The sequence below is a fragment of the Homalodisca vitripennis genome, chromosome 3, assembly GCF_021130785.1.
Source record: "Homalodisca vitripennis isolate AUS2020 chromosome 3, UT_GWSS_2.1, whole genome shotgun sequence".
In the NCBI taxonomy this organism is placed as follows: Eukaryota; Metazoa; Arthropoda; class Insecta; order Hemiptera; family Cicadellidae; genus Homalodisca; species Homalodisca vitripennis.
Window position 1 is genome coordinate 13,313,137 of NC_060209.1, and position 144,179 is coordinate 13,457,315.

General features: G+C 33.5%; 3 protein-coding genes across 4 annotated transcripts; 1 reads left to right on the forward strand and 2 right to left on the reverse strand.

The window, feature by feature from the left end:
- Window positions 1–1,555: 1,555 nt before the first annotated feature.
- On the reverse strand, window positions 1,556–29,039 carry LOC124356592 (coiled-coil domain-containing protein 191). 2 transcript variants are annotated; one of them, XM_046807683.1, is made up of 5 exons: window positions 28,665–29,039; window positions 16,482–16,540; window positions 12,081–13,953; window positions 3,928–4,082; window positions 1,556–1,768 (listed from the first exon to the last, which is right to left on the reverse strand). In XM_046807683.1, the coding sequence occupies exons 1-5, from the start codon at window positions 28,821–28,823 to the stop codon at window positions 1,612–1,614; spliced, it is 2,403 nt and encodes an 800-aa protein (XP_046663639.1). In that variant the 5' UTR covers window positions 28,824–29,039; the 3' UTR covers window positions 1,556–1,611. The 2 variants fall into 2 exon arrangements, with proteins under 2 accessions (XP_046663639.1, XP_046663640.1); XM_046807684.1 differs by lacking the exon at window positions 12,081–13,953 and having other exon boundaries at window positions 28,665–28,746.
- Window positions 29,040–35,986: 6,947 nt separating this feature from the next.
- Window positions 35,987–77,777, forward strand: LOC124356593 (serine/threonine-protein kinase grp). Its single transcript, XM_046807686.1, has 10 exons — window positions 35,987–36,185; window positions 52,058–52,186; window positions 53,004–53,227; window positions 53,549–53,613; window positions 55,887–56,012; window positions 56,133–56,262; window positions 63,961–64,170; window positions 72,946–73,190; window positions 74,418–74,549; window positions 75,346–77,777. Exons 2-10 carry the CDS (start codon window positions 52,128–52,130, stop codon window positions 75,562–75,564), a joined length of 1,410 nt encoding a protein of 469 aa, XP_046663642.1. The 5' UTR covers window positions 35,987–36,185; window positions 52,058–52,127; the 3' UTR covers window positions 75,565–77,777.
- A 3,006-nt stretch (window positions 77,778–80,783) lies between these two features.
- LOC124356594 (conserved oligomeric Golgi complex subunit 8-like) lies at window positions 80,784–102,385 on the reverse strand. The gene is given in 11 exon segments (XM_046807687.1): window positions 80,784–81,005; window positions 82,609–82,773; window positions 85,655–85,834; window positions 89,197–89,352; window positions 89,355–89,489; window positions 91,263–91,423; window positions 93,002–93,215; window positions 95,136–95,411; window positions 97,113–97,237; window positions 99,959–100,030; window positions 102,157–102,385. Coding segments are annotated over 11 exon segments (1,707 nt in total). The 5' UTR covers window positions 102,212–102,385; the 3' UTR covers window positions 80,784–80,837.
- Window positions 102,386–144,179: the final 41,794 nt, after the last annotated feature.

Here is a 144,179-nt window from a genome sequence, read left to right on the forward strand (position 1 = left end):
TCGGACATGTTAATAAATGCTAAATCAGCATTAGCTCTATATAGACCAACTATTTAGCTGAAAGTGGCTGTTTATCTGTTAGAATTTAACATAACTGTTATTTATGTTTGATGGTTGTGTTTTAAGTTAAACAAATCAGATATGAGAAAAATTGTTTTTTTATATTTTTAACCCTTTAATACCCATCCATTTGGATCTCTAAAAAACCAGCCTAGCTGATGATCAGCCTCTTTCTAAGGAAAAATTCCACTGTTGAGTCAAAGAAAAATCTGATTGTGTTCTTAAATAATGCAAATGTTTTCGGCTCCTAGACGATGTTAATTAATTATAACATCTAAGAATCAGCTGAATTTATATAGTAACAAAACAGAAGGGTACTTTTACTCATTGTACAAATTATTTATCCATTAAAGAACTTTTGGATATTCCATTTCAATAAAATTTATAACTGCTTCTAGCATAAAAAATAAACATAACGTCAAAAAAATGTTTAGTAAAGCAGTATAAATTACTCGTTTTCTACACAAGATGAACAGACTGCTGGTGACTGCTATTAATTATTGTCTACATATTTCTGGCATATTGCTACAAAAGAATTTTGGTGAACAATCCAGTAATTCAAAACATCTTAACATCCCTCCGTGCCATTTTCCTCAAAGGAAATTGCTAATTTTACATTTTCGCTGTTACTGTAGCACTCAAAGGGTTAGTAATAATATTCATAAGAAATAAGTATAATTTATAATGTGTTGTTTGTAATAGTTTAAATTTTAACTTCTTTCGTAATTTGTTACCAAACTAGTGTTAGAATTCTATTAAAATCATTACAAATAGGATTACACAATGTAACATATCTTGTACAAATTAGTTTCGAGTAATTGAAAACTGTCATGACATTCCTTAGATGTGGTCATATTACAAAATTGTAAATGTTGAATAAATTGTTGTTACAAACTACAGTGTGTTAGTTTCCTCATTATGTTAAAAATATTATACATCTTATTAAGCAATATTAGTAAAAATTACATTTATAACTTACATTTGGTAAATGCTACCGAAAGGATAAGTATGTACCTGAATTGATGGTCACTCCGCAAGAAGATGACAACACCACATATTTTAGAACTCTACATGTAATAAGTCCAGCTTAGCCATTAATTACTCTTTTAGTATTAGTGATGATTTCTCTACGGACTTACTTTTTTTCTGAACTAAAAACACTTAATAAACATGTTTGAACCTTTAATGCAAATCTAAAAGTGGATAATTTATGTACTGAGTAATTTATGTGATTTGTGTGAACAATTACTCCCAAAAACTTTTGTGTATCGACTATACAACAATTGGTTTCGGTCAGTTCATAATAAGCACGTTTTCCTGCCTTGAAATGTACAAGGGTAAGATAAACCTTGCCCAGATAATAAAGAATTAAGTCATCTTAACTTGTTGAGGCACTAATTAATGTGATAATTAAGTTTTATTACGCAACTGATGGGATAGGTGAAACCTAATCACAAATTAACATGTGATTAGGTGAAATAAAATGGCGCACTCATGAGATGTGTAAAAATATAATTGTACTAATAAAAAAGTGAACTAAAATAAAGTAGCTTAAACTTCGAGTTGTTCAGCGAACACTGGGCTGAAGTCAGGGATGAGCTCCTGCACCGCTTGTCTCCAAGCTCGGCGTCGTTGCTCCTTCTCTCTCTCCACAAACATGACTCTCGGCAAGTCTCTCCAGCAGGCAAAACTGCGCCGCAGCAATTGTCTGCAAATTCAACAAGCCGAAGATGATGCAGTGGTATCTAAACATATATTGTACATTCTTATTGTACTGAACGACGGTATGTAAGAAATCTAAAATTTTTATCATTTTGAAATGGAGGATTTAAAAAACTCTGCTGAAAATCATTTACTTTTAGGATAGGTTAGGTTAGGAGAATCATCAAATAGGATCATTTACTAAAAAATGTATAGTCTCACAAAAAGCCAGATTAGGTTATTTACAACACCTTTTCAGATCATGCTCCAAAAGCTGATACCACTCCTCCTAAGTCCTATCAGTAAATTACTAATCAAGAGATGAATGACACAGAAAAAACCGATTTCTGAGATGGAAAGAGTCTAAGATTTTGAATCTTAATTAATGGAAACAATTGTAAGAGTTATTCTTGCCAGAACTAAACTATATAGAAAACATTCATTAGAGTAAAAGGTTGTCTTAAATTGAAACATCACATAATTATACCTACCGGGATTCTCCAAAATAAACTGACCTTTTCTTAGACTACCTTTGCTAGGAACAAGCAATATAATTGTTTTTATTTCATTCTTACTACAAACATGCCATGCTCTTTGGTATTCATAATCACAAGTGAGAGGTTATAGCTCATTGGTGTGTTTAAGTGTTAGGCGTTGAACCTTGTTATCAAGTTACATGTTCCTCACTCATCAGATAGGTAATTTTCTGAACGTCATAGTCAAAGCATATTTAGGTAACCCTCCAATGCCAATTTAGAGATATGCTTAAGCACCGGCTGTAGTAAAATGACATTGAGTTTTCCCTTGTAAGAACAATGTTAAACCTCATGCAGTTTTACACCCTTTTTTTATCATAGCGTTGTAGATGTCTATTTTAAAGATATACTCATTCGCATCCAAACGCCTTTTAGTTCTTTCTATAATATAGTACGAGTAGTATATACTTTTTTTAAATATTTAAATCATGAAATATAACAAAATTTGACTTTTATCTGAATAACTTATAAAAATACTGAAAAAAACCGCTTGGATGCATATTAATTATATCTTTAAAACGAGACATCTCCCTAGAATTTCTAGAATTAAAAATAAGGATGTAAAAATACATGAGGTGTCTTAATCTTGATTAGATTGTAGATGCATTTATGTTTTTATTAATGTCCAAGTAGTCCTCTTAGGCATCTAATAACCCTAGAAAAATAAACCTTAGACCAGATATGGATTTTATGAAATTTTCACTTAATTCCTGTTTTGTTATAACTCATTCAAAGCACTACTAACAATAAATTGTTACAGAATTCAAAATTCATTTATTTTCAGAAAAGCATTGATTACATAGCAGTATATGTATATCTAACTCTCTAGCATTGCTAATCAAGGGAGAAAATTTGATTAAAAGAAACGTTTTTTATTATATTAAACATATCTTCCATGCATATTGTTTTACATAAATACATCTACATTAATGTTAATTACATTAATTCAGCAATAAATAATTCTTATGGTAGTAAAGAAGTTAAAATGATTTATAGATATTAAACATATTTCTTCTTATAATAGGAAAATACAAAAATTCTTTTTGTTTGAAAATGAAGAAGAAATTGGAGTCGTAGATTGAATATTAAAAAGAACTATAAAATTATTAGAAATATAATTTGAACATTTTATATTTAATAGAGTGGAAATTCGTTTTCAGGACCATTGTGAGTGACCTTTGCCTGCCTGAACTTTGAAAGAGAAAGTTGCCTATGGGGTTATCAGTGCTGGGTTATTTAAATGTAATGATATGCCCTAAAGACTGGGAAGCTAATGTGATGGGTTATAAACCTGAATCGGAAGATATTATTATGTCTTGTATATTGTTTCTTCTTGAATATTTTAATTGTGAAATGAACGGGAAAAGAGAAGTGGCTCAGTTCCTCAGAGCGGGTGGTGGAGTGAGGTACTATTTTGTGTGAGCGCTGACTCGTTACTTTGTGAGTGCGTTACTCTGAATGGTATGACTCTTTCTTTTTACTATTTTTTTTTATTGCGTTATTAAACTGAAAAACTCGTACTTTATCTATAGAGAATAATCGTAATAACTAACAACCACAATCCCTTTTTCATTTGGATTATCCAAATCCAAATTATAGTTCGTTGCAAGAAAATGCAACGCTTACTTACCTTCTGTGCAATCGCTCTGCAAGCTCTGTTTTGCAGCAATTCTCCAGGTAACGCTCTGCAGCAAAGTCTGCCCACCTGCGGAACATCCTCTCTTGCAGTTTCAGGCAGTACATGTCTTCACTAACCTGCACCTTCATCTTATACTCCCGGTGCAGCTGCAAAGTAAAATGCTCTCAAACTCTATCATCACTGTGTGGAGTTTTTACTTATTTCTGTCGTATATATCTTGCGCTCATACCTAAATTAAGAACACTATTCATGTAAATTTGTGTGTATACTGAAGAAATAAAGTTGTTTTGAATTTGAGTCATCTACTTTTGAGATGCAACAATTTCACTATAGACAAGACTGGTTTTTTTTTTCTTCTCTTAGGACAAGAAGCTTATAAATTGCACTTAGTCCTGTAAGAACCTTTGCGCTGCTTCCGGAGTGGATATTCAGGATGGGTAAGGTTAGGGGGTAGGGGCCACCTCCTATCGAGATCCATGAGGAAGAATTAGGACACTACATCTCAAAGTCATCCCGGAAGAAGGAAGGCCAGCTCTGAACCAGCCTCTCCAGTCAAAGTAGGCAGGGGGTGGCACACCCTTGTTGAGGTTAACAAGAACCTCTGAGGTAAGGGAACAAAGCCCACCAACTCCAACAGTCATCTTCCACAGTAGACTAGACCTATCGAATTGCCCATGAACCCCAAAATCTCAACATTTGCGGTTAGTGATGTGCCACTACTGGACATCCACAAGGTTGCCCAGATTGAAGTGGCACATCGATTTTTGCTGTGCCCAGTGGTGGGTTCAACTGGTAGGTATAAACCAGCCAGAAGTGATCCCTGCTGGGTACTGGTTTTTTCTTACTATTGCATTAATAACATTATCTATTTAAGCTTTGAAAAAAATAACGATTGCCACAGTCAGATTTTTTTATTTTTTTAGCCATTAAATTGATGTTGCAGTACAGAACTGTTTACTAAATTACACAGTGCAAACAGAAGTAGATTTTAATACCATAAATTCTTAATATAGGATTGCAGAAATTCACTTCAGATGTATTTGAAACAAAAAGTGAATAAGTGTTCTTTGAAAGGGTCGTTTTCCTTCTAACATAAGTTGTGTTGATCAGTGAGTGAAAATTGTAAAATATGTGATATTGTAGGGTTTCGTAAAAAAAAAAAAAATATTTTTTATGCACCAATGTGGAAATGTTTTGTGAAATTGGTAGATGGTGCAGAATTAAAATCTATCATCTTATATTTTAGTTTACTCAGTACACCTGTGTGCAAGTCAGCACAAGTTGTGGTCGTCTTACTGATTGGAGCCAATCATAATATTTACAAAGAAGCCCTCTTTCCTGCTACATTATTTGCTACATTCATTGGATTTTTGCCATTGTTAAATTTAGTCTTATGAGCAATCTGAATGTATATCTTGCTTTATCATTTATTTATAGTCATAGACATAATATCCTATATAGTTGTACAGTACAATGAAATCATTTCTATTTTCTCAGTTGTAAAAATATAAACATTTTGATAAAATATCTTTTTTGGTAGATGAAGTTCTATTACTTCTCTTTGCATTTATAAAAAAATTAATTTAAAATATAAATGGATCAAGAAATAATTGACCATCCAACAACAACCAAATAGTTGGTTGTTGTTAACTATTTAACTGTTCTAACAAAGGAGAAAAAATCTGCTGTAGATAAAAGATGTTTAGTTTAGAATAATTGCAGTTTAATATTGAATGTGAATAGCCCAAACCAAATAAATTTTATTATTAACACATTTGATTAAACTGCTTAGAAAGTTTCAATATGGACACAGGAATCAAACACATTTATTTTGTCAAAGAATTCATGTTAAAGAAGGAAAAGTGTAGATTGTTTTATGATGATCTAGAAAATTTTTGATATATCATTTAAAGAATATACCGCTTTTGTTAGTGTATATAAACATATTTATTTTCAAAGATATTACCTGTGATTGCTCCAACACTGGATATAGTTCCACCATAACAAAGGCAACTTTATTGTTGGAGATCTTTATATTGAAAAGGCCTTAGGAATCTAAATAATCTACATCAATTAAACGACCTTTTTGCTTCATTTGATATACAAATACTTCGTATTCCATCAACAAGGATCACAAACACCTCCGTTTCATCAATTGGCGTAGTATGTACTAACGTGGAAGAGTCTTTGATCAAAGGAAGTTATCAATACTGGATTATCTGATTATAGTGGGTAAATATTAACTCTTGGGATCTCCCCCTCTATTAAGGTACTTACGGTACATCAAGCCGAAGGAAATAGCAATGCATGCAGTCTTGCAATGTTCAACACCTTGTTGGTACTCAAGACTGGAAGAAAGTATTTCAAGCAGCAAGTGCTATAGTGTGTATGATTATTAACACATTTGGTTAAACTGCTTAGAAAGTTTCAATATGGACACAAGAATCTAACATATTTATTTTGTCAAAGAATTCATGTTAAAGAACATGACTTCATTAACACTTTTTAACATATGTTGGATATATCGTGTTCATGCAGAAGAATTCAAAAAACTTACTGAATTAGAGTCTTACTGGACTCACTTCGAACCCACAGCCTGATCAGTTGATTAAACTTTACATCAAAGCAAAAGACAAATTTATACTTACTGTTCAAGAGGCTTGCAAAATTTAAGCTGCAGAAATGAGAAAAGAGTGTGATCTTAAATTAAAGTCTATCAGGGGTAAAGACAGTGAAAATTTCATTGCAGCTTCTTCTCTGTAACATATTTAAAGCGATATGGAGTTTGGTCAGTCATATGAGAGCTGCAAGAAAGAGCAGTGAAAAAATCATATCGGAACAAAATACTTCAGGAGAAGCAGTTATAGATACCACCCTAGTATCTTTAACCTACTTTTCGTCTTTAGGTGAAAAGAACTTGAAAGCCAACTATCTCTCAATGATTAACAATCAGGTGATCCATTGTAACCCAAGAAGTTTACTTATTACCTTCTTACCTACTTTTTAAACAGCAATCAAAGATGACTTGAAAGCCAACTATCTCTCAATGATTGACAATCAGGTGATCCATTGTAACTCAAGAAGTTTACTTATTACCTTCTCACCTACTTCTCAAAAAGCAATCAAAGATGTCATTAAAAAAGTGAAATCATCTTCTTCAGCTTGGGTAGATGACATCTCTTCTACAGACTTCTAAAGCTCTGTAAAGGTGAAAAGTGCAATCCTCTAGTAGACATTATAAACAAATCTTAATCACAAGGTGTTTTTTCTTACAAGTTAAAAATGTCCTAAGCCTGTCCATTAAATAAACAGGGGAGAAAAGATAATATAACAAACTTCAAACCAATTTCTCTAATTCCATCAGTATCAAAGATAATAGAGAAAATTGTACTAACCCTAATTCTACAAAATTTAAAAGTTAGCCAGTTACTACCTGAAGGACAGCATGGTTTTTTTTTTAGTGGAGAATCTAGCATAACTGCTCTGGTTATGGTTACCACCTAAAGTTTAAAAAACTCATCCAATTTATATAGACATATGTTGAATACGCTTTTAAAGAGAATATTCTTAAAAGATTAATATTAGTTTCTTTCTTCAGACTGTCATTTAAGGTAATACAATTAAATTCCTTGGCAAAATGGATCATTGTGATATAGCGATAACCAGTAACTGGCAGTTTGTAAAATGCATTTATATCTTGCATTAGTTATGTATACACATTGATGAAAATAATTTAAATTAAGTTTATAAAAATTGCTAAATCGTAGAAATAAAGAGCAGGAGCTCTAATTGGTACTGCTCAAAAATAATACAACAAGATTGTCTTGGATTTACCTTGATACCTATCCAACTTGCTTTCTTTTTAAGTTTAAAAATTATTTCACTTCTACCAGTATTTTCCCAAAAATTAGGTTTTTATTGTAAAATATACAAAAAAATATCCATGATAGACTAAGAGAAAAATTTGAACGTTGCCTATTTAGATTTATGTTAATTAGTGTCACACTGGTTTGATAAGCTAACTCTAAATCAAATTAAAATATTTTAAATAAAATAAAACAATTGAGTGACAGCCATGCTTTAACCAATATAAAGGGGTTTACAAATGAGAAAAATAAACACAACAAAACATGAACTTAATTTTAATGCAAATCAACACAACAACAATACAAATCTAAAGTGCACAATACAATAAAATACAAAATACAAATGGAAGTATGACAATAAAGTGCAGAATTACATTTATATTTGACTTGGTCAATAATTAAAAGCTATTTAATATACATGTGAGTTTAGTTGACAACAATCTAAAATAATAAAGACTTGGTCAATATAAATTGTCCATTACTATGACAGTGAAATACTTAATTTCCAACAAGCAACAAATCTTAAAATCACTTTCTCCAACAAAAGTTCTCCATAAAAACAAACATGGTCAAACAAGCTACGTTGAGGCATCAGAGTATAGTGAATGGGACTTCTGTTACGTGTTATAATTCCCTTCTTTATAAATAAAATAATTATAATTGCATTTAAAAACACCAATGAATTGACAAGTCACGTTTGCCTATCAAATCAAATAAAAGTCTTTATTTAGTATGTATAAATATACAGGGTGAGTCTAAAAGGACTTTACAACTTTGAAATTATATACATATTTATTGACTTTACTTACAGACTTGATATATGTGTCATTTTGTAGCAATTTACTTCAAGTTTATTTTCATATTCTTATTTCGGTTTAATATGACTTCCATTAGTGATACGGCAAACATCCCACCGATAATCAATTTCTCGCTACACCTGTTCTAGCAAATCTGGCGTAACTTCAGCAACCGCAGCTGTAATTCTTCTTCTTAGATCTGCAAGACTGGCTGGTAGAGGTGGAACATACACTTTATCTTTAATGAAACCCCATAGAAAAAAATCCATAGGAGTCAAATCGGGGGAACGAGGTGGCCATGCAATTTGTCCTGAACGCCCAATCCAGCGACCTGGAAAACGACCGTTTAGGAAATCCCTAACATCTGTTAGGTAGTGAGGTGGTGCTCCGTTTTACTGGTAGTAGAAAGGAGCATCCTGTTGTTCATCTTCATCAATTTGAGGAATCAAAAAGTTCTGCAACATATCAAGGTAAATGATACCAGTTACAGTTCTCTCCATGAAGAAATATGGCCCGTACACTTTAAATTTACTCATCGCACAAAACACATTCACTTTTGGATTGTCCCGAACTTGTTCCAGGGATTCTCTTGGATTTTCGTTCCCCCAGATTCTGCAGTTATGGGTGTTCATTTTACCACTGATATGAAAGGAACTCTCATCACTGAATATTATTGAGTTCAGGAATGTCTCATCTTCCCCCATTCGATCCAACATTACAGCACAGAATTCTCCATGAGCAGCTTTATCTAAATCAGTGATAGTTGTACCATCGTAAGTCTTTATGGTTTTAAGTGCAAACGTCTCTGTAGAACTCGCCAAACTGTCTTTTGTGGAATTCCAGTCTCCACAGCTGCACGCCGCGTTGATTTTTTAGAACTACGGGCAAAGGTTTCCCTGACCTGTTCGACAGTAACATCACTAACCTGTGGGCGACCTGGCGATTTCTCATGACGAACACAACAACCTGTCTCGACAAAATTCTTGTGCCAACTGTAAATAGAAGGCCTGCTTGGAGGGTCTCTTCCGTATTCTGTGCGAAATCTACGCTGAACACTTGTAGCAGAGTTTGTTTCATGAAACAATAACACAAAGCGAGCACGCTCCGCACCAGTGAAAGTAGCCATTTTAGTACAGACGAAGGTGGTGCTCGCAGTGGCGGAACTTGGTACTACAGCACTACGAGAGTCAAACTTGAAGTAATTTGCTACAAAATGACACATATATCAAGTCTGTAAGTAAAGTCAATAAATATCTATATAATTTCAAAGTTGTAAAGTCCTTTTAGACTCACCCTGTACAATAGTGTCAAGTACATTAAAACTACTATTTAACAATATTACTTCATACTGTAAAACCTCATATGATGTATGATAAAATAATTGTAAAAAAACCTTAAAAACACTATGTATGTTTATGAGTTATACTGACTGTATATTATAATTCATCTAGTGAATAAAAAGCATGCTGCAAAAGAAAATCTTTTAATAATAGTTTTAATTTTTTTTAATTAATTAATTTCCTTTATTGCTTTGGAAATATAGTTTAAAAAATTTTATTCCAGCATAGGTGGTGCCTTTCTTAAATTTTTCTAGGTTATGATGAGGTAATAATATAATGGTGTTTTTGTTTCTGGTATTATAAAAGTGTACCTCTTTAAAAGTTTTAAAATTGAGTTTTGTGATTTTTTACATAAATGATTGTATTAAAAATATACTGGCTATACACTGTCAATATTCTTAAGTTGGTCAAATGTTCCTTTACTGAATCATCACTTCTTAATCGCATGATGGTTCTCAGACCTTTTGTTGAAGGCCTCAGAACCAACAACAGTCAGTTAATGCTAATTGCATTTAGATTTTGATTTGAGGTTCTGCCGTAGATACTTATTCCATAGGATACTTGTGACAGAATATGAACATGAAATTTCAGTTTGAAGCACTGATAAATTACAGAGAAATGATAATCGTTTAAGAGCAGGAATGTGGTAGTTGTGGTCAGCAGCTTTTCCGTCTGTTTATCAACTTTCACCAAAGACACCCGAGTTTCATCTGTTTCATAATACAATAAATTCTATTAGTTGGTAATAAAAAAAATTGGCGGAAGCTACAACAATAGCGGATGATTTGTTGACTGCTGTCATCAGTTATCATCAGCCATTGGCTGTTTTCAGTTGTTTTGAAAAAAAAAGGTTTTGGCAATTAAATACTTAAAGAATTAGCCTATGAACTGGCAGATAACGTTGCTTACTTATAAAAATATATTGTTTAACTTTAAATACTTTTTACATAACTTTTTTATACAGGCTAAATATAAGCTTAATTGAAGGAACCGAGTTTGTAAAAATGTGTTTTATGTTAGCATATTGTGAATAAAGATTACGTTTACAGTACGCTTATTTTGAAACTTGCAAATATACTTTGACAAAGTGTATAGTGATTTTACTCATAAGTTGTAGTAAGCCTAAACTATTGTCTTACACAGATATTTATTTTTCATTTCAGGCTACTGTAACATGAAAACTAAACAGTATTGTAAATTTGTGAAAATGTTCTGACAATGAAATACTATTATAAAAGTATAAAAATACCAATAATTTTTCTGGTTATAAAATTAGTTTCATAAGCATAAGACAGCAAATCTAAAAATGTTGGGAAATGATTTTTCCTTTATAATGACAAGTTTTGAAAGGTTACTCATTAACACTTTAATATTCTTTGAATTTTAAGGAATGAAGTATTATTTATAATTCTAATGAGAAAGAGATTTTAGTTAAAAGTAGTAATTAAAATTATCTTAGCAAAGGAATTAGAAAATCTATAAAACAGTCTAGACCTTGATTTCATAATTAACAGATCATATACGAATCGTGTTTAAAATATTTTCTCTTTCATTCATAACCTTTATTTTCAATTACGATGTTATTACTCTGTTATTCATAATTATAACTTAATGCTTCAACTTAGCTTGTTGACTTATATAGGTATAATATAGTGTTTACATCCAACAGATCTGAATTTATACATATATATAAATTTAGTGTCCAAGTTAATATATATTTTAAAATATATAAATACAAAACAGCAAGTAATCATCACAAGCTGTAGTTTTTAATACCGTTTTATTGCTTAAGAGGAACATTAATACGGTTTTATTACCTAAGAGGAACATCAACATGGTTTTATTACTTAAGAGGAACATCTGTTTCTGCGATTTATCACCACATCAGAAATAAACTACAACAGTGCAGATGAATGGCAAATACAGCAGTCTACGGTGACAGGAACTACAACTAATAATTACGGATGAAAATAAAAACTATACGTGCAAATTACTGACAATAAAAAAAAAAATGAGCGTGTTCAACTTTGCTCCTGTTTTAAGAAAAGGAAATAGTGAAAAAATGAGAACTGTCAAAATCCAAACAAGTGAAATTATTCAAAAAGCTATAATTTACTTATAATATGAATTTTAGATCTTACCCCAAGCCAAATGTTCCAACATTTTTTTATCAATTTTGTATAATAGTAATTATCAGCTAGCTGGTATTTTTTTAGAGCAGATGTTTTTGTTTCAAATACCCAAGCAGCTAATGCTTTACCCATAAGCTTTCTTTCATACATTTGAGTACAAGAGTTAGCCATTGAATGTACATCAGAGGAGAATTTCTTGAATGCTTTGAATACTTTTTTAATTAGAACATTGTTATAATGCTGTTTAGCCATTTCATTTAACTCAGCTGTGAGCAATTTTGAATTACGATCAATCCTTTCTTTTTCTTTGGCTAATTGCTTTTCCCTTTTCTTCATTAAAATATTCAGTCTTTTTTGTTCTTCCTTTTCTTTCTTTTCTTTTTCTTGTTGTTCTATTTTCTCTTTTTCTTTTTCTTCTTCTATCCGTTTCTTCCTCATTTTTGTAGATTCAGAAAGTTGTTTACAGTATGCCTGTCTCTCCATCCATCTTTCCATTAATAAATCTGTTTTGTTTTTAATCTTTTCTCCCGGTATAATCGCTTCCTTTAGAGGTGCATTACGTTCTATTGTGTTTATTGATGGAGCGTGTTTCTTTCCAAAAGCTGCATGTGCTTTTGCCATTTCATTTTCTGCTAACTTCAGATTTAGTTTTGATTTTGTTTCCCAATGTTCAGCTTTCAATTCAAGTATTGTTTTTCTCTGTTTCTCTATCACAGCCATTTGGTTCTCTATTATTTTTTGCTGGGCAAGAAATCTGTTTTCAAATGGCTCTTTGCATATTTTGGATATAGTTTCGGTAGTTAATGCTTTTTCTTTAGTTACATTCCCATTATGAAGACGTGTTTTTTCTTTCATTTTCTCAACCAATCCAACATCTTCTGGTTTAACCATTCTGACATTTACTTTAGATTTGACTGGATTATTCCTTATAGGTTTCAAGTTATTCTCTTGTGATGGGTGATTTTGCGTTATTATAAAAAGAGGGTTTTCAGATAAAACACTATCTTTCTTTTTGTTCTCGTCACATTGATTTTTCAAAGTTTTAACATGATTTTGTATCCCATTACTGATGGTCTGTGCCTTATTTATCTCAATAGTTCTATTTTGTTTAGAACATTTTTCTGTCTCTGTATTGACTTGCTTTAATTTGCTTGCTTTGCCTTGCTTAACATTAAGTCTCCACAAAGCAAAATAGTATTTTAATAACTTCAACTTCATACGCTTTCTTTCTTCAAGCTCGAAAGTTCTTTTATTTTTTACGAACAGTCTCCACTTTTCCACAACTTTCCGTGCAATTTCTTCTCTATTACTAAGATTTGGGTCTTCATTAAATTTAGTCGGAGAATCTCTAACAAGAAGTGCTGGTGAATTGTTGGGTACAATACTAATAATTTCTTGTTTTGGCCTTGGCGAATCTGATGCTGGGACTTCCAAGCTTTTCCCTTTAACCTGAATTGGTTTGAGATCACACATCTCCAATAGTCTAAGTTTTTCTTCATTATGTTTCATAGATGTTGCTCTTGAGTCAATTTCTTTCAATATTGTAATCACATTTATGACTGGAGGAGGTTTAACCTCAAATGGTTTCCACGTTTTTTGTCTTCCTCTTTGCAGACCACTGTTATCCTCAAGATGGTCCACATGCAAGTTAAAATAATGCATTGTTTGATCTTCATCCAAATTGATGACAACTGGGCAATTCGTAATCTGCTCTTTTTCTTTCTCAAGAGTTAGAATGTTATTAGCCAAAGATGCATTTCTTTTTGCCCGCTGATTTTGGAAATCCATCAATTTTCTTCGTGTCTTAGCAATTTCTTTGTCAATTATTTTCAAGTCTTTAATTTTTGGCAAAACTTTTGAGGAGCAATCTTTCAATTTAATTCTGAAATGAAAATATTCTTATTACAGTAAGGATTGAATTGTATCATACACACAAAAAAAAAACAAGATGGTAAACAGATTCATATCTTAACTCTTACCATCAGATGAAACAAACAATGGATAAGATTGAAACACAACAACCATCACATAAGTGTAAACAATCAACACATGGAAGCAAGCAAGAGGAGTTGACTTAGCTCACTATAGAACTGCACATTTCTTTTATTGACCTAGAACCTTGTATTTTAGTTATTTAATGAGGAAAAATAAGACCGATTATGAGTAAATCTAGTAAAAATAATTAAAATTACAATAAAAATATCTTAAAATATTTCAATTTTGCATTATATTAGTTAAGAGTGAAAGCAGTACTGAAATGATACCATAAGCCACTTTAGTACAGATAATAAGGTAGATTTAAAGGTAACAAATGGCTTCAAGAATAATTACAAGCCTTTGTAAAAAAGGCAGACAAGAAGTCAAAGATTTATTACGTGGTCTATCCTGTAAAGCAAGATTATACAACAGTAGCGATTTCATTTTGACTTGTAGATGTTTTCACTTGTCCATTCGAAACTACTGCTAGGAAAAAGGTTGATGATCTTTACTTCAAAATCTGAGAAAACAGTCTACTTCAGATTTTATTAACAACACAAACGACATACAAAGGTCTGGTGTAGTTCGGTGGTTATTAACAAGGAAAGATAAAAAAATAGTACAAAGGATGAACTACTTTACTTAAACTTAGAGTCAACGAAAAACAAATTCAACACCCTTCTAAAATTGCTGAACACTTCAACCATCATTTTTCAAAAACACCTGATATTGCTCTCTGTAATGTTGGGCAAGCCATAAATGCCACATATGTGCAAAGGCTACTTGACTTAATCTCTCATCCAACCATACCAGAAGATGCCCTCCATGCACTCACATCCCTAAAAGTAAAACCATCAGCAAGTGTCGATGAACTCACCTCCACACTACTGAAACACTGCAAGGATGAAATAGCGAGTCCCTTATGTCACATAATCAACCTGTCATTTTCACAAGGTATCTTCACAATGAAACTAAAACTTGCAAAAGTATTCCCAAATGACAAGAAAGGCAGCATAACATCAATGGAAAACTATAGACCAATATCGATTTTCCCAACAATATCTAAAGTAGTCAAAAAATCCTGCTGAAACAACTGATAACAGATCTGACGACTCAAAACGTCTTGACAACTCAGTAGTATGGCGTCCTTCGAAAAAAACTCCACCACTACGGCTATAGTTCAACTGACAGAATTCGCTATTAACCAACTTGAAGGAGGTTTGTTTTGTGTATTTGATAAATTGTGTATTTTATTTTCATTACTTTTTAATTTTTTACACTAGAATAGTACTTATCTTCAGAGCAGCATGAAGCATTTAAAGGAAAATAATTGTATTGTAATATAGTTTTTATTTATAGTACGTCTTTACTATATTCATGGCAATGTCTATTGTGCACTTGTTGTATCTAATGACAAAAAAAGTTTCTTGATTCTTGACAAATTTCAAAACATCACTTAAGACCAGGCTGCTACAGAAGTCTTTTTACACTTTAGAAGAATTTTGAAATGCCTGACTTTTTCTTGATGAAATTACTGTACTCAAGAATTTGATCAATTGGTTATTTATTGTGCTGTATCCTGAAATGTAGCGTTTCAGTTTGAGAATCAGTGAGTCAACATTTTTGTTCTAACTGACAATAACTTCTGCTTGCTGACTTAAAGTGGGTCTTCAAATAATTCTGGATTAAATGGAACTGAGGGTCTGAGTGCAGCAACAATATCATCAATCCAACCACGTGCAATATTTTGCTTATTGTTCTCGTTAGTAAAGTTCAGAAGACCAAAGTCTTTTTCTATTCTCTCTGAGTACGATGCTAGTTCACTATCAGCATTCACTGTAGAGCACTGGTGAGTGTGATTGTCACTCACTGCATGGATCTTCACAGACCTTTAAGATACCTTTGCTGAAGACACGAAAAATAGTTTTGATTATTTCACAATGAATTATTGTTATTTTCTTAAATTGCATAATTAAAACTGTATTATTATCATTATGGAATAATAAAACATAACTTCCTGAAGCTACAACTCATGAACATACTGTTTTAAGAATTTCACACTTTAATTCTCAGCAGTTTTTATTTTTTGGGACCGATCATAAAATTGCCCACATTTCCAACTATAACTGTAATTCCTTCGTGAAGTGATCTAAGAAAATATACTTTTTTGTCTTTGGGGAAGTTATCTATCTTAAAGAGCTACGAATTTAAAATAAAAGAATGTTCTCCCAACAAAACAACTGTAGCACCTTAAAAAGAAGTAAGGGGATGCTAAAATCTATCCTGAACCTAGGTGATAAAAGGCTTAGGTAGACCCTGGACGTAGATGTACAAATCATTACAAACTTCTTGAAATCTCTAGATATCTTTCATGTTCCACATAATTTACAATCTAAAGTAACATTTTAATATACTTTATTACATAGTACTCACTTTTTTAGATGAGATTGTTTCATATTCATGTTTGTCTCAACTAAAGACTCTTTCTTGACCTGGAACAAAAGTTTATTGAATTAGTAAAGTGTATATGGAAATATATCTCACTATTTACTAGGTCCTTCATTGTTTTGACTTATTAAGCCTATCAGTTTTTCAGTGTTATTGGGTCCCTTTCAAGGACAGCCGTGCTAGGAGCTTAGAGGAAGAGATGTGGAATGAAAAACGTTTTTGGGGTCAATGGATACAACACTGGGTTGGAGGAATATGTCTAATGTGTAAAGATAAAAATGACAAGAAGGGTGTTGTATTATTCTCTTATCACCATAGCCTCAGAATTTACAGGGTGTAAAAAAGTTCTGCATGAGCTTGATAATTCCCGAACGATTACAGGTAAAGCAATAAAACTTGGTACATCATTACTGCACCTATAAATGTACTTTTTGAAGTAACTACCATATTCTTGTCATGTCAGAGGGATGGTCCGCAAGGAGTCAGAAGTAAATCTTAAATGAGAGTATAGGTAGAGTAGTACATCAAATTAAAGGTCTTTGTTAGTTGAGTACAATTCTGCACGATAGACTGAAGTATATCCAAAGGGAAGAAACTAAATTGCGTGCAGAAACATACATAGGCTTAACAGATGCTTTACGTGTGAGGATTGAGCATGAAAAGGTGAGAGTAAATCGGATTGTAGTTCTGCCTTCATCTTTTATTGGGAGTCCAATAAATATGATGCAGATTACCAAAATGCTATGGCATTAGTGAGAAAGTTTGGCAAACCACACATCTTCATAACACATTTACTTGCAATCCTACATGGTCTGAAATAACTGATAGTATTCATTCTTGGGAGACTCCAAATAATAGGCCAGACACTGTGGTACGAGTTTTTCGTGCTGAAGTGGAAGAATTGCTATGACTAATTTGTAAAGTGGAGATCTTTGGAAAATTAAAAGCATTTTTCTACACTGTGAAATTCCAAAAACTTGGACTGCCCCACATTCACCTGCTTTAAGTGGGCATGATAATTTTAAGTTTAGGAACCCAGAAACCCAGAGGACATTAACAAAGTTGTATCTGCTGAAATTTCCAACCCTTCAGATAAAAAACTATGAATTAGTAAAAAATCATATGGTGCATGAACCGTGTGGTCATCTCAATCCTCCTTGTGTTTGCATGCCAGAAGGAAAATGTAAGAAAGATTTTACAAAATGCTTCTATGAGGAAACAAAAGAAAATGTAAATGGCTATCCACTTTATAGGCGAAGATAATGGCAAGACCATAACTAAGTGCATCAATGGAGAGTTTGTTGATGTTACTAATCAGTTCATTGTTACCGTATAATCCATTCAGTTCATTGTTACCGTATAATCCATTCCTCTTGTTATATTTCCACGCTCATATCAATGTGAAGTTCTGTTTGAGTGTTTGCTCTATCAAGTATATCCATAAGATGACTATAAAGGTAATAATTGCTGTAATATAGAAGTAGCTGCTGAAAGTGATATACTCAATAATGATGAAATTAATGATCCTTAAACGCTCATTAAATTGGACCAGGTGAGGCTGCTAGGAGAATGTTTGCATATCGCATTCTGTAGTTAGGTAACCAGTTCATTTGCCTAATTCTCAAAATGTTTATTTAAAAAATGATGCTCTTGAGGAAGCATTAATCCAAGCAGAGTTACGTAATACACAGTTAATGGCATGGTTCAAGCTAAACAGCAATCCTACTACATTACATTTATCCTGAAATGCCTCCATTTCTTTTGGAGTAAAACATAAGGGCATAAACGTAAACTTTATACGAAAACAATAGTCCGAATGTACATTGTCTCACCTTCTGATTCAGAGCGGTACCATCTACATATATTATTGCTTCACGTAGCAGGGGCTACAAGCTTTGAAGTTATGACGACCTTTAAAAATGTGACTTACCCTACTTTTAAAGCAGCTGCCACTGCCCGAGGATTGATATTGGATGATGTAGAATGGCAGCATGTTTTAGAAGAGGCTTCTTCCTTTCAAATGCCATATCAGTTTGGACAGTTATTTTCCTACATATTTATATTTCAGAGTCCATCAAATGTTTACGGAAATCAATTCAGAAAAACAATGTCTCAAGATTTCCTTATCTTTTACGTGGCCAAGGTAGCCTATCAGTAGGCTTTGCAAAAACATTTCAGAAACGCTAAAATTACATGGTTGCTCTCTGTCATCCTTTGATTTACCTACTTTTGACAATTTACCTCAAACTATGGAGGAAACTAAAGAGGAGATTCAAGTTGATTAAATAATGCAAATGATGGCTTCAGCAAATGAAGAAGGAGATTTGTTATAGATGAAGTTCTCAACTTAATTCACAACACAGACAATTCTACAAGTGTTTGTAGAACATATTTTATAGATAAAACAGGAACATGTGGTACTGGAAAACCATTTCTGTATAGATGTTTAATCCAGAATTGTGTTAATTTAGGCATGCAAGTTATATCTGTAGCATGGACTGGAATTGCTGCTATGTTACTTCCACATAGTCGAACAGTTCAGAGCCGATTCAAATTACCACTAAATTTACGTGAGCATATTGTGTCCAATTTAAAAGTTAATAGTAAAGAAAAGCCGCCATAAATCGTTCTGCAAATTTAATCATCTGGAATGAGGCACCTATGGCCAACAAACATTCCTTGATGTATATTAATTGACTACTGAAAGATATAATGAAAACGATGTACCATTTGGTGGGAAAATCATCATCTTAGGAGGAGATTTCCGGCAAGTATTGCCAGTTATACCTCACGCATCTTGAGCTACTACAGTACATAACTCAATTAAATTTTCAACTCTATGGTCCCTTATCAAAGATTTCAGACTCAAGATATTGACAGTGAAATATAGGTCAAAATTCTTCCTTTTTTTTGGTTCCTACCTTTCAAGCCATGCATTCTGGCACCTAAGTATGAGCACTGTGATGAGATAATAAAATGGTTTTAGATCTCCTTCCAGGTTCATCCATAACTTACATAAGTGTAAATACTTTAATAACTGAAGATGAAAGTGAACTGCTACAATTTCCTACTGAATTCTTAAACAACATTGATATGACTGGCTTACCACCCCATGAGTTGACTTTGATCGAAAGTGCAGTTGTAATGCTGTTGAGAAACCTTAATTCAATGAAAGGATTACTAAATGGCACAAGACCAATTGACAAAAAAAATGTTTGTATTTGGAAATTATTACTGGTAGAGAGGTTGGACAACGGGTATTATTACCTCGCATTAACTAATCACGATCTGACACTACAGTTCCAGTTTCATTAAAGCGAGAACAATTCCCAATCAAAGTGGCATTCTGCGTGACAATTAACAAGGCGCAGTGACCAACAATCGACCGAGTCAGAATATACTTATCTCAACCAGTGTTCAGTCATGGTCAGTTATATGTGGCATTCTGCGTGACAATTAACAAGGCGCAGCGACCAACAATCAACTGAGTCGGAGTATACTTATCTCAACCAGTGTTCAGTCATGGTCAGTTATATGTGGCATTCTGCGTGACAATTAACAAGGCGCAGCGACCAACAATCAACTGAGTCAGAGTATACTTACCTCAACCAGTGTTGTCATGGTCAGTTATATGTGGCATTCTGCGTGACAATTAACAAGGCGCAGCGACCAACAATCAACTGAGTCAGAGTATACTTACCTCAACCAGTGTTGTCATGGTCAGTTATATGTGGCATTCTGCGTGACAATTAACAAGGCGCAGCGACCAACAATCGACCGAGTCAGAGTAAACTTATCTCAACCAGTGTTCAGTCATGGTCAGTTATATGTGGCATTCTGCGTGACAATTAACAAGGCTCAGTGACCACCAATCGACCGAGTCGGAGTATACTTATCTCAACCAGTGTTCAGTCATGGTCAGTTATATGTGGCATTCTGCGTGACAATTAACAAGGCGCAGCGACCAACAATCAACCGAGTCGGAGTATACTTATCTCAACCAGTGTTCAGTCATGGTCAGTTATATGTGGCATTCTGCGTGACAATTAACAAGACGCAGCGACCAACAATCGACCGAGTCAGAGTAAACTTACCTCAACCAGTGTTCAGTCATGGTCAGTTATATGTGGCATTCTGCATGACAATTAACAAGGCGCAGCGACCAACAATCGACCGAGTCGGAGTATACTTATCTCAACCAGTGTTCAGTCATGGTCAGTTATATGTGACATTCTGCGTGACAATTAACAAGGCGCGGCGACTAACAATCGACCGAGTCAGAGTATACTTACCTCAACCAGTGTTCAGTCATGGTCAGTTATATGTGGCATTCTGCGTGACAATTAACAAGGCCCAGCGACCAACAATCGACCGAGTCAGAGTATACTTACCTCAACCAGTGTTGTCATGGTCAGTTATATGTTGGCCTATCTCGTGAGAAATTGTTAAAACATGTTAAGGTAGAAATTAAACCTCAAGGTCGGCTCACATCCAATGTGGTTTGGATGAATGTATTGTGAAATTATGTGGTCTTTTTTGTGAACAAAGTTAGACCAACATGTGAACTAATTAGTGGAAGTTAGTGGAATTTTCTTAGATATAAAAAAGGCATTTGACACAGTAGATCACAAAATTCTTTTGGAAAAGTTATATATGAGCGGGGTTAGAGGAAATGCGTATTCCTGGTTTGGAAGTTATTTATCAAAAAGGAGTCAATGTGTGAAAATTAACAACGTTTTTAGTGAAATTGGTTACATCAGTAGTGGAGTACCCCAAGGGTCAGTTTTGGGAGCAATTCTTTTTTTAATTTACATTAATGATCTTTGTAATGCAAAATTAAATGGAAAATTAACATCTTTTGCGGACGACACAGCTTTGTGTTACGTAAAAAATAGTTGGACTGAAATAGAGCAAGCCATGAATTCTGACTTGAACGCTATTCAATAGTGGTTTACAAGCAATTGTATGCTTTTAAGTCCGGAAAAAACAAAATACATAAATTTCAATTTAAGAAGTGAGCAAGAATTTGATAATGAAATTATATATAAATGTATGGACTGTTTGCTTAAAAATACCCATTGCAATGGTAGATGTGCAATTTTGTCACAGACTTATAGTTTGAAATATTTGGGAGTAATTTTAGACAGGGAGGTAAACTGGAAGAAACACATTGAAAGTTTAAAGAAAAAGTTATACAATACACTAAGATGTTTCTATTTTTTGAAAAACATGTGCACGGAAGATGTCTTAAGAATGTTGTATTTTTCATTAGTAAACAGTAGACTGGACCTATGGTATTTTCTGTTGGGGTGGGACTTTTGACAACAGTTTGAAACCAGTTTTTACACAGCAAAAGAAAATTATTAAATTAATTAAACGAAAAAGTAAATTTGAACCATCTTGGCCTTTATTTGTAGATTTAAGAATTCTCCCTTTAAAATATGTTTGTATATAAAGTATTAAAAATTTTTTTCGTGAAAAGTGGGAATTTGAATGAATTAAATAATTGTTACAAAGATAAATTGAGGTATAAAGAACGTTTGGAAGTACCCAAGCCAAATTTGACATTTTTTACGAAAAGTTATTGTTTTATGGGTCCTAGAATTTTTAATATTATTCCGAAAAGCATTGCAAATTGTACAAATGCTAAGTTGTTTGCAAAAAAATTGAAGTTTTGGCTTTTAAAAAAAGATAATATTGATCACCTTATTAATATACAAGTTTAATTTGTTTGAATCTATATCGTAAAGAAACAAACATTATTCTAAGCTGCTAGGTTTGTTGAAGTTATATTGCCACAATTGCATTTATATAGTGGGACTTTATGTAGTTAAATAAAATATAAAAATCTTTGTAGCGCAAATTGTTTAATCTTGGAGAAGGAACCTCTACACAGGCTTTGCCTTAGAGGCCCTATGTTTTTTGAAAGTAAATATATATTGGATATATACTAGAATATGTGTGTTGCATTTAAACTTATATATAGTATTTTTATTCTTTTAATTATGATAATTTGTGATATTGTATAGTTTAATTGCAGTCATTAATTTAAGACTATATGTGAATTAATATTATTACCATCTTTTTTGATAATTTTGCACCAGATTATTTTAGTTGTGATGGATTGTAATTACTTTCGAAAAATAAATATATTCTATTCTATTCTATTCTATTCTAATTAATATTTTTACGATATGTGATGTTTCTATGCAACATTAAAATATGAGAACTGATTTTTTTATGTAAGTATATTACTCCTCATATACTATTTTCTCCTTTGATGGGGAAACAATCACTAACGCCAATTACATTGTGTAACGCTGCGGAGTAGCATGGATCCACTAGTTGTTTATTATTTTCAATTTGTTTACATTTATAGTGACTATATTAAAAGAGTAAAGTAAAGTAAAGATGTCTTATTTTGCTCTATATTCTCTACAGAAAAAAAAATATTTTTAACACATTTTTAGATTTCAGTGATTAGGTAAGTACTCATCTACCTTAGAAAATGCCCTAAAACATTTAATAGAGAGCAAAATAAGACATCCCTTTGAAGCAACTATGCGAGATGGAAAATTCACTGGACTGTGATTTTGAACTAATGTACCGATTCCATCTAGAATATAAACAATATTTTTCAGTTTATAAAGAAACAAACGCGTAGCGTCATTGTTAATGTACCTTTAATTGTACATTTTTATCAAATATTTAATATTAGATTTAAAAGACAATAATATTATTTAACTTTTACTATAAATTTAAAGACTGATATAAAACCCATCTTAGTTTACTTTTGACAGAAGTAGGCTTCTCTAATCTGTGATATATGTGCTTTCTTGATTGCGAAACAGAGGAACAAAACATACTAAGAACTAAGTAAATTACAATAGCCATAAATATAAATTTCTTGAAGTATTTTCTTGAACTAGACAAACTAAGCACTGCCGTCGGAAATATAATTCACTCGAACCAGCAGTGTTCATACACATGCAACACAACACCTACTAAATTTGCATGCAAAGGAGCAGGTAATTGCTAGCAGCACAGATATGAGACACAATGTAGTCTAATTTTTACTTTTCTTTTAAAGACTGTAATGAAACCGAAATTAGTTGTCTTTTGACAAAAGTAGGCTTCTTAGAGCTGTGTATGTTGTACATATATTTTCTGATCAGAAAAGAGGTAAAATTAGCTATGGTAAAATAAATACTATCATTGAAGTAAATTACAGTGACCATAAATATACATTTTTTAACATATTTTCTTGATCGTGAGAAGAAGGTAAACTCTACATTGGCATCTGAAATATAATTCACTCACACCAGAAGTGCTCATACAGGTGCAAAACCTACGAAGTTGTGTGCGAAGCCGCGGGTAAAAAGTAAGTTTAATAAATAAGCAATAATACCGCAACCATGACTTCGCATGAACGTACTATGTACTTACATATCACGTGGTAACTTCCAATAACATAAAAATAGCTTTTCTTGATTTAAAAAATACAAACGAACTTATACTCTCACTCTGAAAAAACACGATGACCAATTAAAAAGGAATAAATTAATTTCCTAAAATTTTAACAGCTCACATAATCCGCAATCAAACACGTAAAAATCTTTCAAAACTAATTTGAAATTACATTACGTATTACAGTTGACACACCACAACTGTGTAATACACGCCATTGAGGAGACAGTGAAGAGTATTGGATGAGATGATTGATGTTACTTAACTGAGCTGTTTTGATCACAGAACATCAGAAGCAGATAACGCTGAAAATGATAAATATTTATATTTGTTTAGGAGGATGAGCAGAATACGTTAGTAACATTGAAATTTTGATTGGCTATTTCGGCCGTTAACTGACACCGTAAGAAGTTATGGTTAATTTACAATATTTCTTTATTTTGTTAAGTTGCGTTTCCTACCTATCAGTAATGGGCGGAGGCATTCCTGATCAGACTTCTAGAATTTGATATCCTGATAGATACTAGCCTATATCTAGGGACGTTTTTCGTTTATCGTCGATCCTGCTTAACGCTGATGGTCAGAGGCACTTGTAATTTAAATTAACACAAATATCCTCTGGATCAAATTCCCCTGATTTCAGTATTATTGTCATTTTACGTATTAAAAGATGGCGCGATGGCTGATGTCAGCAGCAACACGAGTTTGGTCACAACTAGATCAGTGATGCCTAGCACAGAGATGTAGAACAAGGAAATATTACTCTGTGCAAAAGGTAGTTCCACTTTAATGTCCTAGAACTTTGTTATTTGTCATAACTATAATTAAAACATTTTTATTTCATAGTTTATGTATTTATAACCAATAATTTGGTTCCCTGATTTGATTGTGGTGATAGCCGCTTACTATACTCCAGCCAGTCAAATTTCTTATCACTCTGCAAGATTAACGATGGCTTTCAAATACCACCTAATTTTCATTGTTCTTATTTTCTAAGGACTCTCTGATCATTATATGGAAGAAACTGAGGATACAGTATAATAAGCGGCCACCAACACAATTGGATTATGATTATCGATACTATTGAATACGACATTTGACCCATAGATATTCATAATGGATCATTGCCAGCTTTCTTTATTAAGAGTAGAGACGTCATTACCAGCTGTTGTTACTTCGTTTATGTAGGAGAAGGATAATGAAAATGACAAAAACAATAGAGTTTAATATGCAGATATATTGGCTCAAAATGTTTAAATAAAAACTGAGCAATGTTTTAAATGGTTACAAGATAAATGACCTTGTTCCTTTAAATCCGAATTGTCCAGTATGTATTGACGAGATGAAAACTTGAATTAAAGGTGGAAATCAAATAGTGTTTTGCTGCAAGAAAAGTAAGAACAAACACGACGTATCTAAAAACAATCTTGAGAAGACTTTTTTGGAACATTCTAAATTTGGTATTATGAATATAATAAAAGATTGTGTACTATATCAGTTGAAATCAAATAAACTATGACATTTTAATTAATGAATGTACTTTTGACGACATAAGTACCTGCATAAATAACATTTCATAGTAGCTAAAGTAATCGTAAGTACTACAATGCTTAAACGTTGTATAAATAAAGTTTGGTTATTTTATGTACAGTAATCTGAAACAAATATTTATTTTGCATATAAAAGTATAGCTTCACTATAATACGATTTTAAAGCATAAAACATAATTCAGTTCAACATTATTTTTAAAAATTAATTTAAAGTATAAACGTGTTTAGAAATAAATTCAAAATTAAAATAATGTATTTCGTTATTGACTAATAGCGACAAGAACAGTGACGCACGTGTCTTCGTTGTTTCACTAGCAGTCATGATTATCCTTGAAAATACATAAGATAAGTAAATGTAATTGTTTTGTTGTTATATTAATCATAATTATATTTTTATGTGTAAATTATATTAATATTTATTCATTAATTTCTAGGATTGAAAACTAGCAAAACCGTATTGTTCTTTGAAATATCCATTATGTTACTCGGGTAGAGTACAATAAGCAGACCCGAATTTTTATATCGATATTGACAAACGATATTACCTAATTATAACTATCGATATGACCAAGCTATACTGAATTTGAAAATATTTAATGATAACTAACTTTTATAAATACTTTTTTTTTATTAAAAGAATTATTTTTTATAGACAATAACAGACGGTTGAAAGTTCGTGGTGGAACGTGATTGATAAGACTCCTGTTCGATATATGAATATTAAGTATCGATGATTATACTAATCGATATAAAAACCGCGTCCGTTTATTGTACTTGGGTTGGGTACGATAAGCGGACCCGGTTTTTAATATCGATATTCGATATTACTTAATTATAACTTTCAATATAACCAATCAATACTGATTTTTGAACAATAACTAACTTGTATAAACTATAAACACTTGATACTTTGGGATTATACCGACCACACCCAGACATGAATTGTTATTTGACATTTTGCTTCTACTGATTACTAGATTAGCGTAGGAACAATATTTTGTCAATATAAAACAGGAATTGTCTTATCGCAAACCCCTCCCCATCCTCAGACAGAGGTCAAAGTGGAGCGGTCTAGTAGATAACGTGACTGCAGTCGTTAACCATCGATACAATTTTGTCGACCCGGAAACCGGTGCTAATACTCAACAGGTTGAGCGAATGTGGGGTTCAGCTAAATGGCGTAATAAAAAACATCAAGGAACAGCACGACACCATCTTGACTCATACCTAGCCGAATACATGTGGCGGTCGGCAGTTGCGGCTGAAGGCGGAAATCCACTACACTCACTCATCCTTAATATTGCTGCATTCTGGGCGTCACAGGAAACCCATTAAAAATTGATAATCGTTGTAATTAAAGAGTAGTTTTTTCGTTCTACAATGTTTGAGGTTCTTTTCCGTTAATTCACTACCATTAGTTTTATGGTCTGGAATTCCATTAATTCACTACCAATGATGTTTGTACTTAAATTAGATTAAATTTTGGTTTTCTTTGGCCAATTGTGTTAGTTAATAATAGTAAATACCTGGAATGAAGTGATAATTAGTGAAGTTATGGACATGGCGTGCGATGGTTCTTGTCACATGCTAAAAAGACCCTAGCTTGCCTATTCAAAACTCAGATCACGCGATGCTTGCCCGATGCGCAGCGCTTTGCGCTGCTTGCTCTTTTAGGTAAAAAAATTAACTCGAGCTTGCAAAGTCCAAGCCCAGATCAAGCCATGACTGCTTACACACACAAAACTCAGACAGAACTAACGCAGGTTTCATTACAGGCAAAAGATAAGCGGCGCACGTTTATCACTGATAAGATAGTGATAAACTATCTAACACACTTCTACTAACACAATTGGCTAAAGAAAACCAAAATTTAATCTAATTTAAGTACAAACATCATTGGTAGGGAATTAACAGAATTCCTGACCATAAAACTAATGGTAGTGAATTAACGGAAAAGAACCTTTGTTTCTATAAATTTATATTTTTGTGTCAAAGCCCGCGCTGATGGCCGGAGGCACTCGCATTTTGGGTGGCGGAGTGTGATCAAGAATAAAAACAAGTTTTGAGTGTTTTTTTCAATAGAGTTTAGTTTTTGTTTGGTAATGTTTGTTTCTGTTGAATTTTTGTGTTTCGAGAAATGTAAAACACGGAAGTACAACAAAGTGACGCACCAGCTGAACGGGCGGCGAGATTCTGCAATCACGTTATCAACTAGACCGCTCGACTTTGACCTCTGTCTGAGGATGGGGAGGGGTTTGCGATAAGACAATTCCTGTTTTATATTGACGAAATATTGTTCTACGCTAATCTAGTAATCAGTAGAAGCAAAATGTCAAATGACGATTTATATCTGGGTGTGGTCGGCATATTCCCAAAGTACCTATATTTTCTTTTATAGGTAATAACAGACAGTCGAAAGGTCGTGGAGGGCCGTGAAACAAAATTTTAAAAGTGACATATCAGGCGACCTGCTTGCAGATCATCTGTTTGAGCATTTGTACGTAACAGAAGTACGGTTTCCTAGAAAAGATGCTTCAATAACTTTTTGAAAGCCGTTAATCATTGCTACATAAATAATTATGTATTTTTTGTATTTCCTATTATAAATGTTTGCTATGTTATAATTTCATTATTATTTATGAGTTTTCCTATTTCCAGTTCTAATCGTTTCTTTTGATTGTTAGAGCTCATTTATTATCTATAAGATTATCACTATGAGCACTATATTAATTATTTTAATTTAAAATATGATTGTTATTATGACTATAGATATGTTGATGAGTTATAAATACGTATTCGATGAATGAATATTAAGTATCGATGATTGTACTAATCGATATAAAAACCGGGTCCACTTATCGGACTCTACACTTGTGCTCTACCCCGTTATTTCGTCCGACATTTTGATTTCAGTCCTTTAGTTGGTCATGAATATCGATGATTCGAATAATTCGATAATCATAATCCGATTGTCTTGGTAGCCGCTTATTATACTGCAGCCGAAATTGAAGTAGACTCAGTTAATTGCTCTGATTTTCCAATGAATTATGTGATGTGAAGTATACCTCCAAAGTCTGGGATTACAGTGTTAATCAGTTTGTTACAGCTAAGGTAGAGTGAATTAGAAAATGTAACTTATAGCACATGTTACCTCCTTATGTCTAACATCCATCAACATATTAAGATCAATATTGTTACGGGCGTCATCTTTCAACTTTGCTAATCCTTTTTTACTTATAATATCACTATTAAGAAGCTCCTCCACCACTTCTTCTACACAGTCTGGGTGTAAACACAAGTCACTTGCCATAATTAATTATCAATGTTCTTTAACAAATTTGATTTAAAGTTAAAAATTGTTTTCACATAATTATTTACTTTCTGTTTTTAAACCATTCACTTCATTCAGGTCCCGGGGTAATAGACTTGTTTACAAAACGCAGAGGTTGCTTGCCTGGTAACTCTTACGTCATAACACAATATACGTCTGTCTAATACAACGAGCTTCTCGTGGGCCACTAACATGGGCTGATCAGAAACCTCGGTGAGAAAGAGTGGGGATGGAGGGACCCCCTCTTGACAACTAGAGATAGCAGATAGCCAGTGTATCGGATGTTGAGAGAGGTGTCCCACGCGTTCTCGCTCCATGAATCTGTATATTCATAGCATTAGAGATCAGTAAGACTAAGTTATTTTCACCATATGTATTATATAGACATTTCTACGCAACCACAATAGTGGCGTTTTACAATTATAAACCAAACATACACTCGTATATGATCTTAAACAGAATTTTTTAGTTACGGTACATTACTATAATCTCCCTTGAAAAATGTTTTATTTATTCATGATGTCACGTGCTACGTTTTATATTGTATTTGTTAAAGTATTTAAGTTATGTAGTTGTGATTGATTTTGTCTTAGTTCTATATTTATGTTTTTGTTAAACATTTGCTCACAATTTTATGGCGTAATCCCCTTAGTGTCTAGTTCTTAACATATATACTGTGATATTCTCTATTACAGCTTTTGTAGCTTAATTCATTATTTCTGTACTACTGATTAAAATATGTTGCAGTTATACATGTGAATGTTGAAGATGGAGCTTGTATTGGCTACTTGTTATCTTATTTACATTCAAACACATAAACCAATATTTAAAACTTTTATTTTTGTGAGGCCTTTTGATAGCAGGGCTATCTTCGTCAGACACATCACAATCTGAGTTAAAACCTTTTCAAACAATACGTGAGTACAGAAGTATTATAACTACTTTATGTTAAGGAACCCACGGTCGCTAGTAAACGCGAAGTAACTGTCGGATATCTAAAGCAATAATATGAAATATTTCCTTGTCGTTTCGTTTATTCTTATTTTGAATGGGTAATGCAAGAAGGAGAAAAAAAGTTTTCTTTCAGTGAGATTGCATTAACAAGAAGGACAGTACAGAATTCATACAATAGATTATGGACTTCAAATTAATGAACACTTGAAGATGCTAGAGTGCAAAGAATGTGAGCCCAATGAAAAAGTCCTTGAAGTACTATGAGATTGATTTAAAATGCATATTATTGGATTCATAGTAAACGGATAATAGGGAGTGCATTACTGTAGTACGTCCATATCCAGTGGCGTAGCGAAGGGGAGGGTCCAGGAGGGTCCGGACCCCCCCCCGAAATTTTAAGACATATTAAAAAATAAAGCATGGAGCAGGAGGAAAAAAGGACAGTTATCATTACTCTTGTCTACAAACATTAAATTGATTGATTTCACTGATTGAAGTGACCGTTGTTAAAAATATAATTGTCCTTTCGTTTAAATCATAAAGTATCAAACGATACTTTTTGGCTCGGTCTTTCGGATAGTGTAGTGTAATCACGGTATTTCTATAGGGGCGCGGTCACGTGACGTCGCAAAGTACCTGAACCGTAACACGGCGACCAGTTTAAATTAGCGACCACTTCGTTCAAATTCGTCGTGGGGGACGTAAAGTGGACTACATAGAATTAAGTTAAGACGTTGATTTTAGGTGTCAATTAAACTGTAAACGTGTATATAATTATCGAAAAAATCACTTTCGGTCGGAAAATACACTTGAAAAACTCTACTGATTAGAACTTCAACTAATTTGGACTTCAATGATTGATGTAAACGTGGGGTTTTCGATTGAGTTAGGCGACGATTTTTGTTATCATTAAACTGTACACCATACCTATATAATTATCGAGAAAAAAATCACTTCCGGTCGGTAAAATACCGAAGAAAAGAAAAGCTCTCTACAGATTCAAGTTTTGCCGATTTTGGATTTAATTGGTTGAGTGGTTGAGGTAAAAGTGGTACTTAGGATTATGTTAGGACGGTGATTTTAGGTATGAATTAAACGCCGACTAATACATATATAATTATCGAGAAAAAAAACAATTAAATCACTTTAAATTAGCGACTTTCTTCCTATGGAGTCCCACAGGGATCTATACTTGGACCAGTCTTGTTCCTTGTGTACATCTGCAGGAGGAACTCATCGCTCCTGAGAGGGAAAATGGTCCAGTATGTTGACGATACAACGCTCTGCATTAAAGCTCCAACAAAACATGAAGTAGAAATCATTTCCTTTTTAGAACTGAAATCATGTATTCAGTTTTTTTCTAAATTAAATCTGAGGACCAACAACTCCAAATCAAATGCACTAAATTTCTGTTTGCGGCAAAGAGAGATTGAGGATCGCGCTGCTGTGATGGCGGAACGATGTCCTCATAGAGGAAACTGATTCCACCAAGTTCCTCGGAATGTACCTTAATCGAAGTCTGACTTGAGACAATCACATTGAAAGTACCTGCTCAACGGTTTTCTTCAGGCATTTATGCTCTACGGAACCTTTCAAAATTTTGCTGCCGGGATGTACTAAAAATGGCCTACTTCGGGCCCTGTACACCCCCATCTAATGTACGAGTTGAGGCTATGGGGCAGGCTGTTCTAAATACAAATTTGAGCGAGTATTTAGAAGTCAAAAGAAAGCTGTCCGCATCATTTCAAAATTTAAATCCCGAAATTCATGCAGAGATGCCTTTAGGGAGCTTGGATTGCTAACTTTGCCCTGTCTCTACATCCTCGATGTCGCCCTGTTCTGCCGATTTAAGTGCGAGTTCGTCCGGGGCAGGGACGTATATCAATACGGGACAAGAGGCAGGGACAACCTTCGGTTACATCCGCACAGAACAGCCGCATTTAAACGTTTGCCATCCGAGGTTGGTGTTAAGCTGATCAACAAGCTCCCTGATGAAATCAAAAATTTGAATGAAACCAACAAAATTTTAAAGCTCGATTGAGACACTTTTTGGTGTCGAGGGTGTGTTTATTCAGTGGAAGAGTTTAAGATGAGCCGCTGGGATGAAATTTAAAAGTAATTCGATCATCCTCTATTTCTGGTGGTAAAATTTAGAAGATTTTAAAAACGTATGGCTGTGAGTATGTATCAGTCTTAGGAAATGAGTGTGGACTGTGTATGAACGGGTATGAATGGGGGCAATTTAAAATAGATATACATATTTCTAAATAATTTAATTTGACGATTGTATGCAATTTTTTATTATTGTTTACACAATAAAAAGTATTATTATTACCTCCGGTCGGAATATACCGAGGAAATGCTCTACTGATTCAGATTTTGACGATTTTGGGTTTCACTGGTTGAGTCGTTGAGATAAAAGTGGTACTTAGAATTATGTTAGAACATTGATTTTAGGTATCAATTGAACGCCGGACTAATATCTATATAATTATCAAAATAAAAATTGAAAAAATCGCTTCCGGTCAGATAATACACCGGAAAAAAACTCTACTGATAAGAAGTTCCGACTATTTTGGATTTCACTCACTGAGGTATTATTTTCATTTTCCTTAGTATATTCCGATCGGAAGTGATTATTTTTGTTTTTTTTCTCGATAATTATATATTTATCAGTCGGCGTTGAATTAATCTCTAAATTCAATGTCCTAACATAATTAGAAGTACTACTTTTACCTCAACCACTCAACCAGTGAAATCCAAAATTGTCAAAACGAATCAGTAAAGAGCTTTTCTTTGGTATTTACCGACCGGAAGTGATTTTTTTTCTCGATAATTTATATAGGTAGTCGAGTACAGTTTAATGATAACAAAAAATCGTCGTTCCTAACTCAATAAAAAAAATACCACGTTTACCTCATTAACGAAGTCCGAAGTAGTTGAAGTTCTTCAGGTGTATTTTATTTCCGACCGAAAGTGATTTTTCAGATAATTATATACTCGTCTACAGTGTAATGATACAAAAAAAATCGTCATTATAACTCATTCATAAATACCCCAATCAGTGAAATCCAAAGTGGCCGAACTTCTAATCAGTAGAGTTTTTTCCGGTGCATTTTCCGACCGTTAGTTTGATCTGTACCCGAGCAACGCTCGAAAATCGCCCTTCTTTTCTAAAGGGTTTTTCGGCCGTCATCAGTGGCCCAATGTCCCAAAGGAGTATTTCATTTTCTATTCAGAATATAGTTGAGTCAATTATACGCTTTGAGTGAAGCTCTGTTTTGATCTTTTTATTTCTTATCCAGTGAATCCAACATCACTTTGGTGCCTTATACTCGGCCAGAATCGAACTTCGTAAAGTTTCTGTAGCTATACAAGAAAATTTGTGGTACTAAAGTTTGCTGTGAGAGTTTAATTTGCCTATTACTTCTTTCCACTTTCTATAAGGCGTAGTTACTAAAGCTCCATATTTATGGTATTTACCTTTTACCAGTGAATTCATTGGCAAATAACCACACAAAACGTCCCCCGGATCCCCGGTTTCGGACCCCCCCCCGAACGAAATTTCTGGCTACGCTACTGTCCATATCACAACTAGTATGTATTTAGATCTACAAGTGTTATTTTTATAATCTGTATCAAATAGCACAATAAATGTATAGGCCTATAATGCATAACCTCTACTTAATGCTAGCCCTATTTAGTGGATTTTAAATTGTGTTTTTCTAATATTTGGAGGCCGCTTTGGGTAAATAGGGATGAATTACGTTAAGAATGGGCCCTGTTTACACTCTTTAGCGTTATAATATATGTTAGCGGCATATAAGCTGTATACTCATAGCGGCAGTTTATCAATTTAATTCGAATTCATTAAATGCAATGTAGATTTATTAATGTTTATAATTTATTGTCACGGTCCAAAATATTAGACCACACTATGCATGCAATTTCATATAGGCTGTTGCGCCTTCACAAAGCCATTAATATTGAAAGTAGTATGAACAAAAATTTCCCCAATATGGAGCCCTGCTGAGATGTCAAAATTTACTACCCAGATGAAGAATAAGAATCATTTACAACACGAGAGCCAGGCTCGTATTTAAGCACATGCTATTCTGTGCTCACGCACAGGGCGACAAGATTTTAATATTTTTTCATATTCATAATCAAATATGTACAAAGTATTAAAATAGTTATATTATCTTAAGTTATATTGGTCATGGGTAATGTCATTATAATATTGTATAAACGAGGCCAGCGTACCCTAATGTACTTAAGTTTGTGTATTTCAACAAATATTGTTCTAAAAGGAATACACTACGTCGTACAGTGATGCAAAATGTCCTCAAAGTCAGCATAACTATTTAATTTTCCATAACTGTTTAATTTTCATATATTTTCTATTATGAAAAATACATAAACACTTTTAAATTAATAAATAATCACATTGGTCACAATTAATGGTACTTAAAATGGTCTCTTGTAACTTACTTTTCGCTTTTTGTGTCAGTAATAGGTATTTTAGTAGGAATAATCATTTCAAACACTTTTGGTATCGTCAATGTTTTCTTCTTGGAAGTTGCATAATTGCCTATTGAAAGAGTGGTGTGTTAAGTATCACATTAAAAATACCCTGGTTGCATTTCCCTCTAGAAGTCTTCCTGGAATAACCTTCTCCTATAAAAACACTATTCCTAGCTTCTTTAACTTCTGAAAGTTGCCCTTTGGAAGCAACGCACCAGAAATCACCTGATATGAATCGACTGTTTATGAAGAACTGGTGATATGTAGAGCCATGGACACAAACTTACGAATAGCTGTCCCACACTGTAGTATTCGAATGAACTACTATTCGGCCATGAAAAAAATAACAAAGTTAAAGGAAACCCACTCACACTGACTAACTGAAGCAGAGAACACCCCAATGAACAACAGGCCGCCGCTCCCACCCTTCTGCCATTACGCGTTTATATTTATATAACACAACAGTAATGTTGAGTGCTTATTCCATGCGTATTAAATCTAAGACCCGTACTTAATAAAAAGTAAGCACTAATTATTAAAACTGAACCATAGAATATCGGTCAAAATACTTGTGCACTCACCGGCCAATCAAATAGAACTGACCAATCGTAAATATGTCTAATATTATTAAATCGTCATAAACAAGATTGCGGCATACAAAGAGGGACGGGAGAGAACCTTTTTTTACAAATCGTTCATTCTAGATGAACTACCTAAAGCCGTATTGAGCCTCCACAATGGTTACAAATCTGTTATCTGTTTGACACCTTAGGGTTGATTGTTAGTTAATTTTTCAGAATTGCATCTAAAGCGGCCTAATTTCAACTGATGGTTAACTAATCCGTTGATTTATCAATTTAACGTTAAAGCCTCAATTCCCCTTTTTATAAAATGAGCTTCCCAATGTAATATTTTAGCTTCATTCCGATTCATACGATGGTTTTTGGAAAAAAAATCATGAGCAGTTAACAAAACTTTTATGTTAGCTCTTTTTTCGTGTTTCTTAGAGTTCTTTTATCTTTACGTGGTCTTTTTGTCTCACCTCTGTATTCCATATTTCAACTACATTTTATATTCTAGATGCGATTCAGTGATTTCGAGAGTTTCTGAAACTGATACATTTGTCAATTGACTTTTAACGTCGAAACTTATTATTTAGTCAGATTCAGTCAACTTAACTAAGGATGCCATGATCTCATATTAACGTTGTCAAAATTGAAATTAAAGATCCAGAATTACTGAGTGCATACTTTTCTACTACTTGTAATTTGGTAGTAACCATCGGAATAATCTAATGTACTTTCTATTTTTTTTAAACTTACTTTACATAAATAATAAATTATAAAAAAAACTAGACTACATGGTAATCTCAGATTTTACATAGTATGTGCTTTATGTTCCTACAACTTTACGTTACATTATTCACTTTACTCCCCCGCTGGACCAGTCTATTTAGTTCGGATTCTACCACTAAATCCAAAGTAGCATTTAATGATAAGTTATCGTCATATATTAACTGTCATAAACAATTAAACAAAAAAATATTGATGCTGATGTAAACTGAAGATTTATCTAATCAATTATATTATATTTTGGAATGGTTTTGTTTCATTTGGTTTTAAAATCGATTTCTTGAACATTATAGCTGCTGATTTGAAGAGGTCTTCCCTAAAGAAGTCGCCATTCTTTGAGCTCGGCGCGAAAACGGTGATGTACTCGCTAGATCCTGTCTATGTTGAGAATTTCTGCCATGAGTGTAAGGGAAGCGTTCAGGTTTTATTTCGATGTGCAGTACTTATATTTATGAACATTCCTATATATTTCCTGACGATTTTGGCGGAAAATTTAACGCATTACATCTTGGTAAGTAATACAATTTTACTTAGTATCGCTTACAACGTAGACGTATATGGAACGGCAATGCGCTTTTCCACCATTCCACCCCTGACTGCTGATTCTGCATTTCTTGGAGAAGTGAAATAATTTAAGTTTACTTTAAAAAGAATTAATGATTTTCCTATCCAAAATGTATTTTGTTTTAAGAGGCACTGACTTTCATTTACAATTATTTCATTATCATCCCTGCTGATGGAGGGTAGTATTATAATGGCTGCTAGCTGGTGGGTAACGTGAATGTCTTTTGTCCCTTAATAAAATATGATTATTTAAACTTGCAAATCAAATTGACCATGCCGTGACTTATGTGTTTTATATATATTAGGACATAGTTTAATTATGACAAGCATTTTGGTAATTTTATGTAGATATATCATATCTTTGAACTTAATCAGTCCAAAGTAGCCTAGGATAGGCCTTTAGATTTTACTATCAATAAGGAGAAATATAATTTTATATGGAGTATTTAGGTAGGCTATTCTCAATTTCACCTGCATAAAATAGTCTGAGCAGACTAATGATGTAGAATTTATGAACAATATAATATATTAGTTCAAACATGAATGCGTTGTATGTAGACTCAATCTTTGTATAGAAAGTGTAAATAATGCTGGGAAAATTTAATTTAATACTAGATGTGAACAAAATTCCTACACTTGTTGGAATATACTATATTTTACGAATGTCCTGGAAATTGTGGTTTGTATTTTGTGCTAGATTTTTCCTCCAAAGTTTAGGCTATCAAATTTATCTATGAGTAAAATTAAAGGAGTTTTCCTCAAAGCGAAGACATATTTGCCCATGTTGGTATTGTTTTTGCAGTTATAGAAGTTGATTGACTCTAGGTGTGTTAGATTTGGGAGGATGGTTGGATACAATAGGCTAACAAAATTAAAAAAAAAAAAAAAAAAAAATGCCTACAGTATAATATGCGGCCACCAACACAATTAGATGATGGTTATCAATTTTAAATATCGAATACGACATTCTACTTATAGATATTCATAACTAATCATTGCAGCTTTCTTTATTTAGACTAGTGATATCATTACCAGCTGTTATTTTGTTTATGTAGGAGAAGGCTAGTGATGACAAGAACAGTGGTGATGAATATGCAAGTAATGGCTTAAAATGTTTTAATAAACAAAAGCAATGTTTTAAATGGCTGCAATAAAAGGAGCTAGCTCCTTAAATCTGAAGTATCCTGTTGTAGTAAGGAGATGAAAACTAGGAATTAGCCTACAGGTGGAAATCGAATAGTGTTTCACTACAAGAAAAGTCATTAATACACACTTAAGAAGACTTTTTGTGAACATTTGGATTTTGGTATTATGAATATACTGAAAATCATGCATTATTTTAGCTGAAACCAAACAAACTATGACACTTTAATTAATGAATGTCGTTTTGACTTCTTCAGTACCTGCAGAAAACCATTTCAGATTGATTAAATAAAGTTTAACTATTTTATTTAATCTGTAACAAATACATCTATTTTACATATAAAAGTATAGATATTAACATTTTTAAAGCCTAAGGCTTAATTCAGTCTAAACGGTTTGGAAATAAATTCAAAATTAAAATCGTGTGATTCGTTATTAAATAATGGCGGCAAGAACAGTGACGTAAGTGCCTTTATTTATTTATTTATTTCCAACGGACATACTCCATTTTTACATTCAAGATCCATAATTCAAGATCAATAATTACAACTTAACCTAAACCAAAAAATTACCTCAACAAAAACATGTGAATGACTGAAAGGAAATATTACATAATACTCTAATGCAAGGCATGATATATGCTAGAATAAAAACGTATTTAAATGTTTTAAAAACTATAACAATACCATAATGAAAGAACGCAACAATAAATAAACTATAACAATAAAAATAACATAATAACAGAAATAACTTAATAACAGTAACAACAGAAAAAAACATAATAAACTTTAAAATAATATAACAGGGATATTCGTAACAGTGTTTCAAAACAGCAGACAGTAAAAATAACAATGGTAAATAGACAAACTATGACATACAATAAACCGAGAAAATGAACAAACATAGACATTAAGTGGAGGCATTTACGTTGGCAGCACTGCACCTTTCACTTTCCACTTCAATGATCTCACGCCATCATGGAACAGGTCGACAGTTATTACAGATTTTACCTTCTATATTTCTATATTGCAGCCTTCTATATTTCACAGTCACGTTTATCCTTGAAAATACGTAAGGTAAGTAAATGTTATTTTATTGCAATTATATTAATTATATATTGTATTTTAATTCGTAAATAACTTTTATACATTACTTCTTAGATTGAAAACTAGCTAAATCATATTGTTCTTTGAAATATCTATTTTTATCTAGATCATGAGTATCGATTATTCCTTATCATGCGATAATCATCATCCGATTGTGTTGGTGGCCGATTAACTTATTATAGTGCAGCCAAAGAATCTAGATAGTAGACTAATAAGCTTGTTTCATGGTTTCTTCTGGTGTAGCCTAGTCTACCTTTCCAGGAACTGGAACCTTTCCGACTGCAGCGTTCCAGGCTCGGGAATAGTTCCAAGACGTTCCAGTTCCACGGGTTCCGTTCCGACATTGCTTGTCTACTTATTTCACTTTCTGCCCAATTTCGTTCTGGTACAATATAATACGTTCCAATATTTGAATTTTAAACACAATGTCTATCTGCTCAAGTTGTTTTTGTGCATCTTAGATACACAGTTCCATATAAATTAGTCTTTGTAAATGCTTATATTCGCAAGTATCAATTTTAATTCTAAATCCACTTATCCACCTATACTGTCATTATAGGTAATCAAAGTAAACTAACAATTTTATTAAGACAATTTTATTCAAACAACAATTACAATAAGAAATATTTGTGAAATGAATTGAAATTCACATATTTTAAAATAACGATATAAAATACAATTTATGAAATTGAAACATAATTTATTATATATAGAAGGTTATATTGAAACAGTAAAATAATTGTATATGTTCAAAGAAGTAATATTATTTACGAGGGTCGTCCACAAAGTAACCTCCGTTTTGAAATAAAAAATAAACCAGTTGAGATATAAAAAGTTTATTATATAAATGTTAAAACTACAGCTTTTCTCTACTTTTTTTACATATTCACCATACAAATTCAAGCACTTATCATGTCTTTTAACAGTTTTTTAAATTCAGTCTTTAAAAAAATCTGCCACCTGAGAACGTAGACAACCTGACACAGCATTTTGAAGTTCTTCATCACTTGCAAACCTCTGAGATGCAAGCCACCGCTTCATGTACGGGAAAAGATGGAATTCACTGGGAGCCAAGTCCGGGCTGTAGGGGGGAGTGGTCAAAAACGTCAAATTTGAACTTTTCCAAAAGTTTTGTTGTTCTTTGAGCAGTATGAGGGCGGGCGTTGTCATGGGCTAAACACAACACCAGATGTCAGAAGGCTACGACACTTGTTTTGAATCGCTCGTCGTAGCCGTTTTAAGGTTTCACAGTAAGCTGCATCTGTAATGGTCGTACCACGCTCCATAAATTCAACGAGCAAGATGCCCTTAGCATCCCACTTTGTCATCACTGACGAGAGATGGCCTACCACTCCGGTCTTCATCGTGAACGTTCGTTCTTCCATTTAAAAAAAAACGAACCCATTGACGGACTACACCTTAGCTCGTAATGTTTGGGCCATAAATCGCACTCAATTCACAATGAATTTCAGCTGCTGTGTAACTTTTCGACCACAGAAATCTTATTACACCACGCACTTCACATGTGGCGGGATTTTCTATCACGGCGCTCATGTTTTTACGTTGTAACAAAAGAACGTGCGATTGCACGATGCTCTCCCTTGCACAGCTAGAAGCGTACTGAACGGCTGCTCACACTGATGTGAGAATGTCGGCGCTATCCCCACTACTTATCGGCCACACCCAAACGGCGGTTACTTTATGGATGACTCTCGTAAATACTAAAACTTTGCTATTCAATTCCTACTGTTGATTCCAAATTAAAACATTTTAAAATTAAAGAAATATTTTTATTGCTAGTGAATGAACTATGTGCAAAAATGTTATTTGGTAAAGTTCATTCATTAACCTTTCGAGTGCTGCAGCGTCGTTAATTTTGACGTTTCGTATTTCAATAATATTTTATATATATATATATATTACAAAGTTATTTCTGTAAAATTGATAGCTGTTTTCAATAGGTTCAAAACTATCCATAAATTCAAGTTTTGGTACTTTTGGATTATACTGACCACACCCAGACATGAATCGTTATTTGACATTTTGCTTCTACTGATTACTAGATTAGCGTAGAACAATATTTCGTCAATATAAAACAGGAATTGTCTTATCGCAAACCCCTCCCCATCCTCAGACAGAGGTCAAAGTCGAGCGGTCTAGTAGATAACGTGATTGCAGAGTCTCTTTGCCCGTTCAGCTGTGGTCGCTTTGTTGTACTTCTGTGTTTTACCCCTACATTTCTCCAAACACAAAAATTCAACAAAAACAAAAACTAAACTCTTTATTGAAAAAAACACTCAAAACTTGTTTTCATCTTGATCACATTCCGCCACCCAAAATGCGAGTGCCTCCGGCCATCAGCGTGGGCTTCGGCAGCACGTTTGGTGCTGCCCTGCGCTGATGTCGACGAAAGAAAAACATTCCTCGAGATAGTACCTATCAGTAAAATATAAAATTCTAGAGGGGCTGATCAGAAATATAAATTGAATTGTAATGGAAAGGCAATAAATTATGTACCCTGCAAAAAACTTCCTGTTGTAATCGGGATTCTCTATAAAGATAAGATAACAGCGACAAAAATACTGGTCACAATACCTGGAAATGCTTGTTGATTGATGGAATGTTAGTTCTGTTACTCAACTCCATCGTTTTATAACGTTCTAAGTTCATTGAAAAAAGTTTTAAAAGCGTTGGGGGCATATAACGGAATCTGACCCTATTAACAATTGATAATAGTTGTAAGTTCGTAATTTTGTAATTAAAGAGTTGTTTTTTCGTTCTATCATGTTTGTTTCTATAAATTTATATTTTTGTGTTCTTCATACTGGTGTGGTCGGTATAATCCCAAAGTACCCAAGTTTTATGTATTTCCCTATTCTTTGATTTGTGAAACATATGTTGTTTGGGTACTTATCAATAAGCCACTATTTTTGGACGAGTTTTCCTTATCGGGGACAAAATAAATTACAGTATTAAAAAAAGACTTTCTTTAACCTATTTTGAAATTTACAAGTTACTACGATAATCAATGAAAAGAAAAGCTAAAAGAACGACGTTTTATTATTTGAAAGTGACAGATGACTCGTATGTCTAGGCCTACGTGAAGGGTCGCTCGCACATGCCTATTTGCAGGCAATTTGGCGATAGGGAGTATTACTCATAGAGTATTTTTCGATTTATTATGGAAGAAGGAAAGTATTAGGAACATATAATGAAGTTTATTTTGGTTCCTGTTAAGGAAAACTTGTCCAAAAATAGTGAGATGTGATAATACCAAAGTAGCCTATCTATGCGATGATTTTGTGTTGTAGTCACGACGTAGCTGACGAGTACTGTGTTGCGTTAAGGTCATTCTTGTTTATTTGCTGATAATCAAGCATTGGAATAAATCTAAACTAAAATAGTAACTTGTACAGTGTTTTACTGTATTTCTTTATAAAAGTAAGGTATTGATTTGAGTTGTGTCCAAGCCTAAAACGTGAGTTTTTAGTGTAATTATAATAAGGTTATTTTGGTTTTATAAAGTTACTGACACCCATTAAAAAGAAATGTAAGGAAGTATTTGTCTCTACATTTACTAATCAAACTTTTTTTGTGTTTTGTCTTGACGTTTATTTGATGTATTGTGAAAACTACACTATTACTATATGTAATTTCTAAATTGTGACAGAGAACAATTTATAAAATGTCAGTACCGGTCAGCATTTTGTTTATTCATATTATTCCATGTATGTTTTTATTGTAGAATCATATGTTATACATGGGTTTTATTTAGAATTTTATGGCCTTTATCATGGTATAAAAAAAAAAATCTTTAAAATACTGTTTATACTCTAATTATGTTCAAACTTAACTTTTTACTAAAAAGTAAAAAGTTTTTTTGTTAAAACTTGAACTTTTATAGAAGCAAATTTTGTTTTTAACAATATGTCTCATATTCTTCATTTAATTAGTAAAGAAACAACAAAATTATAACATCTGCTGCATAGTAGTTTTACAACAGTTTTTTCCCTAAAGCCTATAGGCTAAAACGGCCCTGCACTTTATGCATATGACTTGGGAAAATGCCAGCAGCACTCAAAGGGTTAAGTATAATAAGAACACTATAAGTTATATGAATTATTACTTGTTATCTTATAAACTAATAATGATTTGAATATATCAATAGAAAATAATTAAGTACAGGTTGCCACATGAAAATATTGTGGTTGCCTGGAATCCAGAGTGGAACTGGAACATTTACCAGCCTAGTTGTTCCGCTTTAAAGAGCCGGAACGCCCGGAACCATTTTGGCCTGTGTAGTAAACCGTTCCAACGGAACATGGAGTTCCGAGCTTAACAGAGCCGGTACCATTTTGGCACGTCTAGTAAACCGTTCCGGCGGAACATGGAATGCCGAGCTTAACAAAGCCGGAACCATTTTGGCACGTCTAGTAAACCGTTCCGACGGAACATAGAGTTCCAAGCTTAACAGACGGAACTTCTTGGCAAGTAACCTGTTCCGACAGAACATGGAGTCCCGAAGAAGTGAACCCTTATAAAAAACAAAAAACGTTTGCCACATCTCTACTAATTATTGAAAAATTTAAATGATTTATCTATTTTCAAATAGTTTCACTTTGGGTCAATCCAAATATAGTGATCCAATAAAAATTAAATTTGTTTCCTGATCATTTTCAAATATTTTAATTTTTTATGCTTTTACTATACTCATAAGTGTTTTTAAAAGAATTTTATCTTTCACCTATTAATTTGTTTTTATTTGCGAGAATCCAGCAATGTTTGGCTCTGCAGACATTAGTGTTTTGGATTGGATGCTAGTGCTTTCAAACCCAACATCATTATTCTCAGTAAGATCTCTTCTACAACATTTGTTACCTTATTTATAGCTCTAAATGCATTCCTATTTTATTCCCAGAATAGCCTCCAAAGTTTGGTGTTAAAATTGTGAAATATAATTTTTGTATGTTTAAAAAAACAAAAAGGAGGCGATTCATCGTAGTTCAAACTTTGTTCAGTTAGATGGCTTAGCTTACTATTTTTCAAATTGTTTTATAAGTTTGAAGCCTTATATTTCTCTGGTGGGACATGGTATAAAATTATTATCAATATCAAGAAAATAAGAATAAGTATAACAAAAATAAAACAGATGTAGCAATAATGATAACTATAAATAAGAATTAACCGTGAAAACAGTAAATAATAAATACAAAGGTCACAAATGCATTGTAACAAGTGACAATAGTGTGTTTGTGTGCTCTGTATGTGTGAGTGCGAACCTAATTTGGTTTTAGTAGTTGTATTGAGGATTTATTACTCATAAATATCAATAATTCATATTGACTGCTTATTATACTGCATCCAAATATTCTGAAATATTTTAGTTTCTTGTTTTATATATTATTACTTCAAATAGGCTGTTCATATTTTTATAATTTATTTTAAACGTTTGCTGGTTTGTCTCAAATTCGGTAACTTATAAATTGCTAGTTGAGTCATCAGTAGCCTAATTCATGAAGATATGGTGGACTCTTGTTGTCTGATAGTTTAGTGTAGGTCATCACTAGTTGTGTTCTATGTGAAATTAGGGGTACTACCAGATTGTGTTTTATTAGGGAGTGCCAATGTGTGTTTACTTTTTAATGATCATGAGTTACCCGTATTGATGTGTGGGACAAGTAAATTAAACAGTGGGAAGGTAAATATAAACTGGGTATTTACCCCTGGTATTTGATATTTAAATTAAAATAGCAATGATATTTTCCTTCTGAAATGAAACAATAAAAAGTATGTCCAGGTATATTTTGTTATGTACAACTTTTAACAATGCTATTGGTTTTATTAGTTTTTTAAATGTTTCATACTGGTTTTTTCCTAAATTAAACATGTTGGAAAAAACCTTTTTATTGTTTGATATGCATACATATGTAAGGCTTGGTAACATTTTATTACAGTGTATTTGACTTGAATGTAGCAATATAATAGAAATACTAAACTATAATCTAATTTTTACTAACGTGCCTTGTATTTATTATAAGAACTTTCAAGGTACTATTAGTTAAACAGGCTATCAGTAATGACTACGGCCATCAGCACAAGGAAAAACATCCCTCGAGGTAGTACCGATCAGGAAAATAAAATTCCAAAAGGGTGATCACTAATGTTCACTAAATATTACAAACTCACATAACCATGTTACACCTGTATAAAATTTAAATAACAATGTATCTAAAAAACTTGATAGAGCACCCACTGCCTGTATTGTCCATAGATCAATAATGTTCTTCACTTTTAGAAGGTTGTTCTAATAGCTTACTATCACACGAATACAAAATGGTGATTGCAAGACAAAGAAGAACATCTTTATTTTAAAATGTACAATACAGCAAAATCTGAACAATCGTGATACTGGAAAAATAATTTAATAATGAGAAATGCAATTAAGATGAATATTGGCAAACAAGAACACAGAGGAAATAAAGACAGTTAAACTTCATCATAGGGGTAAGCTGTTGCATAATTGATAAAGAGGAAAACTTACTGAAAAACTGAATTATTCTCATATGCAGTTGGTACTCTGACCTCTAAAATTCCTCAGTCTTTTTACATGTGAATATTGGTATTCTGATTACCCTCTCCTCCAATGTTCTACTCTTCCTTAATTCGTTATCTTCCCCACCCAGAAACTCTGATTCCTCTCTAGATTAATGCAATATTGAGGGTATACCTTAAATTTAAACTTATTGTCTGTTACTATGTAGGTTGAGGTTATACCTACTTCACTATATATCCTTATCTTTTAACCTTAGTGGTAGGTGACAATTCTGTAAATTCGAATAACTGTGAAACATGAATTTTGCGTAAATGAAAAAATTAACTCATAAGATATGATTTTTAATTAAAATTTCTAGATTTTTAATTAAAATTTCTATAAAACCGTAGTGTTTATGAATGGGGTATTTACCCTTATTCTTAAAACCTAGGTATTTTATATCCCTGGTTACTTATGTGCATGTCGTTTAACCCCTGTAAGTGCCACATTTTCAATGGTATCATCAAGCACTGCCGGGTTTATTTGGCACACATGGAGTACTCCACATGCAGCATACATGTTATGTTTCTCATCCACCATGATAACTTCAGTAACACCTTCATTTACCAAACTGCGGTCAGATCTCTAGATTCGTCACAGATCGTGGTTAATAAATCGAGTCTACATCGTGATCGCAATCATTCGAAAAGTTGCACACTGGTGAATGTCAAAATTACAACGCTCGTGTACAAATCTAATCCTTATCAATATTGCAGTTAATTCCTGTTCTACCAACTGAACCACAGTTTATTTCAGTGTAGTTATTTCACAAATTCAATTTAAAAATTACAAAAATATGTTCTTTTTCTAAAGTATAAATAAAATTTCACCTTTGTGATAATTTCTCAGTTTTCTGTTGTAATATAGTAGCAATTAAACATTCCTACTTTGGATTTTTAATAGTTTAAATAAACACTACTAGAGGCCAATGTGGATCATCTTACAGCTGCCAGATGTTGTGTAGCAGCTGTTTAGAATGTGATAACACGGGCGTAACAGTTGAACGCAAAGTGGAATTGCTAGTTAAGGGGATAAATATCCAATCAGACCAATATTAAATTAAGCTTCAAAATGTGTAAAACCTTAAAGATCTATCCTGTACTTTCGAGCCTTATGCAATAAAAGTAGCTTATGTCGGCGTGAAATACGGAAAGAGATACGCATTTCTGCGTCATGCTGCAGACAAGAAATATGGTAGTTGCCTTAGAACTCCCTGGAATAATTACCTTTAGGGCTCTGATGTCTTGTCTAGGGGGTGTTTATTCAGTACATAGAATTGGCACACCCCCTCCTTCTAAATACTGTATTATATCTCAGTTATCTCATGCTTTAAAAATAATGCTTTACTGTTCTAATAGGTAACCAAAGTGTTTTAACACCAATGTTACAAAGGATAAAAGGGTTTTGGATATTATTTATATTACAAAAATACAATACCACATTTCGAGAATCAGAACCTTCGTAAATAATACATTTTCATTAATTATTTCATTTTGCTGCGTCTGATTGGAACATCCTTTTTGTTTTATAGTACATTGTTCATTGACTACTTAATAATCGTATTGAGTATAACCCTACTAGAATAAATTTTCGGTCTTAATAGCTATGACTACGGAAAATATATTTTTGGTGAAGAGAAGTTTTTATTATGTTGCTTGCTACTAAATTTTAAACAAATAGGCTTATTATTGAAAACATGAATACATATAGTATTATTGGGTGGTGTAAAGAAATTATTTTACTGTTTCAAAATAGTTGACCAAAACATAACAGAATCGTTAAAAAATATATATTTGTTTTCTTTAAAAAAGATTGTTTCTCATAATATCATAATTTCCCATTAGGCCAACAACAGTTAAAGGCCCATTCTCACGTCTTAGAGTAGATAAATTAGAGATATATATATCAGGCAAATTCGTTTTGTACAATTTAATATTTTCTAAAGACCAGTATTCTATTTTTTTAACTCAGCAGGGTGCTATTTGAATTCTCTACTAAACTCTTGATGTTGTAGTGATTGTTTTCAACTCTCAGTGCCATTACATCATTATATACTTAAAATTTTACAGATAACTTTTTGTTTTTCCTTCCTTAATTATTTTTCTATCTTAAAACCAGGGTGGCCACCCGACCGGGAATAAGCCGGGAATTTTTCTGAGAAGCGGGAAATTTTCAAAAATAATTTTTTCCGTCTCCAAGAACTTATAAAATCAAGATATAATTTGACAGCTTCCTGAATCAAGAACTGGTTAATCACAAACATCATATTTTACCCGATGTGGCTTGTTAAATTGTGAATGAAGATCGACATATGTTCATGACCTACATCTGACGCCAGTTGATCTAAGGTTACCTCCACTAGTGTAGTGAGTTTATCTTGGTTAGTTCTACTCCTGTGCCGTGGCAAGCCTCCTCGCCACTCCCCCCCCCCAACCCCAACAAAAATATGTAACAATGCATTGGACAATTAAAATTGGCCGACCGATTGTTTCGGACTTCAGCACTAAACGAGTGGTACGCTTTAAGCGGTAACGCAACAGAGCGATAGTAATCACGATACAAACGGGTTTTTGTACTAAAGTATTATTCAGTCGCCAAAGTGGGGTCTTCGGACAAAGTTGTCCAACTCTTATTCTTTAGGGAAAATAGTGTAGTGGTTTGGGAACATCACGAAAAGGAAAGTTATTCGATATACACAATGTTATGTCGACACATCGAAAGACACAGAGATAAAAACTAATAGGTGATAGCGATAAATTGTCACCAAATTTCTCGCATATCGCTAGTGACAGAATACTAGAACACCGCAGCTTAGTGGCATTTCTTGCAAATACTGTTAGTGACGATAAAATGTCATTATTGCACTTGGAGTAAGGGTTAAATACAGTACTACTGTTGTATATTTGGTTTGAAAATAGACTAGATAATCCAAGATTTTCGACCTGGAAAAAATCAGTTTTTCTTCTTCCCTTTGTCACTAGGCCTAAATCGTTAAATATAATTTGACATAAATAATAAGAATACACATATTATTATTATGTAATGTAATGTATTTTATTTTATTTTATAGACCAATATCATTTTAACATGTTTACTGCAATATGAATGAGTTACCAGTGACTTATAGTTCATTTTTTAGTTTAGAACACAATTGTAATGTAAATTTTAAACACATAACTACACGTTGTGCGTAACTCAAGGTATTTAGACAGAAACTACAGCGTTCAGATAGTTTGTGAGGTTATGCTCATATCCCGCTGAGGCCGCTTGAGCTTGAAGATATAAACACAGGTCGGATAATTTTCAAACAGACCTCGTATAATTGTACATTTTTTATTTTCCTCACTTAAAATAACCTATTTTTTGGGAACTTAAAAAATATGCGTTCTTTGTTTATAAAAACATAACACACATTTATTTTTTTTATTAACTTGTCCAGTTACCAAATTCACTACTTATAAGTAAGAACAAATTATAAAGTATATTCAGAATTAACAGGGGAAATTAATAAATTACTTAAGCAGAAAATGTATCCCTATTCTGATTTAGTCTCGGATTTCAAGCATTCCAAAAACAATTTTTGTGTGCTTTATCCACATACTGGTTTAATACATTTTGCGCAGGAAACCCTTGCTTGTTTTATGCCTCTTTAGCTCCTCCTTGGGCACACTTTGTATTCCTTCATTGTATCTTTCCTTCTTTTCACATTTAATCTGTTGATGTTTCCTTCCTCCAATGGAACTTGTGCTATCTGCTTTGCAAACTGCCGGATATATTCTGATGTGTCCAATTTCCTTCCTCATTGTCATCTGTATAATTAGTGTTGTGGTCAAAAGCACTGATATAGCTCGATAAGAAAATTTTCAACCTCATTCCATATCTTTAGAGATTTTGAGTAATTCTGGCTTAATTTCTTCTCTAAAATAATGAAAGAACTAGGCTATGAGTCTGCTCTATGAAACATTTTTATTTAATAGGTTAAACTTTCTAATTATAATTATATTGTTTAACACTTTGAGTGCTGGCCCTAACTAACGTGTAACTTTATAGAATGCTGGGCGTTTTTGGTGGTTTTCAAAAATGTATTTAAAAAAAAGTATTTAATGTATAAGAAAAATACTTACATGCCTTAATTCAACTTACTTTCTTCTTTCTTGTAACGTGAGATTGTTAGTGTTTTTTTTTTCTTCAAAAACTACACATAAAAAATGTTTTTGAAAAACATGTTAAAAAAAAAAATATATATTTTTTGAGATAGATTTTTTATCTAACAAACTAAACTAAGCATATATACAATTATTTACAATGACCCATTTACAAATATAAACTGTCCTCTGAATAATAAAAATCATGTTTTTATGTTTTGTAGTATTTTTTGTGTGGTACACCTGAAAACATATACAAACGTCACATCAGCGGCGGCATGTAAACAAAGCGACCGAAGTTGATTTGTCATCAAGCTCATTCAATACATCTAACGCTTTCTAGCGGTGAATTGTGTTACTAAAAACCCAAATAACATTGTAGAGTACAGATGAAATAATTAGTCTGGGTGTGCGGCTCTGGCACTACTAGCCGTTCAACTAAGGTTCGGCTCGCTCGAGGTTCTATTTCGCTGTCACGTGCAACGTTTCACAAAACTCATTCCATTCAACACATGAAATGAGTATTTTGCCATTACTTTATCGTAATAAAAGTTATATCAAATTAAAGAACACATTCTTGTCTTTCCAACCAATACGTATAAAAAATGTCAATTCTAAAATAATAATGTCTAAATTAGTAAAAACCAAGTACAGTTTTAGTTTGGTTAATTTTATGACATGAAATTTTCGCTCTGCGAGGAAGTTTTTTATTATCCGGTCAGTATCAAACTTCCCGTGGAAAAGTTTTAGAAAATCGATTAAACTGCATTTTTTGTCTAAAAACCTTTTTTCTACGACTCCTCATTCCGGGGGAAATTAAGCGTTATCTTAATATTTATAAACACGGCGCGCGAGCTTCTCCCAGTGTCAGTACGGTCTTCAGTTCTTTTAGCGTGAAAGCAATGACTTTTTGGCTTACCTATAAACCTCACCTAATATATTTTCTAGGATAAAATACGGATAAAAGTTCAGTTTTAACATTGTAAATCTTAAACTGTCTTTAAATGGCTTAAATATAAAGCTAGATCCTTACATAATAGAATAGAATAGAACAGAACAGTGTTGTATTCAACATTCTCCACAGTTTTTTAATGACAAGTAATTTAACGATTTTGACTGTGCAAAACTCTACCCTTCAGTTTTGATTTCACGTGGTCATACATATTGCTTATGAAATAAGCTTCTTACTAAAACAAAATAACACAATACAAAAACACTGAACGTAATAATTATTTACAGTTAACTGCACACAGTAAATACACACAGCTTAGAACAACTCACTGTTAATACTGAAGTTTAACGATGCTCACTCTATGACAACAGATGTCACACTGGTATTATATTGTTTGGAGGGAAGGTTTGCTAGAGGGAAAGACGAGTCACAAGTCAGCCAAGCCCTTCCGGCTGGCCCGACCTTAAAGTCCGCCACCGTGGCGCGGGCGTGATGTTTTCAGGAATGAGCGATTCACACACCCCTCTTCCCCCTCGCCATAGCCTACCAACGACCGGCCGCGCGCCCAGACATATTATTCTATCTGTAGGCAAAACCTGAATGACTATCACGTAAAACTACGGGATTAGCATTCTTCGAAAGTTTCGCTGTTCCGTAAAATTACGGGATTAGCACTCTAAGTGTTAATATTAACCTTGCCACTGGTATGGTCAACCCAGAAAAATTCTCCACATTTTTTAGGGTGCCATATTTTTATAGGATTATTTGATGAAAATGGCAACCACACCACTGGATTTGTCTTTCAAAGACCTTTAAAGTGAGGGTTTGTAAGATAGATGCAGCGATTTAAAGTTTTACTTCCTGCAACTCTACATTGCGGTGGGAGCTGAAAATCCTATAGCTTATGCTGGAAGGATGTGCTGAAGCGTTATTTGATTATTTTTTAAAAAGGAGGTGTGGAACTTTGGACACACATGGTATAATTATATTAACCCTCCAGCATCCATTGTAACAAACTAAACAATGGTAATGACAAATTTGTCGTCTTGAGTATTTTGCAAATCTGAAATGATAGGAAAACAATTAAAATATGTTTTAAGATGACTGTTTGTTATTTACTTAGTGCACTTGACATAAACTGTGACGATTGTTAGCATATTGATGTATGTTGATTGTTAACACCACTTCTTATAACACTTACAAAAATTGTTCAATGTTTTTTATTTAGCTTAATTTTTAATTTGTTCTAGTTATATATTATTTAACTTTTTGTAACACTCAAATTGAATGAAATTTTGCCATTTTTTTGAAGAAAGCCTGCAAAACCTATTTTATAGGTGTTTTATAGTGAAGAAGAATTATTTGTGGAAAAGATGTTTTATACTTATGTGACACTGAAGTGATAGCTCTTTCATTGCTAAAAATCCAATTTTATGTTCTTAATGGATAGGAAATGTCAATTACAAAGAAAAACTTATATGAAAGGAGAAAGATAGTAAAGTTTTATTGCTGTTGCATTCATTATAACAAAGACTACACCAAGTATAATTGTATTGCTATTGCATTGAATATAACAAAGACTTCACCAAATTGTTGATGATTCTAATCAATATTTTTTCTGGGACAGGGAGCAAGCAAACTAAACAATGGTAATGACAAAATTGTCACCTTGAGTATTTTGCAAATCGGAGATGTTCGGAAAATAATCCCTTCTGGGTTTCTTTTACATTATTTTAGAAACATTATAAAAATCATCATTCGACCTTTAAAAGATTTCACTTATTTAAACTTCAGCAATGTTTCCAAGGTTTTTAATTGGTTAATTATCAGAGGATTAATATATTACTTGTAACATTATTTCTTATTTAATTTTTGTTTCAGGATATCAGGTGATACACGTGTACAATTCCTAAGAATTAATTCACAAGGATTTCCATATTAAGAAGTGACCATGGACTTTACAGCTGATTGGTCAATAATGCAAACGTTAGGTGAAGGAGCATATGGAGAGTAAGTCAAATCAACTAAAAACCCTACATTTATTTTAGGGGCTATTCATTTTACATAGTTAATATATTAGGGTATAATATACGTATATTGATAAAGAGATTAACAATAAGTTTATCAAATGTATCCACCCATTTATCAAATTAATCGTAGTAATAAATTACACAAAACATAATTACTTTGTAGAAATTAATAGAATGAAGCTGCAACATTTTTATTTTTGGGATTTTTATGGATGGAAGTACTGTTTTATTTCATCTGTCTTAGTTACTACTAATGAACTTATTATAATCAACAGCTGTAATTTTCTTATTTTTCTCCCAGAAAATGCCATTTTATTTTTTTGTTTACTTATTTTTGTTTGCTTGCTTGTGGTTAAATCTAGTCAGATGTTTATCTTTGTGTTAGCCATGGATATATTACACTCAAGAAATGACTGACTGTTGTAACAATTATTGAAAACACTTCTCCAATTCGAACTCATGTTGCTAGTAGGTGTTTTGTGAGCCAAAGTGTAGTGAATAGGATTGTCAGTTAGTTCGATACAATTTTCTTGACAAATATTTTGAACATTTGGAAAATACTGAAAGACTATACTACTACTGAAAGAAAATAGGATGACTACTTCCAGGGACGATGATTTACTGATAGTTATTAATAAACTAATCAAAAATTGAGAACAAATAAAACCAGTGGTTTTTAAAAATGTTTATTGGCTAATAATATAATGGTGATTATAGTTTGTCACAATACACCTGCTTAGGTCTCCTGTATGTCGATGGTTGAAAAAATGTGTGACCAATTGTGATTTGGTGTGCAGAGTGAAACTTTTGATCAACAAGAATGATGGGATGGCTGTGGCCATGAAGGTGATCAATCTGGAAGAACACCCAGAGGCCAGTGTAAACGTCCAGAAGGAGATAGCCATACACAGAATGCTCAATGATCCCCACATAATCAAGTACTTCGGCCAAAGAACTGAGGGCTCAGTTGGCTATATCTTCCTGGAATACGCTCCTGGAGGAGAACTCTTTGATAAGATCGGTACGTTTTATGAAGAAGGAAGATTATGGATCTTTTGATTTTTGTCGTTGTACTAAAGTAATTTCAATTTCTACATTAAGATTTTTGTTAATAGTATGAGCATGGTGATTTTTTGAGTTTTTCACAAGACTGATTTGTTTAAATTACTTACAATTATTTTTAATTATTACTTAAATTATATTAATTTGTTTTAATTTAAGTAAAGAGATTTTATGTACAACATAACAATTTTTGTTTTGTTGTATATTATGTTATTTTGTCAATTATTTTTATTGATTTATTTTTGGTTAATTAGGTTTTATTTGGTCTCTTTACTTGTAGAACCAGATGTTGGTATGGAGTCTTGGCAAGCTCAGAGGTACTTGAAACAGTTATTATCAGGGGTGGTAAGTTTTTTTTATTAAATGTTTCTTTATTTCTTGGAAGTCTTAAGGTTAATTTTAAAGCTCTGGCACTTTTTGTAGTATTGTGTAGCATATTTCAAACAAGTGTAGAATTATTTTATTCTCTTTCTTTCTCTGTGGCACATCTGATTTCCAACTAATGAACATAATGTGAATTTTGTATGAACGACACTAAAAATTAAACAAATATATGTCAGTAATGTTGAAGATGGAGCTTGTATTGGCTACTATTAACTTAATTACAATAACAAAGTACTTTTTTCTGATGAAGATAGCCTTGCTATTGAAAGGCTTCACAAAAATAAAAGTTTTTAAGTATTGGTTTTGTGTGTTTTAAATGTAATTAAGTTAAATATTAGTTAGAATAACAACCTTTATGTCTTATTTGGTACACTCTAAATCAATTTAGTACAACAGGAATTGTCATTAAGTAAATTAAAGTCAGTATATACATTTATTTACATGCGCATAGTACAAAGAGCAGCCAGCACGAACATAGTCTGATGGTGGCTGATATATCTGATTCCCTCCCTCCACACCCCGTGTGTGCTCAACACAGTTGCCAGTTGGTGTGTGTATGGAAAAGTTTCTGATTCGTATTGAACATATGTTACAATTAACAAATATGATCAACTAATACTGTAAAGAAATAATACAAATATGTGATAACATTTATCTATTTGCAGATAACATATAGTAAAATAAGTCATATAGTAGCAAGAAAAGCTTGTGGTCAGAAGCAATATGACAATTTCTCAAATGTCATCAGACTATGTTCGTACGGGTTACAATAATATATAAGCTAATAATTATATAGAATCCAAACTTGCTTACCATAGTCATAACCATACCCTAGGTGACATAGATAATTAATTTAAAAGCATTACAATTCTCAAAATTGTCTAGTAGCCTAAGCATTATATGTTGATAATCCTTTCATTTTGTTGATGAATTATTTTTCAGATTCAAACTATTTTTGATTTAAAATTGTAATTATAGTTTTGCAAGCCATGCCATATTACAGAATAGTGTGTTCAAAATTTGAAGTGTTGTGGTTTGGAAAGGCTATTTGTGAATTAATATGTTTTGATTGATTTAAATTCAAATCATTTTGTTGTGGTTTCATTATTACAAAGTCACAATGTAGCTACAATAGGTATACAGCAGTCAGTATCAAAAGTAACAATAATAAACAACAAATAATAACAATAATAACTGTCAATAAAATTACTCAAACAACAGATGAATTGTCAGTTAATAAAATAACAAATAGGTGGTATAAAGTGATATAATTATTACTGAATGATATTAACAATGTAATAAATGAAATATTAACATTAATACTTAAAATTTAACAGAGCAGCAGGGGGCAGATGCACATTGGTGAGGGTTACCAAACTTGTTCATTACAATTCAATATTGTTTAATTTAAAAAAATATTCCATGGAATAAAAGCCAGTACGCAAAAATAGTATTTAGAAAGATAAAGTTCATTTAAGTGCATCAAAATGATTGTAGACTTTTGGCTACAGCACGGTGTGATAGTTGTTATGTTCCATAAAATTCTACTGTAGTATTTTGTGTTTTTTTTTTGTTTTTTTTTTTTTTTTTTTTTTAGTATTGTATTGAGCTATACTGAGGAATAAAAATAATGTGGGTGAGTGAAGAATATTATTAATTAAACCCTAGATGAAAAGATTGAGGATTGAAAGGGAATTGTGATTGCACTGATTTTTCTCTTCTGGTGAATCGTCATTTTTATCCCATATGTATTTGTAAATAATAATAATAGCTGTTATTTAACAATTTTAAATATAACCAATCTTTAACTAACTAAGACTTAATGTTCTTACAATACATATTATTGAAAACAATACTATAAAGTAACATTTTTTCATGTTTCTATTATACCAACAACAATTTAATTTCTTACTAACCTCTTGGGTTTTTAATTTTTATCTACGTTGTTACATTTCTGTTTATGACACGTCTGTGCATTTTAAACTATGTAAAACTTGGCAGCTAATACTATCTCATTTTTAAAATTTTCCTTGAAAGTAAAACATTATTAAAGCAATACCCCTCAAATAACAAAAGCTTATTTAGCAATGTATTTTGATGTGCGTTTATATAATACTATTGCAGAAAACTTGGAAATGGCCGGCCAGCTAAATGCAAAATGATCGCCGCTAGGGACAGTAAATATAAATTTTATTTACTATTGTAGGTGTCTTATATTTCCTGGCGTTTTTCAGGAGTATTTGCACAGCAAAGGCATCGCACACAGAGACCTGAAGCCAGAAAATCTCCTGTTAGATGAACATGATAAGCTGAAAATCACAGACTTTGGAATGGCGACAGTGTTCAGAAGTCGGGGCAAGGTATGTACACTTCTTTGTAATAGAATAATTTAATTGACATAAAGTCAGGATCATAGTATGAAAATATTGCTGGTAAATGAACATCATGATATGAGAGTTGATAGGCGTCATATGTTACAGGAGCGACTGCTGGACAAGAAGTGTGGCACCACACCATACATGGCTCCGGAGATTTTCCTGCGGCCCTACAGAGCCGAACCAGTAGACATCTGGTCTCTGGGTATCGTGTTGGTCGCCATGTTAGCAGGGGGTGAGTTTTCAGAAGACAGTATACTTGTATTGATAGTCTTTCATTTTTCCTAGTAAAATGAGATAATTTTAGAATAGTACTTTGTACTAACATATTTCTTTTTAGAAAATTAATTACACTTGGTGTCTAAAAAGTCCCACTCCCCACCTTTGTTAACTTTCTAATGAATAGAGATGGGGTGATTTACTTTGGGGGTTTTATATGACCAAATGAGGAGTTTTTTAATGTATTTATGAGAAACATTTTTGAATACCCCTCTCCCAGAAATGGGGTATTTTATAGGTCTTATAAAAAGAAGAATGGTTTAAACTAGAGGTCTCTTAGTGTTACTCTAACAAATTTGGTGGCCAATTAAAGTTTGAGTTTTTTTTATAAAACCTCCACAGTTTGTTAATGTTATTGTAAGGCCAGTTATTGTGTCTCACATGGTAACTGGTAAACAATAAGAGATGACATGGCAAAACCAGCTATCGGTATTCCCAGGACTTCCTAATGAGTTTAAGTCAAACAAAACAAACTGTAATAAATGCTGTGTTAATCATGGTTGTTGATTCTTGTAATAACTTGTTTTATGATTTTGTGTTGTAGTTCTTAAAATAACAAGAAAGCGAATGTTTTATTTACCTTACAGTAACTTTAAATGAAACTTGAACTGTGGGGGTTTTATAAAAAAAAACTAAAACGTTAATTCGCCACCAAATTTGATAGAGTAACATTAGGAACCTCTAGTTTGTGCCATTCTTCTTCTTTTATAATACGTTTAAAATGAGGTGTCACTTCCTATTTAAAGATTTAGACTTACCCCAAAATACCCTATTTTGTGGGGGAGGAGTCAAAAATTTTCATAAATAAAAAACTCATCAGTTGGTTACATAAACATCCCCCAAAATAAATCACTCCATCTCTATTCATAAAATAGTTAATAGGGTAATAGGGGAGGGGTGGACTTTTAAGACACCTGGTTTATGTTTTATATAGAATTCATAAAAATTATTATTGTTTTGAATGTATGCATCAGTTGTAATGTTTAAGTATACAGTATTATCCTTAAAGGACTTGATTTGGTAATTGTTCTCTAATCATGTGAATAATCAACAGTATAGTGGATAATTTACTTCTAAATTTTTGTTTGTTAGTAACTTTTTCTAAGTTGTGTGGATCTAGTAAAATAACTAAACAACCTCTGCTTTAGAATTAGTCTTAGCTATTATAAATTCAATTATGTTTGCTTTTACAACTGAATTATAGTTGTGGCTTATTGGTAGTCCAATGTAATGATGCTATTATTTTGTACTCATATTATTGTAACTTTTTTTATTTTTTAAAATTTGTACGTTGATTGTATTTATATTAGTTTTAATTATTTAGTTAGTGTTCTAACAGAGCCTGTATATCTGATTTATGATATCTAATAATCAATAATTATTTCCGTTAACATATATTTACATGTATGTTATATAAAGATGTTACAACAGTTTTTTCTCAAGATATTAATGTCTTGAGTAAAGAAGAAGGTTGGTGCATTGTGTAAGTGAGATTATTCACAGGTACAGCATTCATCGGGCGTTTTTATTGTAAATTGAAGTCCACCAACTCACCTGTAATTATTGTAAATCCATTAATAGAGCAATCACTTTGTTTTTAACTCCTAAGAAAAGTGAGAAATTTAGTTGTAACACAACCTTGCACTTTCACTACTGTACATTATACAAGGTGCCGTTATGGTAAACAACATTATGAAGTTGTTATTGATAACGGTGCCAGGCGTGCGTGAATAGTCTTTGTCAGTTACTGAACAATCAAGGTCGGGTCTGTGTGGAGTGGATCTCTTTACTAATTGCCTACCATTGTCTCGTATGCATTGGGATGGTAATCTATATTTTAACTTCAAATATATTATTTTGTAATGTTAGTAGTAACTTTACAAATTGTATTATTGTAAATCAGATACAAATTATATGTGGGTGTGGGCTACAAAGTAAAGTATTTTATCATTTGATGGCATGTAGAGAGAGGTGTTATAAAATGCATATAAATGAACAAACATTAACCATATTAAAATTATTTCAGAAATAAATAAACATATAAAGCCATACAAAATATAAAATGTTAAACTTTGAAAACATGTTATAGTTAGTATTAAAATATTTGTGAAATGAAAAACCTTAGTTTAGAAAGCTGTGTGATCTCATGGGGATTAGTTTTATTTTATTTTAATTCTGTCGTATTGAAATATAGTTAGTTTTCTCTGAATTGTGCAACAAATTGATATTTTTCAAATAAGCATTTATAATGTAAGGTTACTGTCAGAATGATTTTCTATTTCTATAGTTTTCTATTCATTAGATTTGAGTCATTGGTGTACAAACAAAGATTGGTAAGGAACTATATTTAATTATTCTAAAGTAAATACATAGCATTTTCTAAGTACCGGTATTTATTTGAACATTGTGGACTGTTTCAACAAACCTGGCCTATGTTTTCAAAATATGATTGAAACCATAGTGGAAGTTCTTTTATCGCAATTTTATTAATAGTTATTATGAGGGACTATAAAATATCTTGGTAGGGTTCTCAAAGATTCTATTTACAAAACCTCCTTTGTAAATAAAATCAACAATTAATTGTTTCAGTTAAATTTACTCCAGTTATGACAATTTATTTTCCCACCCTAAAAGCATTTTATTTGCGATCGAACATGTCAGTCTGGCATCTGCCTGGAATAGTAAGTGTAGACTTTATCATGGATTTAATCTTAAGAATTGCCTGATCATTCAAAGGAGTATATGAATGTATTTAAGTTCATTAATGATTATTGTTTATATGTATTTTACTTCAAACTAAATTAATTCTGTATCTTAGTTATTTATGTTGTTGGTTTCATGATCATTTCAGTTTTAGAGATACAAACTAAATAAAAAAATAAACAAAAAAAATAGTCAACTATAGGATGAAATTAAATGAAAAATGTATTTATTAGAGACTATAACGTCCTCTCTACCATTTAACCAGAATGGTGATTCTGTCTCAACTAAATTGAAATATACTCTTTTAACAGAATTGAATAGTTAATACTACTCCAAAAGATCTTTCTTTCTTCGAAAGAAGAGATGGAGACCACGAGAACGTCGAGAAATGGTGGTTGAACGTTGTCTTTGGTATCCTAGCTGTAGGATCCTTAACCAGCCTAAAGCTAGCATACCAAAGTCAGGGTCACCCACATTGGTCTACAGCACAACTTGTGTTATAAATGTTAATGTATAAGGTGGGCCTAGTTATATAATTGTTTAAGTGGACATGCTAGGTTGCCTGAGTCTCCGCTCAACTTGGGACTAAATCTATAAATGTTTCTCTTTAGAAGAATAGTTTGTCTTAATGCTAATGAATTTAAAAAATACAGTTATCTTTTAATCCTAGTATGTCTGCTTTCTGGTTTGTGTGACAAAAAGTATTTTGTGCGTGTATATATTTTTAAAGGTAGTGAACCTTAAATATCAGGAGTAGACAACATAATGTCAATAATAATATATCCTAGCACTAAGTTATATACATAATACCGAATATAGCCTTATTTGCCTAATTAAGTCATGCAGGAGTGATAAAAGTGAGGTAAAATAAGTTACCCTTTAAGGGTTAATACTAATTTTGCATAATTTCTAATCAGTATAGATTTTTCCATAAGAAACTCAGGCTTGAATATAAATTAGAGTATGTGTTCTCAAATATATAAAATACAGAAATTAACAACATTTTAAAGTTAGTTATACTTAGTTATAGTTACACTTTATTTTATATTCCACGCGAAATTTTGTTTTTAAGAAATAACAATCACTGAGTTCATAAAACATGCCTAACTTTAGCAGCTGCCTCTGGAAAAGTAAACCTTGAGTTCAGCTGGAAATTGTATTATATTTCAGGAACATGAGTACCAATTTAATAAAAAAATCTTGACAATTGGACTCTCCATACCCATGAAGCTTGAAAGAACACACCTTGTGTATAAATACATAGGTTTGTAGGAATATAAGAAAGGATACTGAAGGTATGAATGGAGGTTTGTTTATCCAAATTATACAAAGTGTTCTATTCAAGGCCTGGGACGGATTCTTGATTTTTCAGCTGCATATTTAAAAGTTTGGAAATGTCGTTACTTAAAATTTTAAAAAAGCCCGATGATGAACAAAGTAATGCTAGGGGGACTGCCTTACTGAGCTGGTCTGTGATTGTCTCCATTCTCCAACATACCTCTTCCACTGTACAACCCACATCTCCATTTCTCATTTTCCGACAAGTACGGACCAGTGAAGGGGCAGGGTGGCCCTGTGTGCACAGATTATGAGAGCTGAGGGCTTGGTAGGCTGAAGGAAGGCTAATATGTTAAGGTTTCATTTTATTGTTGGTAAATCACAAAACTTCTAGATTACTGAATTGGTACGTAAAATATCTCTTGGACACAGCAGTTAATTAAATGAAGACTATTCTAAGTACACATTTTACAGTATGTAAATTGTGTCTGTAACAATGAATTAAAACATTGCATTAGATGATGTAATACACAATTTGTGTATATCCAAGCATACTACAAGATTATTTCAAGAATATTATTCTCTTTTATTTTGTATGACATTTTAAATTATACTTTTATTTTATATAATCTTAGTTGGTTATTTTAAATTACTGTTATAAAGAATTATTTCAATAAATAACATGAATGATAGAAACAAAATAGTTTAATTATCCAGTTGTAGTAAAATGAACCTTGGGTTTAACCCATAAGAACAATGTTAGTAACCTATAGCCAAAAAGGTGTTTTTAGAATCTTTAAATAACAAAATGGTGTTGTATTTTTGTAATTAAAATTTAACAATAAATTGAAATACATAATAAAGCACTTTTGTCATTTTTAATAAGCTGTTATGGAGTTGATGACAATGAATGCAAATCAAAACATTTTTCTTGAAAAATATATACCATACCTTTTTAATATTTAATTTACAAAGTGCAAATAAATTTGAGATTTTTATGAATAACCAATAAGAATACTGAAAAATATATAAAGCATTTGGATACACATTAGTTATATCTTTAAAATTAGACCGCTCCTATAATTGTATGGCTTAAAATATGGTCTAATAGCGGTTGAAGTTTAACATTGTTCTTAAGAGGCTAATACAGCCAGCTCTTAACCCATTGAGGAAGTATTTATTGAGGCCTCTGCAGGACTGGTAGCAGCAATAAAATTGGGCAAACGTGTAAGTCTGGTTAAAGCTTTTTAAAACAAAATCCATAAAAGATAAGTTTTTGTAATACTTCACCTAAATTATAACAATGATTTTCACATAAGTAATTTTCATCGATATATCTAAAGTAATAAGCTCAAAATAAAATATTTATTATGAATAATGTTTTTTATGATTTTACTGGAAATTTACTTAAACTTCTTGTTTACTAAGAAATTAAAATTTTTTTATTCACTGTACACAAATCTACTTTACAAATAATAAAACGTTTGTACAGTTGTAAAATAATCCAAATAACCATCATCTTGACGTTCTTAAAGTTCCTCATCCTTGCACATACCGTGAATTGCAAACAGTTTTTGTACACATGAAATATTTAAGTCTTTCATGCTTCTATTACCATCACTGATATCAGAATTGCACACCTAATCACTGTCTGATAACAAATCAAAACAGAGTCCTGTGGTTGTTTTTACAACAATTGCGATTAATCTCTTATCTAATCAAAAACAAACAACATTGCATGTAGTAGCAGGCAATCGAAAACAATGACAAAGTATTCAAACAAATAGGTGATCAGTTCAGTGCTGCCAATAACAAAACAAAATTAAATGCATTTTCCACTTAGTGAAGACCACAGCAACGATACCTAGTGGATATTTCCAGAACTAGCGAACGCCCATAAACAAGGCTAAATGTAGACTATGTAACCAGCTCAAAGCTCACATTCAACCCAGCCCGCTTGGTACATAACCAGCTGTTATCTCTTCCCCAACGTGACATAACCTCTGAACCCCAGGTGACATTTGACAGGTTGTCATCTGAGGAACAAAGGGTAGGATTTTCAATTCGTATTGGTAACGCAGTAAATTTGTAGTATTGATAATCTGTTTTACTTTACAAGTCATAGAGAGCCAAGTCTGATCGCTCATATTATAGGAGCTGTCATTGTTACTGCTTTGTTTTATTATAATTGTGTTAATGAAGCTGTCATTTAATTCTACCTTACAATTTAATTTTTATTTAATAAGCTAAGATTTTAATTAACGTATCATACACTGCCTATTGCATTGTATGCTTACTAACAATAAAGGAATTTAAATGTTTCATAACTAATTTATTTACTGTTCAATATATTTTAAGCATTAATTGAACTATTATATTGTAAAATTTACTGGAAACCTCTGATGTACTGGAATGTTTTGTATATACATGTTAAACTCCGACGTCCATATATGATGTGCTTAATGAGTCAACTGATGTCCGTATTATGTGGACGTGCACTCTTTTTGTTATTTTACTGGCCACCTATTTTACCAAATGCTTTAAAATTCCACAGTCTTGTGTAAAAAGATGTGTTGCAACGAAATATTTAGATATGTTTGTAAACCTTTTATTTTATATTTAATATATTTAGTCTGTGATTGAGAAATTGTAATAAATCTCAGCTGACAGCTGACATTTCTGAAAACATATTCTCCATATGTAAATTTTGTATTAAGAGGGATTTTTAAAATAGAGGCTCTAACCAGTTTTAATTATTTTATCAGAAGAACTGTGGTTTTATGTTAAGTGCTATGAATTTCAAAGCTCATATTACATTTACTTGCACAAAATGGCAAAAAGGAAAAATGACATGTCCGTACAAAAAGTTGTAACTCAACTTGCGAATAAACTAGGCCTGTCATTTTTATTTCCTTAGAATAAGAATTGAATTTAGCACAACATAAATAAGATATTTGTGTGTCAAATATTTCTTTAGCTCTATAAGGTTTTCAAGAGACTGGAAATTTTAAAATTATTTGTAACTTATTTTTTATATTAGTTAACATAAAAAATAAAACATTTTCAAGATAATATTTTTTCCATACGTTAAGTAATAATAATCGTTTGGCTGTAAACTGGCATGTAACTATCGGTTTAGATAATTTGTTATTATTGGTAATAGAATAAGTTTTGGTTAATCACACCGTGTATTGCAGTAGCCGTCAAATGTTCCAACAAATTGATAATGTGACGCACGTTAGTCAGATTTCTTAGTTTGTTCATTTCTGGAATGGGTTTATTCATAAATGACTTTCAATAATTAAGTTTTAATCTGTATTATTTTAGTAATAAATATTATAAAACCTGTAGTTTTTTTTAAATGTAATGGTCATACGTTTTGTGAATGTTGTGTGTACTACTGAAGCCCAATGATGATAAAAACAATGCTAGGGGGACTGCCTTACTGAGCTGGTCTGTGATTGTCTCCATTCTCCAACATACTTATACCTTCCACTGTACAACCTACATCTCCATTTCCCACTCTCTGACAAGTACGGACCAGTCAGGAGGCAGGGTGGCCCTGTGTGCACAGATTATGAGAGCTGAGGGCTAGGCAGTGTAACCTGGTGGTATCTACTATAATATTGTGCAATGTTGGTGGCAAGTAAAGAGATATTTTATTGTTTTATAGAACTGCCATGGGAGAAGCCAATGGCCTTGTGCGTGGAGTACACCAAGTGGAAGAGCAACGACTACATGAGTGAGTCGCCCTGGAAGAAGATGGACAACCTGGCAATCTCCTTGCTGCGACGGATACTGAATCCCATACCCTCAGCACGACTGTCCATAGCTAAAATCAAACAGCACCGCTGGTACACAAAACATCACACACAGATTAGAGGTCAGTTTTCCACATTTACTCAGTTTATAATATATAGAAATTTCAATAATGAATCAGTTATGAAAAGTAAGGGACTCAAACCGGGATCATTAACTTGCCAGGAAGCATACTACCACTAAACCGCAGATCAGTTGTAATTATTGAGAAAATTATTATCTGTGCAGCTCAAAATGTTGAGTATTGCTCTAGGTAACCATATTGCCTAGTACAACAAACGTATTTTCATGTTCAGAAATTATAGATAAAATTGTTCCTACTTCTCTAAAATAATAGGAAAGTTTAACCCTTTACCCGAGGAAGTCATTTGAAATATACTATTTTTAAAATACTAAAATATGCATTAGTTACAAACTGTTCTTTAAAAATAAACTGAAAATGTGATATTTAAAAATACAAAATGTGATTAAATATCACAAATGTGGTGTAAATAAATCAGTTGGTGATAAACTACAGCAGATGCCTTTTGCTACAGTGTTGCCAGAGTGGAAATAAAATGTTATCATGTCTTCCTGGAAAGTTTCAGTTGATCTGATAGGCAATTGATCCAAGGTTGGCCAAGAGAGGCGCCTTGGAAATCAAGTCTTATCATGTCTTCCTGAAAAGTTTAGGTTAATCTGATATTTAATTGATCCAAGGTTGGCTAAGAGTGGTGCCTTGGAAATCAAGTCTTATCATGTCTTCCTGAAAAGTTTAGGTTAATCTGATATTTAATTGATCCAAGGTTGGCTAAGAGTGGTGCCTTGGAAATCAAGTCTTATCATGTCTTCCTTCAAGTCTTATCATGTCTTCCTGAAAAGTTTAGGTTAATCTGATATTTAATTGATCCAAGGTTGGCCAAGAGAGGCGCCTTGGAAATCAAGTCTTATCATGTCTTCCTGGAAAGTTTCAGTTGATCTGATAGGCAATTGAACCAAGGTTAATTAAGAGAGGCCCCTTGGAAATCAAGTCTTATCCTGTCTTCGTGGAAAGATTCAGTTAATCTGATAGGCAATTGATCCAAGGTTAATTAAGAGGGGCGCCTTGGAAATCCACGCCAAAAAATCGCGCTTTTTTATCATGTCTTCCTGGAAAGTTTAGGTTAATCTGATATTTAATTGAGCCAAGGTTGGTTAAGATAGTCTCCTACTGGTCTTAAAACTCAACACATCAATTTTTACCAAAAAGAACCTACCAATATTGTAGGTTGTTGTAGGTTGAACCTACCAATAACGATGTTGAAAACGTTAATTGTGCCCAATCAATCAAATGGAGATTTTAGAATGAGTAAAGATAAGACCCATGTATCTTGGTATATTAATAGTTGTGTTAAGCTTGCAGAGTGACAGGACAACAGAAGTGGAGCTGCCTGTGTCAGGTACTGAGTGACTCTGAGCGTGGAGACTCCGAGGACATTCAGTACCTACCACAGTCTGTATCCTGACATCACCGCCATCACCATCCACATCCATCTACGTGCTGATTGCACCTGACTTGTTATTTATATTTATGTCTAGTTATACTATTGTATGTTTGCTATGTTTGTAGTTATGTAAATGATGACAACTGTTTTGGTCATATTTTATTTCTCATTTATTATGACATGTATACACAAAGGTTTTTAATTGATAGAAATTAATATAATATATTTTAGCAGGTTTGTTAAATATACAAGAACTGTGTGAAATAACTGTTATGTATGAAAAGATATTTTTTATAACAAATACATAAAAAATAAAATTATTGGATAATTGTGACTTTTCTTTCATCAATTATTAGAACATAATGAAAGGTTGATTTTAACATTTAAAATGTGGTGTACGGTTGTATGAATTTTGTTAATTGTAGTATACGATAATATTCATGTTGTCTTGTTTTAGTTTATTGAGTACAGATAGATTATTTAGACGTGAATTGGTTCGCACACGGAGGAGTGGGGGGTTTGAGGGAAAGTGTGGGCTGGGTGCGTAAGAGGAGCAGGTGCAGCCTGTAGACTATTGGCACTATTGTAGATATTGGTCTGATAAAAGCATCTAGGCTTTAATTCTTCTTCGTTAACACTTTGATTTACTTTCGTCTACACTCAGGGGCACTATTTCTCCATATATTTATAAATTTATACTTTTTCAGCAGATTTTGTAGAGTTTTTGAAACTGAAGCACTTACTGTGTCCATTTCAAGCACTGATATTTATGTTTGTAGCCACGCTAGTATGCATGTACAGAGTCAGTTCTGTCTGCGGTGATCAGATGCATGTGCCCAGCAATATTTGTCCACTGCACAACCAAGGTCCGTTTCACGTCTAGGTAATCTATCAGTACATTGTACAAGTCACTAAAGTGCCACGAATATGTAGTGATGCATAAGTGTATTTGACCGTCTAGAAGCAAACTGAATGTGTAACCTGCCAAAAATAAATCAATAAAGTAATAAATTGCATTCTTTTATTGACATTTCATGTTGTGGCATGCGGTTAAATGTACATGGCGCTTATCTGTAGAACATTACCGCTAGAAAAGGTAGAGCATTTTACAGACAAATATATTTTTGTTATTATTTTTTATTCTAAGAAAAAAATTTAACTGGCAATAAGAAGATGTTTTAAATCTAAATGCACCTAAATTGTATTGTTACAAACTACACCTACAAGTAGATGAAATTAAAAAAAATCGCAAGCATGCAACTTTGTGTGCCGTGTTTGTTGTTTCTATTGCAGCTACAATTTCTCCCAAAGTTGCATAAGATCATATCTTTTTCACACACCAAGTTTCTAACACAATGTTCCAAAAAGTTTATTATTTATTAGGCCATGTCAAGTGCGTTGGGTACATAACTTATTCAACTGTTCATGACACCATATGCTCTTACATGTACATGAAGGCCTAAATAAAAAATTAATTATATATGGGAATAGCTTTATTGTCACACAATCTGATGTATTTCAAGACATAGACAATCTTACTCCCAAATGTCAAAACAACTTGTCAAAATGTTATTGAAACTGATTTTAAATAAGTTGAGTTGTTCATTATTTATGTGGAGTATTGTCACGGTTTAATTGAAGAAAATTTCATTGATTAATGTGTCATATCTTGTAATAAATATAACATTTTGACTGAAATGTTAGATTGTCATTAATAAAAAGAGAGAAAACTTCCTTGATATACAATTTTTCTACTAAAGAATATTCAATTGTAATCATTATTCAGGAAATATATTGAATAACAATGAATTATATGTGCATGTATTAGGTTTATTTATGTGTGTAATGTTGATTCTCCTTTGTTTAAAGCTATTGTGTAACTTAACCATAAATATTTAGTTGTTTCGTCATTATAATGTATATTTTCGTTTTTAGTATGCCTGTTACAATAGTTGTTAAAATACATTAACCCTTTGAACCCTAGAACCAACTTTTTGTATACCACGAGTTATTTGGGTATGCAAAAAAAACTTGGATCTTTGATTAACTTCGATGTTTCAATCAAGATTTGGTGCAGAGAGGGAATGTATGTTAGAGATTGTTCCTAATATCCCGTAAATGATAACAGTGACTACCTTATAGATTCTGGGCTTTACGCAACAGGATTGGGTGGGATGTGGAGGAAAATATCCATCCATCATCCACCTGAAGGTTGGAAGGTGGATTGACGTAGTCCCCCCCCCTCTCAAACACAAACCAACTGACTGCAGGAGTGCTAAAAGATGTTATTTGTGTGCCATGTATGTGAGTAACTGTTAACTCTTCGTGACAATCTTTAGGAAGTTGTGAAATTTTTAGCATGGTTCACCTGTGAGAGGTGATATTTGGAGATGGATGATCGCACAACTATCCGAGGGGTGTGAACTCTTGAAATCCAAATAACAGAGCCTCTTGCGCCCTTTTTTAAAGTGTAATACTTTACCAGGGTCCCCACCCGACCGTGAATTTCATTCACCGTTCAAAAAAAAACCTTAAATAAGCCGTGAATGTACAAACCATAAAAATTTCTACAACTTGCGATTAACTGATTCAACATGAGTCATCGCCTTGACTCAGTCGTGTAAGGCCTGATTCACATGTGAACTAGAATCATACAAGTCCAATCGTGACGATTCGTGGCAATCGGTCTTGGTGTGATTTACTATATTTAATGGAGTGGTTTACTCGCGCGAGCTGGCCAACAGCGGCGTGTCGCAGTAATCACGGTCAATTATTGCACCACGTGGGAAAGCCAATCTTTCTCAAAATATTGACCTTGGTGGATTCGGTGGGAGAGGAGTCCATAGATGCTCAATTAATTATAAACATTAGCCTACTTATTGTACACTTACATGTAAATATTTTATCATTTTTTATTTGTAATATTTCATACGATATCTGTGGACTAACTACTTAATCAAAACTTTTATTTATTTTTATTTGTTTGGTTTTGTCGCTTATAATCAGATGGATCACCTTAGAAAAACATACCTAAATTTATGAATAATTGTTTACCTGGCAATTTATTATCGTTATTTATACTACAATCGTAATACTATATAAGTACATTTTCCCACCAGTGGTAATAGTTTTGCATGGCAAGAAAAGTGCTTTAAATAATGGTTTGGTAATTATACTAAGGGGAACATTTCAAAATTTCACTGAAATATAAACTTCTTGCTTTATTCTAGCCTTATAAATAAGTAAATTGTATCCTTTTTATGGTGAACAAACCATACTGTTGGAAGCATACTTGCAGATGTGTCGGTAGCCAAGACCTGTTCATTTCTGCACAAATCGTTCACGTCGTTAGTGTGATTAGGAAAAATTTTAAATAGACCATTTCGCTGCGTCAGAAATGGAACACACCTGTATTCAAGCTGAGTTGAGAAGCGAAAATCGGCAACAGACGCAAAAGTGCAGAGGCCTAGAACACTGAAAACGCTCGTGGCGTGTTTTAGTGCTAGATACTACAATTGGCCACTTTGTGTGGAAAACCCATATTTTTCTAATTTTGTTTGTAATGTCGTTAACAACTATCGATCGTGAAATTTCTAGTTTTATACTGTAAAAAACCGTGAAAGACCTTTGAATTTGATGATAAAGATTGAGTGGGAATCCCGTTTTCACTATCCATAAAGGACGTTTCCTTCTATGTTCAACAACAAAATAATACAAATTACTTTTTTTGATAGGTTTTTTACTAAGAAATATTAGTGCATACATTATCATTATTTAAACAAATACATTGAGCATGACATAAATTTGCTCAAATAAACAATGTCAAGGTTATCTACTGGCAACAGACGGCATAGAGAACATCATCGTTACTAAATAGAGATCAAATTAAAACTCTAAACTCAAATTTATTCTCATTAATAGAAACATTTATAAAAACCGTGGTGGTGGCAGATTCGTCGCTTGGGTTACTTGTAAGTATATAGGGAGGATATTTTGCCTGTGGAAAGTGTTTCTCATATACTCTCTAGACAAGAATGGTCTCATTATCTAGGGTTCAAAGGATTAACATGTAGTTTTTTTCCCAGAGATGGCAGAGGTTTATTTTGTACAATAATAGTAAAATGTAAACATGTAATTATCACACTTGCGTGTTATATGGGTAGAAAAGTGTGTAGAGTAGAAGTTTTATGGAGATCATACAATGAAAGTTATTAACCCTTTGAATGCCATTGTACGATTTTACCGGACGTCAAAAGTTGTCTGAAAAGTGCCAACGTCCGATTTTACCGGACGTTCAGGGAAAAAATCACTAAAAATCGAAAACTTAATATTTTTAAACTAATATTATATTAAATTGTTTGTGAAGAACTGTTTTTTTTCCTAAATAAATTGCTATAGTACACTTCCAATCAATTGACTTTAACGAAAATCAATCTAGAACTCGCATATAAACATTTTTGGTTGAAATGGCTACATGTTCCAATTTTTTGTAACAATGTGACATTAGTTACTTAAATTAAAGTTGTATAACTCGCTCATGATTGAAGATAATGATATACATTTTTCAAGATATATAGGCAATTGAATACCCTTTCCAGTGATATGGACAAACTAAAAGATATGATTTTTCTGGTAATGATAATTAGGTTGAAAAAGTTAAATTAAATTAAATAAATTTTTTTATATTCCTAAATTTAATTTTTATGGTAACTTTTTTATTTTATGTTAATTAGGTAGAGTTTTCAAAGAAAAATTAAAAAAAGTATGTTGATAGCTTATTAAATAATCAAACTGAATTTTTTACTGAAACCTTGCAAAATGCCTTCAAAAGGGCTGGCACTTTTCAGTACACCCGCTCAATAAATACTTGGCACTCAAAGGGTTAAAAACTGTATTTTACTGTTTAAATAGATGTTTACACATAGGAAGTTTTCCCTATAAGATTAAAAAATAGTTTTTTTACCATGGAAATTTTGGATAGTTGAGCATAATTTAATTGACAATATCCATGCATAGTTTGCAAAAAATTTTTCAAGAATATTTTGTATTGTGTTTTGATGTTGCCAAGTTAATTTTAATTGGTGTAAAAAACAAATTAGTAACAATGTAACAAGTCTTAAGAGAATATTGACATTTTGACCTTTTTAATCAATAGTAACCAATAATGTCCATTAATAGCACAGAAACTGGTAAAATTAGTTTTCATATTGTGACAAAAAATTATAAATGAACTTGATTACATGATGAAAAATGGTCATTTCAGTTTCTTTGACGAGGAGTTTAATTTTCAAGTAATTTAACTTAAGTTCTGCAGTCTTGAGTTACCATTGATTTCCACTACTAAAATTAATAACTGTGTGAGTTATTGAAGGTCAGAACATTTGAAGTACTGAATGAATTTTTAACTTTTGCTGCAAGATACAAGGCATGTAATCACAGAATCAATTCCCAAATGCTGAACTTGTATTCTATACAGTTGTACGAGGTAAGAGTGGTAAGTTGGCTATGAAGTGGGAATGACGCTCTGCTGGAGTCTACCTCCGGTGTCACTTTGGTAATATAGCTGTATGAGCTCTTCTCATGTCATAAAGCTAGATTACCAAAGCACTGCCTGAGGTGCTGCCTCACCATCGACCGCTGCCACCACCATCCGAGATCTCTGCTCACAGTTTCGGTTATTATTAAATGCATTTAAACTATAATAGTATGAAATCCTAAAATGAAGTGAGAATTGTGATACATTTATGATCTTTCTTGGTGTATTATAAAATGTGCGAGTTGCTTTGATTTTTTTCTATTGTGATAATTCTTTGTTGGAAGTTTGTTTTTGACGATGGAAGAATTGTGAAGGAAACAGGACTTTCCAAACATTTGCCATCGTTCAGTGATAAAAGAAATCAGTAACACTAAGTTTCGAGTTCTTATCATGTATGTTCTATTTATCTTTTTAGCCTCTATATGGGTTAAGACCACTCTACAGTCTTTCCTTTATTCCATTTATTGTTATTTAGTTTTAAGTAGTAGGCGAGTAAATTATTTACTCACCTCCTAGTTGTGATTACTATCTCTTTTTGTTATATAAAATGTAATCTTTATTTATTTAATTGACACCACCAAATACGAGTTGGTGCCAATTCTTTCTTGAGGGCGATGATAACCGCAGCGTTTTTTTGCTCCTTAAAAAAAAAAATCTTCTCAAAGAAAAATGTTATTGTGATAAGTTAAAACAATATTAGTTACAAATCATTCTCTGGAAGAAGAGATCAGATTGAAGATCTCGAAACTTAGTGTTACTGATTTTTTGTATCACTGAACGATGGCAAATGTCTGGAAAAATCCTGTTTGTGATAAGTTAAAACAAATAATTTTTCTGCCAAAAATTTAACGTTTGCTTTAATTATTGGTTCAAGATATATAAAAGTAGTGTTATCTTTGTAAAGCATTTTGTTTAAATGGTATATAGGGTTGTAAAGCCTGAGGACAATATCCTTTATTTATAATGAAATAAATAGCTAAAAGTTCTTTACTTACTTATTACCAAAGTATGTTTTGAATATCACAACAGTAACAAATAGCCAATTTTAAAAGTGTGTTATCTTTGTCTTTGATCTTTCTTTGTCTGAAGTGTTTTCTTTGTTGTCACAGTTAATACAGCTGAAGGAGCCTGTGATGTATATTCTGGTTGTATATTATTAATTGAGTTTTCTAAATATCCCTTTTAGCCTAAATTTTTTCACGTAATACGTAACCATCAACGTAATTTATGCCTTAAATGCAAGAAAGAAAATTTAGTAATGTTACAGATCAAGTATTAACATTTTATCGTTGGTTAGTAAATATGTTTTGAAAATATATTTTAAGTCTCCTTTTTGTGTTTACCATTTGAGAACTAAATATTTTGAATTGTAAATATGGTGTAGTGGTGATACTTGGTTATTTTATGCGGTTTTATGATTTGAGTTGAATTGGTGATTTCATGGTACTTGTTTATTTAAACAAATCATTAGTTATATTGTTTTAGTTGTGAGCTAAATCATTTTATACCTTGAATTTTTTAATGACAACTAAAAATGTTTTCTGATTTATTCTTATAAATACCTAATAGAAAAAAATCCACACAATTAAAAAAATGTGTTATCTCTTAGTCAACTCATTAAAAAATAAAAGAAACTCAATGAAAAAAAATTGTTTATACATTTATATTTTAAAATATTTCATTTATATAGAACAAGAACAAAAATTATTTATGCCCTAAGTAAAGATATTTGATATTATTTTTTCATGTTTGCACACATATACGTAATATTAACATTTTATTCGCACACAAAATTGTTGAAATGTACAACTTAAACTGAAGAAGGTAAATGAATGTACAGGGCCTGAGTTGGACCGATCAGTGTCGCCAGCATACAAGCGACTGAGGTCGAACGACCTCTCTCCACCGTCACGAGACGACCCTCGCCAGTGTCAGTCACAGCCAGAGTTGCTGCTGTCGGGACCACACATCATCAGCCCCACCGGCACCAAGGAGCCGGCACACGTCAGCTTCTCTCAGCCTGCGCAGATAGACGACTTGTTGGTGTCCACGCAGTATCTGGCGACGCAGAGTAATGCCAGCCAGGTACTGACACTCTACATGATTTACAGGGTGTATTACGTAAAAAAGGTTGGGCTGGCTATACGTTTTCAGATTTTATGTGTGATTCTAAGCTAAAAATGAAGAATAACTTTTTTCCAATTTCCACTTTGTTTAGCCGCTAGCCGCCATTTTTTATTTTTATTAACAAATTATTATTTTAAAAACTAGTAAAGCTAAAGAAACAAAATTTGGCACATAAATTTGAACATGTAAGTGGAAAAATAAAAAAAAATAGTTTTATTTTCTTTAATATTAACGAAATGGCGTCTGTTGAAAATTTTTGAAATCAAATAACAAAAATATCAATATAGTTATAAAAAGTTTTTTTGACACAAACTATTTGGATAATTTTATTGCAATTCCAACAGCACTTGTTTCAACGAAATCTGTCAAGGGCTAAGCGAGCACAACCACTTTAAAGGTACGCTTGTTCAAGCCAGAAGCAGCAATAATTTTGTCTTCTGATAGGCATAACAGCCAACCTTTTTGTTACACTCTGTATATGAATTGAGGCAAATTATTTATTGCAGTAACTTTTCAGAGTGGTGGGCACCCAACCAAGAAGAGGAAAATTAACACTCAGAAATAAGAAATCTTGTAGAAGCAGAAAATCTCTTAAAATAAATTTGTTCTCAGGAATTAATAATATTAAAAAATCATTTTAATTGGGAGCTGATTGATCTGTTTAACTGTTCATGTTTTCAGTGGTATGTAATTCATATGTTGTTCCCCTGCGAACACTGCAAATCAATGGATGATCCTTTTGTTGTCAGTTAGCCGATGCAGTAAAGAAAGAAATATCTGATGATTGGTGGTTTATGATTTAAAGACTGCAAATTGGTACAATTATGTACAAATGACCAAATTAAATAATTTTATTCTCAAATAAAAGTAATTAAAATTGAGACGTTGGAGAAGGAAAGTAGATCTCTTTTCTTGAAATTCCTTTAACAAACCATTTGCTTTTTATTTATATTACATTGATGTAATCCAGAAATGGATTTTAATAAAATATGTAGTAATTGCAGATATTTAAATTTTTTTCACTTTTTCAACTAAGAGTATTCCTAAAATTTTGGTAAGGGAAAAATAATTTGGTCTTGCTTTGCCTAAAAAAAATCCCCATTTTCATCAGACAATTTCGACTTAAAAATAATTTCATTAACTGTGTGTGTAATTTGTGTATAACTGTTGGATTGCCTGTTGCAGGACACTGTGCAGAAGCTTGTACGTCGTATGACGAGGTTTTTCGTGAGCCTGGACCCTGACAAGGCTCTGGACCGGCTTGTGCAGGCTCTGGACAACATGGCTCTCAGCTGGCGTTCCTACACTCCGGGCATTGTAAGTGGACAAGTCAGTCTGATTTATCTATGAAATTACATTAAAGTTTCATTGCAATGTTATGTTTGTGATGCTACTGTAAACCTTTAACGTTCATTTTGTATATATACTGAAAGGACACCTGGTCACTTAATAAAAAAAATAAAGAAAGTTAATGAAAAACAAGTGTTTATACAATTATATTTTAAGAAATCATGTGGAAAATTTAGAAAAAGAATTTTTGTTGCTAAATTGTTACTCTAAATAAAGATTTGGCTCAGTTAAAATACTTAAAACAACAAATATACATACAAAATCTACTAGAAACGAAGACAAGTTAGAGTCAAACTAAGTAAATTACCTGCAAACAGTTTATCATTTGATAATAAAATTATTCCACAACACTCCGGTTTCTGCCAATACTAGGGTTGATAAATAATACATTTATTTATCAAGAATAATTTTGTGATCTATTCCATGAAAAAGTTATGTTCTTAAAGAAATTCTGCCAATAATAGATTTCTTTTTCGGGGATTTTGTGATCTGTTCCATGAAAAAGTTATGTTCTTAAAGAAATTCAATACAGGATTCGCCTTTCAGACTAGATTTCGATTCACAAAATGGAAGTCTTACATATTCTTGTAACATACAATGATGACAAACGTCAATAATTCTTCCAATTCATCTCATCCATCATCTATAACAAACTCTAAACACAAAAAAATCGTAGTTTTATAGTTTTCAAAAATGATTTCCTGTCGTTTGTATCAAGCAAGTAAAATCTGTAAATAATTAAAAGTGAAATGATTTTCTACAGGTCACCATAACCACGATCGACAAACACAAGAACCAGCTGACGTTCAAGGCCAGTGTGTTGGACATGGACAAGCAGACTCTGCTGGACTTCAGGCTCAGCAAGGGCTGCGGGCTGGAGTTCAAGCGGCAGTTCATGATGCTGCGGAAGTACCTCAGTGACATTGTCGTGAAAGGGCCAGTGTCTTGGTCCATCGCCATCGCTACAAACAACGTTCCTTGAACCATTGTGACGTGAGACACACGGATCTACTAGATTTAATGCCAAAGAGCTCCTGATTATGGGTTTCACCATCAGTGGCTTTTGCTGACTGCTTTATTTGTCTGCAAAGTGAGTAAACACTCATGGATACCCCAGAGTTTTTTTTATAATTCAGCCATTCCATTGTTACAGATGGGACATCCTGATGGATAAATTTAATTAAATATTAAGAAATCCTATACATAGTTATAAATAGAACTGTGCTGTAAGCGTCAGTTAGGTCTGCCAAATTCTGATTGCAATCTGTGTGCCTCGTAAAATTATTAAAACCAGCTGTGAATAATTAAAGGTCTGTTATGGACGGGAGGGAAAAAGAATCTCAACTTCATGTAAAATTTTTTTGTGAAATTATTGATGCTCGATTTCAAAGAATATGTGTTTGATAACTTTTGCTTAATTGATAACGTAATAGTGTCAATTTGAACTGTAACATCTTTATAATAAGGGGAATAATTTTGTAAAATACAGTACGGGGTACAGAGGATAATATAAATAAAACAAAAATTCTATGAGAAAAAAACTGTCCTACCTTAATTTCAATTTTGAACACAGGACGAGCGTTTATTAGAGTTTTAATTGGTTGTCTCTGTCTTCTGTTTCTGCCTATTGTTTTCTTTTTCTTTCGGTTTCCTTTAAGCACTTAAGTTGTATCTCAATCTGACCTGATTTTGTTCATCTACCTGCCATTAATTCTTCTTTCTTGTCAGCCCTTTGTTGTTACTTTCTTTTGCATCTGAATTCAAGTGATTATTCCAAGTTTCCTGATCAAGTTTCAATCTATCCGTTGCATTTCTGAACATGGAAACTGACTTTCTTTTTCAAATTTAATATAAATACAAAGAAAAGGTGAGAAAGATTTAACATTTTGAGGTTAAATTAAGAGTACATTATTAACACAAAATTCATTGTTTAATTAAATGTTTCATTTAACATTACTGAAATAAACAAACTTTCTTACTTTTCCTGTTTCTGGGGAGCTTTTACAACAACGTTAACTTCCAAGTTTCTGATCATCAACTTGATCAAAACTAGTGTCACTGTAAAGTACAGTTAACAAGGGTTTCCCTGCAAATGTTAGCAAACAGCTGATCAAGGTGTTCTTATATTTTTTTCAAAATCACCAACTTCAAATCTGAAAGGACTAACAGGAACATGTTAATTTTATTAACAGTGCAAAAATATGTAAAAACAACAACAATTATTAAAATTTCTTACTAATAACGCTAATAAAACTGAAAGTATAAAAAATTATTTAAATTTTACATCTAAGATGGAAATGGCTGAATTATATTACCAGCATGTTGCAGTACTTGATATGGCTGAAATTCGAACATTTGACAAAACCTTGAATAAAATAAATCTCAGAATCTCTCAGATAAAAAAAGTAAATAGTAAATTTAGTATATAAATTGGAATGATGTAATTAAATTCTGTTTATTAATAACCAATTTCCTTGTCACATTCCCTTGCCCCGCAATAGATGTTAACTGAACCAAATTAATTTGCCCATAAAGTAAAAAAAATCTATGGTTTTTTACGTTCTTACTAGATTTGTAAAATTTGATATTCTAAAGCCTGTTTAGTTGTTCTGTTGTCCAGATGAGGTTGAAAAGTGCTGTAAACTCTCTGCCAAATAAGGAACTAAATTAATATTTCACTATTAATGAGAGAGCCACTGTAACTGCTACAATGTTTGCTATCAATGAATTTTGGTGAAGCCAAACATCGAAGTACGAAAATATCTGTCAATTTTGTAGACATATTTGAAACTATTGTATTTTCATATGCAAATAAAAATACATTTAATTGAGTATAACTGTAGTGTAAACTACCTACTACTTGGTACATTTACACGAAAAGAATAAATACTCAATCAACAAAAAAATTAAAATTAAAGCTAATAAACATTAAAATTGCTTTTAAATAAGGCAGTCATTTATTTTTAATATGCTTCTTTTTTTATAGTCAACAGTTTTAATACTGTAGTTAGACAAAATATTTGCCAGTATTGTTGTGGGTGTAAATAAGGTATATTTCTTAGAACTTGCTTGTATTGTTGTTTTTTATATTTTAGATATAAGTATATAAATACATATTTCTTTGTTGTACTTTTTTATCAAGATTGTACATATTGTATCTATTTTGCATTAAATGTAACTTTTTTACAAGTTGAATGGATTTTATTACTTGCCAATTATCACAAATATTTCTATTTTTTTCAATATGAAACGTTAGTGATGTTCAAAGCGGTGACACTCCTACTCTACTGCAATGGACAAAAACCGCTTCACACAAAAGCATATTTAATGTATGAAGCCTCAATTAATTTCTTTTTGAAAAAATGAGGTCATCATTGTTAGTCCGAAGACCATCGTATGAATTAGGATGAAGCTAACATTTTACATCGGCAAACCAACCGATTAATCAACCGTCAGTTGAAATTAGGCCTCTTTGGTTGCCAATTCTGAAAAATGAATTAACAATAAAATGTGAAGTATCAAACATATTAGAGATTTGTAATAAACCAATGCGAAGTTGTGACTTCACATACCATAAACAAAACTGTGGTATTGGTTTTAAGAAGTCCATCTAGCATTAACCGATAATAAAAAAAAAGGTCCGCTCATGTCTCTCACTTTGCCACCATCTTGTTTCTGCCGAGACGATCCCAATTTACTATTGGCCTCGAGTCAGTTCTATTTGGTAGGCCGGTGAGTGCAGACCTATTGTGACCTGTTGTCTGTAAGTTTTAGTGTTTAGTTTTTATTAAGTGCATGTCACAATGCTCTGGTATGTTTTGTTTACTTTAACCTAGATTTTGGCCCAGCATTAGTTTGGGCATTTACCTGAAGAAGAGATCAGATTGCAGATCTCAAAACGTTGTGTTATTGATTGTATTGTATCACTGAACTATGGAAAAAACTTTCCGGGAAATGTCCGGAAAAATCCTGTTTCCTTCACAATCCTTCCATCGTCAAAAACAAACATTGCAGATAATATTTTACTAAACTGAGTGTGTTCAAAAAGTAATGGGAATTTTGAAGTTTTACGTTAGCGTTTCAATTGGCTCATGCCATGATGAAATTTTTGAATGTTTGAGCTATGAATGTGTGACAGCAAAATTTTTTCCGACATTATTGAATTCTGCAAAAAAACAGTGGTAAATGAAAGTTACTCAGGAGTCACTAAATGAGACAATGAAAATCCAGAATTACTGAAATGTGTTACAACAGGTGATGAAACATGGGTTTACGGATATGATGTCAAAACTGGCTCAAATATCCCAGTGGAGGCATTCTAGAATGCCTAGACCAAAGAATGCTCGACAAGGTCATGCTCACTGTACTCTTCGATTTTAATGGCATAGTGCATCATGAATTCTTGCCACAAGGTCAATAAGGAATACTACTGCAAGTTCAACACTGTTTGCATGAAGTAATCCAAAAAATGCCTGGATTTGTAGGAAATCGATTCATGGTTTTTTCCCCACATTAAAAATGCACCTGTTTACTCTTCCTTGCTTGTTCGTGAATTTTTGAAGTAAAACAATATGGTAACTATGCTTTAGCAAACATTCTCCAGACATGGGCTGCATGTGATTTTTTAATTTTCAAAAATAAAAAGCACCTTAGACATTTTACAAGCACAGGTGATATTGAAAGAGCTAAAGGCTATCCCAAAGATCGAGTTTCAAAAGTGTTGAGAAGAATGGGAGAAATGCTTGCAGAAGTGCATAATATAATGGGGACTACTCGTATATTGAAGGCGACAACATTAAGGTAGACAAATAAATAAATGTTTTTTCAAAAAGTGAAAATTACTGTTACTTTTTGAATGTACCATGTAATTTGCTTTTCACATTGTAAATGGAAGAAAATGTGAAATGCTGCAATAGTGTAGAAGGAATGTCGGCAGATTGTGCTCAGAGAATCTAGGTTGTTAGTTATTTGTTTATGTATTGTAAAGCGCAGCAAACTAAGTCCAAAACCAGATTGCCAAACACAAATAATCCCTGTAGCTGTTCCAGCTCTAGATCTTACTTACAAATTTGGTGAAAATCTAACTTATTAAAAATGAGGGGTCATTGTACCTCTGAAGTATATTGGGGCACTAAACAATTGTTGAAATTCAAACTGAATATTAATAATAAAACATTTTCAAAGTTTTAACCCACGAGAATTCTCGCTACAAGAATTTATGCAAGAACTGTTTTATTTTGAAGCTGGTTGACTCTCTTAAAATCTGTTTACCGTAACATCTGTTGATTGTTTTCCATCTGAAATGACGTCGTGGTAAATGCCGTTCTCTTCTGAGAGTATCTTTATAAACAACATACCCAATAAAAGTGAAAATTAAGTAAGTGATGGTAACTTTGATAGAGAAATTTTAAAAAATGTGACAAGGGCTAACTTTCAAACTTGGGAGTGGCCAAGGCAAACTATTGATCCACATAATTTTATTTTTAGTGGTTGATCTGGTATAAGTCCAATTGTTGCTAGGTAACTAAATACTTAAAATATAAGACAATAAAATACAATATTAACATGTTATATGGTCTTTTAATTAACCCTGAACACCCACACAATGAATTCCATTGCAAAATGAAAAATTAATTCGGTACTGATGGTAAAAATATTTGAATTTGGATTAATATTCAATGGGTTAAAAGACTAACTCTGAAATATGTGTCATAGAAAGCTACAACACTCACTATAAAATGACTTATGTAACTTTGATGTTCCTAAAATAACTTTCAATACTTTGTATCTTCTTTAGTTTCAAATTAAGTTTATTTGAACACAGAAATTTTATTTCTTTATTATATTACAACTTAATATAACCAAGTAAAGGGTATATTTCTTTATGTGGTTAATCATGAAAAATTGCTATTTAAATTAAGAGAAAAGAGAATTCGTAAGGTAGCCCAAAAATGATGTAAATCATATTTACAAGACTGAGAACAATTATTAGTTTCAATTTAAAATATTTTTAAAAAAGTCCAATTGAAATGAAAAATTACTATAGCCATAGGAAAAAGTCACTAAAATGTTAAATAATAGTTCTAAAACATTGTATATTTAAAATGACCTTTATAAAGATATTACATTAAAATTATTATGTAACCTAATAAATTATAAGGTAAGAAGAAGGCAAGACTGAAAAGATTAAAGCATTATTTGTGAAAGTTTGTATTTTTACTTCAGTAACAATTCAATATTTAACATAATTTCTTCTCATGTTTCTGAGATGCTTACTTCTTCGGTTGGTTCCTGCGGCTGAGCCTCGTCAGCAGCTGGGGAAGCAGGAGTGGAAGGGGGGATAATTAACTGTGGTTGTAATCTGTCTGGTAACAAATGTCCAATTGCGTCCACAATCACACTCTGGTCTAAATAGGTCAGTCCCTGAACAGACGAACATCTTTGAAGTTACAACGTTAGGTTTAGATTAATATTTACAACTCATAAATTTTATATAAAACTTAACACGAAGCATCTTTTAAATTAAAGTCCACCCTAGACGTGGAAAAAGAGTTGTTTTAAAAATGTTCGCCCAGTGGCAAAAGACTTTTTTCGAGTCTTTTGAACAAAGGTTTTGTTTTTGTATAATAGATATTTTTTGTGATTTATCGTTCCGTAATACATGTTATTATATATCAATAAAGGCGGAAATATATGCTGAAAAATTTTAATATATAATACTTAAAGTTTATATAAATTATAACATTCAAAACAATTATAAACTTTTGACAAAAATGAATGATCACTCGCCGCCGCCAAATTTCATATATATAGTACGCTATTTATTGGCTTCATTGGTCAACTAAAACTTTCTGTCAAAATATGTACATGTATATATTTTCTTTTTTATTATAACATTGTCTATCTTTTCAGTTTGAAATAAATGTTGCATTGTTTTTACAATTTTGTGTTCGTGTCTTTATTCACCATTTCCTGGCAACAAATTTCATTTTAAAGTTTGATCACAAAAAAAATAAAAAATAAAAATAATAAATTGCTGTAAAAAATTGATGGTAGATCTGTAGAAAAACTTTCTCTTCAAAGTAGCATATACTATGCACAGATTCTACAGCATTTAGCTTGGTTTTTACTAGTTTCAACAAAATAACTTTTTTGCTATTTAGCAAATTTTTATTTATATAATGTTACTTCTTTTTTTATAATTTTCAAAATGTTTTCCTTTGGTAAGTGTAGGTAACAATTTTTTATAAATTTTATATAAAATGAATTTTTTGTAATTATGTGTTTATTATTTTTTACAAAGTGTCAAAGTTACAATTTTAGTTCAGTAAATCTAAATAGTTTTGGTTTCCCACACAAGTCCAATTCAGGTTTTAAGAAATCATATTATTTTGGCATAATATAAAAGTTCAACTCTTTCTGAAGAAATCAGTATGGAACATGACTAGGTTAGAGTAAAAAAAAATATTTTTTTTGTGAATTAAAAAAAAAGTGTCTGCAAAGTGACCAACAAGCTTGCTACAGTGGAAGTTTAGCATTGCCACTTCTAGGGTTAATTAGCTTGCTGGAGGAAAAGGAACAAAATGACAAATAGTGAACAAGATTTAAATTTAATAATTAATTTATGATTACAAAAAAAATATAGACAAAAAGAGTAATGAAACAATATAAACATATTTTGAACACAAATGTGGAGCAGGGTGTTTCACTACGTAAATTCATTTTGAATGCACATTTGTTTTTGCATTTAAATGTTGCAATAGTATTGTGAAAATGTTAATTTTTATGTGAATTCCATTGATGAGGCCAGGAGATCTGGAGGTCTCAACATTTAACATTAAAAATTAACTTTTGTGGATGATAACTAAACTTTCCTGTCTACAATACAGTACTTGTATTCATATTGTATCCTTCTGAACATCTGGACAGTGCTATAATATTTATGAAACATCCCATTACGAATTTCAACCTCTTAACCAATTTGCTCTCTTAATGGCATTGCCATGATGAACTCTGCAGTATTTACCTGCTGCTGTAACTGGAAGGTGGAGAGCCCGAGATGAGCTGCTATTTCCGAAGGTTTGTACACGGCGTGGAGGCACCGCTGCATGTACGGCACCAGCTGCTCCCCAAAACACAGGCAGAACCGTGAGAAGCCTTCCTTCTCTGGCTTGGACAATGCCTGTTGCTCCTGCACATCACGCTTTGATCAAAATCAAGATAGATAAAATTGAAATTAATAAAAATTTCTAAACTGTATACAATGGCAATCTTACTGAAAATATCTAATCAAAGAGGGCTGAGACTGTCCTAAACTGTTCAATTACTTATTTATTAATTAATTGATTGATTGAAATTGAATACAAATACAAATACAAATATTCTTTATTTTCAAATACATTAAGTATTGAAATGGCGTCAAATAAAATCATCACAAACAGTTGTTACAATTTCAAAAATAAGCTTTTCAAATGGCAATGTTCATTGTCTTCTTTCAATAAATTCGTTAAGTGAGTAAAAAGGATTGTTAATTAGCCAGTCAGTAAGAGTAGTCTTCAGTCTTCTCCCGGTGAGGCATCTCAATTCTTCAGGTAGAAGGTTGTGCAGCTTCATGCCCATGTAGGAGGGTTTCTTTTCATATAGGGAGAGATGGTGAACTGGTAGTTGGTAACGAGTACCGTGTCTAGTATTGTAGTCATGTAGGTGTCTATTCTGCGTCAGGGGTTGTCCAACAGCATACAAGATGACTTCTTTTATGTAGAGGTTTACTATTGGCATAATCTTCAGGGTTTTGAAGGCTTCTCTACAACTTTCTCTGTAGCCTAGCTCAGCTAAGGTTCTTACGGCCCTCTTTTGTAGAATCAAAACTTTCTGAAGATTACTTGCAGAAGTTCCTCCCCATATCATTAGGCCATACCTGATGTGAGTTTCAAACAAGGAATGGTAGGCAATTTTCGCAGTAGATATGTCGCTTATACATTTTGTACGTTTGATCATATAAAGGGAGGAATTTAATTTGGAGAGAAGATTGTCTACATGCTGTGACCAGGTAAATCCCTCATCAACAATGACTCCTAAATATTTAGCTTGGGTGTTTCTATCCACGTCGGGTATTGTTGGTACTTCATCACATCTTCTCCCAAATGCGACTTGACTAGTTTTGTCTGGATTTACCACCAAGTCATTTGAGTGGCAGTACTGATAAGCCATGTTCAAGGCTGTGAATGATCTGATATCTAGATTGTCTTTTTGTCCACTCAAGAGCAAGGTGGTATCATCAGCGTACATTGAAACTGTACAAAATTTGTCCAGGTGTTCGGGTATGTCATTTGTAAACAGTATAAATAATACTGGTCCCAAAACAGACCCCTGGGGCACTCCTCGATTTATAGGTAAAGGTCTTGATCTAGTTATTGCTGTGATTCCACTTGTTGCTTGTTTTATTTCTACTATTTGTTTTCGGTCTTTAAGATAGCTTTTAAACCACATCTTGGCTGTGCTCTTAATTCCTAATTTGTCTAATTTGTGTAATATGAGATCATGGCTCAAGCAGTCAAATGCTTTACTCAGGTCTAGGAAGAAACTAGTAACATGTTTTTCCTTCCTCAAGGTTGTCAATTATGTAGTCAGCAAAATCGGTCAGGGCGGTCATGGTTGATTTTCCCTTGATGAAACCATGTTGTCTCTCAGTTAATAAATTAAACTTCTCACAGTGGTCCAAAAGCCTTCTCAGGACAACTTTTTCTAAGATTTTAGAGAAAGTTGGCAATATTGATATTGGCCTGTAATTGCCAACTTCGGTTTTACTCCCCTTTTTATGTTTTGGGTAAACTTTTGCAAGTTTTAGGGCTGATGGAAATTGACCTTGACTCAATGATTTGTTAATAATACTTGTGAGGGGGATTGTTAGTGATTCCTTACAATGTTTAAGTATTTTTGTGGAGATATTGTCGGTGGCTGCAGAAGTTTTTTGTTTGAGATTTTTTATAATATTTTTTTTAATATTTTTTTTTATAATATTTTTTTGAATTGATTGTTCAGCCATAAAAACACATTAAATACGCAATTTGTAATTTTTTAAACTTTTTAAACAAAAAAATACTGCAAGTGATTGTGAGACATCTCCCACCTTCTATTTTATATAACAGATATAAAGAAACTGGATTTTTTCTGGTCATTTTCCATCATTCAATGATACAAAAAGTCACTGATGTTTTGAATCACAGAACGATGACAGAAGTCCAGAAAAACTTTCCATAATCAAAATCAAACTTCAAACAAAGAAATAACAGGATATATCTGTAAAACAATCTTTAAATTTAACTTTTTGTTGTATGGATACGCCAATTTAGGACTGTGTTACACGGTTTGATGTCAATATAATGCAACGGTGCCAGTCCACATATCGTTCTATCAAATGGCCACCTCGTGAATTATTTTGACTAAGTAATCTTAAGAATGATTTTTGTTCTAGTTCTAGTCTAGAATATTTATAGTGACTAATTGCAGTGGTGACAATATGAATAAACAAAGTAGCTGGACTTATTAATTATGAATAATTCATTAACATGACAAACAATGTAGATTAACCAATCAACAACACCGATAGGGGATTTAAAAGTGAGAGTAGTGGCTGACCTAGATTAGGTGTTACCCAACACACGCCTGAATATTGTGTAATTAATTATTATGAAACCCACGTTTATTTACGGAAAGAAATAATGATAAAACCTTTATTATAACTTCGGGCTTTGACATTCTTAACATATAAAGCAAATATTTCTGTTAAGGAGTTTACTGTATTTGGCAATAAAAGCAGTCAAAATTTAACATTTCTAGACCAGCATATTTGTTTAAATGTAGAAAAGGGCCTTCTTCCTGATAAGACACTGATGACACAATGATTTTCGTATTACATTAATTTCTAATAAAAAAATCTCCCTTTTGATAAGAATACTTTTATAGAGATCAGTCTCATAGGATTAATCAGAGGAATGTGAAAATGTTCTTATATGAAGTTGTTTACATCTGAGATTAATATATTAAACTTTCTCAACAGTAGTTAAACTGACCTGGCGGTAGAATGCAAGGATGACACGGGCGGCTGTGGTAAGTGAGTCCTGTAGCAGGGTGGCTGCGTGCGCTGCGCAGGCGAGGGGTGCACATAAACGCAGCTCGTTGAGACCCACCAGCAGATTGTTACAATACTCCGCTAGTGGGTAGAACTCCAGGAGACTCTCCGGAGGCTGTTCCTGATCGGACAACACCGGTTACAGAAGGTTTATACAGCACTCACTCCTGGAGGCAAGGTGTCGGGGAGATCGGAGTATGATGGTTGAACCACATGAGGGAGAGGTCTTTGTTGAGAATTGCCATTGCCAGAATTAGTAAAAACAATCTGACTAAGGAAACGGTTGTAATCTGGTGTGCCCATGATAAGTTCAAATTTCTTTGTTTTTAGAAGGTATTTAACCCATTGGCTTATACATATTTTTACTGTCAGCACAACTGGAGTTATCCTATTAAAAATGCTAAAAACGTAAGAGTTTTGTTATATGTTTATAAAAAAATTATTTTTCAAGTTATTTGGTTATATTTTATATCTTTTTGGATTAACATGAAATGGGCTTTAATAATAAATAGATAGTGATATATTTGGTCATAACTTAAAAATAATAATGCTGTACAAACTAAAAAAGTTTTGGAATTTTTTAAATTTTTGTACTCAAATAATATAAAATAAAATACCGGCATTGTTGCTTTTATTTTATTTGAAATGTATTTCTCTACCTAGCAATACTAGAATATGTGTATATATATATGCATAGTTTGTCAGAATAAATGTTTTTTCTAAATACTGAAAATTCCAAGAATATTGATTTTTTTCTCTTGTAGTACACTAATATTCTTATAGTAACTTATTATTCATTTAAATTTCAATTAATTATCGTATTGCAGTTTTTCTTATGTGTTACAACAATATTAGTCTAATTTAAACTAACATTTGGTTGAAAAAGGAGTTAAAAAAAATTATTTAGATGGCGCTGTACTTGTCACAGAACCGTTCCGTGATACAAGGCCAATGGGTTAATAATACTTTTGGTCCAGCATTTCACTAAGTATTTTTTAATCGAAGATCTCAGGAAAAGTTGGCTACTAGGGCTTAGTATTACTTTTGCAATCTCAAGCCAAATACAGCTATTTATATTAACAAGTTGAGAAAATAGTTGTAAAACTCATACACATTTTAACCACACAATTTTGTTTTATAGCATAGTTATTGTTAGTTGAGAAAATAGTTGTAAAACTCATACACATTTTAACCACACAATTTTGTTTTATAGCATAGTTATTGTTAGTTGAGAAAATAGTTGTAAAACTCATACACATTTTAACCACACAATTTTGTTTTATAGCATAGTTATTGTTAGTTGAGAAAATAGTTGTAAAACTCATACACATTTTAACCACACAATTTTGTTTTATAGCATAGTTATTGTTAGTTGAGAAAATAGTTGTAAAACTCATACACATTTTAACCACACAATTTTGTTTTATAGCATAGTTATTGTTAGTTGAGAAAATAGTTGTAAAACTCACACACATTTTAACCACACAATTTTGTTTTATAGCATAGTTATTGTTAGTTGAGAAAATAGTTGTAAAACTCATACACATTTTAACCACACAATTTTGTTTTATAGCATAGTTATTGTTAGTTGAGAAAATAGTTGTAAAACTCATACACATTTTAACCACACAATTTTGTTTTATAGCATAGTTATTGTTAGTTGAGAAAATAGTTGTAAAACTCACACACATTTTAACCACACAATTTTGTTTTATAGCATAGTTATTGTTAGTTGAGAAAATAGTTGTAAAACTCACACACATTTTAACCACACAATTTTGTTTTATAGCATAGTTATTGTTAGTTGAGAAAATAGTTGTAAAACTCATACACATTTTAACCACACAATTTTGTTTTATAGCATAGTTATTGTTAGTTGAGAAAATAGTTTGTAAAACTCATACACATTTTAACCACACAATTTTGTTTTATAGCATAGTTATTGTTAGTTGAGAAAATAGTTGTAAAACTCATACACATTTTAACCACACAATTTTGTTTTATAGCATAGTTATTGTTAGTTGAGAAAATAGTTGTAAAACTCACACACATTTTAACCACACAATTTTGTTTTATAGCATAGTTATTGTTAGTTGAGAAAATAGTTGTAAAACTCATACACATTTTAACCACACAATTTTGTTTTATAGCATAGTTATTGTTAGTTGAGAAAATAGTTGTAAAACTCACACACATTTTAACCACACAATTTTGTTTTATAGCATAGTTATTGTTAGTTGAGAAAATAGTTGTAAAACTCATACACATTTTAACCACACAATTTTGTTTTATAGCATAGTTATTGTTAGTTGAGAAAATAGTTGTAAAACTCATACACATTTTAACCACACAATTTTGTTTTATAGCATAGTTATTGTTAGTTGAGAAAATAGTTGTAAAACTCACACACATTTTAACCACACAATTTTGTTTTATAGCATAGTTATTGTTAGTTGAGAAAATAGTTGTAAAACTCACACACATTTTAACCACACAATTTTGTTTTATAGCATAGTTATTGTTAGTTGAGAAAATAGTTGTAAAACTCATACACATTTTAACCACACAATTTTGTTTTATAGCATAGTTATTGTTAGTTGAGAAAATAGTTGTAAAACTCACACACATTTTAACCACACAATTTTGTTTTATAGCATAGTTATTGTTAGTTGAGAAAATAGTTGTAAAACTCATACACATTTTAACCACACAATTTTGTTTTATAGCATAGTTATTGTTAGTTGAGAAAATAGTTGTAAAACTCACACACATTTTAACCACACAATTTTGTTTTATAGCATAGTTATTGTTAGTTGAGAAAATAGTTGTAAAACTCATACACATTTTAACCACACAATTTTGTTTTATAGCATAGTTATTGTTATTATGTTTTCTATATTATAGTTAATACATTTTGAAACAATAATCAAAATGAATAAAAACTTTTAAAAAAACACATGTGCAACATACATTTTTCAACACTTCTTATCCTATTATACAAAATTAGGTCGTGTCTGGATTGTATTAAGAAAATATCAGTAAAATAAAAGCATACATTAAGTTTCTATAAATTGCTGACTCATCAGTGAATGTAATAACAAGGAACTATGGTGTATGTTAAACAAAACAAAAAACTCATAAATGGCCAGCACTGTTTCAATGTCCATCGTTCACTCATTTTTATCTTTCAAATGGAAACTGAATAAAATAGGTACAATAATAAAGGACTGGAGTTTTTTACAATTGGGCATGATTAATTCTATATTCTCGAAATCAAAAACATCACCACTATCTGGTCTGTATATTTACTAACATTTATTACTATGCACAATAAAGAGGTCAAATGAATACACTATTTTTATAAATGATTAAAAAAATGATTTTATAAGTACAACTGTGTTATTTTCTTCTTAGAAAATACACATAACTTAATTGGATTTCTTCAACTGATAAAAATTAAAGTTTTGATAAATCATCATTTACCTGTTTCATCCCACTTTTCTGAGTCGGTGTCCCAGTCTTCACCTGGGGTTGGCTTTTGGGCAAAGTAAACTTGTCCATGTCTGCCTCAAACTTCTTGGAAGCCTTGCGCACAGAGGTTTCCAGGTTGCGTTTGACTGCACGCACAAATACAGGGGCCACAATGGTGCGCGAAAGTCCGCTCCTACGCGACTTAACGACAGGCCAAAGTACATACACTGGCCCAGAAGAGACGCTAGAGACGATCCTACGCCACGCAACAAATCTTGCTCCAACGTGGTCAGGAACTGTGAGATCTGTACATTTTCACTACAGTTAGTGTAATTAACGTATTTTATACATACGTATTCTACAGTACGGAAATATGTTAGGACCTGAGAGATTTACAATGACAAGATCCAAAAATGACATTATACAATTCATTGTAGCGTTAGAAAAACTTTTAATGTATGAAAATCGATACTTCTATTATTGTTAAAAAACAAACAGATATTAGTATTGATTATGCACACTTTACTTTGTAACACAATTTAGCCTGTATCAATATGTGTTACATCAACAATTCAATAACAATGACTTAATAATAATAAAAATGTGTAAAAAAATACAGAAAATTACAATTAATTGATGAACTGAAGCACAATAGGAGGCAGCTGATCAATAGGTCTACTATCATTAAAATAAAGATGTTTTAACAAAAACAAAATAAATACTGTGGTTAAACATAAACTTTAATCTAAAACACCAGGCCAAGAACATAGGCTATAAGTAATAATGTTCAAATTATACTGTTATAACAAGACACACCGTCAGTATTGAGTGACTATGCTGATACTGTTTACTATTTACTCTGTTATAACAAGACACACCTTCTGGTTGAGCCAGGACTGGAAGATGGAAGACTCTGCGAGAGCCAGCTGTCGGGAGGTGATGATGTGCTCCTCATCAGTGAACACAGCTCTGTACTGAGTGACTATGCTGATACTGTCTACTATTTATTCTGTTATAACAAGACACACCTTCTGGTTGAGCCAGGACTGGAAGATGGAGGACTCTGCGAGAGCCAGCTGTCGGGAGGTGATGATGTGCTCCTCATCAGTGAACACGGCTCTGTATTGAGTGACTATGCTGATACTGTCTACTATCTATTCTGTTATAACAAGACACACCTTCTGGTTGAGCCAGGACTGGAAGATGGAGGACTCTGCGAGAGCCAGCTGTCGGGAGGTGATGATGTGCTCCTCATCAGTGAACACAGCTCTGTACTGAGTGACTATGCTGATACTGTCTACTATCTATTCTGTTATAACAAGACACACCTTCTGGTTGAGCCAGGACTGGAAGATGGAGGACTCTGCGAGAGCCAGCTGTCGGGAGGTGATGATGTGCTCCTCATCAGTGAACACGGCTCTGTATTGAGTGACTATGCTGATACTGTCTACTATCTATTCTGTTATAACAAGACACACCTTCTGGTTGAGCCAGGACTGGAAGATGGAGGACTCTGCGAGAGCCAGCTGTCGGGAGGTGATGATGTGCTCCTCATCAGTGAACACAGCTCTGTATTGAGTGACTATGCTGATACTGTCTACTATCTATTCTGTTATAACAAGACACACCTTCTGGTTGAGCCAGGACTGGAAGATGGAGGACTCTGCGAGAGCCAGCTGTCGGGAGGTGATGATGTGCTCCTCATCAGTGAACACAGCTCTGTACTGAGTGACTATGCTGATACTGTCTACTATTTACTCTGTTATAACAAGACACACCTTCTGGTTGAGCCAGGACTGGAAGATGGAGGACTCTGCGAGAGCCAGCTGTCGGGAGGTGATGATGTGCTCCTCATCAGTGAACACGGCTCTGTATTGAGTGACTATGCTGATACTGTCTACTATTTACTCTGTTATAACAAGACACACCTTCTGGTTGAGCCAGGACTGGAAGATGGAGGACTCTGCGAGAGCCAGCTGTCGGGAGGTGATGATGTGCTCCTCATCAGTGAACACGGCTCTGTACTGAGTGACTATGCTGATACTGTCTACTATTTACTCTGTTATAACAAGACACACCTTCTGGTTGAGCCAGGACTGGAAGATGGAGGACTCTGCGAGAGCCAGCTGTCGGGAGGTGATGATGTGCTCCTCATCAGTGAATACGGCTCTGTATTGAGTGACTATGTTGAACAGGTGGATACGGGACAGCTCTATTGTTTTGGTCAGGTGGTGAGTCGCTGAAATATTTGGTTGTCGGCAATATAAATATTTATTAATTACTTTGACATCTTTACCACACATTCAAGTGAATGAATGAAATGTCTGTTCATTATTTTTTTTCGTTTCTGAAATATTCTGTATAGGTTCTGAGTGTTTGTTTTTTTAGATATATTACTGGAATAATATCAATTTGAAATGTGACGTTCCATTAACATTTTGAAATAAAACATAAAATAGTAGAATGACTCTGATTATCATTTAATTAAATCCTTTTAAAATTTGAAATGTAATATGAGACCTTTCAAAATTTTGTTGATATAAGTAAGTCTTCAGAAGTTATACAAAGAACTTTTAACTACAAAAACTATCATTACAATAAAATATTCTTCAGTTTATATTTTTTATTCACCATCAATATTGGTATTAATTATCTACAAGAAAAATTAATCAATAGTAAACTAGTACCACAAACTTAGAGTGGCGGTTATTACTACATTTCTATTTAAATTTTAACTTCCTCAAGTTGCAGTAATTTTACTTTCAAGTCACAGGTTGTTTTGGGCTGAAGTGTAACAGTTTTAATCATAAAACATAGAAATTCATGGCAGTTATGGTGTTATTTTGTAGCACAGAAAATAATAATGTGTAATATACACTATATGTAAAATATTTATTTAATGTATTGTGAGTTAAAAAAAATGATTTTATACAAAATGGGTGAGAAATGTTTTTATCTCAGAATTAAAAAAGACTACGATACCAAAAGTTGCTAATATGTACGAATTCTTAAAAATATGTATTTTTGAATATGTATATATGTTTATAGCAATATATGAGAGTAACCTGAGCCGATCTGAACATTCAAGGTCACACACAACATGTAGCTCATATATGTTTATGCATTATACAAGATATGTTAAAAAAATTATGAGAATTTTCATTTTTTTATAAAAGTATTTATTTATTCTTCTACATTAATGTTGTCAACTTCAAAATGGTCGATATTAGATATTTTGCACTTGCGCCAGCGCTTGTTCTAATCCTCGAAACACTTGTCAAACTCAATCTTTGAGATAGCCTTTAGTTCTTTCAGTGATGCACCTTTAATGTTATCTATGTTTGTAAAATTACGGCCCTATAAGGTTCTATTTACGAAGCCATGTTTGAAGAATATGGAGGCTGGAGCATTGTTAAAGTAGCCCTCCTGTTTTTGGCCAAAAAATGCACGAAGTGTGAGGAGGTGCAGTGTCATAGTGCAAAAGCCCTAAACTGGTTTGCCACAAATCGGGGGTTTATTTGGATTGCTTTATGCAAACAGTGTTGAACTTACAGGAGTAGTCCTTATAGACCATTTGACCTTGTTAACTTATTTACATTCAAACACATAAACCAATATTTAAAACTTTTTTTTATTTTGTTTTTTTTTGAGAGGCCTTTCATGTAAATAAGTTAAGTTTGAAATTTGTTTTGTCAAAGTTATAATTTAATTAAAATGAATAACCTTCAACTGTTTTAAGTAATAAATTATTTTTTCTATTAATAAATAGTACTATAAACATACACACTGGATACAAAAACTCAGTAAGAGAACAAACCATCGTCACTGGGAATTTTGGCCAGCTCAGACTGAAGCCAAGAGTCTCGCACTTGAAGGAATTTGAGACGCAACTCGGCCTCAGTGAAGATCTGCATGCGACGTAAGTAGCCTACTACTTGCAGACAGCGAGGTAGCTGTAAGTCTGTGCGCAGAGCAGCAATCAGCTGATGTAGCAGAGCCCACCACGCAGAGTCCACCTCACTAACAATAGTCTGTCAAATGAAACAATAAATTTGAGCAAATAGTAAAAGATATTTTGATTGAATCAAGCGGTTTTCATAGTCATAGCCATCTTTATGGCACAATACATTGATATTTGAATAGATGCATTGGCAACAAAGAATGTAAAAAACCTCAAAATAATCTTTTACTAAACAAAATAAATAAATAAAAAAAACTGTATACATGCAGCAAATGTATAGTATATTATTTATTGATCCTAAAGAAAAATCTATTTATTCTTATAAAATATATCATTTGAAATTGTGATCCAAAAAACACCAAGGTCTCCTCTTGAACTGTTTACAAGATTATACATTATATTCACTGGAAAATGGCTGTAAATATTAATACAACAATACAGTACATATATAAAGGAGATTTTCGAAGAAGAACTGTTAGTGTTGTGAAGTGGATATTGCAGTAGGGAAAAGTGAAGTAGAATCCTAGTAAAATGGAATAGTCATGGTTTGTAAAATCCTCCAAGTTACATTTGACAAAAATCATACATTAAAAGTTATACACTGATAGGAATGGTAACATTTGAAGATTTGTAAACTTCGACACCTAAACTTCTTTGTGTCTAATGGGATTCATAAAGATACTTAATCACAAATGATTAATGGTAACGATGATGAGTATAAATTGAATTGATTTGAATTGTTGAGAAAAATTTGCCTGTTGGGTTGCTTGAATGTTATTCAATTATCTGGCTATAGTTGTTATTAATTCTGTTATGTTATTTTATTATTGTTAACTGTAGATTTGTTGCTTTATTTATTTTTTAAAACATTATAGTTTTATTTTTGTTAAATATTGTTATGGGTTATTTCTATTTGTTCTTAGTTTAATTACCTTGTTATCTACTGTCTATAGTTATTCTCTTTGCTATTTCTGTGTATAGTCATTCTCCCTATTACGTACTGTTACATAGCTTTCCTTTGTTACGTTGTTACAAATAGTTTATTTCATGTTACTTTGTTAGGTATTTAATTTATGTTCAGGTTTTTTTTTGTTATTTATTTGTATTTTCTGCGTGAGGAAGACGTTTGAAATTATTATAAATTTGATCATGTATGCTTAGTGTGAGAGTTATTATTCTATTTGTGTTGCAACTGACTTGCTTTATTATGGTGTGTTTCACTTGGTAATATTATTATTTATATTTATAGTTTAGTAAGTGTATTATTGCAGTCTTTCTGGTCAGTTGTTTCTATGTCTTATATTGTAAGCTATGCCATCTTACTGTGTGAAATATTGTGTCAAATATTTTGTAAGAATTATAATGGTTTACCGTTGGAAATAAATAAATAAATATATCTAATTTCTTTTTTATTATATTCAGAATAACAGAACTACTACCATTGTTATAGTTGTTATTGTAGATGTTTTGCTTCTTTTGAAAATAAAAGCTCCAAGCAATTTGTTCTTTATCTTAGTTCATCAATTGGACATTTATTTTCTCCCCATGTCAAAGTTATATTTTAATCTTCATATAGGATTATTTAGATCATTACATAACCTTTCTCTTGCTTTTTTCAATTTTGTTGTTCTTTATCTAGCTTGCCAATTAATTACATTAATTTTCATCCCATATATTATATTTGACCTCTGAAATTCAAATCTCCAGACAAGATGAACAACTAGATTACAATGATTTACTGGATTTTCATCTCTTTTTAATGTTTTTCTGGCCAGTTTCATTTAATCTTTATATCTTTACTGGTATGTCTGTGGAAATTTTCCTTATTATCAAAAGGCAAATATAAAATCTCAAATCGTTTACAATTCAGTGAAGCCTTTTTATTTTCCATGTCTTAAAACTACCTAATCTAGCCTATTACAAATTTATGTCAACATGAGACTACAATAATTTGTTATGCTCTAAAACAAAACTTTTTCAATGGACTCACAGCCACAATTGGTATGTCTCCATGTTTCCCTGCGAGCCGTCTGACATACGCTGCTAGTTGGAGGGCCTCTTCGTAATGCCCCTCACGTATACACGTCTCCATCAGTTGAGGTATCTCCAGCACTTGCAGCAGCTGAGTGTTACGGGTCAGCGTGAGCGTGTTGAGTCGTCTTGCAATCTTGATCTCTGAAGATGCTCTTGCAAACTCCTCGCATCTTGCAGTGAGCTCAGGTACTCTTCCTACAAGTGCATCCAGGCTTCCCTCCGCCCTGTTGAACTGGGAATTACAATGTTATAAGTTTGACTTGCCTTCAGCTCGTTGGGGGCTACACCCCTAGAGAGAGTCATTGGCGAATTCGGGAATATGAGGAATTAGGTATAGTTTGAATTCAGAGATGAGGTTTCCAAATTTTATGTCCACAGCTGTATCCGTTCTTGAGAATCGTGCGGGTCATAATGTTTCGCTGATGCTCAGCCTCATGATGTGCTACAAAAATTTTTTGGCTGCAATGGAGTCCAAAAAACAAAATTGTCATGTAAAACTTAAAAGAGTTCTTCATTTAATTTTAGACGTCTCGCATAAATTACATTTAAACGAGTTCTGTGGCCAAACCGATGCAGATAGAGCAAAAAGTTACGGGACTTTTGCAAAGTTTACTTCATTCCTGAATAATGATTTTTCATCACATCCGAGCTAGCTCTAATGGTTCGCCCGCTATCAGGTTTGAAAGAAAAGCCGGCAAGGGTGAAAAGTGCAAAAGTTTGTGATTCCAGCACTTCTAGAAGTGAGTTAGAATTTTGTCAGTGAGTTACATTTGCAGCTGTATATATATATATATATATATATATATATATATATATATATATATATTAAATCTTTGAAAAACTTTTTTTATATATATAGCAATTTAAATTGAAGAATTTAAACAAAAAAATCAAGTTTAAAAGGCTCTAATATGAATTGTTAATAAACACAATTAAAAAAACCCACGTAAAATTTTAAACCCTTCATTAATAATACAATATGTTAACAGCATAGTATATTTAAGGGGGGTTAAGTTCTTTTTTAAGTACCTTGCTCAAAATACAGAAAAATCACAAGAAAAACTTTGTCTAATGCTATCTGATGGCTAATCATTCTAATACCACCATTGGATGGATCCTGTGCTTCCACCATTAGTAGATCCTGTCCACTGTTGTAATTACTAACCTTATGAAACTCTGATTTGTTTTGTTCTCTTAGGACAAGAAGCTTATAAATTGCACTTAGTCCTATAAGGACCTTAGTGCTGCTTCTGGAGTGAAAGGATATTCAGGATGGGTAATGTTATGGTCTACCTCCTATTGAGATCCATGAGGAATTAGGGCACTAATCTCAAAGTTATGTCCCCTCAGAAGAAGGGGAGGCCATCTCTGAACTAGCCTCTCCAGTCAAAGCAGGCAGGGGGTGGCATACCCTTGTCTAGGCTAGCAAGAACCTCTGAGGTTAGGGAACAAACCCCACTAACTCCAACAGTCATCTCCTGCAATAGACTAGACCTATCAATTTGCCCTTGCACATCAGAATCTTAACATTTTGCAGTTGGTAATGTGCCACTCTTGGACATCCATAAGGTTGCCCAGATTTAAGTGACACATCGGTTTTTGCTGTGCCCAGTGGGCACACCACTGGTGGGTTCAACTGGAAGGTATAAACCAGCCAGAAGTGATCCCTGATGGGCGATCTCTTATATTTAGTTCATATCAGATTTCCAACCTTGAGGTTAACTACAGTATAGAGCCAGTTCTTATTACTACCATTACCTGCTGCCTTAACTGAGTAGTTAATGTAACAGAATTATAACTGAAAATGTCTCAGTTCTATTATTCTATTATTAGTATCGCTCGTAGATGAGTATAGTTTGTGAAACTATACAAGATCAATTTTTCAAATATGTTGTTAGTTTTAAAATATGATTCCTAAGATGTTTGCTCTTACCTGTTGGAATATTTCTCTGGAACATTCAGCAGTGCGGATGAAAGTTTTGTAGTTTGAAAATGATAGTTCTTGAGTTTGAGAAAGAACAGCTGCTTTTTCCTCTGACAATCTCTCCGGTTCCTTGGCTGAAATATAATTGTATTACACGTTTCAATGTTGAACTCTATATGCAGTAAAATACTTGCTTCATTTTTATGTTATTAGTTTCTGAAATACAGCTGGGGAAAATTTGATAAATGGAATGAAAGATGTCTATAGTGAAGTATAAAGACAAACAAATGATTAATTATGTGCGTTAGATGACTTTTAATTTTCTGAGTATATAAATAGATGGGCAAGATTTTGGTATAAATAAACACTTCCTGGATTCAATTTTCCTCAAAGGTGTTTACAGGTAGATCACAAAGACAATAGAGTGATCTGAAGGAAAGAAAATTCAATAAGATCAAAATCTTCTTGAGTCAGGCATTTTTAGGGTATAATTTCAAATTAGATATGAAATAAAGTAATTCTCAATTTTTAATGAAATACATACAAACTTCCTCCTCAATGTAGTTGCAATTCTATTGTATACTACATCTGTAAACACATCAGGAATAAGGGGACATAGTAAGGTGATGGCCATATTTTGGATGGAACAATAATGAAAGAGCTATTAAATGGAAGAAAAAGAGTCATTAAACTTGTTCTGTATTTCACGACGATTCTAGTAAAGAAAAAGAAATCATTTACACAAACTCGTAGCCTCCTGAGATGATTTAAAAAAACCAATTTTCTTGTTGTTAGAGTATATTGCTGAAGGAACACACCTAACAACGTATTCTGTAGCCAGAGATGTGCCATAGTTTAACACACTAATTGTGGTAGACGTACCTTACTACTACTCCGGCTGTCCTAAATTCGGTACATAACGTGTCACAGTGAAGGTGTTAAATGTGTAGTCTAGTATGTAAGAAAAACATCTGATGAAGAGATGAAAAAGTATGAAGCATATAATGCAGCCACACTTAGATGCCAAGTAGAAAAGCTTGGTGAGACTTGTCTAGCTAATGCAGATATACGTGGCTGAGTCAAAGACGTCCACTATACTTAGCTGTGTCACAAAAGCTTGTTGAGTTTTGTCTAGGTTTCTTTCTACTCTTGCATCAGCTGCAGGTGAAAGGAAATACTTTTGCAAGAACGGGTCCTAACTTCAATTCTGTCAAACTGGAATTACTGAGGGTCATAAAGTGAAAAGTTGTATTAAATTATAGAACTTCTGAAAACATTCTTTAACTTTGATTGAATGGAATGAGGCAGTTAAAGCCTAAAGCTAGGATGTGCCATTGGCTGGTATCATGTGAGAGATACTTTGTAGGGGCTGTTGTGTACACAACACACTCAACAGATTTAAATTATTACTGTCGATCTCTGGAGCTTATTAAATGATTTGTTTTAAATTTTACACACTTGCCACTGGGTATGTTGATTTGACATGGACTGATACACCAACAATGGGATCCATTCTCAGTCCTGTGCTTTTTCTGCTTTATGCCAACGACATAGGATCATCACTTCTGGACGGAGGACTAGTGCAGTATGCTGATGATACGACTCTCTGTTTTAGTGCAATATCAAGTGAAGTGTTGGAACAACAGGCCTTTGTTGACATCAATAACTGTGTACAATACTTCCAAAGCCTCAATCTCACAACAAACACATCAAAATCCAACGTTTTAAATTTTGCTTTGCGCGATGTAGGCAACCATTGTGGATCTGCCATCTTGTTAGCTGATTCCACACTGGAAGAAGTCCTCTCTTCAAAATTCCTACGAATACACCTTAATCGAGGGTTGACTTGGAATGAACACATCAATCATGTTTGCACAAAAATGTCCTCAGGCATTTATGTCTTGAGATCCTTAGCAAAATACTGGCCGTCAGGTACTGATAACAGCGTATTATGGCTTAATTTACCCCCATTTGTCTTACGGAGTGGTCCTGTGGGGAGCGTGCGCAAGCTCTCAGTTTCAGAGAGCATTCAAACTCCAAAAAAAACGCTATTCGAATAATTGCAAAAATAAAATTCAGAGACTCGTGCAGGCAAGCTTTTAAGGAATTGCAGCTGTTAACTCTCCCGTGTCTGTACATTTTGGAAAACACTTTGTTTTGTATGTATAAGTGTGTCTTAACCAGAGGCCGGGACATACATACGCATGAGACACGAGGTAGAGAATTACTACGAACTGCAAGCCACAGAACAGTGGTTTTTTAACACCTGCCCTCACAGGTTTAATTTTATTAACAGACTGCCAAATTCAATAAAACATTCCTTAACGCCCAAGGCGTTCAAAATGCTCCTTAAACACCTTTTGGTGTCACAAGCATTTTATACTGCAGGAGAGTTTTTAGCATAAATTTAACTGCCCAATTACACGACTGATTCTGCTGTTTAAAGTGGGATATATTGGCGAAGGATGAAAGGTGCATAAGTGTAAAATTGTATGTGTGAATGAGAATTTTGTGGTATGGATGTAAGAAATTTTAGATTAAAATTTGTGACGTTTGCTATACAATGTAATATTGTTGCTGCAATAAAACCGATTTGATTTGACATTGCTTTGTTGCCTTTGCTTCTGCATGGTAGAATGCAGCCAGTATTTGACAAGACTTTTCAACAGAGATTTAGGAATAATGAGGCATTTATTATTTAATAGTATACCTAGTGTACATCTATCATGTGCACAGAGTTCTATAGATCTTTTAATATGAGAAAACAATTAGTAGATGGCAAAATAAGAGGTGTTTAAATCCAATATTTTGTGAGTTGTTTTTTTTTTCAAAAAGTAAATAAATAATGGACTTACACATTTGTTCCACGGTATAACCTCCAAGTTTTGATAGATAAGCATAGAAGTCTGGATTCACTGTCCATGATTCTGAAAGAAAAGTTTTTTGTTTTCATGAGATATTTCAATAAATATATTATGAGAAATGTTTTAAGTATTAACTATTTTTAAACCCTAACTTACAGAATTACCAAAGTATTTTCAATAAATGATTCCCTACAAACATAGTCCTACTTAAGTATGTCAACTCAGGAAATAAGCACAAACCTATGACCTACTTACAAATTCAGAAATTAGAGGAGAATACAAAGGTCGTTCACTAAGTCCTTAGAAAATGAGAGAAAACTATTTATTTATTTCTTTACATAATCTCCTTTCAGCTTTATAATACAATTTTCCAAATTTGTTAAATCGTCCAAAGATTACGATTTTGGAAGTTCTTTAAAATAAGTATTTGTTTGCTCAATAACCTCGTTTGAAGTGAAGCGTCATCCGCCAAGCCATTTTTTCAAATTTGGAAACAGAAAAAAGTTACAGGGGCCAAATTTGACAAGTACTGTGCATGTTGCAACGTTTCAAACTTCAATGGACGTTTCATTGTATCCAACTTAGATTTGATTTCTTTCGGCGTTAAGCCTTTCACATAAAAAATGAGTTTTATCACAGTTCAAAACTCATTTTTCTCTATTATTATAAACAAACAAAAGTTCTTTACTTCAACCGTCAATAGCAACGAAACTACCCGATAGATCGAGCTGAAATTTTGACTGCTGCCTAGTTGATTGGCTTACAAACGAAATGTTTTCAAACCTTTGAGCTCCATCTGTAGGATTTTTGTAAGAACTTATTAAACAACCCTCGTAATAAACTAATGACAATTAGGTTTCAATTCTAATTAAAACAAAAATCAAACTGATTCATTCCAATAAATTCTGAATTGTAAGCCTTCTAAAAAGACTTATATTTATCCACAAACTTTTATTTCCATTACTTTTGTACAAATTCAAATGCACTGTTCTAAGTAATAATTGTGTACATAAAATGTAAAATAAACCATTAATTGAATTTTAAAATTATAACTTTAAACTGAAAACTAAAACCGTACAATTTAGATCAATTAATTATGGCAACCAGATGATTTACCGATCTACCGATGAAAACTAAAGTCATACTGGTCAATTCGAGGTAGCCTAAATGCCAGAATCAGAGTTCAGAACCGTATATGATTCTGTTATATATAATCCAGAAGCCAAGAGCAATTTGCATTATAGTTGCACACAGTCTCATTTATACACTCGTTATTCAATTGCCATTATCGAATAGTTTGATTGTTTTTATCCGAAGGATAATTCAATATTACAATTTATTTAACTTATCATGTGATTTAAACTTATTAGTTATAGCAATTTTAATGTAAACAATAAACAACAAGAAGTAACTAATATTTTGAGACTTTTAAAATTGCGATGAATATGAGGAAAATATATAAGATATTTCTCACAAGTATAAGATATTTCAATATTTGTTTAAGTAGCTTCAACATGTGGGTTTGGATCCTAGTAACACATGGGGAGAATTCTTTCCTCCATTTCACAAAAGCTTATTGATAAATATAAATAAATAACGATATAAATATATACTACTTATATTAATGTTAAGTTATAAATATTGTAAGGTTTCTTTGATATCTAAGTCTAGGCCACAGTTGGTTTTGTAATGTTATTGTAAAATTTAAAATTGTGATGTATGAGATTCTTCTTGTCATGGTAATTTATTGTGTACAATTTTTACATACATCGAAGTTAGATGGTATATAAAATTGTTCGATAATAGCCTAGCAATCGAATAACGAGTGTAGGCCGCTTATCAAAGTCTCCCAGTTTTATATCTAGAAAACTAATAATGGTACAATGGTATTATCTGGAGGCCATTATCTTTTTAACAGTTTTTCGGTATTAAAATGTTGCTGCAGTGGTAGCGTTAATACACAAGTACCGAATTTTCTACGGTTATGTGTATTTGAATGTTAATAAGTTTTTAATTTATGTTATCAAAGGCTAAAGAAAATAACTAAAGTACTGTTAGTGTGAAACAAAAGTAGGCTACGTAATGCCGATTAGATTAAATGAAAAACCACATTATTAACAACCTATCAACAAATTTAAATTAGTTTACATTTTCCTAATAATCAACAGAAGTATTTTGAACCAACTGACCTGGTATTCCTTCAGGAAATATTAATTTTATCACGTTACTTATTTCTGTATCCATTAAACTAATTTTATTTGTTTATAAAGAGTAAACTTAAGCCTAAATACTGGCAAGATTGATACTTTTGTACCCTATTAAACTTGACATAACCTAACTTCAGTATTTTATTCCGACAACACAAATGACAAAAGTGACAACACAACACTCAAACACTGAAGACTGACGTGACATAACCAGTCTGCTATGTATAACCAATTGGTTCTCTGTTCATTGCCACAGCCATTTAAATTTCGGGGATTTACTTCAGAATTGTGAGCATTTTTTTACAATGTTTCAGGATATCATAATGGATTTCAAAAATTACTGCACTATTTATTTCTCTATTGATCGTTAATAATAATAAGGAAAATAACCTTTTGTTTATTTTGAAAAAGGAGTGAAACAAACATCAATACGTTTCTGGTGCTAACTGCTGAATATCTACTATTGGTTTACGTAGTTTATACATTGACTACTAGGTAGCTCTAGTTGGATATTCTACTGTTGGATATAGCTACTGTTTGGATATTCTTCTGCAAGAGAGCGTTGACATGGTCTCTCGAGATGCTGTGGCAGAATAGCAGTTATATTCCGTTGGATTTCATATTCGGACGACAAGGGGCGAATTAAAAGGCAGTTTTCCACATTTCATTATTGGGGAAAATGTTTAATTTTATCTCTTGTTAAAAAAAATATTTTATATTATAGTTTAGGGGCGTTCTGAAGATCTGAACAAATCCTTGTGCAATTGGTTAATCTGAACAATAGTACTAATTTTTTTCAAAATGTATTAAATGTTCTGAAATCCCTTCATAAATATGGAAGAAATGAGTAGGTTTAAATTATTCCAACATTTAATAATAAGTTCAGAGGGATGTCTCCTAAAAAAAATAATAATAACAAGTATTAAGTTGTTATAGTTAAATTGGTAGGGACTACATCAAAATAAATGAGATGAATAATAATAGTTTGACAAGATACAAACACACACAAAACAAAGTGTGTGTTTCTAGATGGTTTGACTAGTTTTCACAGTCCTCTGCTAAACATTTATGTAATGCTATACAACAGAATGCTGTACATGGTATGTTTTATTATTGTAACTGGAGGTCGTGCAGTAGATCTGAAAACACATTCTAAAACAAAGGAGCTGTTTGGCAGTCAGGGGTTTGATTAATTTCCAAGTAATTTCCTTGACTATAACTGATATTTGATTACAAATGTTTTTTTTAGAATGAGTTCGGCAGTTGGGGTACAAAAATCGGTTGTTACTAAACTCCAAGATTTAATAAAACAGCTAAGCTCTGGAATTCGTGATTTCACATCCTTAAGTCAATGGTTTATGAAGTCTTAGACGTCCTGTGAACAGGTTTGGCAATCACGGATCTGTAATGTTCTGGGGTTTAAATTAAGTCTAGAACGCTATTTTGACTTTATTTTGGGAAGTTATTAACCCCTGGCCAGGGCAGGGTAGGTATCAAAATGAAACACGGCATCAGTGGGATGACCTGGATTATATCACAACCATGTCCGTTTTAATTTTCCACATTGACATAGAGCGGAATAGAATTCCGACATAAATTGCTCAAGGAAGGAATAAAATATTATAACGTTTCTCTCAGAACAGCTGATCCAAATATTTCCAAACCAGCTGTTTTAACAGAAGAGGAAATTGCTGGAAAATGTTAAAACTATTATCCGTCCATACGCGTACTTACAATTTATTCACAATTTATTAGCAAGCCCAAGATTCACAAGATTCAAGATTTATTCTAAGGGAATTTACGCCGACTGAGGTATTTAATTATTCTAAAATGTTATTCTCTTTCCACTCATTATCAGGGCATATTTGTATTTTCGGGGAACTTATGAAGAAACTCCACTTAAAATATATCTATTACTAGCTGAACCGGCCACGCTTCGCTTTGGCTTGGTTGACGGTTGTGAGAACACGTTACTTAGTTTCACGGTCAAGTGAAGATCAGGAAAAGTTAAAACGTTTTATGTACGAACACGGCGTTTTGCAACGCACCAAAGTTTACCCTCCGTAGAATTTGATATTTTACTGATAGGTACTATCTCGAGGGATGTTTTTCAAGAAAATGTATCAAAGAAACCCAATTTCCATCATAAAGTGTCTTCTTTCGGCTCTTTTCATTTACCTTCCATGTAACCAAATTCGATTACCTTATGTACAAACATTCACGGATTTTTACAATGAGGTTGTTTTCATAATAGCGTTTAATAGTATTTTCATTGCATTAGATAGTTTATTGATCATTGGTGCAATCTGAATTTAAAATTAGGCAATGACGTCTTCTATGCAACCTGCATTACACTTCTGATCAAGCACTTTACAATAAAAATTTTCTAAATTTTAAATGTACCGTAAACAAATGTTTCTGCCTCTTTGATGAACTTCAGCTGAAAGTATTAACAGCTGTTAAGTATCAGTTCGCTTTGTATTATGTGTCGTAGCGCAGTCTGTCGGATCCAATATAAAACACTCTAACATCAACAACGATTTATAATTAAAAGATTAATTAAATAAACTATTTAAATTGGACCAAATTTACTCTAGTATGTATGCCTATGTTACTTCCAGGAACGTGTAGAATCACTGTACAAAATTTCACGATGTTTCGTGCATTGGTTCCAGAGTTATAACGGAACATACAAACAAACATTCGCATTTATATATATATATATATATATGTGTGTATATATATAGATTCGTTAGTTTTAATAGTTTAAAAACTGAAAGTGTAGAGTTATTATGCATACAGAATTCAATTTATGTTTAAAATCTAGCAAGCAGACCGACCTATACAAGTTGAATCTTTTATAGAGAAACTGAATAATTTGGATAATAATCATGCAAGTAATTCCATCAGAGATTTTTGTAGTGCGATTTCAGGACTCCCACAACTGCCGAATATGGGAATCCCAGAAACCCAATGCAGTGATTTACTAAGCTCGTCATTAGTTCACGATAAATGTATGGTGAAACCTACATCCTAAGTACATCTTACATAAGTAGGACCATGACGTTGTTCTTTTAAGTTTTACAGAGAACAAATAAAATTCATTGCACCTGATACAACTATGTGTTCCCTCAAATTGAAAACAGAAAGATAAAAGTCAATAAATGTAACCCAGTAGGATACGTTAGCGAAGGAAGGTACATGATCATTTAGGGACCACGGTTGTCTGAACAGAGTATAGATTTTATAGAGGTCGTACCTCGTAGAGTCTGGCCACTTCTAAAAATAGTATCCAGATGCCAGGAAGTTTTCAGATGTTGGAAGATTCCTAATATTGGAAGATTCCAGTTGCCGAGAAATAGAGGTCAGGAACGTCTAGAGGCCAAAACTTCCCATTCTTCCGGAGGTTGTACAGGTTGAATTCACCCGGAGGTTCAGATCTTCCAAAGGAGGAATGCTTACAGAGATGACAAGTTTACAGGGATCCAAACCTCCTAGAGACTTTGAGCCTGCTCTCGGAAGTTGGACACCTACAGAATTCAGAAACTTTTACACTTTTTCCACATGGCAGAAGCTGGAAACTCCAAAGGCCTGGGATCCCCAGTAACAGAAAGCTTCTGAAGTCAAGAGCGTCTAAAGACAGGGTTCTTTTAGAGAATAGAAGATTATAGAGGCGTACGGAAGACAATGTTCCGGAGACCAGATGTTCTGATACAAAAAATATTAAATACTACATGCACTCGTTAGTATTCAGCGTACGGTATTAACCGATTCCTCCGACATTTTCATCTGCTTACTTTACTGGTCTAGACACTGGAAATAGTTCATCTATATTACAAAACACACCAGGGCAGGGTCGAGCCTGGAGGCGGGCGGCTCGATAATTATTCATGGAATTAGAGTACAAGAGGCGGTAATATATGTATATTGGCTACCGTGCTACCCTAGCCTAAGGGCTCGGAGCTCACTCGCACACACCTTTAACAGTGGAGTCAAACTATACTGAGTTAAATAGAATTCATATCACAATAAATGAACATTGTGAAATATGTAATTTGTTTAGTAATGTGAATTTTAAACAAACAAAAATTCAATTCTTACACAAATAAGGTTTGAAAGAGGCATTCTTGAAATACAATCATCGACATTGATAAGGCGATATAAGAAAAAAACGGAATCTCTTAACCTCGACAAAGATGTTTCATACGAATATAAATAGAACGCAGTGCAGGAAATTTAATTTCAGCTCAGCACGTATTGTAACGCAGAGTTTCTTGTGGTTTTTTGGTTTCTTTCAAGCAAAATTTACCATTTCCAAGAACCTGGCTGTCAGAAACAATATGATGAAATGAACACTTTGTTTAGCCGATAGTTAGAAAAGATAGCACTTAAAATATGAGTATAAGTCAATTAACGTCCTGGCTTGCTATAATTGTTGATGCTGTTTTTTCAGATTTTGGAAGTAATAATGGTTTTGGTTTAGTTCTTTATAGGTTTTAACTTTAGAGATACTCCTAAAGATTATCAAAGAACCCGACAAACGAAAAAATTATTGTCACAAACTGACGGACTTCACGGTCCTTATTTGACCTCAAAATCAATAGGGTTCTTCCTTGAACTAAAAGAAACCTGTGGGCCAAGTTTCAAATATCTAGGACTCTAGGATCTTTCTATTGCAAGTTAATACAAAGATGGACAAATAGAAGGACGGACTACCCTTTTACCTTTTTACCTAAAATCAATAGGATTCTTCCTTGAACTAAAAGAAACCTATGGGCCAAGTTTCAAATCTCTAGGACTCTAGGATCTTTCTACTGAGAGTTAACACAAAGATGGACAAACATACGGACGGACTACCCTTTTACCTTTATACCTAAAATCAATAGGGTTCTTTCTTGAACCAAAAGAAACCTATGGACCAAGTTTCAAATGTCTGACTCTATTACATTTCTACTGACAGTTAGCAAAAAGATGGACAAAGACACGGACGACTCTCCTTATATTCTTTGACCCAAATCAATAGGGTTCTTCCTGAAAGCAAAATAAACCTATGGACCAAGTTTCAAATCTCTAGGACTTTAGGATCTCTATATTAAGAGTTAACACAAAGATGGACAAACAGACGGACGGTCTGCCCTTTTACCTTTAGGCCCTACATCAATAGGGTTCTTCCTTGAACCAAAAGAAACCTATGGGCCAAGTTTCAAATCTCTAGGACTTTAGGATCTCTATATTAAGAGTTAACAAAAAGATGGACAAACAGACGGATGGACTGCCCTTTTACATTTTGACCTAAAATCAATAGGGTTCTTCCCGGAACAAGAAAACCAATTTTTAAATTCTTGGACATCAAGAGTTATCTATCACACAGTCACACAGGCGGTTGGAAGAACTGACAGCGGCACGATTGAAGAACTTGAAGAGGCCTCATTTAAACATCATTTAATCGTTAAACGATTTTAATTAATGTGTGAAATACGATCTGCAATTCTTACAGTGGCCTTTATCAATAAGTCCCTTTCAACAAAACACACACAGTCTTACAACACACAATGCGCTCTGGTTGTTAGAAATGGATTAAATTTGTAATAACCTGAAATAATTTGCATTTGTTCTATGAGTTAGATGGATTATAAGTGAAGTTTAACTCGCGAATACACAAATGAGTTAAAAGGGCTGGAAACATGTTTTAATTAAGCGTTTGTATTAGCCTATACGATTTAAAAAATATTTACAAACGTTGTGTATGAATCCACATGTTATTCTTGGTCTTGTCTCAATCTGTTTTATGTTCACTACTGTATGGACAAATTATTTCTCCAACCTTGCCTCTATATTCGATCTCAATTTTAACGCAAACCATTATGTCTTTAATTAATCAGTTAACAAAAAATAGGGGACTTCCGTCGCCAGTGGGTAAGAATTTGAGCGTCTTCGTATCCGCATTAGAATACAATTTATGGCAATTTTCCTTTCAACCCTTCGAAGGTTGAAACTCCGGGGACAGACGATTATCTCGAGAAGAAAGGGATACGTTTTGACCTAATTAGGGTAATTAAGAGGTCTCCAGTGTTAATGGAAGAAGACGTCCAGGAGGAGAAGAGCTGCCGGAGGGTAAGGACTAGGGACTAGCCGGTAGACTAGCAGGTGGTCGGGACCGGTTAATGAAGGGATGTCAGCGCGTGCGGGGTAATAAAGTGCGGCAAGGGTGGCACTTCTGGTAATGGTAATGAGCGGAGCAGATGTACCAACCGAACCTCAAGGTCGACTCTTCTCTCCTGGCACAATCCGGCTTGAATGAAGAGATTACTACGTAACGAACGTGACAGCAAGTCATGCTGTTATCGAGGCGTGAGGGGGCAATGTTGTGAGGGTTTCTCACTTTACTCACATTATATATAAGGGATTAAAGAGCATTCTCGAGGGATTATTGCTGAAGCATATTTTGAAGTTTATTCCCCAAAAACATCTGAACTAAATTTAACTCGGTTAAGGGAGAGGATTCTAAATCGAGTTATGATTTTATTTAGTTTTTAAACTATGACGGATATTGTTTGAATAACTTTACATGTTATTAAAATAAAAATTATAAAATACGTACTTAGCACATATTATAATCAAACAATCAGTACCGATGTTGGGTGTAAAAGGGAGAGACCCATATGTGCAGTTTGTACATTAAAATCAATGCAAACGTTGAAACACAATGCACGGTTAAGAACGTTGTTCACGACCCCTCTATTCTCATGCTAATATAGTAATAATACTTTGGATTGTGGAATAGCACTATTTTCATGAAGGAAACAGGATTTTTCCGGACATTTGCCATCGTTCAATGATACAAAAAATCAGTAACACTACGTTTCGAGATCTGCAATCTGATCTCTTCTGCAGGTAAATAACTAACTTAACGCGTAATTACAAATTAGGTTAAAGTAAACAAACCATACCAGAGCGTTGTGACACGCCTAAGTCAGGAATCATAACCACCACGTTGTGTGTCAACTTCTCTAACTCTAAAAAAATGCACTTAATAAAAAGATAAACACAACTAATTATTAAAACTGAACTACAGAATAAAGGTCACAATAGGTCTGCATTCGTCGACCAACCACCTACGACAGATTTGTTTGTTTTAACCTAGTTTGTAGCTATGTTTTAGGTTAGTTGTTTACATGAAGAAGAGATCAGATTGCAGATCTTGAAACATGGTGTTACTGATTTTTTGAATCACTGAACGATGTGATTTGTATCAAATGTCCGGAAAATCCTGTTTCCTTCACAATCTTTCCATCTTCGAAAACAAACTATTTTCATACAGTTTCAAGGCGATTTTCATGGTTCTACAGAAATAATTTTCAGATTCGAGTTCCATGTTTTTATCCGAAACATTGTTCTTGACAAAACATGATTCTGTACAAAATAAGTCAAGTATACGGTGAATTCAATTGAAAATTATAATGAGTTGAGGAAGGGGTTAATTATCTCATTTCAATTAATAAAATATTAAAAACACATTGCTTGGTCTTCTACAATTTACTTTGATATTCACCTTAATACTAAGCCATAGAATTTAAGGCATTTTCCATATATAATCATAGAGACTTTTGTTTGTACTGGTATTAAGTAAAACTACATTTTTTAAATATGGAAAATGGCAACCAATGGAAAGCGATAAATACAAAAACATTTAATCCTGAAGTCCTTACATTACATAATAATCATCCTAACTAATATTATAAATGCGAAAGTGAGTTTGTTTCTTTGTTATGATTTTACACGTAAACCATTCATCCGATCGTCATGCAAATTTACTTGGAAACTCATAAGGTTGACACATAGGCCTGTTCTTATTTCGACAATCCCTCCGGGATACGACCCACTTGCCTCTTAAGTAATACCCACTTGCCGCATTGTAGCAAACATATGTTATTATTGTGAATGTTGACTTAAGCTCCAGTTCACCTTCCTCTTAGTGCAGGGTCTAGGACGTGACCCTGTTACTTGACTCCTGAAATATGGAGTCGTATTCGTCTCAACTGTGGACAATGAGACCTCATGATATATATCTGAGAATACCTCTTCACGAATATATTTATTGAAATATATTTTGTGGTTTAGGTGTCTTTGATATCGAAACGATGTAACGAGTTCACTTGGAGCTTCTTCGTCGACGACGTTTTTGGGAAACAATTACACGTAACATAACTCAGACGAACATGACTCCAGATTTCAGGAGTCAAGTCCGTAACAGCGTCAGATCCCAGACGCTGCACTAAGAGGAAGGTGAACTGAAGCTAAACTCAGTGAATCGGGGACGCTGCTTTAGCACCCCCTGGAATAAGCACCCCCTCGGGCTCTGACGTCACGGCAGGGGGTGCTAATTCAGCGCACGGACACGGACCAGGCACGGAATTAGCACCCCCCGGCTACAAGGGGGTGCTAAATCAGCGCATGAACATGGTCGAGGCCCTGAATTAACACCCCCCTGTTCCAAGGGGGTGCTTATTCAGCGCATGGACATGGCTCAGTCACTGAATTAGCACCCCCTAGCATTCAACCAGCAAAAAGGGTATTTATCTTTTACATATTCAATTCAATCATAAATATAATATGTTGTTATCTGGATTTTTGTGACGCTGCCTCTTATAAGCTACTATCTACGATTGTTTTGCAATTTCAGACAAACGATTAAATTAATATAATAATCAAATATGGCTAGTTTCTCTTAAAAATTACCATAGACTTAATATTACATAATAATGCTCCGACTAACAAGGCTAATAGACCTTAGAACTCCTCCCCTCTCATTACGCATTGTCATATTTGTGTAATAATTTTCACTCATGACTTTGCTTTCTTAATTTGTTCTATATATCACCTATTAAAATAATAAATTAAATCATATCCTTCATTTATTCTATTTCAGTTTATTCTTTCAGTTAATATGTTTGTAAATTTAATTAACGCACTGCTAAATATATATTTAAAAAAACATAAAATTCTCGTCGATTCTGAGTCGATTTTTGGAATATTACGGAAGGGTAAAATGTAATTATGGTTTTTATACACAATTAGTCTAGTATCTTTGCTGTGTCATTTTTATTGTACAGGTATTGAGTATTGGGCGTCCATTACCAATGAAAGATCTAGTCTACTCATAGTCTAGTTAAGGGTATTCACTGAGCATTAACAGTTCAAACTTAACCCAATCGTGAAAACTCAATGAAACATGTTTCTACATATATAATTAAAACTATGTTATTTGTATATGAATCCATAATTAAAGTATTTATTTCATTTAATAGCTTCACGGAAATGGAATCTTCTTTTTTTTAGTTTAATTAACTCAAATGTAAAAAACAATTACAACAAATAATATTTTGTAAACAATTTAGGCTCGTATTTTAGGCAAAATAGTTCACTGTCACACAGTATAGAATTTTTCTCTGCGGCATTTTTGTTTCATATTTAATTTTAATTAAATTTCAAAATTAGGTTTATAGAATGAAACAGATGAAGTATGAAAAATTACAGTTTTTGACTTGTCATTTATTACAGAAATAAATTTTTCAGTACATGCCCTTAAATAATTACTCGTAACCATCTGCAGTAAGAAACTAGATTATAATTTTTTATCTTATGCACTATTAGGCGTATAGTGAATCATCTGCACAATGGGACAGCTACATAGACTTAACACTACACAAAAATCAGTAGAATGGTACTCACAAAAATATCTCAAGGTTACGCCCATAAGTATTACTATTGCTTACGTGTAAAATATCCTCTATAGAATCATGCCTAACTATTTTTCATGATTAAAGGAATATATTATAGAAAACATCAAATACATTTTCACATGAGGCTACAACTTGAAGATACATTATTAGTTTATGAACTTAACACTGTGATAAAAAACTTATGGATGAGGCATTGGTAGCTAAGGATGAGAGTATATTAATCCGCAAAGGTTTCTTCCTAACTAGTTAATGTTAAAAAATGTTTGGTCGACTTCTGTCCATCTTACTTCTAGCAGATAATATCCCTCTGGTTAAAGGATTATACCCTCGATTATATTACTTTTTTCTAACGGTATCGATGATAATTAGAGTAATATTACGAGAATGAATAATAGAATTCATATTGGGACTTTCATATTAAGTGATATCAACTATTACATGTAAAGTATTCCCACATATATGTTTTGTTGCTCCTTTTATGAGTAACCCTATTTTCAAATGTGGATCATAAATCTTTTATTACCTACAGTACTTTAGGAAAGGAGGATCGTGATTTTTAATTACTTTAGAACATCAGTTCAAAAAATCATGGAATGTCGCATTGACATTAAAATTGGAATATTTTCAGTATGCCATTTTTTTAAAGACATGAAGGAGATGTCTATGACGTACCAGTTATTCTAGAAAAATTCCGTACGAAGGGGCGGGTATCAGCTAGTAAACATTTAAAAACTTGAAACTCGTTATTTTTGCCTTAACATCGTTGCTCGTTATATATTGGCCGTCTACCAAATATGAAATATACAGAGTGAAATCAACCTGCAATATCGATTGTAGGACTGTAGGTCCACACATAATTTTGACGAAGCTGACGAAACCCGTCCGTGCACTACCGACCCTACTTTTCAAACTGATGTGGCCGTATTGAGTGGTTGAGTAATAATATCGATGTTATTCTCAGTTGTTATTCCTATATTAATACATAACTTATTATGTATAGTGAATTTGTTTGATGAAATTTCCTAAGAAATATAAGAAGAAATCAAACAATGTTTGAGTGTACAGGCCCAAGGTGTAGCATATTATACTCTCTAGGTAACGGATACTTTTACACAAGCAAAGAGAAAAGATAAACTAGAACACGGTAATGATGTATGGACAAAAACTGAAAATCATCGCCCTTTTGTATGCAGTTAAAGAATATTTAACTATTGTGTGTTACATTAGTCAGACGTGCACTTCTAAACCCATGTATCTGGAAGTGTCAAACTTAAGAATGAACATTCTTACAATATATGTAAAAAGAAGAGTGAAATCTCAGTGAAGTCTTTAATAAAGCGTCTATAAAAAGGTAAAATTTAAAATTACACTTCAGCTTAGCTGTACTTTTATTTTAAGGCTATTTATATCGAAAAGTGTAGAGAATTTTGTTACACTCTAATTTTCAATTCGTTGTAATTTTTATAACTGATTTGTAAACTAGGTAGTAAACAGATGTATAGAAGCATAAATATTACTTCATTAATAATAAAAAAATACTACACAAATATACATAATAATTTCATTTTGTATACAGTAAACTTTTATATTTTTTAATGTTTTATTTTCCGGGTAGAACAAAATCTTCAAACCTCGGTTAGAACAAACTTAACAACTGCAACAAATAGCAATCTTTACTGGTACATTTAAGCATCTACGTTTAAACACCGTAAATCAATAGCATATCTACAAACTCCGTATAAATTTACAAGCCAAAAGTAGGTCTGAGGTCTTCCATTTAAAAACAAAATATTAAATAGACATATAATAACTACAAAGACATTTTTTAATTTTTGGTCTAGGTAATCAACATGTATTAGAGTGTTTTTTTCTGACGTCTCAATCAAAAGAAACTTTGTTTAGAAATAATTAAGAATATTATGACCACAGTTCAGCAATGTAATGTTAAAATCACTTGATTAGAGCATCTAAAATCAAAACAGCTGATTGTTGCAGCCCACATTCAGTCATATAATAAAGGCGGATATTGTTTGGTAATTGGTTTTAAAAAACAGTAATTGGTTTTAAAAAAACAAACTATATCCCTTATTTCACAACCAATTTTTAAAACTTGGTATCGTTAGATTTTTTTATTAAATTGTGTAATAATTTAGATATTTTTTTACCATATATCGCTTTTAAGATATTTACGCTTAAAGATCTTTTAGAAATCACTATTTTGAAAATAAAGCTTGTAAGAAATTTAAATTTTTGATTTTCCTTAAGGTTATAAAGGTATATACAAAATTTTAACCTAAACAATCCATCAAAATATAAATAGTAAAGTAAAAAAAGACAAAAACAAAACAAAATTGTGGCTATTAGAGTAATTATTGAGTTTTAGAAAGGTGGAATATGATTGTTTTTGCATTTGGTCCATGAATAATGTCTGAAAAATATTGGTAGAGATTGTGGAACACTCTCTATAATAATATTTATGTACAGAGTGTCCTGTAATTCTTAGGACAAGTCTATATACCGCAACTGCTCAGGTCATGGCAAACGCATTTCAGAATATGGAAATAGATCTTTGGTGCTTAGTTTCCTATCCGTTAGTCTGTATGTGTTTTTTATATACAAATTCGCTTTAATATCTTAAAACGAATAAACAAATCCTACCTAATTTGGATCAAATATTTGTGGTAATAAGGCCAGTTATAAACAATATTCATTAATACTTTCGAAATGGCGGCCATTAAATCTGATTAAACTTTGAATGTCTTAAAATCCAGCAGGTATACAAGAATAAATCTGATCGTGGATTGTATCACAAATCTAATTACTCAAATACTATTTCAAACTAATAATAAATAACTCATTAAGAGCATCTTTACTGTAAAAAAAACATGGTTCGTGAAAATAAATTAATATCAACTTTAGAGTATCTTATCCCCTATTTCTTTTATTTTTGTGATATATTATGCAAAACATTTGAAAATACATGTTTCAGGCCTATCTAAGGATAGAATACAATCATATATTTCATGTTTAATGAATTTATTTTAATATCTGTTGTTTTTAGGACATATTTATTTACGAAAATTTAGTCAAGCGACAATCAGATGTATTTCCAATAAAAACCGCTTATCTTTGATTTTGTCATCTATAAAAGCATTATTGTCTGAATATTACTGTACGAATTTTCTTGTTCTTTATTATTCTTAATATATAACAGATAACCTAGTCACTTTATTTAGTTTTTTCACATATATTGTGAATAAATTGAAGCTTTATGATAAATACAAACAGTTTATTATTGTTAATTAAGACATTTGTTTTTGTCCTTCATTGTTCATAAAAGGCGTTCATTGTTGATACATTTGCAATATCTCTAGTAGTTTTTAATTTATTAGAAAAAAAGTTGCTTGGCAACAGATATTAATGTATTAAATGAAGGGACTAAGATGTGAGCACGATTGGCATAAGATATTCTGGAGCTGCCGTTTACTCGATTTTTGTATTGTGACCTACTCGTTGAGATTTTCCAAGATATTCCATTTTTAACAACAAAAAAAACGCACACTAACCGACAGAGGGGAAATTAAACAATGTAGATCCATAATACTCAGTATATAAATGTATGTTTTGACAGCAATAACGCTTTTGAAAATACAGTAAGTATATTTATTGCTACGTGTTTTAACATTGTTTTCAACTTTTTTTTAAAATTATAGTTGAACAAACTGATATGGATATAACTGAATGATATTTATTCTTATAGATATAAAAAATAATATTTAAATTTTTTGTCAAGTGTGTTTGAATTATACTATTCGTTTAAATAGTATAATTCAGTTTATGATGCGTCCTTAAAAATAATTGGCTCTTAGCCGTCGCAAAATTACAATTTCACGGTTCTAATTTTCCCGCTTTTGATTGGTATTCGTAAATATACTCATTGCAATATATATATAATATATATATATATATATTTATATATATATATATATATATATAATATAAATAATTATATAAATATATATATAATATAAATAATTATATATATATATATAATATAAATAAATAATTATATAAAAAAATTTATATTATTTTTATTTTATTGAAAAATAAATCGCAATATGGTTAAAAGTTTATTACTAATATTCCGTTGGAGTAATTATTCCATCTCATCAATACGCTGATTTAGCAGCCCCCAGATTCAAGGGGGTGCTAAATCAGCACATGAGCACGGTCAAGGCGCTGAATTAGGACCCCCCTATTCGAAGGGGGTGCTAAATCAGCACATGAACACGGTCGAGGCGCTGAATTAGGACCCCTGTATTCCAAGGGGGTGTTTATTCAGGGGCCTGGACACGGCCCACTGTGCTGATTTAGCACCCCCTTTCGTGACGTCAAAATTGACGTCAGTAGCGAGGGGGTGCTATGTCCAGGGGGTGCTAATTCAGGCGCACCATTGAATCAACCCTTCCCATCATAGCTACGTTATGTAAGTGTTATTAACGGAAGAGCCTGTTAAATGCAATCAACTGTTCTGTGTAAACATTGCTTCATCTCAGAACAAATATACGTTTAATTAATTTAACTAGTCTTATAAATGTGTTACATTTATAGTCTTGAAAGCATAGAGTAAGCTTAATAGTAACAAATCTTATTTCAACCTTTTCTGCAACCGCTGTTGAGCACAGAGTAAAAGAAATCCAGATAAGGAAATTAAAAGTTTTAGTAAAAATACACTTTTAACTGTACATTTAAGGAAATATTAAGTATGCAGTACTATAATATAATGCAGATATCAAAGAGAAAACCACTGTCTATCTTTTAGTATATATTTAAACATTGTTATTGTTTTAAACCCATCTTATTTGTCTTTCGACAAAAGTACGTTTCTCAGATCTGTGTATTTTCTTAATTGGGGAAATAAGGTAAAATATACTATGGCATGATAAATACTAAGGCCGTATTAAATTATAATAGCCACAAATACACACTTTTTGACACATTTCCTAACAAAAAATGGGGTCGGAAATATAATTCGCTGGAACCAGAAGTGATCATACACGTACAAAGCATACGAAATTGCGTGCGAAGCCGCGGGTAACTGCTAGTTGGTTTATAAAGATAACAGTCCGTTTTCGTACTGATTTTCATAGCTAAAATTTAGTAGTAACAAATCAAACTAATTCTGTCAAAATTATATTTAAATAGTTTTCATTGCATTGTAGGCTATATTATACGACAATTAAAGCTGATTTTAGTGACTGTGAAACAAAATACGAGATATAGACTCATGAGATCTATTTCTTGATCTAATTTGATCACTACTTTCTTCGAAGATATAGGCAATATTTTTGTAATGTTACTTTATTGCATTTCATAAACTCCCCCCTCCACCCCCCAGAATTCTTGACCAGTACAATAAAAACAGCAGGTTTTGGCTCATCTGCCACAAATTTAACGTAAACGTCCGTTCATGAGACTGATGTAATGGAACGTACGGGCACTGGACCTGGTTCATGAAACCCCCTGGAGCTCGCATAGACTATACCCTGGAAGCTCTGTCTCTGGCTTTTGCCATTTCCAGGCCTCTGAGATTCCCTAACCTTCAGCAGCTCATTGTGGTATTTGTTGTTGTGAAGTGTGAGGAGGCTTTCAGTAGCATTTTTAGAAACCAAGAAACAAAGAAAAAACTTAAGTTGATTAAAATGTTCCCATCATCAACAAATTTAAATTCAAGGGAAAAATATCTTAATTGAAGAAAAATAGATTTGAAGACTATAGAACTAGAACGTCCCCCAGTAATAATAGAAGCAAGTGTGCTGAAAACGATGCCTTTATATGCTACGACAAAATCAAGCTGTATGCGTATCTGGGAAATTCCTATTGCCACCATTTATTGCCCAAAATTTGACATAACATACATGTTTACATAACATGTTTGCCATCGAGTTTGAAAGGAACATAATTTTCTAAGCGCTGCCTTTCTATTAGTGATAAAAGAAATCATTAACACTAGGTTTCGATATCTGTCATATGATCTCTCCAGGATAAATAACTTGATCAAATTCCAGATATTGAAATATAGCGTTACTTATTTCTTGTATCAAAGAACAATTACAAATGTCCGAAAAAGTCATGTCATTTTTACACCATCATAGAGCCGACAAGCATTGCTTGGTGCAAGTGTGCAGGAATGGTGCTTTGTGGTAGAACGAAACATGCGTAGCAGGAAAATTCCCAATGTTGTCATGCAAGTAGCTAGTAAAAAGGACAACTTTCCAGTTCAAGATTCAAGATTTTTATTGTTGAAGACTGTACAGCACAACAATGGTAAAAAATCACTGTCTAGAATATTTTCCAATTAAATCTAACTTTAATTACGCCAAAATATTCACAGATCTCGTGTAGACAGTTTTCGACTAGGAAGCTCTTAACTGCGGACTTAAATTTATTGTACGGCAATTTCTTGACAATGTTTGGTAAAGCATTGTAATCTTTATACCCATATATGCAAAAATATTTTATGAACTGGTATGCATACTTTTTTGTGTTTCAATTATTTTTATATCTTGTGTTTAAAGCTGTGAATACTGGTTGAGTCATTAAATTTATTAATAATTAATTTAATATACAACAAGGTTGAAAAGATGTACAGTAATGGCAATGAAATTACTCCCAGGTATATGAATAAAGGTTTACAATGGGTTTGATCCGGAGCGCCACATATTAACTAGACTGTCCTGTTCTGCAATGCAAACACTTTTTTAGAGCATCCGGAATTACTCCATAATCAGATACCGTAGCTAAGATGACTGAATGTAAGCGTAGTATATGCTCAGAAGGATGTCAGGAGTAACACTGCTCTTTAGAGATCTCAACAAAAAGAGTCCATTTGCTAGTTTGGTGGCAACATTGTCAATATGATTTCTCCATTTTAAGTCAGTTTGTATAAATATGCTCAGAAACTTCAAAGCACAGTTTTATTCTTTTTTGGACGTCAAGCTAAGTGCTAAGTCCTGCACCTTCCCAGCATTCAGACTTAACTTATTAGCACACCACCAGTCTACAACTATTTTCCTTATCTTCTAGGGTGTTATGAACCTCCATAGTACTTCTCTCCCTGACATTTAAACCTAAGTCATCTGCGAATATAAAACTATTTACATTGGAATTAGCTAAGTTACTGGCAAGTCATTAATATCTACAATAAACAGCGTAGGCCCCAAGATAGATCCCTGTGGTACACCACGAGGGACTGGGAGTGTCTTAGAAAAAATTCCATCAGTACATACCGCAAGCTGCCTACCCCAGCAGTTCACTTGCTGATTTATACCTACCATCTGAAAATAACAAAACCGATGTGCCATTTCAATCTGGACAACCCTATGGATGTACCTATGGTTTATCCCTCCTAATGGATCTCGTCAGGATGGGGCCCCCTACCTGCTACCTCATCCATCCTTAATATCTTGTCACTCCGGAAGCGACCGCAATGGTCCTTTTAGGAACAAGTCCAGCAAAAGGTTCTCAGCTTCTTGTCTTAAGGTAACACAGATATTTAGAAGGACTTGTCGATGCAAAAGTGTACTTACGGATACACAAAACCGTAAATAATACACGGTTACACTTATGTTAGAATAATAAAGCTACATGCGTAGTGAGATAAGTTGGTTTTAGGAAATAACTCGGTGATTATACTTAAATAAATTTAAAATTTCAACCCATTTTCATACAGATTTCTGTAGTAAGCTTATTTCGATTTTAAGAACGTTGTAATAACTGTTAGTTACGTTATATGAGACATGTCATTTGATAGAACACTTAAAATACCAATTAGCGCATTTTATCCAATAAACAAATTAACTGGGCAATTACTAGCAAAATTTAGGATTTTCTAAACAGACGATTCTAATTTGTTACCGAAGTTCCACGCTGAAATAGACAGGGCAACTGGCGATGTGGTAGTAATCTGCAATTACACAGAAACAAAAGAAAACACACGGATGTGCAGACGTTTAAGAAGAAATATCAGGAAGAGTTACATTTAAAGCTTTAAGAGATGAAAAACAGAAGTTTTAAATACTGTTACGTTTGATTAAAAAATAACAGCAATAGATTTATTAATGTATATGAAACACTCTAAATTTCCCTAAAAATAATCATAGAACTTGTAATTCGATGGATCGAATTAAACGCTTGCTATCCATTGGTGGATGAATTCCACTTCAAACCTTTCGCAAGTGACTTGAAAATTTCAAATTAAGTAATAATCACGTAAACGTGTGGTATAGAATGTGCATTTATTTACTGTACTTTATCTCTTTTTAAATTTACGAGCGATTTGAATGGGTTAAAAGTGTACTTGCCTTATAGTAATTACTTAGTTGGACTTTAAACAATAGAAATGTGTTCATTCACTCGACAATATTTATTTATTTGTTTAATAAATTTAAGCCCCAGACCCAGCTTCGAAGTCAGTCAATCAAATGCCAGAACGTCACCAACATTATAAAATGCACGTAAAACTAAACAGCGTTTTATACGAGTTCTTACCGCTTTGAGCGTTGGGGAATTCTTGATGAGCCTGTGAGGGTAAGTGTTTATAAACCATTGTTCTGTGTCTCCCAGCTCGGTAGTTTACACTGCCTCTAGTATCATACCTGTGTATGTCTCAGCCCCTCGTTAAGGCACATCAGACATACAGAATATTGTTGTTTCCAAAATATATAGACTGGGCAGCGTCAACAGTTATAGAGTTTTGAAAGCCTCTTTACACAACTCTCTGGGTTTCAATTTAGCAATGATTCTAACAGCTTTTTTCTGTACTCTGAAAGCTCTCATAAAGTCTGCGTTTGCATATGCTCTTCAAAGCATTATTTCGTAAGAGAGATGCAAAATTTGCCATCATGAAAACCTGGGTCCAGTAGTATTTTGTTAAAGACCTCAATACATAGATGCTTGAGGATAATTTGGCATACATAGAATTAATGTAATGTAATAATGCAAAACAACACCAGTGTATCCTTCTTTATTTGAAGTTTATTTTTGACGATGGAAGGATTGTGAAGGAAACAGGATTTTTTCGGACATTTGCCATCGTCCAGTGAAACAAAAAATCAGTAACACTACGTTTCGAGATCTGCAATCTGATCTCTTCTTCAGGTAAATAACTAACCTAACACATAATTACAAACTAGACTAAAACAAACAAATCATACCAGAGCGTTGTGACACGCCTAAGTCAGGAATCACAACCACCTGTAAAACTGAACTACAGAATACAGGTCACAATACGTCTGCATTCGTCGAGCAACCACCTACGACTCAGTCGTATTTACCTGAAGAAGAGATCAGATTGCAGATCTCGAAACGTAGTGTTACTGATTTTTTGTTTCACTGAACGATGGCAAATGTCCGGAAAAATCCTGTTTCCTTCAGTGTGCCCTTTACAGTACAAGTATATATGTCTTGGAATCTATTTTAGACAGAAGCCCTCAGTATAGTTCACTAAAATGAACTAAGAACAAAATGAAAGTTCTTTCCCGAGAAAGGAAAGGTTGTTTATTTTCTCGACAGTTTACATTCGGAAACATTGTATTTGCTTCCAGTCCAATAATTGCGATACTCAGTTGCGAGTTTCAGAGCGGTTACAACTTTCCTCGACCACGTTATGTTTCCGCCTACCCACCCGAGTGCGGCGGAAAGTAGATTGAATCGCGTCCAGCAGTGAAAATATAGCCGATACCGGAGGCTACGTGTCCAGAGAGTAATGGTGTCCTGGCACATCCGCCGCATATTTAAGCCTCTCTGCCGACTTCTGTTGGTCGGACTCGGCCGTCGGGTCGAATCACCTCGTAAATAAAGTTCGGTGTCGTAAAAACAAGAAGCTCGGGTTTAGGTTTAATTGTTTAATTTGACTGGCATTAGTGGGCCAATTAACGAGCGCTTCTGATGTATGGGTCCAAATTGCAGGCTGCAAGACACTTTTGACTTATCGCCAGGCGCCATCTTGTCTCTGGCTACCGTCCGTGGCGTACTCTAGGCCCGCGCCCAGTCAGCCAGATTCAGCCGGTAGCCACGATGTCATTTTACAGTTATGTACCGTAAGAGACACGTGAGTATTTTAGAGAGCTACGAAGTGAGAGTCGACACACTAATAGTAGTTGTGAGTGTTTTAATACTAGACGTAAGCAATGAGAATGCACGTAAGAAAGATCCAAAATTGAAGAAAACCTGATATGTGTCTATATGACGGAATTTCGAAAATGTTGTAAACTGTAGTCTACTCAGTGGAATTTAAATTATGTTCCTTTGTTTGAATCACCTTGATGTTATCTGAGAAGGATATTTTATTAAAACGTACAAGTGTTGCTGGTGGTTAATTCAACAATAAAATATACATCACTAACTGTGCCATAATCAATCTGTCGATATTGTGTTGAGGCTGAGAATAAGAACTAGAGCAAGACTTGTGTGTTATAGTAATCAGGAATTTTAAACTACACAAAACTATCTCCATAAGATAAATATTGGAACTTTGGAGGGGCAGGGTTCTAAAGCAGGATGTATTTAAATCTACAAAGGTAAATTTAGGGTTAAGAAGGTTTCTATTGATACCTAATATATATATATATATATATATATATATATATATATATATATATTATAATATATATATTAGGGACCTAATCCCGTCGTAAAAATCAAGATTTTTGTATATAGTAAAGTAATAATTTAAAATATATAATACCATGAACTTTACAGATCACTTTTCAATAAACCGACAGTAACCCACAATTTCTTTCATTACTGACAGGGGATCGTTGTTAGTGCATCGTATAAAAATACTGACAGCATATTTAGAACCAGGTATGATTAGAAAGAAAGGCGATAGTTGGGCCCAAACATCAGCTGATCTGGCCAGTACTCCCTTCTTCAGAGTCTAGATGAGACTCCTGTCTCGCAGTGATGTAGTACAGTGATGCCGTGTGGAGGCACGAGAGTGACACATACTAGATGAAAGACGATAGTTTGGGCCCAAACATCAGCTGATCTGGCCAGTACTCCCTTCTTCAGAGTCTAGATGAGACTCCTGTCTCGCAGTGATGTAGTAACAGTGATGCCGTGTGGAGGCACGAGAGTGACACATGCCAGATGAAAGGCGATAGTTGGGCCCAAACATCAGATGATCTGGCCAGTACTCCCTTCTTCAGAGTCTAGATGAGACTCCTGTCTCGCAGTGATGTAGTACAGTGATGCCGTGTGGGTGCACGAGAGTGACACATGCCAGATGAAAGGCGATAGTTGGGCCCAAACATCAGCTGATCTGGCCAGTACTCCTTCTTCAGAGTCTAGATGAGACTCCTGTCTCGCAGTGATGTAGTACAGTGATGCCGTGTGGAGGCACGAGAGTGACACATACAGATGAAAGTCGATAGTTGGGCCCAAACATCAGCTTGATCTGGCCAGTACTCCCTTCTTCAGAGTCTAGATGAGACTCCTGTCTCGCAAGTGATGTAGTACAGTGATGATGGCAGTGAGTACGAGAGTGACACATGCCAGATGAAAGGCAATAGTTGGGCCCAAACATCAGCTGATCTGGCCAGTACTCCCTTCTTCAGAGTCTAGATGAGACTCCTGTCTCGCAGTGATGTAGTACAGTGATGCCGTGTGGAGGCACGAGAGTGACACATGCCAGATGAAAGGCGATAGTTGGGCCCAAACATCAGCTGATCTGGCCAGTACTCCCTTCTTCAGAGTCTAGATGAGACTCCTGTCTCGCAGTGATGTAGTACAGTGATGCCGTGTGGGTGCACGAGAGTGACACATGCCAGATGAAAGGCAATAGTTGGGCCCAAACATCAGCTGATCTGGCCAGTACTCCCTTCTTCAGAGTCTAGATGAGACTCCTGTCTCGCAGTGATGTAGTACAGTGATGCCGTGTGGAGGCACGAGAGTGACACATGCCAGATGAAATGGCGATAGTTGGGCCCAAAACATCAGATGATCTGGCCAGTACTCCCTTCTTCAGAGTCTAGATGAGACTCCTGTCTCGCAGTGATGTGATGTAGTACAGTGATGCCGTGTGGAGGCACGAGAGTGACACATGCCAGATGAAAGGCGATAGTTGGGCCCAAACATCAGCTGATCTGGCCAGTACTCCCTTCTTCAGAGTCTAGATGAGACTCCTGTCTCGCAGTGATGTAGTACAGTGATGCCGTGTGGAGGCACGAGAGTGACACATGCCAGATGAAAGGCGATAGTTGGGCCCAAACATCAGCTGATCTGGCCAGTACTCTCTAGCCGACCGCGAACCGCACCACTCGACTCGCTCGTCGAGTTTTTACCTGCGGTTTTCGCGACCGGTCGCATTCCGGTATCGATATATCACTGGTATCTATCAAAATCGATTTATATTGGAACAATCGCCAGTAAATACATCGAGATCGCGACGATTGCGGGAGGGCGGCGCGGACGATGGAGCGGTTCGCCCAACGACGCCGCCGCCAAGATTTTGAAACGATTGTTATTCAACTAATTCGAAAGTCGATAATTATTTATCGGTTATCAGTACGATAAACGGTCGTTGCGAAACGGATTAGTGATTTTGTTGAGACGCCCTTGATTGTTCCTAGTGAAATATTTACCACCAATAAATCAACCGCAATATTTCTTAAGAATCGTCAAATACATTATACACATAAAGGGCGTAAGTTATGACAATTTAGTTTAACAGGTAATGTATAAATAATTTATTTTACATATTTGTCATTTGTGACAAATATTTCTTTAATAAAATAATGGAAAAATGTGTTTTATTAATTTTTATATGGAGAAAGAGTGATAAAAGTTACAAGTTGCTTCAGATATAAAACTTTTGGATTTTATAGAAATCATTTTATATGCTGGTCTTACACAATTTATAGTGTTTTTCGTGCAATGTAATGCGTATCACTGGTTATCCTTTTAGACGGTATCTAATGCATAGTACATAGGTCAGGCCAAGGACGTAGCTAGCGAGCGAGGGTTCTAAGGGGTCTAAAAAGGTCCGGACCCCCCCCTAAAACATTTTCAATCTTTTCAATTAATTTTTTAGCAAACGATTATTCTTATTTAAATAATTTAGTATTGTTGACTTGTACTGCTGAAAGATCGTTCTCAACATTGAAACAGGTCAAAATCTTTATAAAGAACAAAAGAGGGAATGGGCATTGCGGGAAAATATCAGTTTCTTCAGAGCTCCAAACCCTGGATACGATGGTTCAGAAATCAAGGAGAATTAATTATACTCTTGTAAAAGCTCTTTTACATATTATAATGTCTCAATTTCGATTCGTATACTATGCGTTGTGTTTTGCAGAAAATAAAAGCATCGTTTCTGTATTTACATTACTATATAAGTCTAATCTATTTCAATTATTCATCCTACACAGCCTACTAAGAAATGCCTCCACAATTATGAATAACAATTGTCAATACAACCTGTTCAAAGACGTAAAGATTTGAGCAAAATTCACTATTTTGCTTGTTTAATTTTAAATTTCAAAAATTTGATTGTTTCCAGAGGAGGCCTCCAATTTTGTCTTCAACCCCCCCAATTTTTTCTGGCTACATTCTTGCGTCAGGCCAAAGAGAACCATTTAGAAATGGATCCTTCTATCTATGGATCTCTTTTCACACCCTCCCTCACAAAATATAACAAGAGTTCCCAGTAATACTGTTATAAAACAATACAATACTATTGTATATATATATATATATATATATATATATATATATATATATATATACAATACATACATACATATACATACACATACATATATATATGTTGTTTCTGACAGGATAAAAATGTACTCCAATTCCGTCTAATGTGCCAAATGGTACTCACGTTCCAATAGATTATACAATATCAATATTCAAACATTTAGGATACATACCGTTCGAAAATTCAAGTAATAATACAATGGCGTTATGAAGGCGTTATTTCTAATTTTTATCATACACGTGCAAAATGTAACAATGATATTAATTAAAATAGGTTTTACTAAAACCTCAAAATTGTTATTGATTTGTAGCGCGTACAATACTTATCCTAACGGTGGTAGAAAAAAATTACTAAAAGCGGCATATAAATAGATTGGTAGACATTTAAACGATTTTTTCAGCATATTTTATTAATTTACAGCATTTACATTTCTTCTCTGAAAAAGTTCTAGGGGGCATAAACAATTAAAATGAAGACGAATTTTTCAGGTGGATTTCTGTCCAACGCATGCCCATACCTATATTGTATTTTATTAAGTTTCCAAAAAAATGCCTCATAAATTACGTATGAAATAATCCCAAAAACTTCTAGAAACAGTTTTAAGTTTCCATGCCATCATTTTTTTAGAATAGAATAGAATATGATTTATTTTTGAAAATATTACAATAACACATTATATACAATGGTGTACACAATGTAATAAATCAATATAGTAACCTAAACAACCAAAAGTATACACAATGTACAAACCTAATGAGCAAACTTAAATAAAAATTTTACATTCTTGTAAATAAAATTAAAACAAAAACACTCGTAAATTAAAAGAAATATTTTCAAAAATAACTAGGGCCTCTAGAAGCAAGTGCCTGTGGAGAGGTTCCTTTTATAACAAAAATCTTTTTCAGCTCAAAGAAAATTTCAACAAAAACTTTGATTTTTTTTATAAGCTCCTAAAAAAAATTTTTCCATCCACCTTAATTTTTATAGTTCGCCGTTCTCCATAAAATAATATTTGGCTACAATGAATTGAACAAATGTTTGGTTTATTTTATTGTTTGTGGGCTCGAAAAGTAAAAAATCAATGGATCAGTTTGAAAGCTTAGAAGGTGAAAATACAAAATTGATTAACTTAAATTAATAATTAGTGGTTATTTCAGTCTTATTACATAAAATTCAGACGTTCTACACACTTAAATCCTTTCAATGTAGAATATAATTGAATAGAAACACTTCTTTATTGAGGCGAAATTAGGACCATATGATCCTTTTTTACATTTTCCTCTTAAACAAAATTAATCTTAATAGTACAAAATAAGGCCTATCTAACTAAAATTTACTAATACAATATTCCATTCACTCTTCCATTCACACAGTCACGATTCAAAGAGTAGCCCCGCCGTCCGCCACGATCACCCGGTCCAGCATCGTCTCAGCTCCGCCACAAACCGTTCCCGGCTCTCAATTTGTTTGACAGGATCTGGTAAGGAGTTCCATAATCTACAGGCAGTGACGGTGAAGGATCGGTTATAGGTTTTGGTTCTGTGTATTGGAATTCTGAGACCTAGTGCATCAGACCGAGGTTTTCTTGCGCCACTCCCCACCAAAAACTGAAAGTTTTCAGATAAATATTTTGGTGAATCCGTATTAATAATAGAGTACAACAATGACAAAATTCGAATCGATCTTGAATCAGCTAATTTTATTGATGATTGAATAAAATATGGTGTAACACGATCCCTAATTTGTTATTATTCGACGTAATAATCACACAGAAAGCGAATGCAGTAATTTTGTGCTCTTTGCAGTTTAGTGCTAAGGGCTACAGTCATGTCATTGATTACAGAGTTGCAGAAGTTAAAGTAGGGAAACACAAGTGATTTGATCAACAGAAGTTTAATGTGAAATGGTAGAAGTCCTTGCATTCGTTTCAGTGTGTGCACAGCAGCGAACACCCTGTTACAGGTGTACACCACTGCATCGGTCCATCCAAGTGTGTTGCTTATGATTAGTCCTAGACTTATCACCCTTTTATATGTATATATATATATATATATATATATATATATATATATATATATATATAAATCTATTGTGTGCGTGTGTATGTCACTGAACTTCTCCTAAACGACTATACCGATTTTGACGAAATTTTGTTTGTGTGTTGAAGGGGATTCGAGAGAATGGTTTAGATTTACAACTCTGTCCAATTTAAATTGTTTATTTAATTAATGTTTTATTTAAAAATTTTTTGTTGATTTTGGAACGTTTTACCTTCGATCCGGCAGACTGCCCTACGACACGTAATACAAAGTGAACTGATACTTAACAGCAGTTAATACTTTCAGCTGAAGTTCATCAAAGAGGCAGACACATTTGTTTACATTTAAAATTTAGAAACTTATTACTGTTAAGTGCTTGATCAGTAGTGTAATGTAGATTGCATAGAATAAGTTATTGCCTAATTGTAAATTTAGATTGCACCAATGATCAATAAACTATCTAATGCAATGAAAATACTATTAAACGCTGTTATAAAAATCACCTCATTGTACAAAGCCGTGAATGTTTGCACAAAAGGTAATCGAATTTGGTTAGATCGAAGGTAGATGAAAAGAGCCGAAAGAAGACGCTTTATGATCGAAGTTGGTTTTCGTTGTTACATTTTCTTGATCGGAGCATAAGGCAAACTCGACAATAATACTGGAAATATATTTTAATTTTAACAGATCGAATTTGATTCTTTATAACCTAATTAGTTTATTGAGATTCATCCATATGAATTAATTGTACTGAATAACTTGTCAACGCCTAGCAAAAACCACGAAAGATAGAGGCAGGTACATACCTTCATAATGCGCCCAAGAGGCTCAGGAAGGAACGACTATCAATTATCTCAGGAATGTTTAGAATGTGATAGAAAAAGGATACGTGAACATAGTGTACGGTTTTTTCAACAGGAAATTGTGCGAAGTCGCGGGCAACTGCTATTTTATATATATATATTATATATATATATATTTGGGTGTTTCCAGACATAATATACACCCTGTATATATTTATTTATTTATATAGTATATTATATATCTTCCAACAAATAAACCACGGTATATTGGTTCAAAACATTTATGAATTTTCGTGTATGTAAGTACACTTCTTCAGATAAATATAAATTTTATAAATATTTACATAAATTATGATAGAAAAAGTAGGTAAGAAATCAAACAAGAAAAACAAACATTATAAATAAATACAATAGATCAGCAGCTGATGGTCCATGACATGACGTGTGTGAATAAGTAGACGAATTTATCTATAAATTATAAATTTATCTTAAATTAAGACCCTTTGGATGTCTTGTCTAAAGTACCAATTGGTGTGCAGTTTCACTTTTTTCAATTTCAATCTATTAAGGTTTTCGTTTGAATTTTCATGGATCTTATTTATGCCTTTGATGGTGTAACAATTTTCTAAATGATTTTGTTTATGAACATTGATAGCGTGACTCGCTAAAGGTTTTTCTATGTCGCTATGGACAAAGTCAAATCGATGGCCAGTTAATATAAACTCAGCGCCCAAAAGTCAGAACGCTGCAACAGCGAGTTATATCGTGCCAACAGTTTGAAGAGAAGCTCCTAATTCATGTTTCTCGAGAACCACGAAAGTGGGCGACAATTACTCTGAAAACAAGCGAAACTAACCACCACAGTCGGGCCAACCCTTTGCGGTGGATGTGGGATGGGGTTATTTATCAACAAGTAACTAACTACCTACACCGCGACCACCGGACGGTTGGCGGGCAGAGGAAGATACGAGCGGCAACAGTTCAATAAAGCTCGAGGTCGGCCGGGGTAATACCAGAAGTTTATTGCGGGTTTTGGGCCAACTGCGCTGCGGAGGGGATTAATTGAAAACTGGCCGGCGCTGAGGTTTATACCTGTCCGGAATGAGTCAATTTCATCCTCGCTTGGAGCTATTGAATTTTTAAATATTAATTGCTACATGTATAGGCGGGCTGGATCGCTACGCGAGTTATGGGGGTATAAGCCACGGCGATTACTTTAAATTTTTTGTTTTGATTCCAGTATACGTGTCGTATAAGTCAGACTAATGTAAACGGACATTGGAAGATTCTCTTTATACTATTGGTTTATCGTATCTTATAAACTTTTGCTCCTTTATATAACTTTACTTCTACATTTTTTTGTTCTCTTAGGACAAGAAGCTTATTAATTGCACTTAGTCCTATAAGAACCTTAGTGTTGCTTCCGGAGTGACAGGATATTCAGGATGGGGGTTAGGGGGCAGAGGTGTATCCATGAGGAAGAATTAGGGCACTAGTCTCAAAGTCATGTCCCCCCGGAAGAAGGCCAGCTCTGAAGCAGCCTCTCCAGTCAAAGCAGGCAGAGGGTGGCACACCCTTGATGAGACTGGCAAGAACCTCTGATAGTTAGGGAACAAACCCCACCAACTCCAACAGTTATCTCCCGCAATAGACTAGATCTATCGAATTGCCCTTGAACTCCAGAATCTCGACATTTGCGGTTAGTAATGTGCCGCTCCTGGAAATCCATAAGTTTGCCCATATGTAAGTGACACATCGGTTTTTGCTGTGCCCAGTGGTACGTTCAACTGGAAGGTATAAACCAGCCAGAATTGATCCCTGCTGGATTCATTTTACTTCTACGTAGTCTCTATTTTTATATACTGCTATTTTTCGACACAAGTCTACTTCAGATTGATACAAATGCAATTGAACATTTTGAAACATACCTACTTCATAATTTTCCCTTTCTATCCGTCTCGTATTACTATAATAATATCAGAGTCTCATTTAAAAGAAGCATTTTCACAGCTTAAGATATTCTTCTGGTATATTCAATTTGGCAAGACGTTACAAAAACTAGATCTAGATGTTTGTCTTAGACTTTTACAAAATTCGAATCAAGATTATAAACATATTCAAAACAAGAGACTAGTTGGAATGTTTTTGAAAAAAGAACAAATCAAAACATCCTTCCATTGCAAAAAAATTGTATAACGTATAGCAATAGCCAAGATATCATTATATAAATAAAATTTTGAAATGAATTGCACATGAAAGCACATACAATCATTTCTTACACAAGTCCATTAATTCCAATTCTCCTTCCACCAGCGGCAGAGTCGGTATTAATCAACGGTTGCCCAGTGGTATGTCAGAAACTCGTCAACATTATAAACGGTTTGTAACACTAAGAATGTCCTTAAACGAGTTTTTAACGCTTTGGCGATGAGGAATCTTATCGAACTTGGCAACTTGCTGATCAAATTAACACCTGCCTGTAAGCAAGTATAAACCAACGTGTTGTGCCTCTGGTCTTATACGAGCTTCGGCCACTTGTCATGGCACATAAAAACTAGGCTGCTTCTGAGGTACACGATAGAGTTAAAAGTTAGAATTTGTTTAGGCTTCCTTACAGGACTAACTGTAGAATTATGCGAATTGCTTGTTTTTGTAGTTTAAATGACCTTGTGAATGGACTGTTTGGGCAAGCTTCCCAACACCAGCCCGGTAGGTGAGGTGGGGGTAAATCGAGCCGTCATCCGAACCTGAGTACGACATGATTTGGAAGACTTTGAGCAAACATGGCCGATGGGATCATTCCAGGTCAAATCTCAATCTGGGTGTTTTCCAGGAATTTCGAACAATATACTTATGTCTCCTGTAATGATTGTTGACCCATGCCTTTCTACAGGATTTAAGTGAATTTGTCTTGAAGTTGAGGTTATTAAAGTGCTGGACACAAATGGTGTTCTCAACAAAAATCTGCCTTTCCAAGATGAATTTTCATTCGCTAGTGAAACAGAGTTGTGTCATTAGCATACGACACAATTCTTCCGTATAAAAGTGATGACCCTTTTTCATTGACATAGACCAGGAAGAGAATTGGACCGAGGACCGCGCCCTGTGGAACTCCATAAGTAAGTTGAATTAGTTCAGAGAATTGGATGACATTTAGATCTTTTACTGGGGTTAAACTCGTTCGAAATCCCCATCTCATCCACCACAAGCTCATCTCCAATCTTTATTCTAATTTGTTTGCTTAGAATTGTTATTTATGTTAATGTTCCATGCAGTTTTAGAAACATTACTAGAGGAGATAATAGATTAATAAATTTAATATCATATGCTTTCGCAGCTCCTAAAGGGAATCGTTGACAGTATGAACTGGCCAATTTCAAATTTGAAAAGAATTTTCATATCTTTGCACATAAATTTACTTTCATCAAGTTTGGTTTTGCCAGATTTCGGAATTTGGTGAAGCTGTCAGACTGAATTTTGAATGTGAAAGATGAATTTGTATGTATGTGTTAGTTAAGTTTCTCTGTCTTCGGTGACTGGGGTCCCTAAAATATCAAAATCAGTTATACTTAAATTAGCAGGATATTGCAGGAGCACTCTTGTAACGGAGTTGGCAAAGGTCTTGCAGCAGGGTCATGTCATTGCGTCCGCAGAAGATGGGGTCTGGACATGTCTGGAAAGGACAGATTGATATCTTCTCCATGAATCTTCTTGCCAGCATCTCAGCCAGAATCATCAGGTACTGAGGTCGTGAAATGCCTCTCGCCATTGGATCGAAGCTTATCACCTGAGTCTGCACCCACCAGACAGTTCTTCTATGTGAGCATTCTTGAGTGCGGGTTTAACTTTGATTGGGCGATCAGGATTCTTAAAATTGTGTCAGTACACAGTGAGGGTAGTAATAATTTTACGTGTCTATGATTAAACCACCCGCATAACTTTTATGGCATTACTAATGACTGAATATGAAAGATACTTTATTGTCATAACGGGTGTTTAGACGAATAAAGTAAAATATCTCTGGCATATATAATAAATAGTAAAGGAAACGAGACAGTTGTTTCACTGCGGTTCAATATAGGTTATGATACATGAGAATTTTGTCAGAAAACAATTATTATTTTATAAAATTAGCAGAAATCGAGCTTTATTAAAGTAAACTTCAATCGATTTACTTTTTATCGTGAGGACTGGAGTTGTTTTATTATGGTTGTAAATTATATGCTATTAAAGTATTAAATGATGGAATGTTTTTGTTGCCGATAAGAATACTTTTTAAATGATTGGAAGACGAACAAAAAATGATATTTTTCCAGGTCCATCTCTTAACGCTACTTCAGTACTTTTTACGTAAGAGTATTATTAATTAAACGTACACCGAATAAATACATAGTTGTCAAAATCTTTTTCACTCTCATTAAACTTTCAAAGTGATGGGCTTGTATTTATGAACAACAACATGATAATTTGTCTTAATTGTATTACGTAATGACATAGTGAGGAATCTGTGAGATTACCACGATGTAATTTCTCTCGATTCTAAAACTTAACCTGTAAAAACTTTGGAAGATTAGTTGCACGAGAAATAGTAGTTACGGCAGTTTTTGTAAGGTTTATGAACGTGTCGTTGATTTCAGTTCATCCTTCAGTACAATCATAGCATAGGTTAATACCACTGATAAACAACAACAAAAATAAAGGGTGCAGATTTAGAGGCTTGAAGCCCTTTGGGATCGGTGACGAAAATCTCAGAATGCGTCCAATTAAATCGAACTAAATCTTTTTCATAAAACGTTTAGTCCAGAAAATAAACCCAGAAAAACGTCTATAAGCTAGAGGTTTTTTAAAAAGATACGGCAAGAAGATTGTCTTTTGCCTTTTGTAATTGAAAGTAGAACAGTATCAACATTACCTTACCATTCAATTTCATTCGTTTTTGACAATCGAATGATCAGATAGAACAGTATCAACATTTCCTTATCATTCAATTGCATTCGTTTTTGACAATCGAATGATCAGTAGAACAGTATTAACATTACCTTATCATTCAATTTCATTCGTTTTTGACAATCGAATGATCAGTAGAACAGTATCAACATTACCTCATCATTCAATTGCATTCGTTTTTGACAATCGAAAGTAGAACAGTATCAACATTACCTTATCATTCAATTGCATTAGTTTTTGACAATCGAATGATCTCTAAAAATTCATGCTGAAAGACTAATATGGCGAACAGTCTCATAAATAAAACTAAACTCAACGTTCTCGTACTTACCTTGAATACGTTGCAATTGTTTCAAATGGAAGATACCTATCCTGTCAATTACTCTACACATCTATCTAATACAATTCTGGCGTAAGCACAGAAGTAATGATATGTAATGTACCATTGGTAATAAGACAAGAATAGATAGACTCAACAGGTATTTAGGTTCTTTGTGACGACAACAACAGACACGGAAGGAAACTTTTAAAATGATTACCTGCTTCTATGTTCAGATTGGTTCATTATTGGCTTACTGATTTTCATGAAAATATTGATGTGTGTATACAAGTAATTCCAAGAATTGAGTCCAGACAATTTACTCAGTGGTAACCTCGTCATACATTTTTTGAACGGGGTTCTTTCTAAGCCAATGGAATTTTAATTGATGGCACTAAACCTTTTTACGGGAAAACGGTCCAAACCCACTTACAAATATTTATGGATCTTCCCGGGAATATAACCCCGTACGCTACCGCGAAGGCTCTAATATTGACACCTAGAACTAAGGGAGAATCCTAAAACCGGTTAAAGGTTTTCTGGCAGTCAAACAATCATTAAGTGGCAACTCAATCATGCATCTACTTGTGACAAACAAACAGTTAAAATACATCCATTCACGTTTGTTTTGCACAAAATTAATAACCTAGGAAAGCTTTGTTGATTTATCTCTTTGATTGTTCGTACTTATGTTCCCTAAACCCTCCCATACTTGTTTATTGGGTTTTCCTTAGTTTTGATCTTTCTATTTCTGTTATTGCACAAGTTCTAAAAAACATTATATAATCCTCTTTTAACTCTAAAGGAAAAAAGGTCATTAATTGTTAACCTATAAATATAAACATTTGGATTTAATGTTGCCAGTAAGCTAATTTTAAATCTTTGGCCAATTTAGGTCAAGGCAAAATGGTTGGGTCTACACCTATGAAATATTTGACTGTATTGTTTTCTCATACTCAACCCAACAATCTTACGCTATCTCTTGTAGTGCAAAATTTCCTACCTTCTATATGTCTATATTGTAGATATCTAATGAGTCAGTGAGTGAGTAATGCAGCTTTCCTCCTCCGTGAAAGAGAAAACTTGAAATATTGGATTACTATTATAGTATGATAGCAGGAGGAGTTACGAGTACATGAAGGTCTTGCGAAGGCGAAATAATGGGATATAGTGTCCTTCAGTTGGAAATATGTGGTTTGAAACAAAATATGTTCCTTACTAGATAAAGTATTTGTGCGGTTTCACAGATTTGCAGAATTAGATAAAAAAGGTAATAAGAAGAGACCGACAAATCTGCCCTTCTCTCCATTATAAAATTAACTGGTTATTCGATCACGTAATGTAGAGCAATAGTGGGAAGGGTTCATTCAATAAGAATGTTAAGTTCAACTCCATTTCACCTTCCACTTAGTGTAGCATCTGAAGTCTAACGCTGTGACAGATGTTATAACTGGAATCTGAAATCAACATCCATCAATCGAATGCATCGATGAGAACACCATTTCATCTAGATTACGTTTGTTTGTAGTGTAGGTGTTTCTGATGTCGAAACGATGTGAAGGGTTTGCTTTGTGCTTCTTCGTAGCCGACTGTTTTGGATCTCTTCAGGATCCAGATTCCAGGAGTCAAGTCTGTCAAAGCGTTAGACTTCAGACGCTGCTCTAAGTGGAAGGTGAAATAGTACTATCTTTACATTCGTATCGGTTATTCGATATTTCAATAATGTTTATGGAGAAAATAAATAATCTATAAAGGTTAGACACAAATTTCTAAACATTCAGATGGCACAGTGATCTTGCAATAGAACCAGAGCGCCTCTAGCGGCCAGTCGTCTCACAACGACGTGCTAATGTGATGCCACTTCCGGCAGAGCGTTTCCGCTCATTAGGCGAGATTGCTCTCAAGTCCTGCTGAGCTGTGAGAATGGTCCAGTTGTCTGTTGCACTCTCGCGGGTTCACAGAGGTGTAATATGTTGATGCACAGAGATGATGTTAGATAACCGAAATCGAGAGAGCCGGAAATGGCTGCTCCAAGGATGTCTTACTACTGCCCTTTGAGGATAGCTCGCTTTCTACACTGTTGACCCGGTAGTAGATCTTCACTGATAAGAAGAGATTTCTGTATAAAAGATCCTGATCAGTCCAAAATCCAAATACTTGTCAACTCATTATAGTTATGTTCCTCAAGGATCCGTTTTAGCCTAATTCTCTTCCTTATGAAGGTCCATGTTATAAAATCGTCAATACCACCGTGACAACCGTACAGTATGCTAATAATAAAACTGTTTCATTGATTTGAAAATGGACTTATAAAATCAATTTCGGAACCAAACATCTTATTTACATTCAACAATTGCATTCGAAATTTCCGCAACCACAATCTGAACTCATAATCATTAAAATTCATCTTTTTAATGTATTTTTGTGCTCCATAGACTTTGAGTATGGTCCTATCATCATGTTAACTGATAAGTTACCATTCTAGAAGAATTTACTTCTCGAAATACTTTGAAATTTACCTTGATTGAAGTTTGACATGGCAGTTCACATCTAGAGACATTGTTTATTTCATTTGACACACTGTTGATGAAGTGGACGAAACGAGTCCTGCTCAAGTGGATGTCAAGCAAGACACATTAGACATACCAGTGCATTATAAAGCTGGCCAAAAACTTAAGTAAGAATCTTGAACACACGAAGGTGATGAAGTCAAGAGGCCTTTTTTGTGATTTGTGGGTGGACTTAGAGGGCTCCAATGAGAAATTTGATCCGGAGCAATTGGACCTGTGGAACCTGAAAGAACATTGAAAAATAGAGAATGCCACGAAGGATTTGAAGCTGAGAAAACTCAAAAACTAGGAGGCTATAGGAAACTAGACTATATACTTATTTATGGCTGGGTATCTTAAAGCCGCAATGAAATGAAATCATAGAAGTCTCAAAGGCGATGGGTCGATATTATCCAATACCTTGGGTTGATACTGAGCAATCTTGAGCTGAGCTGGTATCCCTTATGTTCTTCAACACGTAGGAACTGTTTGTGGAGATATTGCGCGCAAAATCATACATCATCGATATAAATAATTTCAAACAATATGCTCATTTTCAATGTTAAGACTTTTATTATTTATACAGTAAAAGAATATAATTTGACCAATACGAGCATTAAAATAGACTAATTCTGATATTAAAGTACTTTTTAGTTAATATATGTAGGCGAGAATCCATTGTATAGCTAATTACTACCTTATGAGTTTATTTTAGAGTTGCATCGAGTTGTAACAAATCCCTGACCATATTTTAATAGAAATTAGAGGAAAACTTCCTTATTTAAAACGTTTCCAGGACAAGTAGAACAACGGAAACGTCTACTAGTCATCAATTTAGCCGCTTTAAAAGCAAATGTGTTGAGGAGGAAGCTGAGTTGATAAAGTTTGCTTTTCACCCGCTCCAAGTATTACCCTATTAACAACACGCTCTCCTTGAAGATTGATCAATAAAACAAGACGATTACAAGGAGAACTTCCGTTGCCGTGATGAGCCGCCGTTAGCTCGTGCTAGTGTTTCCGGTCTACAGGCTTGGTCCTTCGGGCCGGATGATGGTAGTCAGTCACTCGTGGTAAATTATCGACCAATATATATTCTGCTTCAGATTGCAAAACGTTTGCAAACGCTGGGTATAGTATCGATTCTGTTGATAGGAACCTGAAAGGACAACTTCTGTATATAAATGAAACGGGGAAAAAATGCTAAAATTATATTTGACTTTTGGTAAAACACAATGCTGTAGGCTAAGTCGCTAGAAAAAAAAAAACAGAATTTATCCAACTGAAGATATTAACTCTCACACTTAACGTATATAAATATGTCAACAATGTCAGATAACATTAATTATTGACCGACTATCTTTCTGAAAGTGGTGACTTTCATCCTTTTTATGTAGATGAGTGGCGTTTATTTAAATATATTTAAAGTTTTATGTGCGACAAGCTCAGAAACATACAGGTATAATCTGACTGAAAAATTTTCGATTACATTTTTAAAGTTTTTGATGCATCCCTATTTCGACCTCCTTCAAAACTAGCGCCGTGTACGATCAATTTCTCTTTCTAGGAGAAATTGCTCTATTGATTTTAAGAAACCCCGTATTGTTTGGTTATACAACAAGAATATACTCTCGGCTCTTAGATTATACTATCGTAGATTCTTAACTATTATTTAGTCGTTTTAGTCGTTTAGATTTAAATGCACGAGGAGCCAGCCACACCTATGCTTATTACACTGGCTATATGGAACATGACAGTACCGGACATGAACGTACACAGACTCGATAGTACGTGGCAGTAGCCGGCAGGGTGCGTGCCAGTAGCTTTGACCGCCTGAACTCGGGAGCCAGGTCGTTGTGAATAGATTTAAATGCACGAGGAGCCAGCCACACCTATGCTTATTACACTGGCTATATGGAACATGAACAGTACCGGACATGAACGTACACAGACGCGATAGTACGTGGCAGTAGCCGGCAGGGTGCGTGCCAGTAGCTTTGACCGCCTGAACTCGGGAGCCAGGTCGTTGTGAATAGATTTAAATGCACGAGGAGCCAGCCACACCTATGCTTATTACACTGGCTATATGGAACATGAACAGTACCGGACATGAACGTACACAGACGCGATAGTACGTGGCAGTAGCCGGCAGGGTGCGTGCCAGTAGCTTTGACCGCCTGAACTCGGGAGCCAGGTCGTTGTGAATAGATTTAAATGCACGAGGAGCCAGCCACACCTATGCTTATTACACTGGCTATATGGAAGTAGTGTAATTTGGCGACCGAGCGGCAGCCTCGGGCTGCGCATAATTGAGAGAACTGGTTCGCGCTCGCGCACCGCGTGATTACGTGTAATATAGCGCCCGTCCAGCGGTCAGCGGTCAGCCTATCTTGCTGATGATACGCATTACCTCCGTCACAAGTCGTTCCAGTACTCGTCACGAGGGTATTGGTTTTGTCCAAAACCGGGCTCTCACATCCGGTCGTCTATTAATTCACAGCCTTGTATTAATTTACTATTATTTTATAACTACTCGTCCATTGGATAGGTATATTGCTGGCAGTCCACCAGTGGATGGCCAGTAATACGTGGGTTTGTCGCGTTTCTTCGCAACAGCTATAGTAAGGTCTTCGTAATACTGAATGGAAAACTCAATCTAAATTTGACAAATGGTCAATGAAAATTACTTAGCCACAATATGCAACAATCAAATAATCCAGTATAACATAATTGGGGTCTTTTTCGTTTAAGGGCCAGCACAAAAGACCCTAGCTTGCCTATTCAAAACTCAGATCACGCGATGTTTGCCCGCTGCGCAGCGCTTTGCGCTGCTTGCTCTTTTAGAAAAAAAATTAACTCGAGCTTGCAAAGTCCAAGCCCAGATCAACTCACCACGCTTTATTGAACAAGAAAAACTAAGTATAACTCACAGAACTAACGCAGGTTTCATTACAGGCAAAAGATAAGCGGCGCGCGTTTATCACTGATAAGATAAGACGAGTTTTTACTAGAAGTAGTACCTGGACTACTGCCCTAAGAACTAATAACACCAAAAAAACGATTAAATGCACTGTCAGTCAGGTATAGTATGTTTGTAAGGTGCTGGCCCTTAAACGAAAAAGACCCCATAATTGCGTATGTCAAGTCAAGTCAATTGTTTATTGCGAACATGTATAGCAAACGTCTAGGAATTAAAATTAAAATAATTTTGTCATTTATATCAAAATATCCATTCAGACATAGAAATTTTTGCATTCTTTCAGTCTCCTTCATATGCCAATTTTACCCACTTCCAACGTCGGGGTCAGTCTTGTAGATGATCGGTCTCCCAGGTGTGTGCTATAAATTCTCCGACATAAAATGCCTTTGATGCTAAAGAGCTTTTGAGGCGTTTTAACGCCTTTTTTGCCTTTTTTTAACGCTTGGGGCGTTGGGGCACTTTTGATAGAATCTGGCAATCTGTTGATTAAATGAACACCAGCCTGTGAGGGGAAGTGCTCATAAGCAACCGTTCTGTGTCTTTCAGTTCGGTAGCTGTCTCTGCCTCTGGTCTCATACTCATGTATGTCTCGACCCCTTATCAAAGCACATCTTGACTTACAGAACATAATTGTTTGTAAAATGTAGAGACTCGGTAGAGTCAACATTTCCAATTGTTTGAAAGCTTGTTTGTATGATTCTCTGAAATTTATTTTTGCGATTATTCGAATCGCTTCTTTTGCAGTTTGAACGCTCGTAAAACCTGATTGCTTGCGCACGTCCCCCACAAAATCTATCCGTAGGAAAGGTGTGGATAAATCAGACCATAATACGCCGTCATCAGTACTTGATTAGGGCGGTATTTGGTTAGGGACCTCAAAACATAAATGCCTGAAGACAATTTTGCGCAACTTTAAGTACTGCTAACTGTACAAAAAAAAATTACATCCCAATTGTTCTATCGATATCTGTATTTATGGTGTACTATAATATATTATACCAAGGTACTAGTATGTCATATGCAATAGTATAAATACTAAATATCAGTCTAACGCCTTTTCGCTTTATATTTTTAAAAGAGCTGGGAAATCTTCTGGTAGCAAGTTTTTCAATGGCTTCCCTGAACGTAGAATAAATGGTTTAATAACTACTTTAGCAGTTTTATTAAATACTTTTAAGATAGCAATTTGTGCTTTCCCAAGGTTTAGTATAAGTTATAGGAAACGGCAATCCTTAAGTTTACTTTAGTTGCCGGTTTAATAGTTTCCCAAGTTAAACACCGAAAACCACTCAACCTCATACTGCTGTCTAAGTGGCAGAGTATTCTAATTATTCTAAGGCAGTAGTCAGCTTAACTATCTAAAGAGTAATAAAAACTTATATGATCTGAGCCTCATGATCAGTAAAACAACTAACAAGTGAAGGATCAACTCAAGGAACTTTGTTCAGTGATTTCTTTAATGTCCTTTACCACAAATATTAAAACGAAACAGAAAATTAAGTCCAACAATGCTAGACATTGTTGTATCGTGTCCAAAAGTGCACACTGATTAACCAACAATGTCCTATCTGTTCCTGACTACTAGTAGTGAGTGGATTTAGTAGTGCATTTAAAGAATGCACAAAATGTCGAAACTTACTTCTTATCTCCTTTTGTCTGCATGTATACAACTGAGACTGTAATGTTCAATAGAGTACCAAATATAACAGTGGCTCCAAAATAAAATCAGAGTTTATTAAAGATTTAGTAGGTTTTACAAGGTAGGAATAGGTATACCACTTGTCCAGTATGCTTCGCTTAATTTCCATAAATATTTCAACTCAGTAACTCATTTCATTCTCGAGGTGAGTTATGTAAAGACAGACTGACATAGAATTGTATAGAAAAGAAAATTTACTTCACCACAGCAAACAATAGAAAAATTACACTAACCTTCTGTGTGATATGCTTCAATGACGCTGAGCTAAACTCCATGGATGTACATGTACCATCATAGAACTCATTCTTGCCTGTTTGTAGAAATGAAGTTTCATGTAAATTTTAATACCTGCAGGTGAAACTTTTCTAGAGATATCTTTACATATACAAAGTCTGAGATATCTTTACTAAGTCATGATTAAAATGTCGTATGAACAATCAAACTAGTATGTTTATACATTTATTTAATCCGTTATTTTTTCGTTGCCTTCATGGTAGGGTAACAATAAGACTAATCCCAGGAAGTGACATTCACCATCGTCGACCTCGATGGTCCTCTAATAGAAGTGAAGTTTCATGCAAAATTTCCAGCCTATAGGTATAGTTTCTCGAGATATCTTGCCGGCAGACAGAAAGGCAGAAACGAAATGTTTCCGGCACTGGAGTAATAGGCTTTGTTTACGCTCAGGTAATGAAATGTGTCGCAGGTCCGCCGACAATAAAACGCAGACCCGCTCTGGATTATTGTAGGTCTGGTACATGGCAGCTACCGTGTAGTCCTGGTCATATTTTACTACTACTCGTAACCTTGAGGTATTGCTCAGCCAAGCTCACGAGGTCAGTACCTTCACCAAGTGACACATCACTTCAAGTGGCTTGTCCTGATTGGCTAAAAATGAATGTGTAGTACCAGAGGGTGCGTTGGGCCTACAATGGATTCACTAACACACTAAGAAGACACAACTTTTTTTTAGAAAATGGTAGTAAATATGTTCATTTTAAAGAGAAATCATTGCGAATTAAAATTTCCTGGTTTTACTGTTTAATTTTAACTTTGTAAAAAATATCGGGGTTAAGTCAAACCCAAATTTAGCTGTTTTTGGGTTACCGTTTTGAAACGGTAAAAATTTTTTAAAACAACTTCACCGAAATGTTTATGTGTACTAAGGTACCACATTTCAATAGTTTAGATCTAAAAATTTTCAAGTTCGGATCCTGGACCTCCATCTTGCAAAAATGTCTCTTAAGTTTTAGGGAAGTATTTAAACATTTTCCAAACTTAAAATATATTTTCTGTAGAGGTTTTTTTAAAATTTTAGTTCTGTGTAGCAATGTTATTAAAATCACGAGGAACGAAAATATATCAAAGGCTGTATTTTCCTAAAAGTGTATAGTAGTAAAGAACGATAACGCACTAAATGCACTATGTAAAGAGCTTTCTCCATATTTGGCTAATTGAGGGGCTGGAGCGGTGAGGCATGGTAAGGGTACTGCCGTTGGTGGGGGAAGGGCGAGTGCGCTCCTGCTCGTGCATCCACGAGCAGCGCGGCAGGAAGCAGACTGAAAATCCGAAGGCGCGCGGTGTATTTTAAAGAATCAACACAGATTCCATATGAATGCGATTTTTACAATTTAAATACTGCAAATGTTAAATTCCATTCTCCCAGAGGGAGTAACATATCTTTAATTCCAAAATATATAAAACTAATATTATTATTACATGGTGAAAAACCAACTTATGTTTTTCAAAATAAAAAATATGTCACTCCCTCTGGCCATATTTCACATACTTAGTGTAAAAATTTAAAATCTTTATCATCAGACGTTTTCCAATTGGGCCTGATTATAAAAAGGCCCAAAATGACTACTTCAAATGTCTATAATTTCTCCCACAATGTTCAAAAAATGTTTTGTTCTTTTTCAGTCTTCAGGAAGGGTATCTTGAAGTATTGTGACTATTATATTAAAAAAAAAGTTTACTCAACCCGAAATCGATTGCACCACCTAATTTATTCATATTTAGTTTAATTTTATATCCACGATAAATAATTAATCAGGTACTCTGTATTAGGATAACTGATCTATCTTCAATTCTTTTCCAGTTGGTGACCACAGCATTGCACCACGCTTAGCTCATGAAAGTAATATAAGGGAAGCAAGAGTTGTATACTTCGTGTAGCAGTATGATAATAGTAATGGGTACATGTTGTGATATTGTTAGTTTGAAACTGATATACAATAAAGATATTTTTATAAAATCAACTGAAATTTGTTGATCCTTAAAGACTTAACTTCATTGGATTCGAGGTAGTTTTGTCGCGCATCATCGTATTTCATTCTCGAGACATTAGGCGGACAGATAGGCAGACAGAAAAGAAAATGTTACACACCTCCAAACAGACGAAAGAGCAAGTGTGTATGTCGATTGAGTGATAGGCTTCAATGACGCTCAGCCAAATTTCAAGGCTCTACATGCACCATCGTAGAACTCACAATTGACTATATACACAAAGTTTACAGATGTTCGTTTTCAAGATATGGTACGGACAGAGACAGAAATGGAATTCTTCAAATCAAGTGAAAACGCCACAGCTAATAAAGTTAAAGCTTTAATACATTTACATCAGCTTTTTTTTACTTTTTTAGTTCCCTTAGGACAAGAAGCTTATAAATTGGGTTTAGTCCTATAAGAACCTTAGCGTTGCTTCCGGAGTGACAGGATATTTAGGATGGGTAAGGTAAGGGGGTAGGGGCCACCTCCTATCGAGATCCATGAGGAAGAATTAGAGCACTAATCTCAAAGTCATGTCTCCCCGGAAGAAGGGGAGGCCAGCTCTGAACCAACCTCTCCAGTCAAAGCAGGCAGGGGGTGGCACACCCTTGTTGAGGCTAGCAAGAACCTCTGATAGTTAGGGAAACGAACCCCACCAAACTCCAACAGTCATCTCCCGCAGTAGACTAGACCTATCGAATTGCCCTTGCGCCCCAGAATTTCGACATTTGCGGTTAGTGATGTGCCGCTCCCGGACATCCATAAGGTTGCCCAGATATAAGTAACACATCGGTTTTTGCAGTGCCCAGTGGTAGGTTCAACTGGAAGATATAAACCAGCCAGAAGTATATAATATGTATCAGCCTGCTGGGAAACATACATCAGCTTAGGCA

Bases quoted from the DNA above. Each gene is read 5' to 3' on its own strand.
- LOC124356593 (XM_046807686.1), top strand. From the start codon at position 52,128: ATGGACTTTACAGCTGATTGGTCAATAATGCAAACGTTAGGTGAAGGA. The intron at 52,187-53,003 runs GTAAGTCAAATC...TTTGGTGTGCAG, and splicing joins GGTGAAGGAGCATATGGAGA to AGTGAAACTTTTGATCAACA. The intron at 53,614-55,886 runs GTAAGTTTTTTT...GGCGTTTTTCAG, and splicing joins AACAGTTATTATCAGGGGTG to GAGTATTTGCACAGCAAAGG.
- LOC124356592 (XM_046807683.1), bottom strand. From the start codon at position 28,823: ATGGCAAGTGACTTGTGTTTACACCCAGACTGTGTAGAAGAAGTGGTG. The intron at 13,954-16,481 runs GTGAGTACTATG...TTTTCATTTCAG, and splicing joins AAACAATCTCATCTAAAAAA to AATTAAATTGAAAGATTGCT. The intron at 4,083-12,080 runs GTAAGATCTAAA...TTTACTTTGCAG, and splicing joins GTTGGAACATTTGGCTTGGG to CTGCACCGGGAGTATAAGAT.